Here is a 144,179-nt window from a genome sequence, read left to right on the forward strand (position 1 = left end):
AAACTTAATCCAATTGGATATTCTCACTTTTAGTGCACTATCTAACCAGTAAACCAACTTGATAAACCTTTCTTCAAACAATGGTAAAAATTATTTACTCCTAAACTTAAAGTTCAATGTTGCATTTCAATCAATAACTCTCATTTGCTAAGTTATCTTTTTGTGCCCCTGTATGCTCCATGTGTCTTTTGCCAATTTGATTTATATACCCAAACCTTTTTTCTTGTATCCATGTTCATGGAAAATCACCTTATTCCTTATATAAAAACTTAATTCAATTGGCTAATTTCACTTTTAGTGCACTATCTCAATTCGAATCCAACTTGATAATACTTTCTCCAAACAATGACAAAAGTTATTTACTCCTAAACTTAAAGTCTAATGTCGCACTTCAATCCAAAACTCTCATATCCTAAACTTTTCGTTTTTGTTCATCTATAGTCCTCCACGTGTTGTTTGTAAATTTCATTTGTATGTCGAACTTTTTTTCCTATATACATGTACACGACAAATTATCTAAACCCTTAAATTAAAACATAATCCAGTCGATTAATCTCACTCTTAGTGCACACTATCAACACATAATCCAATTTGATAATCCTTTTTCCAAACAATGACAAAGAGTTCTTTAATCATAAACTTGTAATCCAATGACACACTTCAATAAAAAATTCTTATATTTTAACTTTTTGATTTATGTCACCTATAACCAAACTTTTTTTCCTATATTCCACGTCTAAGGCAAATCACCTTATCTTTCAAACAAAAACTTAATCCAATATGCTAATCTCATTAACAGTGCAATATCTCAACATTAAATCAAATGGAATAATTCATTCTCTAAACAATGGTATAAGTTATTTGATTCTTAATTTCTAGTCTGATATCACACTTCAATCCAAAACTCTCATATCCTAAATTATCTTTTTGTGTCATTTATAGTGTTTCATGTGTCCGTACCCAATTTGATTTATATAGACAAACCTTTTTTCTTGTATCCATGCCCATGGTCACATTATCCCTTAAATAAAAAACTTAATCCAATTGGCTAATCTCACTTTTAGTGCACTATCCCAACGCTAATCCAACTTGATAAACCTTTCTCCAAGCAATGACAAAAGTTATTTACTCCTAAATTTAATGTCCAATGTCACACTTCAATCCAAAACTTTCATATCCTGAACTTTTCTTTTTGGCCTTCTATAGTCCTCTATATGTTTTTTCAATTTCCATCATAAGAAAACGAGGGTTTTTCGACGCCAAAAAAGACGCTGGCACAAAGAACATTGAGAATAAGGGTATTCTCGATGCCATGCACAACACATCGGAAGTGGCATCGAAAAAAAGGGTATTTCCGATGCATCAGGCACGCGTCGGCCAAACGACGTCAGGAATAGGCCAAATTAAATTTAAAATACACCTTATTCCCGACGCCATGCAGTGTGCGTTGGGAACAGCATCGGGCATAAGGGGTTTTCTTGACGCACCATAGTGCATCGGAAAACCCTTTTAATGAGCGTCGAGAATACCATTATTCCCGATGCCATATAGGGATTCTCGACGTCGTGCGGCATCGGGAATTCCCCTTTATAAACGTTTTAGTTGTATTTTACACAGAACTAAAAACGAAATGGAAAGGAAGAAGAGAGAAACGAAGAGCCTTCGCCGTCCATAGCTCGCCGTCGTTCGTTTTGTCATCGTTGCTATCCCTCGTCGCCGTCCTTTGCCGTTCTGTCGTCGTTTGCCATCATAGGTAAGTTTAAATATAAAGTTTTTTTAGTTTAAATTTATGTTTTAGGGTTTTTTTAAGAAAATTATTTTAGGATTTTCTTTTGGAATAGATTTTTGTTTGTTAAATGTATTTTTGTATACAATGTGTGTAATTTGTGGTTGAATTGAAATTTGAAGGATTTAGGGTTTAGGATTTATAGTTAAATTGAAAACTGAATTGGGGGGAGGGGGGTTATAGTTAAATTGAAAATTTAATTTTGGGGGGGGGGGGGGGGGGAAGGGGGTTTATAGTTAAATTAAAAATTGAATTGGGGGGGGGGGGGAGGGAGGGGGTTTATAGCTAAATTGAAAATTGAATTGGAGGAGGGGTTATAGTTAAATTGAAACTTGAAGGGAGGTTATAGTTAAATTGAAATTTGAGGGGGGGGGGGGGTTATAGTTGAATTGAAATTTGAAGGGGGGGTTTAGTTAATTTGAAATTTGAAGGGGGGGGGGGGGTTTAGTTAATTTGAAATTTGAAGGGGGGATTACTAGCTAAATTGAAATTTTAAGGGGGACGGGGGGGTTACTAGCTAAATTGAAATTTTTGTAGGGGGTTATGGTTGAATTCAAATTTGAATGGGGGAAGGGGGGGGGGGTTATGGTTGCATTCAAATTTGAAGGGGGTTTATGTTTTGAATTGAAAATATAATATGTGTGTTAACATTTGTTTTCGTTATCCTGCAGTTATGGTAGCCTGTTTGAGTTGAATATTTTTGTTGTTGATTTGAGATGGCTATCCTGCAGTTATGGTAGGCTTTTTTGTTTTGAATTTGGTTCTATTTGGGATGGTTTCAAGGGGTGGTAGTAGGATAGCTTGAAGTATTTTGTTGTTAATAATTAGGTTGTGTTGGCTATCCTACAGTTATGGTAGCCTCTGTAGTTTGGAGGGGTTTGTAGGATGCGAAGATTTTGAAGTATTTTGTTGTTAATAATTAGGCTGTGTTGGTTATCCTGCAGTTATGGTAGCCTATATAGTTTGAAGTTAGTTATTGAAAAATAGTGAAAATTCATGGGAGTAAGTTATGGATGTGAGAGAGTGAGAGAGATATGTTTCTAATCAAACCTATTTATGTTTTAGGGACTTAAACGATGGATAAGGGTTGAATGAAACTTAGAAATAAGTTCTCCCTTGAGTATAGACAGAGAGTGACCCAATTTTTAGAATTTGCAAAGTTTCACGTTGATGGCTACGGACGATTAAGGTGTCCATGCAAGAAATGTTTGAATTTAAATTGGAGCTCATTAGACGGTGTGGAACGACATCTACTGACTATTGGAATATCCCCCTACTACATAGAATGGGTGTATCATGGAGAGTCGTTAAGCTCTAGAGGTACAAAACTTTTTGAGGAAGGAACTAGTAGTAATCCTTTTGATGAAGGAACTAGTAGTAGGCAATTTAATGAAGAAGGTGATATGTTTTGTATGCTAAATGATTTACAAGCCCCTATCGAACATGAAGAGGAAACAGAGGAACTTTGTTTGGAAGATGAAATTTTGATGAATGTTGAGGTAGATATAGATGAAGATAGAACAAACAATATATTTCAGGACTTATTGAATGAAGCACGTAATGAGTTGTACCCCGGTTGTTCTGAATTTTCGTCGTTGAATTTTTTGGTTAAGTTGATGCATGTAAAAGTTCTAAATGGTTGGAGTAACAAGTCGTTCAACATTTTATGAAGCAAAACGAAAACTTCGTGACTTGGGCTTGGGGTACGAGACTATTCACGCATGCAAATATGACTGTGTATTGTATTGGAAAGAGTTTGTTGATTTGCAACATTGTCTTACATGTGGCGAGGCTAGGTACAAGGTTAATCATAATAGAAGGAAAAAAATTCCACATAAGGCATTGCGCCACTATCCTTTGGTACCTAGATTACAGTGCTTGTTTGTATCGCAGGAAGGGTCTGCTGACATGAGATGATATCTTGAGACATCCAGTTGATGTAGAGGGGTGGAAGCACTTTGACTTTGAATTTCTTGATTTTGATTCTGATCCACGGAATGTGCGTTTGGGCTTGTGTCACACCCCCTTCCGAACTACCTACTAGCTTAGACTGAAAGATGGCGTGAAGCCGACGAACAACGCTTTTATTTACCTGTATCTGTCGACTCTGCTAAAAACTTTAATGTGATGAACTTGTAAATCTAGTATATAAACTATTATACATGCAACAAAACACAGCGGATCCTAGGCTAGTCAAACACATACATGAAGTGTACCTCAGAATTAACTGATTTCACGAGTAAACCTAAAGACACCTTAATCAAAATATAACCAACAAAAAAAATTTACACAACTGCAGCTTCTAAAGCTTATACAAACTGTGGAGTATCTATAACATACAAGGGTATATATACATCACAACACAACAGACTCTATGTCCAACTCAAAACACGTATTGGTAATCGATAACAGAGCTTTAGCAGACTAAGGCAGTCTATCAGGCACCGGGAACTCGATCTCTACCTGGAAAATGGGTAAAACATTTTGGAAAGGGTAAGCTATGAAGCTTAGTGAGTGTCTTAGTTTAAAACTATGAATTTAAAGATAAGAGCACGTGAAAACCCTACACATATAAATCTGTTTATACAAGTCGTAAATGTAAACGTGTAGTAGTAAGAATAGCTTCCTCAAATACTCAGCATGTTCGTCATTGAATTCTACCAAGGCATATCAAGTATATCGAAGCGTTTTAACTAACATGACAAATCTACGTTGTGTAGGGTACACCTAGAACAACAACGTTTACAAGCTTTACGATTTAGTGGGTCTCGCCCAGCACTCCCATCGTCTTTGTTGTAGTGGGGCCTGTCCAGCACTTACGACAGCATCGTTGTTACGGAGTACACTCAACGTCAACAACGGAATCTAACCAGTGTGCACACGGTAATCTCTAGCCTCAGGCTCAAGATCTCAGTCATGTAGTTAATGAAAATTTCATAAATCATCTAAAAATATTAAAACATGCCTGCTTATAAATTTTACACAAAGCTCGAACTTTACTCAACTCTTTCGTGGAAAACTGTAGTTCTTAAAACAAAACTTCTTACTAATTCATGCTTTGCTTAAAACATTGTGGTTTAAATACTTTCCAACATTTAATATCTACGTGCTAGCATAAATTTCTTTAAGAAATCTAGTCTTCAAATGTATACTTGAAAATAGCATAAATTTCTTTAAGATTCAGCCATGGATACACTTTGCTTGAGTTCTCCTTCTCTTCTTCAACCTTAAAATTCTAGTAAAATTCCTCTTCTTCTTCTAAACTCTCTCTTAAATGTTCTTTGCAAATTGAAGAAGGAAAAGAATGGAAGATGAATGAGAACTTTTCTTTAAAAAAATGTTTGGCGGTGAAGGGAAAAGAAGAAGAAAAGAAAAAGTGAAATTTTCTTCTTATTTTTTTTTCCTTTTATCCTTTCTTTTCTTTCTTTTCTTTATTTTACTTAAAAAACCATTAAATATATATATATATATATATATACACTTAATTTCCATTTTTTTCACATTTAAAGAAAATAAACCAAGAAAATATCGGGTTTACAACTTGGCTTCAGATGGGTTTAACCCATTTGGTCAAATGAGTACCTCGTACAGTATGTGGCCTGTTATGTTACTTCCTTACAATTTGCCACCATGGAAATGCATGAAAGAGACAAATTTCTTTATATTTTTCTACTCATACCTGATCCTAAATCTCCTAGTAAGGAAATTGATGTTTATCTCCAACCATTGATTGAGGAATTGAAAGAGTTATGGACTTTTGGGGTGCATACGTCTGACTCTCTTACAGGTCAGTTCTTTCAGCTATACGCAGCCTTGTTGTGGACGATTAATGACTTCCCGGCGTATGGTGACCTATTAGGGTAGAGTATAAAGGGGTATCAGGCATGTCCTATAGGCATGGGTGATAAATTGTCCTTCGAGATACGAGGTAGAATATCTTTCATAGGACATAGACGCTATCTTCCAAAGGACCATGTGTGGCGTAGAAGTAGGCTACACGATGGAAAGGTAGAGCGCAAGGCTCTTATAGTGGTGATGAATGGGCATGAAATATAAGAACAACTAGATAGTTGGAGTTTTAGTTATGAGTAAACATCCTTCAATATACGATAAAAGAAGAAAAAGAGCTCTTAATTGGACGAAGAAAAGTATTTTTTTATCTTCCTTACTAGTCGAGACTACTGTTACGTCACAAACTTGATGTAATACACATCGAGAAAAATGTTTGTGACAATTTGGTTGGTACGTCATTGAACATCGAAGGGAAAATGAAGGATACCACGAATGTTCAGTTGGACCTACAAGATCTCAAGATAAGAAATGATTTACATCTTGTAGAAGTGGGTAACCCATTGGTGAAACCACATGCGAGCTACACGTTGACTAGCAGTGAACGAGTAGAGTTTTGTAAGTTTCTGAAATCAATTAAGTTTTCCGATGGATTTGTTTCCAATATATCGAGATGTGTGCATGAAAGAGAGGGGAAAATATCAGAACTAAAAATGCATGATTGTCATGTTTTATTACATCGACTGCTGCCAATTGGTATTCAAGCATTCTTACCGAAGAACGTGTACACTGCTATAACTAAATTATGTAACTTTTTCGTGACTTGTACACCAGAACGATAAGAGTAAGTGATCTAGACAGATTGCAAACAGATACCATAATCATTCTTTGTAAGTTAAAAAGAATATTTCCACCTGCCTTCTTTAGCATTATAGTACACCTTGTCGTTCACTTATCATATGAAACGAAAATTACTGGTCCGGTTTCTTAAAGTTGGATGTATCTGATTGAAAGAAGTGTACGCATGTTAAAGCAGTATGTGAGAAACAAAGCACGTCCTGAGGGCCAATTGCAGAAGTCTATGTCATGAATGAATCAAGCACCTTTTGTTCACGTTACCTACGTTATATAGAGATTTGATTCACAAGAGTTAAGCGAAATGATGATACTATTGTAGAGGACGAGGTAATTGGTGACTTTGAAACTTTCAAGCAGAAAGTACGACCCTTAGGTGCATCAAGTGTTCATGCTATATCACAGGAAGAGAAACGACTCTTTCATTGCATACAAAATATCGGAGTATCGCAAGTAAGCATTCCTCATCTTCGTAATTTTTAAATATGCATTATACATTATTCTTACAGAAATGAAACTCATCCCTATTAGGAAACATTTGAGGCTCTAACATTGACATGCTCAAAATTCTATGGATTTGTATAAAAGACATGAACGAGCATTCCCTGAATGTTTTCGAGCATAGGTATATAACAAGTTTAAGTGTGACATGTAAGAACTAACGTATTTAAGCACGTGAGAAGTCTATTATCGTTATCACATTCATTTCAGGTGTTAAAACTACGTGAGTCTACAAATCTATCTGACAATTTCTTCTTACTAGCGATGGGACCATGTTTTGACGTTCGTTGTTACAATGGATGCATCGTGGTGGTCTAAGATTTCACACTGTTGAACTTGATTCTCGACGTACTACTCAAAACAGTGGAGTAATGGTCATTAGTGAAAGCGATGCAAGTGGAGCTGGCGACAATAATTTCTAAAGTGTTTTGGACGAAGTGTTGCACGTACAATATCCGTTGGGAAGAAATGTATGACTATTTAAGTATCGGTGGTATGACACCGATGTAAACAAAAGTCAAAGAACACACGTTGAAGTAGATACAAATCTCTCAACACATCCCGTTTTTGGTACGCGGAGGAACCTGTAATTCTTGCAACTCAAGCACATCAAGTTTTTTATGTAGATGATCCAAAAAATGGTAGTAATTGGAAAGTTGTGCAAGTCGTCCAAAATAAGCGTATATGGGACGTGCCAGAAGTGGAGGATGTTCAGAATGAACATATTAATGTACTAGAAATTGTTGTAAGCCATCAAGTAGATGACCACATCGAGGATGACACTCTATGCAAAACTGACTTTGATCCCAATTGTTGAAAGAACGGTTGTGCGTCATGTCACTGACGACTTCATCGATGATGTGGATGAACACTTGTCACATGCAAGCGAGGACGAATTATAGTGACAAACCACGTACCCACGTATTTATGTAGTTTATATATTTTGATTTTAGCTATGTGTTCGTGTTTGCTTATTGAATGTTTGTTTTTTATGTCCACAACCATTATGTCATTGTCATATCCACGTAATAATTTTATGGAGATGGATGCTATGTTCCTCGAATTTGAGGACGATTTAGATAACATCGTGGAAGGGTCATCATCTGTAGGCGACAATATGGGTGAGTCTAAGAATTTCCTTCATTTTAACTGTGTTATTATCGATTTATTGAGCAGGATCTTCTTCTCAACAACCTGCGACTCCGACTTCCAGGAGACATGTGTAGTCTCGACTCTTGGAGTTAGAGCGCCATGTTGCAATAAATGGGCACATTCCGATGACGATCGCCCTTGGAGAGGAGAAGCCTATTTCCTCACACGCCGTTCACTTCAGCTAGGCGATAGACGTGTGCGTGCGAAAGACATTTCCCATTCGCTACCTTAAGTGGGCGGACGTTGAGAGAGGATACATTGAGGTCGTTAAGGGAGACCTCCAGGTAATTAAGTGCACTACACATTTATGATTTCATTTGAAACATATCTAAATTTAACCAATCTAAAGTGTTATGTTTGTAATGTGTAACAATTGTTTGTGCTTGGATTTCAATGATCAAGCAATGAATAGGTTTGTTAAGCATCAGATGCTCACGACCTTTTAAGAGTTCCAGGCCGACTATCACAGACATCTTGGTTGACTGTCACAAAAAGTACAACGACCCGAAGGAGGCTCGTGTCAACCCACCAAACGCATTGGTTGAACGTCTGAGGATTGGCACTTCCTTTGCGACCACTATATGAGTCGTGCATTCCAGATATTTGTCATGATTAACTTCGATAACAAGTTTTAATATGTATAAGAAATAAACAATATAATTGTTTTCATGCAGGAGCAATCACGGACGAACAAGGCTGTTAGACAGAAGTAGCCTTACAATCATAGTAGCAGGTCCAAGTCATTTCTACAGCGACAGTACGAGCTCGCTGAGAGAAAAGGAGAGCCGATCGATCGTGTGGAGTTATTTCGAGAAACACACGTTCGGGTTGGGACGTTTATGTCGCAGGCCGCAGAGGATGCACATGTAAGTTATGCTCTTATTAATTATCATCTTTCATTATATATTTTTGCGCGTTACCTAACATAGTTTTAAATTTGTTGTAGAATCAAATGCTGGAACTCCAATCCCAGCCTACTCCAAAGGGTAGTCAGCCACTCTCTGAGGATGAGATATGCGATCAGGTGTTGGGTAGACGACCAGACTACTCAAAAGGCCTTGGTTGGGGACCTAAGCCGAAGGCCCACAGGACGACAAGTGCGAGCAGTTCGTCGACATCTTGTTCGCAGTCAACACAAAAAGAGATTGAATTACAAGCTAAACTTAATGAAGCTTTGGAATAGATTGAAGTGCAAGTAGAAATCACCAAGCGTTAGCTCCACAAGTGGAACGAATGCAAAAGCTGATAGAAGACTTCACTCATGCACAACAGGGACCACCACATGATCCCTAGCTCTACGGTATGTATATAGGTCTTCATTATTCTTAAGTTTTTACAATGATAGTATACAGTGAACATATGCATATATGTACTAAACTTAGTTACTTTTATATCATTTTAGGATCGAAGGTATAGAATGACGTGTATGCGCCTCGTTGGGAGACTTTTTGTTATGTTTGTTTTTTGTATTATGAAAACTACATTTTTTGTATTAAGCTTACTAATATTTTGTGAACTTATTTGTATTATTAATTTTAAATCTTTTTTTTATTTGTGTTTGTATTTCTTAATTTGTTAATTTATATTGAATTTGTTTTAATTTAATCCAAAATGCGAGAAAAATATTTGAGCAATTCGAATGTCATTGTGAAAGTTTAAGAAAAATATTTTAGGGAAAAAAAATTAGAAATTAAAAATTTTAAAAATATATAAAAAGAAATTCTCGATGCAATGAAACGTCGGGACTAGGATGCATAAGATACGTTGAGAAAGAGTGTCCCGACGCACAACAGATGTCGAGAAAAAAACGCCGGAAGAGGCATTACCAACGTCGCTCTTTGCGTCGGCATAAGATTTGTCGGGAGAGGAACTCTCGATGCCACTATGGCCGACGCATGTCACGGCGTCAGCATCAGGTATACCTCTCTTAACTCGGTTCTCCTGACGTTTTTCTCGATGTCGTGAAAAACGTCGACATATCCTTTCTCGACGTATTTTCCATTTTCGCTGACGTTTTTGTACGTCGGGAGTACCCTCGTCTCTTGTAGTGTTCATTTGTACATTCAAACTTTTTTTTCACGTCAAATCATCTAGACTCATAAATTAAAACTTAATCTAATTCACCTTATCCCTTAAATAAAAACTTAATCCAATTGGTTAATCTCACTTTTAGTGCATTATCTCAATGCTATTCCAACTTGATAAACTTTTCTTCAAACAATGGCAAAAGTTATTTACTCCTAAACTTAAGTCTAAAGTCACACTTCAATCCAAAACTTTCATATCTTAAACTTTTCTTTTTGGGCCATCTATAGTTATCCATGTGTTTTTTCAATATCATTTGTATAGCCAAACTTTTTTTTCTATATCCATGTTCCCGGCAAATCATTTAGACCCTTGAACTTAATCCAATTGGTTAGTCTCACGCTGAGTGGACTATCAACACTTAATTCAATTTGATAATCTTTTCTCTAAACAATGGCAAGAGTTACTCCTTAATCAAAAACTTGAAGTTTATGTCATACTTCAATCCAAGAAAATACACCGTTTGAATTCCAAGCATTGCTCAACAACAAAAGCCATAAATTCAAAAGGTGCAGTCTCAAAAAGTCAGTTATCCCATAAGATCCTAAGAGTAGTCCTAGTCCAACCCTAGAACCACACCTAGGATCTAATGGCATATAAAGACTTTTTTGGACTAGACTCTCTAAATTCCTAGCTTTTGTTGTTGAAAGATACGTGGAATTCATAGGGTGCATTTTTTAATTTACATATTCTTAGTTTTCTTTTAGTATCATTATAGTCTACCATGTGTTTTTTTTTTTCAATTACATTTATATATAGCCAAACTTTTTTCTTATATCCATCTTCACGATAAATCACCTCTTCCCTTGAATAAATTTTAATCTAATTGGCTAATCACACTTTGAGAGCACTATGTTTAAACACTAATACAATTAGATAATCCTTTCTCCAACAACGATAAAAATTCTTTAATCCCAAATTTTTAGTCCTAATGCCACACATCAATAAAAAACTCTCATATCCTAACTTTTCATTTTGTGTCGTCTATAGTTACCCATGTGGCTTTTTCCAATTTCATTTGTATAGCCAAACGTTTTTTTTTTCTATACTCATGTCGAAGTAAAATCACCTTACAGTTCAAATAAAAACTTACTCCAGTAGGTTAATCTCACTATTAGTACACTATCTCAGCATTTAATCAAACTTAATAATTCATTCTCTAAATAATGGCAAGAGTTATTTAATTCTAAACTTCTAGTCCAATGTCACACTTCAATCCAAAACTCGCATATCCTTAGTTATCTTTTTTTGTCGTTTATAGTTCTTCATATGATGTGTCTTTTTTCAATTTCATTTGTATAGCCAAACATTTTTTTCCTATATTCATGTCCATGGCAAAGCAGCTATAACCTTAAATAAAAAACTTGACCCAGTTGGCTAGTCTCACTCTTAGTGCACTATCAACACTTAATTCAATTTGATAATCCTTCCTTCAAACAATGGCAAGAGTTCCTCCTTAATCCAAAACTTGAAGTTCAATATCACACTTCAATAAAAAACTCGTAGATCCTTAGTTTCTTCATGTGCCATTTATCTTCTACCATGTGTCTTTTTTTCAATTAATACCATCTTCACGACAAATTGCCTCATCCCTTGAATAAAATCTTAATCCGATTGGCTAATCACACTCTTAGAGCACTATCTCAACATCCCTTAAATAAAAACTTAATGCAATTGACTAATTTCACTCTTAGTACACCATCTCCACTAATCTAATTTGATAATCCTTTCTTCAAACAATGACAAGTGATATTTAATCTAAAACTTGAAGTCCACAATAATGCCACACATTAATTCAAAAATCTGATATTCTAACTTTTCTTTTGGTGGTATATACAATTCTTCATGTGTTTTTTTTTTCAATTTCCTTTGTATAGCTAAACTTTTTTGTCATATCCTTGACCAAATCTAGTTACTTCGTGCATTATATTACACTAAACCCAATTGTCTAATCCTTTTTTCAAGGACTGAAAAATCTTCTGTAATAAAAAACTTGTAATTGGATCTCACTCTTTACTTGAACTTTGTGTGTCCTAAGTAATTATCCATCCTTTCTCGTTACATGCATAGTCAATCTACATCTTCTTACTCGATAGTCTTCCACATGATCTTTTCCTTGTTCAGTGGTGTGGTGTATTATTATCCTCTCATATTCATGTCCATGACAAATTACTTAATGCATTATCTCAACACATTCATCCAATTTGGTAATTTTTTCTCTATCAAAAGTTATTTAATCCAAAACTTGAAGTTCAATGTCACACTTCAATCCAAAACTATCGTATTTTAAAACTTCCTTTTTGTTTTAATCAAAATAGTACTCCATGTGCCTTTTTCTAATTTCAATAGTACTCCAAACTTTTCTTCTTTTCTTTTTTTTTTTTTTTTTTTTTTTTTTTTTTTTTGCATATATGTCCATGACAAATCACTTCATCTCTTGTGTAAACTCTTAAAATCTAACTTGCTAATTTCAATCTTTAATCCAAAATTCTTGTATCCTAACTCATCTTCCTTCCTCACAACATACATAGGCATAAACCTACATGTTATGGTAGCCTTTTTTTTTTTCTCTTTATGTGTATTCAACCCAATAGTCCTCCATGTGCCTTTTTCCTATTTTAACTTACATAGTCTAATGTTATCTTTTCATATCCATGACCTATCACTTAATGACACTTATTCCGCTCTGCTAATCCTTTATCTAAAGAATGAAAAGAGTTTTTCAATTGAAAACTTGAAGTCCAATGCACACTTTAATACAAAATTCTTGTTCCTAACTTATGTTTCTTCCTCACAACATACATAGGCATAAACCTACATGTTAAGATAGTCTTTTTTTTTTCTTGGTGTATTCTTGTGTATTCATCCCAATACTACTCTACATGGGCATTTTTCCTATATAAGTTGCATAGTCTAATGTTATCTTTCCATATCGACCATTGCTTAATCACACTTGCTCCATTCTACTAATCCTTTATCTAAAGAATGAAGAGAGTTTTTCGATCTAAAACTTGAAGTCCAATTTCACACTTCAATCCAAAATTCTCGTTCCTAATTTATGTTTCTTCCATTTGATTGGTCTCCATGACCCTTTTTAAAATTTTATTTCAATAAACCATCTTTTTGTTTCGGATTTATGACTGAAGCAAATCACTTTGTGCATTATATTAACACTTAATCCAATTGACTAATCTTTTTCTAAGGAATGAAAAGACTTCTTTAATCAAAAACTTGTAGTCCAATCTCACTCTTTAATCCAAAATTTGTATATCAACTCATTACATACGCCACTTGATAGTAGTCCATGTGTTCTTTTCCTAGTTCAATTGCATGGTCTATTGTTATCCTCATGTCCATGACAAATCACTTAGTGGACTATCTCAACACTTTGTCCAATTAGCTAATCATTTATCCAAAGAATGACAAAATTCCTTTAATAAAAAACTTGTAGTGCAAAAATTCACACTTTAATCCAATGTTATCTTCCCTGGTCCATGTCTATGACACATCACTTAATGTAATATTTGAGCACTTATTCACTTTGCTAATCCTTTATTTAAAGAATGACAAGATTTCTTCAATGAAAAAGTTTGAAGTCCAACGTCACCGTTGATGGAATATTCTTGTATTGTCCACGGCAAATGTCTGCATGGATTATATTAAACTTAATCCAATGTCCATATTGGGAGATTTTATCTTTCATAGCTGATTTTGTTTTGTATTTGGTTGTGGTCATTGATTCATTGTTGTCTTTTTTTTTTCTTATTATTTGTATTTCATAGTAATTTTGAGCATTAGTCTTTTTTAATTATAATAATGAAAAGTTTTATTTCCTCTAAAAATGCTACATCAAAATGACTTTAATTACCCTTTAGGTCATCTATTACTTAATTGGACTCCTTTTTTTGTTTTTTCTTGTGTTTACTTTGTATTTTTATTCCTTTGTGAACTCCCCTCAAGTTCAACATTTACTCCAATTAGCTATTGCAATTTAATTATTTACTAAGAAAAACAAATATGTAGCAAACATAAGGCATGGTAACCTAACCTTATTACGAGAAAAATGTTCATGATTTCAACAGAAAATTTCTTTGGTGATAAGTGTTAGAATGTAGCAACAAGGTGTAGAAGCTTCCTTGTCAGATGGCTTCAACTTTAGTCTCTTCATTTCCATCTGAAATTTTGAAAACATAGTTACAAATCAAATATTCTTCATTAGCAAAGGAAATGCAAACAATAATGTTAGACCAATGGAGATATGGATAATTTAAAACCCCAGCATCAACAATTTCTTGTTAAAGTTTGACAAGTAAATAGAACTAGTTCTATCTTGTATATCTCTCAGATATAGTTCATGGTTATGACCTATAGAAATGTTAGGAAGTGCAAACTGATCAATTTCATTGTAAAACGAGGACTACATTCCTAAAAATTAAATCTCAGAATCAGTTGTCTACACTAGCATTCCTCCCTATCATTATTTAGTCTGTTTTTCTCTAATTATATCTCATATTTTAGACTCCTAATATCACTCTCATTTAAATCTAAATGCAAAAGAAACCAAAATTGACAAAAAGAATAACATGGAAGTTTTGGCACTAAGTGATGATGTGCTTCCTTGCTAACCCTGGAAGAGTTGCAACTTACAATCTACAAAAATTGGCAGTACATTGTCACACCCCCTCCCGGACTACCTGCTACCTTAGACCGAAAGATGGCGTGAAGCCGACGAACAACGCTTTTCTGTACTTGTATCTGTCGACTCTGCTTAAAACTTTCATGTGATGAACTTGCCAATCTAGTATATAAACTGTTGTACATGCCACAAAACACAGCGGATCCTAGGCTAGTTAAACACATACATGAAGTGTACCTCAAAATTTACCGATTTCACGAGTAAACCTAAAGACACCATAATCAAAATATAACCAACAAAATTTACACAACTACAGCTCCTAAAGCTTATACAAACTGTGGAGTATCTATAACATACAAGGGTGTATATACACCACAACACAACAGACTCTATGTCCAACTCAAAACACGTACTGGCAATCGATAATGAAGCTTCTGCAGACTAAGGCAGTCTATCAGGCACCGGGAAGTCGATCTCTACCTGGAAAATGGGTAAAACATTTTGGAAAGGGTGAGCTATGAAGCTCAGTGAGTGACTCAGTTTAAAACTATGAATTTAAAGATAAAAGCACGTGAAAACTTTACACATATAAATCTGTTTATACAAGTCGTAAATGTAAACATGTAGTAGTAAGAATAGCTTCCTCAAATACTCAGCATGTTCGTCATTGAAATCTAGCAAGGCATATCAAGTATATCAAAGCATTTTAACTAACATGAAAAATCTACGTTGTGTAATGTACACCCAGTACAACAACGTTTACAAGCTCTCCGATGTAGTGGAACCCACCCAGCACTCCCATCCTCTTTGTCGTAGTGGGGCCCGCCCAGCACTCAAGACAGCATCGTTGTTACCGAGTATACTCAACGTCAACAGCGGAATCTAACCAATGTGCACACGGTAATCTCTAGCCTCAGGCTCAAGATCTCAGTCATGTAGTTAATGAAAATTTCATAAATCATCTTTAAATACTAAAACATGCCTGCTTATAAATTTTACACAAAGCTCGAACTTTACTCAGCTCTTTCGTGGAAAATTATAGTTCTTAAAACAAAACTTCATACTAATTCATGCTTTGCTTAAAATATTGTGGTTTAAATACTTTCCAAACATTTAATATCTACGTGCTAGCATAAATTTCTTTAAGAAATCTAGTCTCCAAATGTATACTTGAAAATAGTCATGAAATTCAAATACTTTTCATGGCTTCGTAAATAAACATTTATCGCATTCAATCATAATAACAATTATGGAAAATATTTCAAAGTTGGTTTTGTCACTCACAGTCTTGGGCTAGATCCTTGGTCTATAAGCTCGGTTTAATTCTTCTCGGCCTGCCAACAACCCAACCGAGTATTAAAACTCTAAACATTCTGGTTTCCTAAAGATATACATAACATGTCGCACCAAAGATGACGCTCACGAAAACAAAGCTTAAGAAATAAAATCCTATCTCAACAATTCTCTAAAATTTCCACATTTCTAACATAAACTTCAAAGGACTATAACTTTCTCAATACTTAACTCAAATGAGTGTTCTTTATATCCAAATCTTCATTTTGAGATCCTCTAAAACTTACCTGAAGACATATAAATCTGATTCCCCGTGCATAAACACATATAATCCTCAAAACAGAACCACTTCCAGAATCGCGCGCACACGACCTCTTTAACTTGTCCCTACAATTTAACTAATTTTTAGTCACTTTTGGTTTACAATTTCTTCATAAAAGTTGTAGTAAATTGAATAAGATTTCCAACCATACCAAATAGAGATTCTAACTCCACCGATACACTCTGAAATACAAAAAAAACCAGAGACCTTCTGATTTCGAGTGAAAACCAACTGCCCTGTTTTCTTCATCAAAAAGCACCAAATGAATATCCGAATTTGCTCCAACGTTCTTTATAAAGTTTGTTTAAAAATGAGTTAACTTTCAGTGAATGTAAATCTCATCTCTTAATTCCTTTTGAAGAGTTCAAACCGAATTAAAAACCAGTGATGTGCAGAATGAACTAAAATTCAGCCATTGATACACTTTGCTTGAGTTCTCCTCCTCTTCTTCAACCTAAAATTTCTAGTAAAATTTCTCTTCTTCTTCCAAACTCTCTCTTAGAAGTTCTCTGGAAATTGAAAAAGGGAAAAGAAAAAAAAAATGGAACTTGGATGTCTTCAAAATCTTGGCGGTGAAGGGAAGAGAAGAAGAATAAGAAAAGAAAAAATGAAATTTTCTTCTCCTTTTCTTCTTTTTATCATTTCTTTTCTTTCTTTTCTTTACTTTATTTAATAAAACTATTTAATATATAAATATATATATATATATATATATATATTTACACTTAATTTCCATTTTCTTTTTCTTTTTTTTTACTTTCCACATTTAAAGAAATTAAACCAAGAAAATATCGGGTTTACAACATTGTCTCCGAGGATATGTAATCATAAGCTAAGCTTATGAATGCTAAGTATACACAATAGATTAGACTAAAAATTTCATTTATGTATTTTCTTTTAAAAAACATTTAGTATTAATTCAATTAACAAAGTATTTGTAATATAATATCAAAATAATAATTGATTAATATTTGTAATGGAGTTGTTTAACTCACTGTTTTGAAAAGTTGGGTAATGTTATTAAAGTTTTCTTTAATTCACTAATATACTACAAAATGTGTGTAAGTAAAATTCTATACCCTAAAACAAGCTAGAAATGCTCGAGTTCAACTTTTACTCTCAAAACAAACCTCAAAACTATCTACAAAGTGTCTAAGTGGCACTCTCACCCTCAAACCCAACCACCTAAAAAATTCCTATGAAGTGTCTAAGAAATGTGAAAGGTAAACTTCAACTCACAAAACAACTATGAAGTGTGCCCAAGTGTCTAAAAACCAATCTGCAAAGTTTGCAATAAGTGTTTTAGTAAATCTCTATACCCAAACATGCTAGAAATGTTAAGCTCAACTTCCACTCTCGAACCAAACCTCAAAACAACCTACAAAGTCTTTAAGTGGTTTCACACTCAAACCCACAACATATTACAACTCAAACATACAATAAGGGTGAAATATATGAATGATTGGCTATCGTAGCTGCAGGATAGCCACACATAATATCGATGCATGCTTGAAGACTTTGATTTTTAACTTTTAGTTTAAAGAAATACCTATGCGTTTGAAGGTGCATCTCCTTCTTGTCCTAGACTCAACCGTTTTTTAATATCACCACCTTTGCACTGAATATCTTTTGAACACCATCTTGTGTTGACTCTTTACTAATTTGTCATATTTCCAACTACATGAAAGATCTAGTTAGATTATATCGAATAACACACAAATTTACTTAGTCATGATAATATAGTAAAAACACAATATGTATGCATCCTTCACCTTATCGAAGTTGCTATAAAGTGTCTAAGAAGTAAGAACATAGCACTTAATTCTTAGTGTAACTTCAAAACGTGTGTAAGTGTGTAAAGATCACATCTTTACACTCAAACCCAACCTCGAAAAGACCTAAAAGATGTCTAAGTGACACTTTAACTCTCAAAACAAGTTAAAACTACCAAAGTGTTACTTTCGAACTAAAAACTAACTAAAACGGTTATTAACTCACAAAACAACTAACAATAAAAAAAAAAGTTTGTGAATGCGTAATTAAAAGGGCTATGAGAAAAAAGTACCAAAATCAACCTAAAAAGTTTCCAAGAAGGGTGAAAGTCTCAAGATAACTTACAAATGTGTAAATGCCACATTTCACTCTCAGCCTAAAAAGCACCCAATAAGTGCCTAAGTATGACTTTTAAACTCAAAACTAATTACAAATTATAACTCTAAGTTTAACGGTTTAACTATTAAAACAACTAAGAAACTAAGCATTGTGTCTATCAAACTCAAATCTAAGATGCTTACAAAATAATTACTAAGTACAGTTTTTCAAAATACAGTAAGCCCTATCTCAAGCAGAAGTTTACCAGCATAAGGAATTAACATATTTGCATTTTGTACTAGAGCTCCAATCCTCATTTGCATGTTTATGCATCACGATTGTGCTATACTCACAACCCAAATGAATCTTTCAGGATCTCAAGCAAGCTTCTTAATTTTAAGAGGTACACCACTGTGCGGTAGTATTAAAGAAACAAAGCCATGATAGAGAAGTAGCCATAAGTATAATCAGTGGCAAATCTAGAAAATATATTGACAGGGGGCTAAAAGAAAAATATGAAAATTAAATCTTATCATATGAAAAATAAACTATATAGATAAGATTTAAACCTAGATTGGAAAGAGGACTGACAAGTAGAGTAATCACCAAGCTAACTATAAATCTTAAAATCTAAATAGTTTTCATTATATATATTATATAAAGACAATAAACTTGAGGGGGGCTCGAGCTCCCCTGGGCCTATACTAAATCCGTCGATGAGTATAATGGAAAATTAAGAGCACACTGTATCCAAGTAATAGAGAATTTATCCAGTACCTTTCCCACAACTCTAAAGCCCGACGTTGCTGGTCTCTGATGGTTGAAGCAAGATTTTGATCCTGCAACTCCAAAAGTTCTTCCTAAGATGCATTGGAGATTTGACATAACGCAAGTTAATCATTAAAGAACCGTGAAACTAAAAAGAAATAGATTGACCAAAGGAAAAGAATAATTGGCAATAAAATAAGAAATAGTAGAATCTTTAAAAATAAAAAGAGTATTTGGAGCAACATTTAGAGAACAAAAATTCCAATATACTTCAATAGTACTCTAGATAAATTGCATTCCAACACTTCTTACTTTCTTCTACTTCAAATTAACCATAGGTTAGATAAGAAATAGAAAAGAAGAATGGAGAGGAAGAGAATTTGGCAAGAGAAAACTGTAGCTTCCATTATATTTTTAGTATTCTACAAATCTCAAATATGTAAAGAGAAGCTGAGACTAAAAACTCTTACCTACATACACACATCATATAATTCCTCATATAACAAACTATTTCTAGAATATGTAATTGGGCCATAATACAGTGGGCCAAGAAAGGAGAAAAGGAAAATAATTAGTGGGCTATCTTAACACCCCCTGCAAACCAATGGATGCTGAATCAATGACAGTAAGTTTATTCTTCAGTTTGTGGGAACTTTGAGCAGACAATGGTTTGGTGAGTATATCTGCAATTTGTTCAGTTGCTGAAAGATGTCTAATAAATAATTTTCCCTTTTGTATAAGATCTCTAACAAAGTAGATGTCAAGTTCAACATGCTTTGTCGTGGAATGTAATATAGAATTTGCACTAAGATGCACTGCACTTAGATTATCACACCACAAAATAGGAGGAAAAGGTAGATCAATGTATAAGTCATTCAAGAGAGAACGAATCCATACCAGTTCGGTTGCCAAAAGAGTAAGGCAACGATATTCAGCTTTAGTACTAGACCTGTCAATAATAGACTGTTTCTTGGAACCCCAAGATACTAAGTTATTTCCAAAATAAACACAAAAACCAGAAGTAGATTTTCTATCATCTGGATCAGAAGCCCAATTCGCATCAACAAAACCATCTAAAGACATATTATCAGACTTGCTAAGCCATAAAGCATGATATAGTACACCTTTAAGATATCTTAGAATTTTCTTCACAAGCTGCCAGTGTGTATGTTTTGGAGTATGTATAAATTGACAAGCTTTATTGACACTATATGATATCTCAGGATGAGTAAGTGTGGCATACTGTAATGCACCAACAATACTTCTATACAGATGCACATCATGAAATAGTTCCCCTTGAAAAGCAGAAAGTAAAGGACCACTTACCATAGATGTAGAGATAGGTTTAGCGTCTAACATTTTTGTTCTCTGTAATAAATCAGTAATATACTTTGATTGAGATAAAAACAAACCTCCATTAGTTGGGTATGACACCTCAACTTCAAGAAAGTAGCTCAACTTTCCCAAATCCTTAAGTGCAAATTGGCTGTTTAAAGAATGAACTAAAGAATTCACATATTTCTTAGAGTTGCCCATAATAATCAAATCATCAACATAAATCAAGACATAGCAACAAGATGTAGGAGTAACACGTATTAATAAAGATGTATCAGCCTTGGAAGTTCTAAATCCAAGGGAATGTAAACTTGAGCTCAACTTTTCATACCATGCTCGAGGGGCTTGTTTAAGACCATAAAGAGCCTTTTCAAATGACAAACCATAGGATAACAGCTTTTAACTTCAAAACCAAATGGTTGTTCCATGTAAACATCTTTCATCTAAATTGCTATAAAGAAAAGAATTATTAACATCTAATTGACGTATACTCCATCCTTTCATAATTGTTATAGTTAAGAGCATGGGAATAGTAACGAATTTCATAATAGGGCTAAATGTTTCATTGTAATCAATATTAGGTGTTTGATGAAACCCTTTAGCAACTAAGCGTGCTTTATATCTAGCAATAGACCCATACGAATTCCTTTTTATCTTAAAAACCCATTTGCAAACAACAATTTTTTGATTAGGATTTTGTGTCATTTTTCTGTAAGGCTTCAAACTTTTCTTCCATGGCCTTTTTCCAATGAGGATGTTTAAAAGCTTCCTTGGCATTACAAGGTTCAGTTTGAGTATAATCAATCAAGAATGCCTTTGGTTTGAAAATACCATACTTACTCCGTGTTATCATGAGATGAACGGATGTAGATTGAAGTTGAGTGTTCATACCAGAGTCAATTTGATGTTGTGGTTCCATAGGACTTAGAGATTGAGTAATACCTCTAATGTTACCATCATCCCGAGAGCTCTCTTGAGTACCTGTCTCTAAAGGATACACAATAGTAGGGTTTAGATGATCAGTGTTATCAGAAACTGTGTCAGTGTGTCGCCTATCCTCATTATGGTTTATAAGGGATGATTGAATTATTGAGTGAAATGGTGGAGATAGGACATTTTTAGATTTGAGCATGCTAGAATGAGATGAAAATGATGCATATGGAAATGAATTTTCATCAAATAATACATGTTTAGAAATGAAAAGGCGACCATCTGAAGCTAGACATTTGTACCCTTTATGTGATGTACTATATCCTAGGAAAGTACATGGTGTGGATTGGAGAGATAGTTTATGTGATTGGTAGGGTCGAAGTTAGGGATAACATTTACAGCCAAAGACTCGAAAAGAAGGAAAGTTAGGTTTCCAACCAAATAGCTTATCTAACGGGCTTATATTATCAAGTACTGAGGTAGGCAAACGATTTATGAGATAGACACTAGTGGAAAAGGCTTCATCCCAGAATGATAGAGGTACAGTGGCTTGAGATAGCAATGTAAGACCCATTTCCATGATATGCCTATGTTTTCTCTCAACTATGTCATTCTGCTTTGAAGTGTAAGGACATGTTATCCTATGTTTAATGCCATGTTGATCAAGAAAAGGTTTGAATGGTTTAAATTCAGTACCACCATCAGTTTGAAGACTTTTAATTGATTGACCAAGAGACTTTTCAACACAGGTTTTGAATTTTGAAAGGTTAAAAAAGCATCAGGCTTGGAATATAAGAAATATATCCAGGTGTATCTACTATAGGCATCAACAAAACTTATGTAGTAACTAAAACAATTATGAGATACATTTATTGCAGGACCCTATAAATCACAACTAATAATTTGTAAAGGATGTGTATAATGAGTAAGGGAGTGAGAGAAAGGAAGGGCATGATGTTTGCCCAATGCACATGCTTCACAAAAAGTCATTTTATTCCTAGTTCCAGAAGAATAGTCAATGTGATTCAAAACATCTTTAACAGTAGGTAAATGGGGATGACCTAGTCTTCTATGCGATAGATCAAGTAAGTGAGTATTAGATTTAGGTACAACTGTATTGAAAACAGACTTGGTGTTGAGTTCAGAATGGTGAAGTCTTTTATGTGATGGTTGGATGGTAAATTTGTAGAGCCCATCATTGAGTAGTCCTTGAAGAAGTACTTGGCCAGTATCCAGATCCTTCACATAACACAAAGTGGGGTGAAATTCAAAGAAAACATGATTATCTTTAGCAAATTGTGAAACACTGATTAAATTTTTGGTAATGAATGGAACATGGAAAAAGTTATTTAGTGTAAACGATTTGAATGGTAATATAGAGGAGTTAAATGACATAGAACCATAATGAGTGATTGGAAAACCTAACCCATTTGCTGCATATATTTGAATTCCTCCCCGTACTTAGATCCAGTAGATAGGTTGCTCAAGCTCTGAGTTAAATGGTTTGTAGCTCCCGAATCAGGATACCAATTGTTGTCAATATTTAGGTCGGGGGAAGCCACCATAGCAAACATCTGTGGATGATTATTGATATTAGTATATGAAGTATTATGTGAGTTTGGTGAGTAACTTGATGAATTTGATCTTGGAGTATATCGAAAGAAGCAACATTATGTCTAAGCTTTGTACAGATTTGACATTGTGGTTTATTACGATTTCCTCTTCCTCCCCTGTTTGATCTTCCATTTCCACGACCACCCTTTTGATTGTGTTGGTTGTTCCTTATGTAAGATTATGCTCATTTTTCAGTTGTTTAGGTGACAATGTTAACAAAAGGTAGAGTAGTCTCACTGATTAATTTGCTCTCATTTTGACATTCGTGAGTAAGTAATAAAGACATAACTTCTTGTACAGAAGGAGAGTAAGTTCTTGTGGAAATAACAGATATCATGGATTGATAATCAGATCCTAAACCAGCCAATATGTATAGAATATGATCATTAGATGAAACTGATTTGTTAATTAAAGCTAAGGCATCAATACACTGCTATATTTTGAGAAAGTATTCTTTTAATGGCATGGATCCTTTCTTTATATTGTAAAGTTTGTTTTCAAATTGCATAGCTTGTGCCAAGTAACGGGAAGAGAAAATACCTTAAATAGTTCCCCGAATTTCTTTTGCAGATTTGCAATGAAGCATCTGATTTAGTATTTCTTCACTCATGGACCCTAGAAGCCATGAGGAGATAAGGCGATCTTGGCGTTTCCATACCTTATATTCCGGATTTGGTGTTCTTGTAGCAGATGTTGATGAACTCCCAGTGGATGTGAGATATTTTGATGGTGGTTCTGATTCAGATTCAAGAAAAATTTCTAGATCATAGGCTTCTAATACTGTAAGAATTTGGAACTTCCCTAAGAGAAAAATTATCATCGTTGGGCTTCACTAAAGATATTTTTTTACCCGATCCAAATATTTGATTAATCGGTGAAGATGCATTAGTGTTCTCAACACCGAGTAGGGATGAGTTTGAACTCATTTTATGAGTGATTTTGTTGTTGAAGCCTATGCTCAATTGAAGAAATGAAGGAGGGTAGAACTTACCATTATAGAGTTGATCTGAAGATTACAGTGAGACTCCCGATTTGAATATTTGAGAGGGGGATTTGGGATGAGTTTGAGTATACCATTTGGTAGGATAAAGAAAATTTAAGCTGGTGGAGACGTTGATGAGATGAAGATGGTGAATAAAAAAATGATGGGATGGGTTACTGTGTAGAATTGAATTTAGAGAAGATGATGTGATGGGTTGCTGCCAAAAAGATAAAGAGAAATTAATGGGTTGATGCCAAAAAAAAAAAAAGGGAAGATGTGATGTGCTACTGCTGTCGAATGGATGGAGAGAAGGTTATTGAAATATATATACATACATATGTATACGTATATGTATATGTATATGTACATGTACATATGTATATATTGGTCAGTTAGACTCTCATAGCTCTGATACCAAGATAAGAAATAGAAAAGAAGAATGAAGAGGAAGAGGGCAAGAGAAAACTCTAGCTTCCATTATATTTTTGGTATTCTACAAATCTCAAATATATAAAGAGAAGCTGAGACTAAAAACTCTTACCTACACACAAATCATATAATTCCTCATATAACAAAGTGTTTCTAGAATATGTAAGGGAAATTGCCAAAAATAGGTTAAAAAAGGAGGGTTAAATGACTTTTGGGATAACTTTTCAAAATGGAAAGTTTTAGGACAATTTAGGTGTGAATGGACAAAAATGCCCTTCATTAAATTTCTCTTTCTCTTTTCCTTTCCCTCTTCCACGTTCGCTTTCCCTTCTCTTTCGCGTAGAACACCTGAAGTAAAAAAAAATCTCCTTTTATTGGCTTTTGAAATTTCCCGCTCTGCTCTTTGAAGATACTACGACTGTTTGTCGCTTGCTGTTCGTCGGTCCTCCAGTGCATTTCATCGCTTCTCCTTTTCGAACCATTCAATGAACTTTGAGCATTTTCTCTTATTTCAGTGAGTTTTATCTCGAACCCATTTTCAATTTATTTGCTGTAAATGTTTGGTTTAGGTATTTGTTGTGAGTTTCATCCGTTTGGTTTAGTTTTTTTTTTTTTTGAATCGACTTATTTGTTAGAAATTAGTTTAGTCAAAGTTTGGTTTAGGTTCTTAGAAAGTTAAATGGGTAGTGAAATGAATTGAAGTTAAATATAGTTGGCATTTTGCTCCTTTTTCTTTGGATCCCCTCTTTAACTCTGAATTTGTTCCTTTTTGTTCAAGCTTCAATTATGACATCGACATCGACCGACGGACCTGTGTACAAGATTAATCCTTTCCATCATTTTTATGCCCTAGTAAGTTGTTTTTCTCATTTAGAAAAGACAACACATAATATTAAGACCAAACTCAAACCCAATTAATTAGCCTTATTTAGGAAAATAAAGTTTGAACACTTTTTAGACCTAAATATTGTCTTTAATGGGCCATTCATCCACTACTTATTGTTAAGGAAGGTGGAAGATGAAGGAAAGGATTATATAAGTTTCTTACTAGGGGGCATTGTTTGTACTTTTGGTAAGAGAGAGTTTAACATCATAACGGGTCTATAGGGTCCTAAAGAGGAGTCTATTTAGTTGGTTGGGAATTGTAGATTATTGGAGAAGTTTTTCAAAGACAAGGAGTGTATTTATGTAAGTGACTTAGAGGATATATTATTGGAATACGAGGGTGATGACAATGATATTGTGAAATTAGCTTTTGTAAACCCGATATTTTCTTGGTTTAATTTCTTTAAATGTGGAAAAAATGGAAATTAAGTGTAAATATATATATATATATATATATATATATATATATATATATATATATTTATACATTAAATAGTTTTATTAAATAAATTAAATAAAAGAAAGAAAAGAAAGGATAAAAAGAAGAAAAAGAGAAGAAAATTTCATTTTTTCTTTTCTTCTTCTTCTTCTCTTCCCTTCACCGCCAAGAATTTTGAAGACATCCAACTTCCAGTTTTTGTCCTTCTTCAATTTTGCAGAGAACATTTAAGAGAGATTTTGGAAGAAGAAGAGGAATTTTACTAGAATTTTGAGGTTGAAGAAGATGAGGAGAACTCAAGCAAGGTGTATCCATGGCTGAATTTTAGTTAATTCTGCACATCACTGGTTTTTAATTCGGTTTGAACTCTTCAAAAGGAATTAAGAGATGAGGTTTACATTTACTGAAAGTTAACTCATTTCCAAACAAACTTTATGAAGAAAGTTGGAGCAAATTCGGATATTCATTGGGTGCTTTTTGATGAAGAAAACAGAGCAGTTGGTTTTCACTCGAAATCAGGAGGTCTCTGGTTTTTCTTGTATTGCATAGTGTACCGGTTGAATTAGAATCTCTATTTGGTATGGTTGGAAAGATTATTCAATTTACTACAACTGTTATGAAGAAATCGTGAACCAAAAACGACTAAACATCATTTAAATTGTAGGGACAACTTAAAGAGGTCGTGTGCGCGCGATTTTGGAAGTGGTTCTGTTTTGAGGGTTATATGAGTTTATGCACGGGGAATCAGATTTACATGTCTTCAGGTATGTTTTAGAGGATCTCAAAATGAAGATTTTTATATAAAGAACACTTATTTTGGTTAAGTATTGAGAAATTTATAGTCATTTGAAGTTTATGTTAGAAATCTGGAAATTTCAGAGAGTTGTTGAAATAGGATTTTATTTCTTAAGCTTTGTTTTCGTGAGCGTCATCTTTGGTGCGACATGTTATGTATATCTTTAGGAAACCAGAATGTTTAGAGTTATAATACTCGGTTGGGTTGTTGGCAGGCCGAGAAGAATTAAACCGAGCTTATAGACCAAGGATCTAGCCCAAGACGGTGAGTGACAAAACCAACTTCGAAATATTTTCCATAACTGTTATTATGATTGAATGCGATGAATGTATACTTACGAAGCTATGAAAGGTATTTGAATTTCATAACTATTTTCAAGTATACATTCGAAGACTAGATTTCTTAAAGAAATTTATGCTAGCACGTAGATATTAAATGTTTGAAAAGTATTTAAACCACAATGTTTTAAGCAAAGCATGAATTAGTAAGAAGTTTTGTTTTAAGAACTACAATTTTCCACGAAAGAGCTGAGTAAAGTTCGAGCTTTGTGAAAAATTTATAAACAGGCATGTTTTAATATTTTTAGATGATTTATGAAATTTTCATTAACTACATGACTGAGATCTTGAGCCTGAGGCTAGAGATTACCGTGTGCACATTGGTTAGATTCCGCTGTTGACGTTGAGTATACTCTGTAACAACGATGCTGTCTTGAGTGCTGGGCGGGCCCCACTACGACAAAGATGATGGGAGTGCTAGGTGGGTTCCACTACATCGTAGAGCTTGTAAACGTTGTTGTACTGGGTGTACATTACACAACGTAGATTTTTCATGTTAGTTAAAATGCTTTGATATACTTGATATGCCTTGCTAGATTTCAATGACGAACATGCTGAGTATTTGAGGAAGCTATTCTTACTACTACATGTTTACATTTACGACTTGTATAAACAGATTTATATGTGTAAAGTTTTCACGTGCTTTTATCTTTAAATTCATAGTTTTAAACTGAGTCACTCACTGAGCTTCATAGCTTACCCTTTCCAAAATGTTTTACCCATTTTCCAGGTAGAGATCGAGTTCCCAGTGCCTGATAAACTGCCTTAGTTTACTGAAGCTCCGTTATCGATTACCAGTACGTGTTTTGAGTTGGGCATAGAGTCTGTTGTGTTGTGATGTATATACACCCTTGTATGTTATAGATACTCCACAGTTTGTATAAGCTTTATGAGCTGTAGTTGTGTAAATTTTTGTTGGTTATATTTTGATTAAGTTGTCTTTAGGTTTACCCGTGAAATCAGTAAATTTTGAGGTACAATTCATGTATGTGTTTGACTAGCCTAGGATCCGCTGTGTTTTGTTGCATGTATAATAGTTTATATACTAGATTGGAAAGTTCATCACATGAAAGTTTTAAGCAAAGTCGACAGATACAGGTACATAAAAGCGTTGTTCATCGGCTTCACGCCATCTTTCGGTCTAAGGTAGCAGGTAGTCCAGGAGGGGGTGTCACAACTTGGTATCAGAGGAGTTTGCTCCATGGGAATTAAGGTAAAGCGGTTAGCTCTAAGAAGAAACTGGAAAGTAAATAATTGAAAGTCAAGTTAGCTTAAAGGGACCTAGTGGAGTATGGTCTAGGTAAGGGTAGAAGTGAGTCCAATTATTATTAATATGTGAGTAGACATTTAGTATCATGCATTTGAGTTAAGTATTTATAGTATGTCTAATGTGTTGACATATTATAGGAGTCATGCCACCACGTACTGGTAGACGACGCCAGCAGAATCAGGACGGGATGTAAGGTCCTACCCAAGGTCCATCTGTAGGGGAATCTAGTACCCTAAGAGTTCGAGGTGGGGCAGGAAATGAGCAGTTTGCGAGAACTACATAGGAAATAGGAAGGCCAGATAGAGCAGAGCCTAGTGATCCAGAAAAGGCATACAGAATTGAACGGCTGAAGAAGTTAGGGGCTACAGTGTTTGAGGGTTCCACAGATCCAGCTGATGCAAAGAATTGGTTGAATATGCTTGAAAAGTGTTTTGATGTGATGAATTGTCCTGAGGAGCGAAAGGTTAGATTGGCCACATTTTTGTTGCAAAAAGAGGCTGAAGGATGGTGGAAATCTATATTAGCAAGGCGTAGTGATGCACGTGCTTCAGACTAGTAGACTTTTAGAGGCATATTCGAAGATATGTATTATCCCAGCACATATTGCGAAGCCAAGAGGGATGAATTTCTAGGGTAGAAACAAGGATCACTTTCAGTGGCTGAGTATGAGAGGAAGTATACCGAGCTTTCACAGTATGCTGACGTTATTGTGGCTTCTGAGAGTGACAGGTGCCAAAGGTTTGAAAGAGGGTTGTGTTTTGAAATACGTACCTCAGTTACAACCATTGCTAAGTGGACGAATTTCTCTCAGTTAGTGGAGACTGCCCTTCGTGTGGAGCAGAGTATAACAGAAGAGAAATCAGCAGTGGAGCTTAGTCGTGGGACTTCAACAGCTAGTGGATTTAGAGGCCGTGAGCAGCGGAGGTTCACGCCTGGGATAAATATTTGAAGCCGTCAAGACTTTAAGAATCGCTCTGGATGCCAAGCATTGAGGAACGTGAGTTATGGTAGTGTTTTTCAGAGACAGAGCCAGATAATACCTAGTCAACCCATTAGATCAACAGTAAGATCACAACTAGGTCAGGAGTCCATTGCTAGTACCGTCAGTCGAACACCATGCACGAGTTGTGGCAGGAACCATCGAGTTCAGTATTTGGTAGGTGCCGATGTATGTTACCAGTGCGGATAGCCAGAACATTTCAAGAAAGATTGTCAGCAGTTGAACATGACAGTTCAGAGAGATCAGAGAGTTAGGTCCCAGACAGTTGAGCAATCGAGAGTTTCAGTGGTTCCAACAGAGGGCACTGGTGGTGCAAGGTAAAATGGAGTTGTTGGAAGACATAGGCAACAGGGGAAAGTCTATGCTATGACTCAACAAGAAGCGGAGGACGCACCAGACATTATTACTGGTACGATTCTTATTTGTAATCTACCTGCAGATGTTTTATTTGATCCAGGTGCTACGCATTCCTTTGTTTCTAGTATATTTCTGACTAAGCTGAATAGGATGCAAGAGCCTTTATCTGAGGGGTTAGCTATATACACTCTAGTTGCTGACGTTTTACTTGTTAATGAGGTGTTACGTAATTGTGAAGTTTTAGTAGAAGGTATCAGTCTGCTAGTGGACTTGCTACCACTAGAGTTGCAGAGGTTAGATGTAATTTTGGAAATGGATTTCTTATTTGCTCACTATGCATCTATGAATTGCCATAGGAAGGAAGTGGTTTTCAGAAAACCAGGCTTTGCTGAAGTGGTTTTTAGAGGTATGAGGAAGACAATTTCTAGAAGTTTAATCTCAGTTTTGAAAGCTGAGAAATTGCTGAGGAAGGGTTGCACAACGTTTCTTGCACACATCGTAGTAGTGCAGAGAGAAAAGCCAAAGCCAGAAGATGTTCCTGTGGTGAAATAGTTTCTTGATGTATTTCCAGATGATCTGTCAGGTTTGCCACCTGATAGAGAGATTGAGTTCACCATTGAATTATTACCAGGAACAGCACCTATTTCACAAGCACCGTATAGAATGGCTCCAAGCGAGCTAAAAGAATTGAAGATGCAGTTACAAGAACTAGTTGACAAGGGATACATTAGGCCTAGTGTTTCGTCGTGGGGAGCACCAGTGCTATTTGTGAAAAAGAAAGATGGTACCCTCAGATTATGTATTGACTATAGACAGTTAAACAAGGTTACAATACGTAACAAGTATTCTTTACCATGCATCGATGACTTATTTGATCAACTAAGGGGAGCAGGGTTGTTCTCTAAAATTGACTTAAGGTCAGGATACCACCAGTTGAAGGTTGGAGAATTAGATATTGCTAAGACAACATTTAGAACTAGGTATGGGCATTATGAGTTTTGAGTTATGTCGTTCGGTTTAACGAATGTGCCAGCAGTTTTCATGGATCTCATGAATAGGATCTTCCATCAGTATTTAGATCAGTTTGTGATTGTGTTCATTGATGATATATTAGTTTACACGGTTGACAGAGAATCCCATGAGGAACATCTAAGGATTGTTCTACAGACTGTACGTGATAAACAGTTATACGCTAAGTTCAGCAAATGTGAGTTCTGGTTGGAACAAGTAGTATTTTTAAGGCATGTAGTTTCAGCAAAAGAAGTTAGTGTCGATCCACAAAAAGTAGAAGCGGTTGTTATTTGGGAAACACCAATTAGTGCGACAGAAGTACGTAGTTTCCTGGGTTTGGCAGGATACTATAGGCGTTTTATTGAGGATTTCTCTCGATTGGCATTGCCTTTGACCGCTTTGACAAGGAAGAATGTTAAGTTTGAGTGGTCAGATAAATGCGAGCAAATTTTTCAGGAATTGAAGAAAAGACTAGTTACAGCACCTATTTTGGCACTTCCTGTAATAGGGAAGGACTATGTGATTTATTGTGATGCTTGAAGGCTAGGATTAGGTTGTGTGCTCATGCAAGATGGGAATGTTATAGCTTATGCTTCAAGGTAGTTGAAGGAGCATGAGTCTAATTACCCTACCCATGATCTTGAGCTAGCAGCAGTTGTTTTAGCACTAAAAATCTGGAGACACTATTTGTTTGGGGAAAAGTGCCATATTTTCACAGATCATAAAAGTCTGAAGTATATTTTTTATCAGAAAGAGCTAAATCTGAGACAAAGGCGATGGCTAGAACTGATTAAAGTTTATGATTGTACTATAGAGTATCATCTAGGTAAGGCCAACGTAGTAGCAGATGCATTAAGTAGGAAGTCAAGACTTCCGAAGAGTGCCTTGTGTGGTATTCGAGTAGCTTTGTTGAATGAGTTAAGAGGTTCCAAGGCAGTAGTAACTACAGAGGATTCAGGAAGTCTCTTAGCTCAATTTCAGGTTCGGTCTCTCTCTAGTAACTGAGATTGTAAGAAGACAGTGAGAAGACAGTAATTTACAAAAGAAGTTTGAGAAATCCAAGAAAGGCTTAGAGGTGGAGCTTGAGCTGAGAACAGATGGAGCCATTGTTAAACAGGGAAGATCATGTGTTTCGAATATCAGTGAGCTTAAGAATGCTATTCTAGAAGAAGCTCACAGTTCAGCTTACGCTATGCATCAAGGTAGCACTAAGATGTACAAAACTTTAAAGAAGACTTATTGGTGGTCTGGAATGAAGCAAGAGATAGCTGAATATGTTGATAGATGTTTGATTTGTCAACAGGTTAAACCAGTAAGACTGAGGCCAGGAGGACTTATTAATCCTTTGCCAGTGCCAGAGTGGAAATGAGAGCATATTACTATGGATTTTCTATTTGGATTACCTCGTACATTCAGTGGACATGATGTTATATGGGTAATAGTAGACAGACTCACCAAGACGACACGATTTATCCGATTAAAGCGACATCTACGTTAGACCAGCTAGCTAGATTATATGTTGATAAGATTGTGAGTCAGTATGGAGTACCAATGTCCATAGTTTCAGATAGGGATCCGAGGTTTATTCTAAATTTTGGCCTAGTTTACAGAAAGCAATGGGAACAGGGCTAAAGTTTAGTACATCATTTCATCCCAAAATAGATGGCCAGTCCGAGAGGACCATACAAACTTTAGAGGACATGTTGAGAGCATGTGTCCTTCAACTTAAAGGAAGTTGGGATACCCACTTGCCACTTATGGAGTTTTCTTATAATAATAACTATCAGTCTAGTATCGGTATGGCACCATATGAAGCCTTATACGGGAGACCATGTAGAACTTCTGTTTGCTGGAATGAAGTGGGAGAGCGAAAGTTAGTAGATCCTGAGTTGGTTCAGATTACGACAAACAATATTAAGTTGATCAGAGAAAATTTGAGGGTAGCCCAAGATCGACAAAAAAGTTATGCAGATAAGGGACGAAGAAACCTAGAATTCCAAGTTGGAGATCAAGTTTTCTTGAAATTATCTCCATGGCAAGGTTTTCGAAAGAAAAGGTAAGCTAAGTTCTAGATATATTGAGCCATATCAGATAACGGAACGAGTGGGACCAGCAGTGTATAGACTTGAGTTGCCAATAGAACTTGCACGAATACATGATGTTTTCCATGTATCCATGTTAAGAAAATATATATCAGATCCATCATATGTGTTGCAAGAGCAACCCGTTGAATTAAAAGAAGATTTGAGTTATGAAGAACCAGTTTCAGATTCTCCACAGAAAGGAACAAGTTTTGAGAAACAAAATGATTCCACTCATAAAGGTTTTGTGGAGACATCATGGAATGGAGGAGGCAACTTGGGAACCGGAAGATCAGATGAAAAAGAGATACCCGATAATTTTCAGTTAAGGACATTCTAAATTTCGAGGACGAAATTTTCTAAGGGGAAGGTAAGTTGTAAACCTCATATTTTCTTGGTTTATTTTCTTTAAATGTGGACAAAAAAAAAGAAAATGGAAATTAAGTGTAAATATATATATATATATATATATTTATATATTAAATAGCTTTTTTAAATAAATTAAAGAAAAAAGAAAGAAAAGAAAGAAAAGAAAGAATAAAAAGAAGAAAAAGAGAAGAAAATTTCATTTTTTCTTTTCTTCTTCTTCTTCTCTTCCCTTCACCGCCAATCATTTTGAAGACATCCAACTTCCATTTTTTGTCCTTCTTCAATTTGCAGAGAACATTTAAGAGAGAGTTTGGAAGAAGAAGAGGATTTTTACTAGAATTTTGAGGTTGAAGAAGAGGAGGAGAACTCAAGCAAGGTGTATCAATGGCTGAATTTTAGTTCATTCTACACATCACTGGTTTTTAATTCGGTTTGAACTCTTCAAAAGGAATTAAGAGGTGAGGTTTACATTTACTGAACGTTAACTCATTTTCAAACAAACTTTATGAAGAAAGTTGGAGCAAATTCGGATATTCATTGGGTGCTTTTTGATGAAGAAAACAGGGCAGTTGGTTTTCACTCAAAATCAGGAGGTCTCTGGTTTTTCTTGTATTCCAGAGTGTACCGGTTGAGTTAGAATCTCTATTTAGTATGGTTGGAACGCTTATTTGATTTACTACACCTTTTATAAAGAAATCGTGAACCAAAAACGACTAAAAATCAGTTAAATTGTAGGGACAACTTAAAGAGGCCGTGTGCGCGCGATTTTGGAAGTGGTTATGTTTCGAGGGTTATCTGAGTTTATGCACGGGGAATCAGATTTATATGTCTTCAGGTACATTTTAGAGGATCTCAAAATGAAGATTTTTATATAAAGAACACTCATTTTGGTTAAGTATTGAGAAAGTTATAGTCATTTGAAGTTTATGTTAGAAATCTGGAAATTTCAGAGAGTTGTTGAAAGATTTTATTTCTTAAGCTTTGTTTTCGTGAGCGTCATCTTTGGTGCGACATGTTATGTATATCTTTAGGAAACCAGAATGTTTAGAGTTTTAATACTCGGTTGGGTTGTTGGTAGGCCGAGAAGAATTAAATCGAGCTTATAGACCAAGGATCTAGCCCAAGACGGTGAGTGACAAAACCAACTTTAGTCTACTTTATAGAGCTATGTTTGTTAGGAAAAGATAGGCGAACCAAAGTCGACATTGGTTTTTTGAAGATTGCTGATGATTGGAATACATTTAATAATTATGATTGGGGTGGGATTGTTTTTGGACTCACGCTAAGTGCCTTAAAAAGAGCCTTGGACAAGCAATATGCCAAGGGAAAGAAGAAATCAACTAAGACAAAAAAATATACTATCAATGGACTTTCGCATGTATTACAGGTATGCTACTTCTTACTTCTTACTTCAAAACTTATGCATACATTTAAAATTAAACGATCGTTTAGTTATTTTAAACGATCTTTTAGTTATTTTAAACGATCGTTGAGTTATTTTAAACGATCGTTGAGTTGTTTTTGAACGATCGTTTAGTTGTTTTTAAACGATCGTTTAGTTATATTTAAACGATCGTGAAACCACTTTTTTATATATCTATATATATCTTGTGGCACTTCCTAAACTTGTTTGTCAAATGTGGAATAGGTTTGGGCATATGAGTCTAAACCAACCGTCATTGGATGTGGTGTAGATAAAGTAAATGATGATGCGATACCACAAATGCTGAGGTGGGTGTGCCAACAATCACCGAAGTCCTAAACTATAAGCCAGGTGTTTGACTCGCCAATGGTAAGTAGCAAGCAATAGTAACTAACTTAAGGATCGCATGATTTGTTGCTTATTTCTTTGTCCTAAATACATTTGCCTTTTCTCTTTGTAGTTGATAATTAAGGAGGTCATTGAGATGACACCTGAAGAGGAGCAGTTGAAAATTGCTTCAGGTGAACTTTTTGAAAACCTCTACTCATCTACCATTATTCAGTCGAAGAATGTTGGTTTAAAAAGAGAAAGAGAAGTTGTTAATGATGAAGGTGACTTCAAAAAGAGTAAGAAACAGAAGTCGAAGTCTGAGATGAAAAAGGCTATTCGGAATCTCCAAGATCGAGTAGCGGTTGTTGAAGGGATACTTACTAGTATAAAATCAGATATTGACAAATTGAAGTGCATGACGTCAACCATATTAAAGCACATTAGACTTCAAAGAAAGGTTAGGAATAAAACTGTTAATTGTATTGACGTTAGTTGTTTCATATTTGGTAATTACTCATACGTTAAGTTGCATGTTCTTGCTAATCTTGATGTTTACTTTCTATTGTTATCCACACTAATTCATTTTGAGGTTCCATAGGGCGACGAAGATGTTCACACCGTCGGTACCCCTCCTTGGTTGAGGTTTAATATTGAGTTAAAGAAGCCAATCGACATGTTGGAGAAGAAGGTTGAGATTGGTTTAGAGGAGCCAATAGATGTTCGTTGACGATGAGGTTGAAATTGAGAACAATGGGAAAAAACTTCGTACTCATTTTGATTCAGACGTCACAGAGATAGAACGATTTCCCACTCAATAATCACACGTTCGGCCCGCCCGTAGGAAACGTGCAAGTGTTTACCTATCAACCCCATTCACAACTCTACCTAAACGGTCTATGACATCAACCACCACTACCTCTCAATGTGAACCAATTGTTTATGATCCCATGCACAAAATACTTGACGTCGATTTAGATAGACTTCGAGCTTGGATACAGATAAGCGTACAAAAAATGAGGTGCGTGAAACCTTTCATGGGAAAAAATCGAAGATATTTTTCAGAGACTTGTTTATGTGTCGCCGGTGGTTGGCGGATGAGGTAAGGGATTATCTTATTATTTATGCCAATATAATTTTTTTATTGTTATGGTTCTATACATTTAGTGCTTACTTTTGTTTCTATTAGCATTTGGATGCACTTTTTCTTTTCATTTGCTTCAAGATTAAGGCAGCCGGGATACCTTCTGCTCAAAACTTCACAACTACAGACACAATCTTTATGGTTTGGAATCGTCACGTTACTTTATGTATGTATTTGCGTTTGATATTTTTCTTTCGGTCTGATATTTGCGTTTGTATGTTTTTCTTTGCAACGACTTTTAGTTGCGAAATAGCCCCAATACAAAGAATGTATTAAAGAGAATCGCCCGTTTGACTAGAAGGAAGAGTATAGGTTGGTTGACTATGTTGTCAGGTCAAAAGAGGACTTCCAAGATCCTTGGACAAGTGTTGATTACGTTTACTCTCCATTCAATGTCCATGCCAACCATTGGGTTCTATTATGCTTGGATTTGGTAAGTTGTCAAGTCAAGGTATAGGATTCGCTCAAGGTATAGGATTCGCTTTCGTCACTTATAAGTGTCGAAGAGATGAGAAACATATTACTATCGATTCGAGAGTTGGTGCCAAATTTGTTAGATAGTACTGGATTTTTTGCTAGGAGAGGTGGATCATCGACATACAAGGAACCTTGGCCAATTGTCATTATCGACTCTATTCCACTACAACGAAATAATAGTGGTTGTGGTGTATTCACCATTAAGTATTTTGAGTACATAGCTACTGGTTTTGATTTAGATACATTATGTCAAGAAAACATGTCGTACTTCAGAAAAAAATTGGCATTTCAATTATGGACGTCTCCAATGTATTGAATTTTGTTCCGAGATTTGTAGTAGTTGTATATCATGTATGTTGTGAAATATGTACATACATCACAAGTATCGATTATTCTCTATGTTGCAAAACTACTTGTAGATAAACAATCGCTCAATATTTTTTATGATTTTAAGAAGATCGTTTATACTTTACTAAACGATCGCTTAAAGATATGTACACGATATTTTACATTATTGTGATACATATAAACGATCGCTTAATATTCTTTACTTGAACGTTTAGGAAATTGCTTAATATTCTTTTAGATATTAGTGTGATTTCTATAAACGATTGCTTAATAATTTTTATATTTATTAAGAAGATCGTTTAGACTTTACTAAACGATTGCTTAAAAATATGTGCACGATCTTTTACATTAGTGTGATACATATAAACAATCGCCTAATATTCTTCACCTGAACGTTTAGAAAATCGCTGAATATTCTTTTAGATATTAGTGTGGTTTCTATAAACGACCGCTTAACATTTTTTATGTTTATTAAGAAGATCGTTTAGACTTTACTAAACGATTGCTTAAAGATATGTTCACGATGAGTATTTCTCTACACAAATGTTTTGTGATATGTATCTAAACGAATACAAATATTAACTCAAAAGTACAAGGACCAAATATATATTTATTTACCAAAAGTATTTATTCGTGCAAAGTTCCAGTACATACTGTTGTCTAAACAGTTTCATTTTTTGCACAGTTAGACAACCATGGTCAGCTTTAGTTACAAGACATTCAATAAATTTAGAATAGAAAATGCCACAATCCAGTGAACGCCCTTTCTGTAATGTGGTCTTTGATCTGCGTACTGTCCAAGGGCTATATTTGAATCGTTCTGAATGGATGTTCACTCCAATTGCAATTGCGAGTGAGGCAATGCATCGTGCAGACATTTGAAGAGCTTGATCAATAAGTTTCTGCTCAACATAATTTGGCATTGAGTCGAACATGTAGATCTTGCATATTCTCATATCAGCTGCAATAGCCAACCAGTGTTATTTTATGTTGATGTAGCCAATAATGTAGTTGACATCTCCCCACCTTGGTTTTTCTTGGAAATCACCAACAGATGTGTTGAAATAGTATTCCAAATCTTTTTCTGCCCATATATTTAAGTGTGTTATTGTGTCTGTCCATTCAGTTTTTTTATTGTCTGGTGTCACCAGATGAGTATAAAAAATATGATGCCAAACTATACAGTCTGGTTTATTGATTCCAGTCTTGAAAAACAAGTAAAAAAATTTAGTCAGAATATAATGATGCAGTTTAACTTCTATACAAAAAAATTAAAGAATAATAACTTACTATAAACGCAGAATCTATTATTCTAAAAGTACGCTTGCAAAGTTGCTTGAGATGCAGCATTTTCTCCTGCAAGTGGGATAATTGCAAATCCATGGTCTACAAATAAAATTAAACCATCGTTTAGTGAATAAAATGAGAGTATAAGCGATCGTTTAGAAAATGTACATGTGATCGTTTACTTACTAAGCGATCGTGTAATATATATAAACGGTCGTGACCTTTTTCATTGACACCTATATATAAAGTAACAGTGTTTTGACTGACTTTAAGGTAGTGATTTTTGAACAACTTTATATTGTCCAGCCGTCGAAAGTTTTCACATTTTTCAAGAAACTTCTCTAGTTACATGTTTATCGATCTAAGTACAAGAGGTAGCAAACTGCCCTTCATGATTGCTTGGCTCCTTATCTCCGTAGTTATAGCATATATCTTTGCCAGGGTTTTTCGGGTCTTGCAAGCACATGCTATATTCATGAATGATCCATCTGCATGTGGTGCATTTCCCTGCATCTCTTTTGTCGTCAAAGATATTGAACCAGTAGATTTGGTGTTGTCCAGTCCATGTGAAGCTGCAGAAAAACAATGTCGTCCCCACGAGGTTGGGTCTGAACTTGAAGGAGTAGCCTTGTCCAAGCGGAAGAACATGGACTCCTAGGTCATCGTTCTTGGATTTGCAGTGAACGGTGACAGGAATGTCGTATTCAATTTGGTTGACGATTACGACTGTAGTTACTGGTTGGATGAAGATCGATCCTTGAATTGCACGTAGGTTACATGAAAAGAAAATTAGCAAAGATAGTGCCAAGTGTTGGAGATGAGCCCATTTTTAAGGCGTCGGTTGAAACACAAAGGAAGAGACGAGAATATGAGGCTTTATACCTTTTGTCTTGGATTGGTATGATTGGGACGTGATAGAAATAGTGAATATATATACATAGGGTCTGTGCAAAGAAAAAAGTTGTTTTCTCGTGTGTTGGTAAAGAATGGTGTATATTTAAACTATAACTTTTACTGTCGACGTTGTTGTTTAAAGGTTTGAGAAAAATAAGAAATGAGTAAAGTTACCTTTCGTTGGCATAAATTGAGACTATTAAGTTGGTGAGGCAAAAACGAAGGGGAAGGACATTAAAACAGTAAAACGAATAAAACGAAAAGAAAAAAAAAAGAGTCCATATTGCAACCTTATAAATAATGAATGGTTTAGTTTTATGTAGATATTATCACATTTCTTGAAAAAAAATAAACTGTTGTTGAAGTTAAATTGTTCGTGGTAAGGAAAGAGAGATTTCGCGTAGGAAGTTTTGAAATTTAACAAGCAAAGATTTTCTATATTTTGTGTTACATGTCTTGTGTTTTTTTTCTTTGACATATTGATTCTTATTATTATGACAGTATGCTAAACACATTTTAAAATTCACAACGAAACATTAGTAAATTCACTTTTTCTTGTTAAACATGTTGTTATTATCTTGGGTAGCACGTAGCCACGTTACTGTACTATATCAAATTTATCTTTATTTTCTACGCTCAAACATTGTAAAATAAATTGAGTGTGAAATGCTGTTACACCCATCCTATATGGAATCTATTGAAATTCTATGGACGCTCCCAGAACAAAAGATCTCGAAACTTGCCAGTCCTTCCCTTCTTAAATTTTAGGAAATGTCTACAATTGGTTCTTTCTTTCGTAAACTGTTACGTTGAGAAACCCTCCCATAGCTAGTAGTCTTTAGTTCATACACTCTAGTTTGGATCAATGTGGTCTCCTATTTTATGATATTCGTCACCTTTTTCATTGAAACCTATCACTACTACAAATTTGGGTTTCAACGACGCAAAATATGTGTCATAAACAGTTTCAACGACACACTTTTCGCGTCATTGAAGCCACTGTCATGAAAAGCTCTTTAACGACACTTTGAAAAATGTGGCGTTAAATATGATTCGATGACACTAAAATTGTGTCATTAATACCTTCACCTTGACACAATAAATATGTCGCTGTCATCTATAAAACGACACCAATATAGTGTCATTAATACTCTTACATTGACGCAAATTATGTGTCACCGTTATCTATACCTTGACAAAAATATATTGTCATTAATACACTTACATTGACGCAAATCAGGTGTCGCCGTTATCTATACCTCGACACTAATATACTGCCATTAATACTCTTACATTGACGCTGTAATTGTGTCATCGTTATCTATACATTGACACAAATATATTGTCATTAATACACTTACATTGACGTAAATCAAGTGTCACCGTTATCTATATCTCGACACTAATAAACTGTCATTAATACTCTTACATTGACGCTTTAATTTTGTCACCATTATCTATACCTCGACACGAATATATTGTCATTAATACCATTTTATTGACGCTTTAAATGTGTTATCGTTATCTATACCTCGACACGAATATATTGTCATTAATACCCTTATATTGACACTTCAAATGTGTCACCGTTATCTATACCTTGACCCGAATATATTATCATTAATACCTTTATAACAACACTAATATATTGTCATTGTAAATGTTTCTTTACACATAGTTCTTGCCAAGAAATGTGCTTTGACGACACTGTTGCTGTTTACTAAAGGCTTATATGTCGACACATGTTTGGTGTCGTTATTATTCTTTTTCGCAGCACGTATTTCCTGTCATATATTTCTTCTTTCAAAAAAATTAATTACTACAATTTAACATTATGCACATTTGTTTGGAAAGATATTTATATTGATAATAAAAAATGTAAATTACATTGTCGGTAAAGGTTTTCCAATAATCCAAAAGATAAATTAACTGTAATATATGTACGACCTAATCTAATCAAACTAATGTAGGAATGAACTTGATCGATACCATGATCCACTATTCTTCAATTACCTACAAAGTTGAAGAAAATGAACCTTAGTCAACTTTCATTACGGAAAATGCATAAGCATAAGCATAAGCATAAGCATAAACATTAAGTACATTCCAAATAGGAACTTTTTAACATAAACGTCCAAAGTTCATACAACCAAGGTTCTTTATAAAAGACCCATAAAAAACACAAAAGATATAAGAAAAACATCGATTACATAAGCATAAGCATAAGCATAAACACAGAATCAAATAAATATGTTTCAGTTCAATCTTTAAAGACCTAACAATATTCTGATTTAAATTTAAAACTTAAGCATACACGTATCCTTAGCCCCCCTTCAAAGTCATTTATAAACTTAAACATTAACTTAGCATCTCACTCACTCCTTCCAAGGTCATTATCAAAAATAAATGTATCACTCCCCTCCCACCCAAGTCATACAACCAAGTTTCTTAGTAAAAGATTCATAAGGGAAGCAAAAGAGAAAAAAAAAAACACCAACTTCATAAGCATAAGCATAATATATAAGCAATGCAATAATTTGTTTTGATTCATTCTTTACAGACCCAACAATGTTTCAGTTTGCATCAAAGAACAACTTAAGCATAAACGTACCCCTAGTCCCAACCCCCCGCCCCCCAAGTCATTTCTAACCTTAGCAACTCACTTACTCCTTCCAAGGTCATTATCAAAAATAAATGTATCACTCCCCTCCCACCCAAGTCATACAACCAAGTTTCTTAGTAAAAGATTCATAAGGGAAGCAAAAGAGAAATAAAAACACCAACTTCATAAGCATAAGCATAATATATAAGTAATGCAATAATTTGTTTTGATTCATTCTTTACAGACCCAACAATGTTTCAGTTTGCATCAAAGAACAACTTAAGCATAAACGTACCCCTAGTCCCAACCCCCCGCCCCCCAAGTCATTTCTAACCTTAGCAACTCACTCCCTCCTTCCAAGGTCATTATTAAACATAAATGTATCTCCCCCCCCCCCCAATTTCCCACTCCCTCACCCCTTCTAAAGTCAAAGTTGAGCTTAAACATGAACTTAGCACTCCCACCGTCCCGCTCCCCACTTCCAAGGTCATTAATAAACCTAAACATAGACTTACCTCCTCCATTCCAGAAACACCTATGCTACGAATAAAACTTTACAAGTAAACGAAGTGAACGAGAAATTAACAAAACAAAACAATGTGAACACGGTTCCTAAAACATGTGTAAGCAGAACCAACAAAATAGCTAGCTTATTAATGACTACCATAACTGCAGGATAGTCAACACAACTATGAACAGAGATCCAGAGTACATGTCAACATGATTCCTCAAACATATGTCTAAAAATCAACAAAAGAGCATTTCAATGACTACTATAACTGCAGGATAGTCGACGCAACAACACGTGTTGTAATAAAATCCACACAAAAATTCATATAAAGATGTCTCGTTTACAAATTTTACCTTTGAGATTGGGAACAGAAAATATATTTGTTAACGAATTCAGCCCACTCCGTTCTTACGACATCTAAATCGTCCTGTGAGTATGTTGAGGTTGATCCTTCCATCTATTCATCATTTAAAAATGATTTAATATGCAACAATTGTACATAACATAAGTAGTTCAAAAAGGTAAAATGAAATACTTACTACTTCAATGATTGTCCTGTTGCTTGACAATATTATATCACGCATGAATCGCATCACATAATACCCGCACTCCACAATGCCACCTTGCTTCGGACGCTATCCATCAGAGAAAAAGAACAAAATACCCATGATACAGTTGCAAAACATAAAGTATGTTTACCTATTTCTTCTACTAAATCCCCATTCCTCATACCTTGATTATCCTCCAAACAGGCTTCTTCTTGTTCGAAATGTCGAAAGCCCTAAGAATGCATATCAAACAACGTAAGTTATACAATCATTGTCTCATATGCAACATATTAACTCATTATTGTTTTATCATAGATAAAAGTTCCAACATACATCCGGACGACATCAGAGGCATCATTGTTAATTCGATTTCTCAAAGGATCCATCCAATATGCAGTGCCTCTTGAAAAATCGATGGCTATTAGACACCAATGGTTTCTATATTGACAGGTAAATGTGAGTTAAACTTAGAATGAAGGTCATATAGTTCATTAGGTGCATTAGCTGAAAAAAGTTTTGCACATACCCTGAATTGTAAGGAAACATCAAAATCTGACGATGGTCGGTCCCAAGCAATCTAGCATTCAGGATCTGTGCTCGATCTTCTTTACTTATACCAACTGAAATAGAGCCAGCGTCTGCAAACTTGTAGGATCCCAACGTTCCATTCTCTTCCATCACTTTGTAGAGGTGACTACAAATATGAACAGCATACTCGACTTTACTGCGTGGTACACGTTATTATACTATGTAATTGATGTACAAAAGAGGTAACTTACAACATGAATGCATCAATGCATTGGGTTGATATAGGTTGCATTTGACAAAATTCTTGGAGTGCCTCGAGGAATATGCAACATTTCGTTCATACCCAAAAACTTTAGCAGGTACGTGAATTTGAATTTTTGACCCAATATAATCAAGTTCCCATAGCAATAATCGTAGTGTAACTGGTGCTCTCTTTGTATTCAGTGTCAACGACGGTAATCGCGGATCAGCTTGGTACACGCTTTTCATCTGCCACAAACATAAAATCTCGTCCATATGAAATATATTTAAACCAAATCCATTGTGAAAAACACATTACCTTTTCGTCTAGGGGAATGACTAAATGACGAGGCCATAACAACTGTGAACCAACTTCTTGGGAAAGCATAGTCCTACCTTCCCTTGTTGGAACAGGAACGAAGCAATTACCATCGGTAACCATGTCTACTGATACCTTCACGTTGTCACCGTCCATGTAGTAGTCGAAAATAGTTCCAGCACCGACAACATTGTCCTTAGTCCCAATTGCAAGTCGACAAGAAGTGCCATCCTACAATATACATTGAAAGAAAATATGATCATATTACTATATTGCATCTGAGAAATTGGAAACTATAGGAATCAAATTCATATTGACCTTTACTTTTGTCAAAGTCTCAATCGATGCACAAACATATTTGTTCTCCTCACCAACCTTCGCCGCACATAAGTGTTAATTGATCAGATATTTAATCATTAAAAAAATAACGTTTGAGTTAAAAAAATAAAAGTAGATGCTTTCTACCTTATCTTGTTTTTCTATTGTCAAGTCCTCTATTGTCAAGTCTTCTAGAACTTGTCTATTTTCTTCTTTTGCGTCATGATCATTTGCATCATCTGATGTGTCAATGCTTTTAGAAGCCATTTGACTCTTCATCTTGCTCTCGTCAGTTTCTCCCTTTGTGGCCACTTCAGGAACCTTCTTATGCTTCATTAATTCTGCTTCCAGTTCTAAGATACGAGCAGCCATTCTCGCTCGCTCTTCAGCATAATCTTCTTCTTTACCGACCTTCTTTCGTTTTTCTCTTGCAGTGTGGAAGTATTTACTTGGTGTGACGTATTGACCCACCCCTCGAATCCTTCCTGGTGGATCATTCCCTCCGATGGCTTGCGATAATATATCACAAGTTACGTTGTCCATTGAATGAGACGCACGTTTTGAAACAAGTAGGTTGTCCTATCATGAAAAGGTTATAGTATTTTTAGTAAGTACACAAAAAAAAAAAAAACAGCATTAGAAGAGGAAAGTACTTACAATTTTATTGGCCACCTCCTTTGTGTCTATGTCTGGAATCTCTCCATCTTTAGTAGTTTGTGCTTTCTTCCATACTAAAGCACGATCAATTAACTCACCATTAGATGTGCTTGCTTTCTGAAAAAGGAAAGAACATTATGATTAGTTATAACGCATTACATGTTGCATTATGTTAACAAGCATATATACTATTCTTTGCGTACCATCTCCTCGGTAAGGTTTGCATAACCTTTTCGCGACATTCGATGGTTGTACTTGTTGTTCTTTCTCCGCTCACGTCCCTTGTTGCTAACCATCTTCACACATAAACTACATTTTAGTATAATTACTGTCATATATGAATGAAGAGAATGGTGATTATAGTTACCCCAAATTGTTCGGTTAATCTGGAAGCGACAAATATGTTCCAATGCTCACGATCGATGAAAGAGTATTTTGTTGGTGGGTCTTTTAGTTTCTCCAAATCTTTCTTATATGGTAATACATGCTTTGTAGTTAGCGACGACTTGAAGTTTCGATAACATACACTCGCATTTTGTAAAATACTCTTTTTGGATCTGGGGTCTACTACGAAGCCACCCTATTACATTACATTATATAATGAACGTTAGTGACAAAATGCGAACAACGTTACTAACTAAAGGTCAGAAAATTACCTCAATTAGTTCGTAAATTTTATCTTTGAGCTCTGTAGGTACATCCTTCCAGGATTGGTAACTGATCGAAACATGAACCCGCACGGTTGTTCCAATGAAACTCTTTAACTTGGTTGCACTTTCACCAATGGGTTGACCGAGCTCATTGTATTCAACCACTCTCTTGTGTCCATCACAACTAACCCGTGTGATCTCAGACATTCCCGTAGGTCCACGTGTACCTTTACCTTTATTAATGACTCCCTCGGTACTCGGTACGCTCGAGCAACCAGCTTCTAATCTAGCTTGTTTTCCAAGTGTCATTGTTTGGTAAGTGATGGTCCACCTGCATGAAATGACACATAATTCTCAGTATAATACACTATTCATCAACATATCAATTATTTAGGCGAAATGAAAATGAAAAACACTAATCATAAACAACAATAATCCATTAGTGAGATCCATAAAAAAGTTGACATAACATATAGATCAACATACATGAAGACTTGATAAGTTTGTTACAAGACTTAAAAGAAAATGTTTACAAGTATCACTAATCGCTCAATGGAAATACTAAAAAACAAAGCTAAGAACTGCCAAGTGGACTATTGAATACTACAAGTAGATCTTCCAGATTGGAATTAAAAGTGTCCTGCAAAGAAAGAAACAATAATATTATTTATTAGGCTTAAAATGAATGTTTTTCAATGACTAGAATGAATGATGGGAAACTTTGGAGAAACATTATATTACCAAATGTTTATGTGTTTACCCAAGTGCCTTCACAGTCGACCCTGATATATGGGATCTCTTCATCTTCTCTAGTCATGTCTGCTGGACATTCTAAAATTGCCGGACAATGGAGGGATGTATCGCCTAGCTCGTCGTTGTTAAAATTATCAACAAAATCTTTTTCTTGTGGCTTCACAACGACGGACCATCTATCATCACTGGGATCTTTAACATAGAACACTTGTCTTGCTTGTGATGCTAATATGAATGAACCTGAATAGTGTCCTATACGATTGAGGTCAACTAGTGTGAATCCAAGATCGTCTACTCGTACTCCATTCTTCGTATCGACCCAGTCACATCTAAACAGTGTGACCCCAAAAGTGTTGTAACTGACTTCCCATATTCCTTGAATCACACCATAGAAGGACATGTCAGCAATTATCGGGTTTTTGTCTTTGGCACTAGCCACATGCATTGTTGATGCAACGAACATAACCCCACTATTTTGAACCGTTCTAGTGTCATCACGACGCTTTGTGTTGTAGCAAATTCCATTGACTTTATATCCCTCATATATCATCACAACGGGATGTGGGCCATGTGCAATCCATCTAATTGTCATGCTCACGACTTGACCTTCCTGGATTTCACGCATGACCTATTATGGCGATCATAATTAGTCACGGTTGTTCGTACTTTCTATTATGTGTCAATAACATGAAAGTACATTTAAACAACATACCTCGTCTCGTATCCAGTTAGGAAATGATCTATTGTGCTCATCTCGCAACCATTTCTCATTTCTTGCCCTTCGTGGGTTGGAAGATTTCAAGATTTCCATATGTCGTCTATGTAAGGCCAATCGAGTCTGAAGTAGTGAGTATCATTTATTTAAAAGAATGTATATAAAAGTAAAATAACTTGTCAACGGTAATGAATCGTACTCTCTGTATGGATGAACTTCTTCAATGTTTTCTAGTATGTGTAGATGGGCTTGTTTTAGTACAACTTGACTAGGTGTAGTAGATGATCCAGCAGATAACGGTCTTTCGATCCGACCTTCCTCTCGAGATTTAAATGAACCTAGTCCAATGGGGTCAAGCCCAGATAGAAACTCAGAACAAAATTCAACAGCTTCTTCACATATGTGTGCTTCTGCAATCGATCCTTCCGGACGATTTCTATTACGGACATAACTTTTCAACATTTTCATATATCTTTCGAATGGGTACATCCACCGAAGGTATATGGGTCCACAAAGTTTTGCCTCTCGCACAAGGTGGACGCATAGATGTACCATAATGGTGAAAAATGATGGTGGAAAGTACTTTTCAAGCAAACATAATGTTTCAACAACGTCTTGCTGCAATTTATCTAAATCTGATATTCACAAAGTCTTGGAGCAAATAGCGTTGAAAAAAGAACATAATCTAGTGATAGCCACTCTAACATTGTTAGGTAAATTTCCACGTATTGCAATTGGGAGAAGTTGTTGCATTATAACATGGCAATCATGTGATTTAAGACCAGAGAGCGTTAGGTTCTCTAAAGATACCAAACTTCTGAAATTCAACGAATAACCTTCTGGAGCCTTAAGATCAGACAAAGTTCTGCAAATAGAGACTTTCTCCTCTCTTGACAATGTATAACATGCTGCAGGTATGTAAGTTCTACTTCCATCGGACACAGGGGCCAACTCGGGTCGAATGTTCATTTCTACCAAATCAAGTCTAGCACTCAATCCATCCTTACTCTTCCCTGGTATGTCAAGCAGTGTACCAATTATATTCATCAATACATTCTTCTCAATATGCATAACATCAAGACAGTGTCTTACATGTAATTTTTTCCAGTACGTTAACTCATAGAATGCAGAAATCCTCTTCCAGTAGTCGTTCGAAATATCTTCATTCAACCTTCTAGTAGACCTTTTACCGCATGGAAAGGTCTTATCCTTAAGTCTATTATAAATTGTCTCGCCTGATAAAGGGAGAGGAGGTGTTCCATGCTCCTGATTACCATCAAATGCTTTCTTTTGTCTCCTATAAGGGTGATGACGTGGCAAGTATTTTCTATGTCCCATATATGCATTTTTCTTCCCATGTGGTAGTCTTATAGAAGAAGTTTCCTCCCCACATATTGGACAAGCCTTATACCCCTTCACGCTACACCCACACAGGTTCCCGTATGCAGGAAAATCATTGATAGTCTACAGTAAGACAGCTCGCAGGGTGAATCTTTCATTTCTATGTGCATCAAAACACTGAACACCTTCTTCCCACATAAGTTTGAGATCATCAATCAAAGGTGCTAGGTAGACATTTATGTCGTATCCTGGTTGCTTAGGTCCCGAGATTAACATAGTTAACATTAAATACTTCCTCCTCATACATAGCCATGGTGGAAGGTTGTATATTGTAGCAATCACAGGCCAACAACTATATTTCGTTGATAAATCTCCGTATGGATTGATGCCATCTGTGGACAACCCCAAGCGGAGGTTTCTCGGTTCGGACCCAAAATCTGGCCACAAATGGTCTACCAACCTCCAAGATGGAGTATCAGCTGGATGCCTTAACACACCGTCTACTTTCCTGTCATTTGCATGCCAACACAAGTGCTTTGCATATTCGGAGTTCTTGAACATCCTTAAGAACCTCGGAACAATTGGAAAATACCACAGCTGTTTAGCTGCAACTCCCTTAATCTCTTCATTTGAGTTCTTACTTGTCTTCCACCTCGAAGTGTTACATTTAGGACACCTACTGATGTCTGCCAGATCTTTTCTATACAAGCAACAATCGTTAGGGCATGCATCTATTTTTTGATAACTAAGGCCCAAAGCAGTAAGCGTTTTTTTTTTGCTTCATACATGGATATCGGCATTTTATTATTTTCAGGCAATAACTCGCTAATCGTTGCCAGTAGTTCGGAGAAGCTAGCATTACTCCATCCAAATCTAACCTTCAGGTTGTATAGCCTAACTAATGCTGATAACTTTGTGAATCTTTTACAACCAGGAAATAGAGGCTTCTTTGCATCATCGAACATATTGTCAAACGTATTAGGTACTTCAGAAAACTGATCGCGGACATTTTGAACCATATTTATCACATGAAATAAATCATCGTCGACCGTTTCTTCGTTCGTGTAAGCCTGTCGATTACATGAAGTCTCTGATGTAAAAGATTCGCCATGCCAAAACCATATCTTATAGCTTTGATCGATCCCATTGGCATATAGATGATATCTGACTGTTGATTCGTCTTGCGGCAAACGGTTCCCACATTTCAAACATGGACACCTGATAGTACTGGAACCTTTGGCATGACGAAAACAAAATTGAATGAACGCTTCCACTCCCAATTCATACTCCCTGGACATCCTATTCTCCATCATCCATGATTTGTCCATTAGACGATATTACACGGTTTATATATCTCAGAAGTTAGGACTTAGTCAAACCTGTTTGCAAAGAAATAGTAAGAAAACTGGCCAAATCCTCTAAAAGAAAATAAAAATAAACCAAATGGCTATCAAATTCCTGACCAAAAATTTGCGTCTAAAACAAGCATGTTAGAACTTAGAAAGACACTCCAAAGTTCCAAATCTAGTCTTAATTTAGAGAAACCATGCACCTAGTAAGTGGGGAGTGACTGAGAGTTTAAATAGTTCGTTAAGAGAAGATAGGTGACGGGGAGGGGGAGTAGTGGGGAGACCATCTAGAGAGAGAGGTTGAGGAGGAGATGATCTCCTGTGGGGAGACCATTTTGATATCTTTCCCTCACCAACCTGAAGCCTGTGTAGAGAAATTTCCACAACAAACTAGTCATTCAGCATGATTTTAACTTCTTCCACACCCTTTCCCTTGACAGCAGCACCGTAGCCTAGGATCACTCCATAATTGTGTGTTGCTCCACAATCAATGAGCACAACAAATTTAGATCCATGGATTGTTCCTCTCACCTTCATTGTAAGTTCAAACGAACCTAAAAAGTTCTAAAAACGTGTATAAGTGTCACTTGAACTTTCAAATGACCTAACAATGCTCAAGTGATAGTTCGTAACTCATAACCTCCCAAAACAACAATTAGAAGTTGAAAAAAAGCACTTCCTGGCCTAATTGGCAACCAAGTGTGTAAGTTCAACAAACTTAGTCTTAAACCAACTTACAAAGTATTCACAACGTGCATAAGCATAACTTTCAAAAGGACCTAACAAAACATAAGTGTAAGTTTATAAGTCATCGCCTACCAAGAAGTAAAAAACATCTAAAAAAAAAAACACTTGAAGTTTCAAAGCAACTGTACGGAGAGAAACAACATTAGTTGTCAGATCCACTAGGAATATAACAAGCAAGTGAATTCTAGTGACATGACAGAACTTACTAGCTTCAACAAGAAAAGATAGAACAAATAGCTACTAAGCTGATGCGTGACTGGCTAATTAGCCACCAAAACAACAAGAAACAGTGTAAAACAACAACGAAACGGGAATTCAACAATCGTTCTTCATTTCTTTAAAGGAAACAGACAAACAACGCTCTTCTTAGCCACGAAGAGAAAAGAAAAAACAATCATCGAACATCACTTCTTAGGTATTTAAGGTAAGAAGATCAATTCCAGCAGTAAAAATCAAAACAAAACGGGCTAATAGGTTGCCAACACATGGGGCATTAATGAATGGAACTTTTGTGTAACAAAAGTGTGAATGCAAATAACAACAATAATATTAATATGATGATCCAGTAAAGTCAAATAAATATTTAATCATATACATATAAGGACTACAAAGAATTCCCATATAATTTGAAAGCTGTCCAATTTGTAATATTTTAGGGTATGGTCATGCAACATTAATTAAACTACTAGAAAAGGGCACATGATACTGTACATTAATTTTCTAATCGTGGTGACAGAAAAATGGCCATAAAGTTATGAAAAGAAGAAAAAAGTATAGCACTCAACACTTCAATAAGATGGAATTTCCAACATAGCAAGTGCAGAATTTCAAAAGTCTTAAAACAACTTAAACATACTCGAAGTCAATCTCAACGACATCAAAGGGACCTCTCAATTAAGCAAGAAAACAAGAATCAAAACACGAAGAAGAAAAAATATATAAACTCACAAACATATACAATGTTAACAACATAACTTACAACATGAATGCATTGGTAAAGGAAAACCAACCATAAAAGCAATAGTTGAAAAAGAAAAAGAACAACAGATCAGGAAACTAATATTTAGGTACCAATAACCAAACAAGAGTTTTGTAAAGGAATGGTAGCAATATACGGGATTAGACCTGTGCAGTATTTAAGTTAAAAAAACGTTAGAAGCTTACCGGGTAGTCGGAACCAAATGCTAAGGATGCTTTGCAACTTAAAAGTGATCTAAACCAGAAGATGTTCGGGCTGCCAAGAAAAAGATTAGATCATCAATAATCACATCTACTTTCATCAACTTTCATGTTTGTGTAACCTAATTCCAGTCACAAGAAAATTAAATAAATCAAGCAAAAGTATTTGAGTCATTCGGGCTAACTTCTCTTAAATCTAATTCTGGGAGTTGAAGATCTTTTTAAAATATGTATCTTCATATTACAATAGCATGCATAATTAGAGATATGAGCCGAAAGAGGACATCAATGGCATATTGAAAGAGAACAACATTGGCATCCAAATAAAACCTACTTGAACACCTTTAACTTATGCAGGACATAGTTCTCAAAGAGCAGAAAAACCCAAATGAAAAAGAGGAAAAAACGAGATCTTAATTATCAATTACTCAGGCTAACTATTACTACTCAAGGTGGCAACATTCTTCTCTCTTATCTCTATCATTTGCAAGTGCTAGGATAAAGAAGAAAGTCAGTTTTCAATATTTAAAAGTAAACGTATATGATAAACATCGTGTAGTAAACATATATGAACTTAACTTTCAGCATAAAAAATGCCAATGGGAGAAAAGAGAATGATGGAAATGGACTGAATTATGTTAGGGCTCACGAATTACCTCAAATAGCTTTCATTACGGACTGAATCTTGATTGTTTTATTTTTGCAGAAACATTTGCGCTCCTCACTATTTTTGTGTCAAGTGCAGCCTGTGAAATCGAAAGTATAATAAAAAATAATCCTTTTGTATTTGTTGTTTCATGCATAGGAATCGATGATCATATATAGATATGACTTCAATCATTATACAAACAATATCTATATCAACCATTTAACCTTTGGAATTCTAACAAGGCAGCTTTGGAAAAAAAAAAGTGGCATCCTAGTAACTTCAATACATTAAATATTTCAATGATTAGAGTTAAGCTTGTTTACAATCATAAATCTTACACATATATATTTAGATTCAAATAAAAAAAATATAGATCAAACTGCTTCATTATGAAATATATTGAAATTGATAACAAAAGTATACATATAGATGCAATTTAAAAAACTGAAAATCCAAAGGGACCTGATGAGAAGTTGTTATCTAAATAGCTATAAATTTTTTCTTCAAACTGATCAAAAGTCACCAATAATGAATTGGATTAAGGAGATAAAGGGATGAGTGTCTGAAGAATATCTGTGAAATTTGTGAAAACAAAAAAGTAGTACCTGAAGAATATCAACGTCGAGTTTGAACCTTAGAACTTGTTCCTCCAAATAGACCTGCTGTCAACGGAGTAAGAAATTAAATATATTGAATAACAATTGAAAAGGAGTGGGTAGACTCTTATAACAAATAAATACTTAAACAATATTCTCGTAAACTGCTCTAAAGAGGCTATAAATCAAACATGATACAGCAAAAATTGTACAACTATCAAATCGACTAAATAACAACAGTAGCAAAAGAATTGACAGTTATTGTTGAAATTGCAAAAGTGGTGAACGTTTTCAGATACTTTCTATAAACCATGTAGGCAGAGCAAAGGGTTTTTCATATCCTTAGTAGTTAAGCACATGTCTTGCATCTGATAGATTTAACTCCACAAAAGGAAAATACCAAACTCCACTATTCGCACTAGATTATTCCCATAGATTCACACGACGCCTTTTAAGTTGAGAGTTGGTGAAAGGTAGAATTCCACCAATATAAAAAAAAAAAAACAACAATATCAAACTAAAGACAAGAGAGGTAATGAGTTAACCATTATAAAGTTTCTCGATTAATATGCTAATAGAGATTATGATGTAAACACTATAAAATAGCTTTTACCTAAATCAAATAGTCTATTCACACATTCTGGAATAGCAGCTAGTTTTGGGTGTATGTATTTCTTCAACTATTAGAACAACCTTCCTTAGTGTTCGTATTGGAAACATTATGGTTATTCATTAAGTAACAACAGAATGATGAAACAATGCAATTGGATAGCCTTCGTTTCTGAGATCATGATTCCATTTTCCATTACCATTCCTTCTTAAATCTAGAGCTTTGCCATTGCATCTGATGTGATACAACCCAAACCTTTCCCCCACTCTAAATCTTTTTTCTGATTTTTCTTTAGAGCTCTGACCAAGTAGCGATAATGGGATTTGGATACCGACCAGAAATGACTAGAGGAAATAATGTGGACCTACAACCTCAATGTTGGTGCAACACTTCCATCTAGCTATTATTGGAGAGAATGCCTTCTGGCTTTTGCTTTTTTCTCTACACTGCAGGCTTGGTAAGTGAAACCATTAAAAGGGTTTAATTTCTAACCATCTCAATTGTCTCTCTGAAAGTACTAATCCAATTTCTGTCCTGTCAAGGTCAACTAGCATTTCAGGTTCAAGAAGAAGTTCCAACCAAGACATCTTTCTCTCATAAAGAGGGTTTTAATAATTACTCGAGTAAGAACAGAAAGCAAAGGTTCTTCTTAATGAAGAGTTTAATATACAATATGCTTCAAAGAGTACGGTTCTTAAAAGATTAAAGAGAAATTATATTTTTCACAGAAAAGAACAGTACATTTATTAAAATCAAGTGTAATTATCATTCAGCTTCCACATTAGATAATAAAGAAACTCAAAACTCGAGATTGAGTTTCCAAAAACAAATTCTTTGAGAGCACAATGACAAATAAAAAAAAAACCTCTTTTGACTTTCAACCATCTCAAATCAATCATAAATCATAAACTTAAATTGATACCCACGTCTAAGACCCAATAACATTTTCTAAGTTACACAAAACAATGCTCAAAGAGTTTACCAGAGCTATCATTTACTCTGAAACCATCTCAAACCTCATTCTTATAATACGAACCTAAACACAACAAAAGTTTAAAAGTTGGACCGAAAACCACATCAACAATAAACTCGAAAGGGATCAAAGTCTCGATACTCACCGAGAATTTACTAATTGAACCTTAACCAGGACAATATACTAACACCATTCAAAACTCGATAACTCGAATCTTAAGACACAGTACCATGTGTAAATAAAACGAGTCAAATGGACTGTAGGTAACAAGAAAATAGCGAGAATAATGCTGAAACGCCACAACACGAGCTGGACATGGAAGATCAAATGAGATTATGAAGCGTGAGGAAGTTAAAAGATAGAAATTATACATTTACATATTGCCATCTTACTTTTAAAAATGAAAGGAAAAATAAAACACGCATTTTAGAATACTATGAAAAGTTCACACTACCAAAGTTTAGAAAAGTTTCAATAGTCTTATTCTTCATACAGAATAGAAGATAATCTTTGCATGCATCAATCACATTAGTTTCCAAGATGGTAAGTTCAATATAACATCAAATAAAAAAATGTGTCTAATGCATGAGCTGATGAGCATGATCTTGGCAGTTACTTTCTCTTGGATGGAAAATTAGAGTTTCCTTGGATGCTGGGAAACTATAAGAAACTATAAAAAGAAAGTTCCCAAAGAAGTAGAGGGGTAAATTTAAAACTGAAAACAAAACCCCAAATTAGCGTAGTTCATACGGTTAATAAGTGATGGTTAAGTTAACTATACAAGATTAAACCGAGAATATTTCAGTTTATAGCTAGAAACCAAGCTAACTGAACCACTTACACCCTTTTGTACACCAGATAAGCAGAAAAACCATATCCATCTCAAGATCTTTGACAAATGTAACAACCAAGTAAATGTTTTCCTTTTTGGTGATGGTAAATTCAATAACACATTAAACCAAAATACAAGGAATCTGTGACAAAGCTTTAGCATAATCTTCGAACTTGGATCATAGAAAACAAAATAACAGACTCAAAGGATGAAGCCAAAATAAGAGATGACAACCACAATTGATCCACTAAATATGAGTGATGATCTAATGCAACCAAACACTCTGCATTCCAAGGAAGCCTTAACAGCTCAATGTGCAGTAAATACACACAAATCTACAAGATTTCAAAAACAACTCGAACGAGAAGAACCCCAAAGTTACAACCAAAATAAACAAACACTATCAGTCTTAAATTAAAAAAAAAAAAAAAAAACCCAACAAGTTCAACGAGAGAAAAAAGGCCACCACAAAAATGTCTTAGCTCTCAATTCCACTAGACAACTTTTTTTATGGTTCTCTTATTGCGTTCCATTACGTTCTTTTTTCCCTCACTTGAAGAGTTTGTATTTCAAAAGTATCAATCACTTTTCAATTATACATTGAAAATTTTCTGTCTATAATTCTAAATTGTGTAGGTTCCAAGTGATTCTTCATTGTTCCATAGACATTAAGCTCACTCCTTTGTAGTTATATAACAAAATAGCTCCATGATTGAAGGCATTAAAAAAGGCTCAATAAACAGATGAAAAACTATCAAAACAAGAAATAGAAAAAACCAAGATCAGTCACCAACTTCAGTTTACACCCAATAGAATTTTTCTGAACAAGGGGGCCAAAAAACAGCTGAATAACAACCAACAGAATTCCCAATATTCCAACAAAGGGGAAGAAGAAACCCAATAGATTAGGAAAACATCTCTATCAAATTCATGTTAGAATTCCCAAAAAATGGTATCATATCATAAGACCAAAAAGAGAGGTCAAAGAACAATACCCATATCCCAAAACACCATAAATTGAACAAAAACAAAAACACAGAATCAGTAGGCAGACGACGGAATTACCTCGCTGAATGATGGTAGAGATTGGATTGAGAGAGACGACGTCAACGGTCGAAAATCAAATGCGAGTGGTGGATGGTGGAGGGACAAAACGACATCGATCGGTTGGTGGAGGGAGAAAATTGTATACGGCTGAGGTCGGAGGGCTGTGAGTGGTGGGTGGCAGACGGAGCGACGGCAAAGGTATGCGAGTGGTGGAGGGCGGCGGGAGACAACGACGGAGATTGGATTGAGAGAGACGGCGTCGGAGGGCAGGGAGGCGGCGCAAATGGCCAACTAGTTAGGGATTTGTTTTGACACTTGTAATTTGTGTCAAGAAATAATAATTTTTTTTATTTGAAAAACTTTTTAATGACACTTTAATTGTGTCGTTAATTAGCGACGCAGAATTTTTGTCAAGGAAATTTGTGTCAAGAAATAATAAAATTATTTTTTTATTTGAATAACTTTTTAATGACACATAAATTATGTCGTTAATTAGCGACGCAAAATTTTTATTAAGACACATTAAATAACGACGCAAAAAATGTGTCGTTAAAAATTCTGCATTTGTTATTTTTAACGACACATTTTACTTCTACCCCACCCTTTTTTATTTATAACGACACAATAATTTGATTACTAGTGTCGTTGAAACCCAAATTTGTAGTAGTGTATATATAAAGTAACAGTGTTTTGTCTGACTTTAAGGTAGTGATTTTTGAACAACTTTATATTGTCCAGCCGTCGAAAATTTTCACATTTTTCAAGAAACTTCTCTAGTTACATGTTTATCGATCTAAGTACAAGAGGTAGCAAACCGCCCTTCATGATTGTTGTATAACGAAATTCGAGTTTGGTTTATCCTCAAATATTTAAATCTACGTGGGTTCAATCGTTACATGTATTGACCCTCGAGTTTTGCAACACAGGTTTAATCGTATCAACAGTTGTAACGATCAATATATGAAGAAATTCGAGTTTGATATCCTTTCATATTTAAATCCACATCGATTCAATTGTTAGATATGTCGACCCTCGAGGTTTTCAGTTGACGATAAAGCAGAATTACCAAAACACCTCATTCATTTCTGGGGAATGGTCGAACATGGGTGCCTAACTATAGAGAATGGTGTTCGACTGTAGACCAAAATTAATGATTCAATTATATATATGATGATTTAATTTCTTCGGGGTCTTCAATCATGTGAATAGCACGATGAAATCAACGAATTATAGAACAGATATTGCCAATTTTTTGAACACAAAAGAGGGAGAGTGCGAGCGAAGGAGCGAACTTATATACTTTTTTTTTTATATCATTTCATTATAGTTGACTGAGATGGAATTTAAACACTTGGAAACAACTGCATGAAAAAGATATAATGTCAAAATATTTCATTACACTATGCTTGGCTCCTTATCTCCGTAGTTATAGCATATATCTTTGCCAGGGTTTTTCGGGTCTTGCAAGCACATGCTATATTCATGAATGATCCATCTGCATGTGGTGCATTTCCCTGCATCCCTTTTGTCGTCAAAGATATTGAACCAGTAGATTTGGTGTTGTCCAGTCCATGTGAAGCTGCAGAAAAACAATGTCGTCCCCACGAGGTTGGGTCTGAACTTGAAGGAGTAGCCTTGTCCAAGCGGAAGGACATGGACTCCTAGGTCATCGTTCTTGGATTTGCAGTGAACGGTGACAGGAATGCCGTATTCAATTTGGTTGACGATTACGACTGTAGTTACTGGTTGGATGAAGATCGATCCTTGAATTGCACGTAGGTTACATGAAAAGAAAATTAGCAAAGATAGTGCAAGTGTTGGAGATGAGCCCATTTTTAAGGCGTCGGTTGAAACACAAAGGAAGAGACGAGAATATGAGGCTTTATACCTTTTGTCTTGGATTGGTATGATTGGGACGTGATAGAAATAGTGAATATATATACATAGGGTCTGTGCAAAGAAAAAAGTTGTTTTCTCGTGTGTTGGTAAAGAATGGTGTATATTTAAACTATAATTTTTACTGTCGACGTTGTTGTTTAAAGGTTTGAGAAAAATAAGAAATGAGTAAAGTTACCTTTCGTTGGCATAAATTGAGACTATTAAGTTGGTGAGGCAAAAACGAAGGGGAAGGACATTAAAACAGTAAAACGAATAAAACGAAAAGAAAAAAAAAAGTCCATATTGCAACCTTATAAATAATGAATGGTTTAGTTTTATGTAGATATTATCACATTTCTTGAAAAAAAATAAACTGTTGTTGAAGTTAAATTGTTCGTGGTAAGGAAAGAGAGATTTCGCGTAGGAAGTTTTTAAATTTAACAAGCAAAGATTTTCTATATTTTGTGTTACATGTATTGTGTTTTTTTTCTTTGACATATTGGTTCTTATTATTATGACAGTATGCTAAACACATTTTAAAATTCACAACGAAACATTAGTAAATTCACTTTTTCTTGTTAAACATGTTGTTATTATCTTGGGTAGCACGTAGCCACGTTACTGTACTATATCAAATTTATCTTTATTTTCTACGCTCAAACATTGTAAAATAAATTGAGTGTGAAATGCTGTTACACCCATCCTATATGGAATCTATTGAAATTCTATGGACGCTCCCAGAACAAAAGATCTCGAAACTTGCCAGTCCTTCCCTTCTTAAATTTTAGGAAATGTCTACAATTGGTTCATTCTTTCGTAAACTGTTACGTTGAGAAACCCTCCCATAGCTAGTAGTCTTTAGTTCATACACTCTAGTTTGGATCATTGTGGTCTCCTATTTTATGATATTCGTCACCTTTTTCATTGAAACCTATATATAAAGTAACAGTGTTTTGTCTGACTTTAAGGTAGTGATTTTTGAACAACTTTATATTGTCCAGCCGTCGAAAATTTTCACATTTTTCAAGAAACTTCTCTAGTTACATGTTTATCGATCTAAGTACAAGAGGTAGCAAACCGCCCTTCATGATTGTTGTATAACGAAATTCGAGTTTGGTATATCCTCAAATATTTAAATCTACGTGGGTTCAATCGTTACATGTATTGACCCTCGAGTTTTGCAACACAGGTTTAATCGTATAAACAGTTGTAACGATCAATATATGAAGAAATTCGAGTTTGATATCCTTTCATATTTAAATCCACATCGATTCAATTGTTAGATATGTCGACCCTCGAGGTTTTCAGTTGACGATAAAGCAAATTACCAAAACACCTCATTCATTTCTGGGGAATGGTCGAACATGGGTGCCTAACTATAGAGAATGGTGTTCGACTGTAGACCAAAATTAATGATTCAATTATATATATGATGATTTAATTTCTTCGGGGTCTTCAATCATGTGAATAGCACGATGAAATCAACGAATTATAGAACAGATATTGCCAATTTTTTGAACACAAAAGAGGGAGAGTGCGAGCGAAGGAGCGAACTTATATACTTTTTTTTTTATATCATTTCATTATAGTTGACTGAGATGGAATTTAAACACTTGGAAACAACTGCATGAAAAAGATATAATGTCAAAATATTTCATTACACAATGCTTGGCTCCTTATCTCCGTAGTTATAGCATATATCTTTGCCAGGGTTTTTCGGGTCTTGCAAGCACATGCTATATTCATGAATGATCCATCTGCATGTGGTGCATTTCCCTGCATCCCTTTTGTCGTCAAAGATATTGAACCAGTAGATTTGGTGTTGTCCAGTCCATGTGAAGCTGCAGAAAAACAATGTCGTCCCCACGAGGTTGGGTCTGAACTTGAAGGAGTAGCCTTGTCCAAGCGGAAGGACATGGACTCCTAGGTCATCGTTCTTGGATTTGTAGTGAACGGTGACAGGAATGCCGTATTCAATTTGGTTGACGATTACGACTGTAGTTACTGGTTGGATGAAGATCGATCCTTGAATTGCACGTAGGTTACATGAAAAGAAAATTAGCAAAGATAGTGCAAGTGTTGGAGATGAGCCCATTTTTAAGGCGTCGGTTGAAACACAAAGGAAGAGACGAGAATATGAGGCTTTATACCTTTTGTCTTGGATTGGTATGATTGGGACGTGATAGAAATAGTGAATATATATACATAGGGTCTGTGCAAAGAAAAAAGTTGTTTTCTCGTGTGTTGGTAAAGAATGGTGTATATTTAAACTATAATTTTTACTGTCGACGTTGTTGTTTAACGGTTTGAGAAAAATAAGAAATGAGTAAAGTTACCTTTCGTTGGCATAAATTGAGACTATTAAGTTGGTGAGGCAAAAACGAAGGGGAAGGACATTAAAACAGTAAAACGAATAAAACGAAAAGAAAAAAAAAAGAGTCCATATTGCAACCTTATGAATAATGAATGGTTTAGTTTTATGTAGATATTATCACATTTCTTGAAAAAAAATAAACTGTTGTTGAAGTTAAATTGTTCGTGGTAAGGAAAGAGAGATTTCGCGTAGGAAGTTTTGAAATTTAACAAGCAAAGATTTTCTATATTTTGTGTTATATGTCTTGTGTTTTTTTTCTTTGACATATTGGTTCTTATTATTATGACAGTATGCTAAACACATTTTAAAATTCACAACGAAACATTAGTAAATTCACTTTTTCTTGTTAAACATGTTGTTATTATCTTGGGTAGCACGTAGCCACGTTACTGTACTATATCAAATTTATCTTTATTTTCGACGCTCAAACATTGTAAAATAAATTGAGTGTGAAATGCTGTTACACCCATCCTATATGGAATCTATTGAAATTCTATGGACGCTCCCATAACAAAAGATCTCGAAACTTGCCAGTCCTTCCCTTCTTAAATTTTAGGAAATGTCTACAATTGGTTCATTCTTTCGTAAACTGTTACGTTGAGAAACCCTCCCATAGCTTGTAGTCTTTAGTTCATACACTCTAGTTTGGATCATTGTGGTCTCCTATTTTATGATATTCGTCACCTTTTTCATTGAAACCTATATATAAAGTAACAGTGTTTTGTCTGACTTCAAGGTAGTGATTTTTGAACAACTTTATATTGTCCAGCCGTCGAAAATTTTCACATTTTTCAAGAAACTTCTCTAGTTACATGTTTATCGATCTAAGTACAAGAGGTAGCAAACCGCCCTTCATGATTGTTGTATAACGAAATTCGAGTTTGGTATATCCTCAAATATTTAAATCTACGTGGGTTCAATCGTTACATGTATTGACCCTCGAGTTTTGCAACACAGGTTTAATCGTATCAATAGTTGGAACGATCAATATATGAAGAAATTCGAGTTTGATATCCTTTTATATTTAAATCCACATCGATTCAATTGTTAGATATGTCGACCCTCGAGGTTTTCAGTTGACGATAAAGCAGAATTACCAAAACACCTCATTCATTTCTGGGGAATGGTCGAACATGGGTGCCTAACTATAGAGAATGGTGTTCGACTGTAGACCAAAATTAATGATTCAATTATATATATGATGATTTAATTTCTTCGGGGTCTTCAATCATGTGAATAGCACGATGAAATCAACGAATTATAGAACAGATATTGCCAATTTTTTGAACACAAAAGAGGGAGAGTGCGAGCGAAGGAGCGAACTTATATACTTTTTTTTTATATCATTTCATTATAGTTGACTGAGATGGAATTTAAACACTTGGAAACAACTGCATGAAAAAGATATAATGTCAAAATATTTCATTACACAATGCTTGGCTCCTTATCTCCGTAGTTATAGCATATATCTTTGCCAGGGTTTTTCGGGTCTTGCAAGCACATGCTATATTCATGAATGATCCATCTGCATGTGGTGCATTTCCCTGCATCCGTTTTGTCGTCAAAGATATTGAACCAGTAGATTTGGTGTTGTCCAGTCCATGTGAAGCTGCAGAAAAACAATGTCGTCCCCACGAGGTTGGGTCTGAACTTGAAGGAGTAGCCTTGTCCAAGCGGAAGGACATGGACTCCTAGGTCATCGTTCTTGGATTTGCAGTGAACGGTGACAGGAATGCCGTATTCAATTTGGTTGACGATTACGACTGTAGTTACTGGTTGGATGAAGATCGATCCTTGAATTACACGTAGGTTACATGAAAAGAAAATTAGCAAAGATAGTGCAAGTGTTGGAGATGAGCCCATTTTTAAGGCGTCGGTTGAAACACAAAGGAAGAGACGAGAATATGAGGCTTTATACCTTTTGTCTTGGATTGGTATGATTGGGACGTGATAGAAATAGTGAATATATATACATAGGGTCTGTGCAAAGAAAAAAGTTGTTATCTCGTGTGTTGGTAAAGAATGGTGTATATTTAAACTATAATTTTTACTGTCGACGTTGTTGTTTAAAGGTTTGAGAAAAATAAGAAATGAGTAAAGTTACCTTTCGTTGGCATAAATTGAGACTATTAAGTTGGTGAGGCAAAAACGAAGGGGAAGGACATTAAAACAGTAAAACGAATAAAACGAAAAGAAAAAAAAAAGAGTCCATATTGCAACCTTATAAATAATGAATGGTTTAGTTTTATGTAGATATTATCACATTTCTTGAAAAAAAATAAACTGTTGTTGAAGTTAAATTGTTCGTGGTAAGGAAAGAGAGATTTCGCGTAGGAAGTTTTGAAATTTAACAAGCAAAGATTTTCTATATTTTGTGTTACATGTCTTGTGTTTTTTTTCTTTGACATATTGATTCTTATTATTATGACAGTATGCTAAACACATTTTAAAATTCACAACGAAACATTAGTAAATTCACTTTTTCTTGTTAAACATGTTATTATCTTGGGTAGCACGTAGCCACGTTACTGTACTATATCAAATTTATCTTTATTTTCTACGCTCAAACATTGTAAAATAAATTGAGTGTGAAATGCTGTTACACCCATCCTATATGGAATCTATTGAAATTCTATGGACGCTCCCAGAACAAAAGATCTCGAAACTTGCCAGTCCTTCCCTTCTTAAATTTTAGGAAATGTCTACAATTGGTTCATTGTTTCGTAAACTGTTACGTTGAGAAACCCTCCCATAGCTAGTAGTCTTTAGGTCATACACTCTAGTTTGGATCATTGTGGTCTCCTATTTTATGATATTCGTCATCTTTTTCATTGAAACCTATATATAAAGTAACAGTGTTTTGTCTGACTTTAAGGTAGTGATTTTTGAACAACTTTATATTGTCCAGCCGTCGAAAATTTTCACATTTTTCAAGAAACTTCTCTAGTTACATGTTTATCGATCTAAGTACAAGAGGTAGCAAACCGCCCTTCATGATTGTTGTATAACGAAATTCGAGTTTGGTATATCCTCAAATATTTAAATCTACGTGGGTTCAATCGTTACATGTATTGACCCTCGAGTTTTGCAACACAGGTTTAATCGTATCAACAGTTGTAACGATCGATATATGAAGAAATTCGAGTTTGATATCCTTTCATATTTAAATCCACATCGATTCAATTGTTAGATATGTCGACCCTCGAGGTTTTCAGTTGACGATAAAGCAGAATTACCAAAACACCTCATTCATTTCTGGGGAATGGTCGAACATGGGTGCCTAACTATAGAGAATGGTGTTCGACTGTAGACCAAAATTAATGATTCAATTATATATATGATGATTTAATTTCTTCGGGGTCTTCAATCATGTGAATAGCACGATGAAATCAACGAATTATAGAACAGATATTGCCAATTTTTTGAACACAAAAGAGGGAGAGTGCGAGCGAAGGAGCGAACTTATATACTTTTTTTTTATATCATTTCATTATAGTTGACTGAGATGGAATTTAAACACTTGGAAACAACTGCATGAAAAAGATATAATGTCAAAATATTTCATTACACAATGCTTGGCTCCTTATCTCCGTAGTTATAGCATATATCTTTGCCAGGGTTTTTCGGGTCTTGCAAGCACATGCTATATTCATGAATGATCCATCTGCATGTGGTGCATTTCCCTGCATCCGTTTTGTCGTCAAAGATATTGAACCAGTAGATTTGGTGTTGTCCAGTCCATGTGAAGCTGCAGAAAAACAATGTCGTCCCCACGAGGTTGGGTCTGAACTTGAAGGAGTAGCCTTGTCCAAGCGGAAGGACATGGACTCCTAGGTCATCGTTCTTGGATTTGCAGTGAACGGTGACAGGAATGCCGTATTCAATTTGGTTGACGATTACGACTGTAGTTACTGGTTGGATGAAGATCGATCCTTGAATTACACGTAGGTTACATGAAAAGAAAATTAGCAAAGATAGTGCAAGTGTTGGAGATGAGCCCATTTTTAAGGCGTCGGTTGAAACACAAAGGAAGAGACGAGAATATGAGGCTTTATACCTTTTGTCTTGGATTGGTATGATTGGGACGTGATAGAAATAGTGAATATATATACATAGGGTCTGTGCAAAGAAAAAAGTTGTTATCTCGTGTGTTGGTAAAGAATGGTGTATATTTAAACTATAATTTTTACTGTCGACGTTGTTGTTTAAAGGTTTGAGAAAAATAAGAAATGAGTAAAGTTACCTTTCGTTGGCATAAATTGAGACTATTAAGTTGGTGAGGCAAAAACGAAGGGGAAGGACATTAAAACAGTAAAACGAATAAAACGAAAAGAAAAAAAAAAGAGTCCATATTGCAACCTTATAAATAATGAATGGTTTAGTTTTATGTAGATATTATCACATTTCTTGAAAAAAAATAAACTGTTGTTGAAGTTAAATTGTTCGTGGTAAGGAAAGAGAGATTTCGCGTAGGAAGTTTTGAAATTTAACAAGCAAAGATTTTCTATATTTTGTGTTACATGTCTTGTGTTTTTTTTCTTTGACATATTGATTCTTATTATTATGACAGTATGCTAAACACATTTTAAAATTCACAACGAAACATTAGTAAATTCACTTTTTCTTGTTAAACATGTTGTTATTATCTTGGGTAGCACGTAGCCACGTTACTGTACTATATCAAATTTATCTTTATTTTCTACGCTCAAACATTGTAAAATAAATTGAGTGTGAAATGCTGTTACACCCATCCTATATGGAATCTATTGAAATTCTATGGACGCTCCCAGAACAAAAGATCTCGAAACTTGCCAGTCCTTCCCTTCTTAAATTTTAGGAAATGTCTACAATTGGTTCATTCTTTCGTAAACTGTTACGTTGAGAAACCCTCCCATAGCTAGTAGTCTTTAGGTCATACACTCTAGTTTGGATCATTGTGGTCTCCTATTTTATGATATTCGTCATCTTTTTCATTGAAACCTATATATAAAGTAACAGTGTTTTGTCTGACTTTAAGGTAGTGATTTTTGAACAACTTTATATTGTCCAGCCGTCGAAAATTTTCACATTTTTCAAGAAACTTCTCTAGTTACATGTTTATCGATCTAAGTACAAGAGGTAGCAAACCGCCCTTCATGATTGTTGTATAACGAAATTCGAGTTTGGTATATCCTCAAATATTTAAATCTACGTGGGTTCAATCGTTACATGTATTGACCCTCGAGTTTTGCAACACAGGTTTAATCGTATCAACAGTTGTAACGATCGATATATGAAGAAATTCGAGTTTGATATCCTTTCATATTTAAATCCACATCGATTCAATTGTTAGATATGTCGACCCTCGAGGTTTTCAGTTGACGATAAAGCAGAATTACCAAAACACCTCATTCATTTCTGGGGAATGGTCGAACATGGGTGCCTAACTATAGAGAATGGTGTTCGACTGTAGACCAAAATTAATGATTCAATTATATATATGATGATTTAATTTCTTCGGGGTCTTCAATCATGTGAATAGCACGATGAAATCAACGAATTATAGAACAGATATTGCCAATTTTTTGAACACAAAAGAGGGAGAGTGCGAGCGAAGGAGCGAACTTATATACTTTTTTTTTATATCATTTCATTATAGTTGACTGAGATGGAATTTAAACACTTGGAAACAACTGCATGAAAAAGATATAATGTCAAAATATTTCATTACACAATTCTTGGCTCCTTATCTCCGTAGTTATAGCATATATCTTTGCCAGGGTTTTTCGGGTCTTGCAAGCACATGCTATATTCATGAATGATCCATCTGCATGTGGTGCATTTCCCTGCATCCCTTTTGTCGTCAAAGATATTGAACCAGTAGATTTGGTGTTGTCCAGTCCATGTGAAGCTGCAGAAAAACAATGTCGTCCCCACGAGGTTGGGTCTGAACTTGAAGGAGTAGCCTTGTCCAAGCGGAAGGACATGGACTCCTAGGTCATCGTTCTTGGATTTGCAGTGAACGGTGACAGGAATGCCGTATTCAATTTGGTTGACGATTACGACTGTAGTTACTGGTTGGATGAAGAAGTCTGCATCCCTGTCGTCTATGCTTATATCACTACCAGATTCCTCTTGATGTTCTCTAAACAAAATGAGATAAAAATGAGAATAAGAAAAAATACAATTGTTACTTATTTAGAATGTAAGCAGTTTTCAACATTATAAAACAGTAAACAATGAATGAAATGTTAACCTTCGGGTTTCCTCTTGATGTTCAGTATGTTGTTCTTCAGTATGTTTTTCTTCAACATATGGTTGGTCACTGGTGATCATATCTTTTCTATTCTGATCATCATCATTGTCATTCTGATGAGTATGATCATTCCCTTGATTTTTATTTTGATTCTAATAAACAAATAAAAACGAAAATAAAATTAAAAAATAATATATTGTTAAACGAACGTATAAATAAAAGTAAACGATCGCGTAACTTTGATAAACGATCGTGTAACTTTGATAAATGATGGTGGATATAATGTATTATGATAACAAATTTTACCTAGACCAATCTCTCGAGCATCTACTTCATTTCAGACTGCTTCAATGACTGCTTTCTGATTGTGTCATCCATCCTACAAACTATAAAAGTCAGTGTGGATAAATCCTTACGAACTTCTTTTATTTCGTTCTTCAGTTTCTTGTAGGATTTTGAATGACTTTGTTGTTCTTTGTCATTGAACTTCTTTGATCTACAACGTTTCTTGTTGGTGATTGGATGCATTTCAGACTGTCAACCACTATTTGACTTTGTTTCCTTTGTGGTGACAATTGTGGAGATGAGTCTGATTGCTCCAATGATTTATTGTTCATTGCATGATCAGGAGTATTGGTATCATTTTTGTTAATATCTCGAATGGATTCATCGTCCTCCATTTGCATGCTATCATCCCCTCAAATTCGACTCTCCATGAAAGCTTTCTCTTGGGTTAACAGCTTCAATTTAGGTTTAACAACAGTCTGCAATGTAATCGTATTAAACGATCATGTAATTGTATTAAACGATCGCTGACAAGTTTTACTTACATTTTTGTTGTCGAATATGTTCTAAGTTTTGTAAGATGGAGCTTGTGTACAATTCCATCTAAATATCCTAGGGATTAATCCCTTACTGTTTCTTGTGGCCAGGTGCTCACTTGCAGTTGAGAGTACTTCATAAGCCCACACCTACAACATTTAAGCAAATATGTTAAACTTTGATGTTTAATTTGCATTTAATTAAAGTGTATAAACAAATAAAAATCACCCTAAAAGCAAGCACGTAGCCTTTGATGTTGTAGTATGCCACTGCTTTGGAACTTGTTGTCTTCTTTAGCTCGTATGCTTCTTTTTTCCCTTGTAGACTTGTCTTTAAACTGTTGAGTAGACGAGTGTAGAAGAAAGTTGACCAATCGATGCTTTTAAATGCTTCTTCATCATCAACTCTTCCCAAAAATATCCATGTCAAACTGTGTTTTCTTATCCTTCCCGACCATCACAGTTTCTATAAAGACAACCAAGGCGACCTTCACAGCATCGTCATCATTTGTAAACTCAAAATTCTTGAAAATTTTCTCAATTTCCAAGCATGTTATTAGTTTCTTCTTTTCTGATCCGAATAGAAGACTTTGTAGGCGCTTGTTATCGTAATCTTTCTCCAATGTTGTGTTTGTTGGCCACAATCCAATTATGATGTTAAATTTCTTTTGGGTGAAACAGACGTTCTTCCTCAAAACTGAAAAACAGATTCCATCTGCGTTACCGTCTTCAAGTATCTGCCTCAACAAGAAATGATGGATCAACTGGCCATTGAAGACCATGTTGACATTCAGCAATGGATCAAAAATTGTTTTATCGAACATTTGCAGCTGTTCCTTGGTCAGTTTATCCTTAATAAGACTACCGATATTGTGCACTTGGCATGAGACAGTGGCAGGGAAATACTTGTCGCTAGGTAAAGCCATCCTGAAAATATAGTAAATCGGCAAGTAATAAATTTAACAATTTGGAGAATAGAAGTTTAAACGAATCTGAAACCCTAAACGCTTGACAATAAGAATTTAAAAACAAAACGATAGTTTTTCAAGACAGAAGTCGAAACCTTTGAGATATAAAGAAAGGAAAAGTGTAACGTTATAGTAGGAAAAGTTTAGAAAAATACATTTTGACGTTGAAGAAAAAAATGGACTGAGAGAAAAATGGACTAAGTGATCAGTGCGGTTATCTATTGCGAAGTGACGGAAAACGAAGAAGGTAGAACGTATATATTGGTTGTTTTTACCAAAGTGGCAATATTGTAAATTCGCGTACTTTTTTTAAAATGTTGAATCGCATCTTGGGTGTTTAATATATATATATATATATATATATATATATATACATATATATATATATATATATATATATAAGCGATCGTGTAATTATTTCAAAACGATCTTTTAAATATGTATATACGATCATGAAAGCAGCTGTGTAGCAAATAATTAAAAATATATATAAATTAAAGAATTACAAACTAAACGAACAGTCGTGTAAAATATAAAAACGATCATTTAATAAAATTAAACATCATTTTTTCGTTATTTTAAACGATCATTTAGTTGTTTTTAAACGATCGTTTAGTTGTTTTCAAAAGATCGTTTGGTTGTTTTAAACGATCGTCTGGTTGTTTTTAAACGATCATTTAGTTATATTTAAATGATTGTGAAACCAGTTTTTTGTGTTCCTAAATGAATAAGTCAGTTGTTATTTTCGTCTTCTTCATCTATCTGGAAGCACATAAAGTAAGAATGTTCGGAGACATCATTAAGAAATATTCATTAATTAGTGTAATAATTAGTACATTGGTAGAGAAATTTCTAATCTTGTATGCTCGACTTCTCGGTATATGAAATTGGATTGGTACACGTTAATCTGTTGTGACCTATTTGTTTACACCGACCACACTTATGCAATTTCGGAGCTTCACCAACACTTGAAATCCTCTTTTTCTTCAGTCGACCTACTCTTTTGACTACTTTTGGAGGTAAAACAGTCATATGTACGTAGTCTTCGCTTGTCTTCCAATCTGACTGATTCCTAACTGGGTAGACGGCCTCCGTATATGCGGCCAACAAACATTCATTAGTGTAATAATTAGCACATAAACTATAAACATTTATATTGTGATCCCGTGCTACAGCAATGGCATGTGTGCATGGTAGCTGCTCAACTTGAAACTCCTTGCAAGTGCACTCTTGAGTCTGAAGATTTACGACCTCCTCCTTATCTAAATCTTTGACATGAAATTGGTAACAGTCAATTGGGTTGACCTTCATTGTCAAAGCTCGTTCTTGTTTCTTTTGAAGAACTAACTCTGCCCATTTAGTCAATGTAGACGTCACTTTAATACCTTCTTCTCGACGCTCCCAAAACCAACGTTGTAGTAAAGCTCGAACATGTTCAAGGAATGAAGCAATAGGCAAATCTCTAGGTTCTTTCAGTATATAATTCATGGACTCTGCTATATTTGTTGTCATCATGTTATATCGTCTTCTTGAGCAGTGAACACGAGACCACCGTGCAATTCCAACATCATTTAAATATTTTCCTGAACCATTAGGAAATGCAAGAATATTTCTCCACGCTTCTAGAAACGTTGATTCACCATATGTTCTTGATGCATTGTAAAACAAAGTAGCAACCGTCTCATTCTTATATTTATCATGCAAATTTTGAGACAAATGTTGGACGCAAAGGTCGTGGAATGCAAAGAGGAAAACTGATGAAATACCCTTGGAGAAGCATGTTTTTTGATCTGTCACGAAGCCTAGATTAGGCATCTCCCCTATTGCACCTTTCAATTTTTCTAAGAACCACTGTATTAAGTCATATGTTTCTCTATCAACTACTCCAAAGGCTAGAGGATAAATCTGATTGTTACCATCTAAGCAAACGGCCACTATAAACTGACCCCGATATTTGTTCTTAAGAAATGTTCCATCCATGACTATGACCGGTCAATGCAATTTAAGAATCCTCTGACACATGGACCAACAGCCATAAAAAGATATTTGAAGAAACGATCATTTTTTAGTTTCATGTGAAATATTGTACCTAGATTTGTAAGTTTGAGTGCTTCACCATATTTACGCAAAAGATTATATGACTCTTCAGGAGACCCTCGCACTCGTTCATATGCATTTTCTCTGGCACGCTATGCTTTTTCATAACTCATATTTATGTCATAGTCTTGCCTCATGTCTTCTATGGTATCACGTGGTTTGTATAGGCGACCAGCTCCCTTGAATTTGGACTTTATTAAATTCTCCAACAACCCAAGATTTTGCTTGCCTATGGTCATGATTCAAAAACTCAAGAGAACACGAATGAACTTTGACATACTTTTTAATCTTGAATATATTTGAAACCTTCAATCTCACCGCTCGCAATCTCCAACCACACTTGTTGTCGATGCATCTAACAAACAAAACCTCTTTTGTAGACTTTTTTACTACAAACTGAAGAAAAAAAATCATTGTCAACACACTTAATCTCATTGACAAATCTCTCTTGCAAAAAAATATTTGTCCTACATCCAACTCCTCACTTATAGAGCTTTCTTCGGTCCAACCACTTCTTTTTGCCTTCAACTTTCGAGTAGAGAAGTTGTACTGAACTTTACCTTTTCTTTTGCAATCTTTTGTAGGAGCATCTCTTTGTTGTAGGGTCTCAAACAATTTATTGTTCATCTCAACTGACTCCCATGTAAAAGTATCATCTTTTGAATCATATGACTCATATGATTCCCATATAGCTGAATTGGTATCTATCATGTTATCACACAAGCCAACCTGAACTTCACCAATATCAACTTCATTGTCATGTAATGTATCCATTCCAATTGGAGGATGAGGGTTTAAATTTTGAACTTGGTTGCTCCCAGATACTGATTGTAATCTTTGTTTAACACTTTCTTGCTTTGATTGCTTGTAGGCTCAAATGATACTTATAGGAGACCTCCAATGGATTTTCACTAAGCATATAAAACTTCAAATCACGGTCATTGCTTAACTCAAATGGAAGAGCTTCATTTTCCCCTTTTATCTCATATATACATCTTATCTTTATGATTGAACTTTGTAGGGTCAAATTCATCCTGTAAATCTTTGTGTGTTATTTCTTTACTGACAACAATGCCTTTTAACACGCCTCCTTCATATTTTCTTCGTCCCTCATCCCATGCACCACCGTAACGCACTAAAATCCGAACATGTGACACCCTTAAACTACCTTAAGTTTTTTAGTTCCTACAAAAATTGATTTGAACTTAAGAACCTACGAGATGCTTGCGAGATGTTTGCGAGATGCAAAGAAATAACAAAAATAACTGTGAGATGTGTGCGAGATACGTGTGAGATAAAGCATGAGGGCCTAAGAGACTTACTAAACATGCAAAGAATAGCTCTAAATGGATTAGGAAGTGTACCAATTTGATTTTAAAATAAATAGTGAAAGTTTGAAACATGCGAGATACGTGCGAGATAAAGCATGGGGGCCTAAGAGACTTACTAAGCATGTAAAGAATCGCGCTAAATGGATTAAGAGTTGTACCAATTTGATTTTGAAATAAATAGTGAAAGTTTGGAACGTGCGAGATACGTGCAAGATAAAGCATGAGGGCCTAAGAGATTTACTAAACATGCAAAGAATCGCTCTAAATGGATTAAGAGCTGTACCAATTTGATTTTGAAATAAATAGTGAAAGTTTGGAACGTGCGAGGTGCATGCGAGATACGTGTGAGATAAAGCATGAGGGCCTAAGAGACGTACTAAACATGCAAAAAATCACTCTAAATAGATTAAGAGGTGTACCAATTTGATTTTGAAATAAATAGTGAAAGTTTGGAGTGCAAGATGCGTGCGAGATACATGCGAGATAAAGCATGAGGGCCTAAGAGACTTACTAAACATGCAAAGAATCGCTCTAAATGGATTAAGAGGTGTACCAATTTGATTTTGAAATAAATAGTGAAAGTTTGGAATGCAAGATGCGTGTGAGATACCTTCCACAACTATTGCATAAAGGTTTCCTAGTCGTACTAACTACAGATTCTTATCCTGACTATGAAACTGTAATCGACCTTGTTGGTTGACTAAAGCTTCTTTTTCTTGGTCTTGAGTAGGCATTCCCTGTGCTTATTTCTCATGATAGTTGTCTGCTGGAACGAGTCTGGAAATCCTTCTTCCCTAACACTCATGGAACAAAATGTTTTTGTTCTCGTCTCTGCTGTTTCTTAAAGGAAGTGTCTTGCTTTTGCTCCTCCTCTGGTTCATCCTCCTCCAAGCTTTGCTCGAGTCGTAAAGTTGTACTAATCAACTGAGAAAAGTCTGATTTTGCTGCTACTGCCGTTACCAGAGTGTGTATCTCCTTACGTAAACCTTTTTCAAATTTCATACATCTTTTTTCTTCAGTTCCTACCATTGAACCGACATACTTTGAAAATTCAGTGAACATCCTTTTATATTCCGCTACTAACAATGATCCCTAAACCAATTTCATAAATTCCTCTCATTTCTTCTCACGATAAGTTTGAGGATAATACTTCTCTTTAAAGATGTATCTAAAAGTTCTCATAATCCATGGTATCTATACCACTTCGTTAGGCCTCAATGGATTTCAACCAATTTTCAGCTTCTTTCTGTAGTAGAAATGAAGCCAATCTTACTTGCCTTTCCTCACGACAACCCATTACTTTAAAACATTTTTCCACTAAGTTCAACCATGCTTTAACATATGCAGGATCCGTTGAACCTTCAAATGTTGTTGCACCTAAAGCTTTTAACCATTCTATTTCATACTTTTTTTTAGTATCTTTCAATGCAAATTCTAAAGTTTCAGTTATCTTCTAGGCGAAACTGGCCAACATTCTTTCTTCTCTCTTTACCTGTCCTTGTGGAGCACTTTACTCTCCTTTCGACTGCTTATGGTTAGAGTCTCACATCTTTTCCTCTTCTTGATGTCTATGTCTTTTAGTTGTGCAAACCATGACTCATATAACATATCAACTCATCAGATATGCTATAGGTAACTTCTATATAAATGCATGAGACTTAACTCAGCTTACTATTCTCTAGAACTCATTTAACTTAGAGTCAGTTCTCTTCCTTATTCAAGGAAACCGACTCATGTCAACACGATCATTTACATCATTTTAAATGATGGAAAAAAGATTTCAAATTTAAACTATTGTGTTGATCATGGTAAATGATCGTGTTGATAATGGTAAACGATCATTTAGATCATGTCAAAACGATATTTAAATAATCTTGATATTCTCGAATATGAGAAAGATGAAATAGCTTCAAAGAATCTTGCCGAAAACGGTGAAGATAAAATAGGAGACTTAAATAGAATAATGAATCGTCTAAAGTATAAGAAAGAAAATCTAGAAGAGGAGATGCAGAAATCTGGAAGAGTAAATGAATAAATTGCAAAGAAGAAAGAGAAGTGACAAACCGTCTACAATATTTGAGGGCAAATTTAGAATTTATGAAACTATTGTACCAGCTTCATGGACTTTTGCTTTTTGTTACACGGGTTGTATATACTTTTGGGTTTTGTTACCTTAATGTAAATTAACCTTAATAAAATCTATTGTATTATAGTTATTCATTTTGCAATGGAATTTATGTGTATTTTTATATAATTTAATGAATTCTATATGTTATTTTATTTTATTTTTTTACATGATTAAATTATATCTAAACAATATAATATGAGAGTAAAAACAATGACTATGGATTGAAGGCCATGACTATTTTTATATAATTTAATGAATAAGGAGAAATGCTAACATGGGAACAAAATAATCCATCTTCCTTAAGTTTAGAATCATTCTAAATTTTAAACTAAAATTAAAATCGTCAAATAAGATTCGTTGGAAAAAAAATTAAATATCCAATAATTTACCAAAAAATAAATATGACTAATTCCATGTTAAATGGAGTAAAATATATAAAAAATTTAAATATTTGAAAATAAAATCAATTTCGAATTTTACTCAACAAGGACATAAAATATAACCTAGATAGTAGAGCAAATGGTAGAATAGTCTCAAACCTATGAAACACATATATGGACACTCATACCTAATACGAATACAATCTAATATATATCTATGTCGATTCGTTAAGATTGAGCTCATGGAAGAACTTAACGTTTAAACTTAAAAGGATAGTTGTTGGATTGATTCTAAACGCACTACAAGAAACTGAGGTTCTCCCAACGTCGAGAAAGACGTCGGCAGAAAAATAGTCGAGAATAGTTGGCTCTTCCAACGCCAAGCGTAAGACGTCGAGAGAAAAGGCTTGTCCCCACGCTAAGCATAATGCGTCGAGACACGCATCGGGAATAAGGCCACATTAATTATGGCAGGCATGTATTCCTGACGCATTATGCATGGCATCGAGGCCAGAGTCAGAAATAAAGAGCATTCCCGATGCAATTGTTGTGCGTCGGCAAAGCCCCTTCGTAAATTAGGGTAAATTAATTATGGTGGGCATGTATCCCCGACGCTATGCTTTATGCGTCAGGGATGACGTCGGAAATAAGGATCATTCCCGACGCTATTATGGTGCGTCGAGAAAGGTGGAGCATTCTCGACGTCTTCGTGAGCGTCAGGAGATCCCCTATAAATTTATTTCAATTCTGTGAATCACAAAACCAAAACAAAAGAGTAAGAAAGAAAGGGAGAAACGAAAGACGGACCATTTCACCGTCATGCCCTACTATTGTGGCCTTCGCCGCCCTCCGTCCTTGCCGCCATACATTGAGGTAAGTTTAAAATCGTTAATTTTTAGGTTTAGGGTTTTTTTTAAAAAAAAATGTTTTAGGATTTTGTTTTGGAATATTTTTTTTTTTTTGTTAAATGTATTGTTGTATTGATGTGTGTTGAGTTAAAAGTTTAATTAATGTTGTTGAATTAAAATTTGAAGGGGGGGTTTATTGTTGAATTGAAATTTGAAACGAGGAAGGGTTATGGTTGAATTAAATTTGAGGGGGGCGGGGGGTGGGTTAGGGTTAAATTGAAATTTTGAAGGGGGGATAGGGAGATTTATGTTTGAATTGAAATTTGAAGGGGGGGGATTAATTGAAAATTTTGAAGAGGTGGAGGGATGAACTGAAAATTTGAATTGGGGGAGGGTTCAATAGAAATTTTGAAGAGGGTGGGGGGTTTGAATTGAAAATATAATGTGTTAAGATTTGCTTTGACTATACTACAATTATGGTAGCTTGTTTGTGTTGAATAACTTTGTTTGTTGATTTGAGATGACTATCCTGTAGTTATGGTAGCCTTTCTTGTTTTGAATTTGTTTATGTTCGGAATGGTTTCAAGAGGTGGTAGTAGGATAGCTTGTAAGGTAGCGTTGTTGGAAGAGGTGGGTAGGATGCGAAGATTGAAGTATTTTGTTGTTAATAATTAGGTTGTGTTGGTTATCCTGCAGTTATGGTAGCCTTTATAGTTTGAAGTTAGTTTTAGTGAAAATTTTGAGAGATTGTATATTACTGAAAAATAGTTAAAATTCATGGGAGTAAGTTATGGATGTGAGAGGAGAGAGATATGTTTCTAATCAGACCTATTTATGTTTTAGGGACTTAAATAATGGACAGGTGTTGGATGAAACTTAGAAATAAGTTCTCCCTTGAGTATAGACAGGAAGTGACCTAATGCTTAGAATTTGCCAAGTTTCACATTGATGCCTACGAACGATTAAGGTGTCCATGCAAGAGATGTTTGAATTTAAATTAGAGCTCATTAGAGGGTGTGGAATGACATCTACTGACCCTTGGAATATCCCCCTACTACACAGAATGGGTGTATCATAGAGAGACATTAAGCTTTAGAGGTACAGAAAAAACTTTAAGGAAGGAACTAGTAGTAATCCTTTTGATGAAGGAACTAGTAGTAGGCAATTTAATGAAGAAGATGATATGTTTGGTATGCTAAATGATTTACAAGCCCCAATTGAACAGGAAGAGGAAACAGAGGAATATCGTTTGAAAGATGAAATACCGATGAATGTTGGGGTAGATATAAATGAAGATAGAACAAAGAACAGACGAAAGGTTGCACGTACAATATCATTTGGGAAGAAATGTATGGTTATTTAAGTGTTAGTGGTATGACACCGACCTAAACAAAAGTCAAAGAACACACGTTGAACTAGGATACAAATCTCTCAACACGTCCCGTTTTTGGTACGTAGAGGAACCTGTAATTTTTTAGACTTAATCATATTAAGTTTTTTACGTAGATGACCCAAAAAATGGTAGCAATTGAAAAGTTGTGCAAGTCATCCAAAATAAGCGTATATGAGACGTGTAAGAAGTGGAGGATATTGAGAACGACCACATTAATGTACTAGAAATCGTTGTAAGCCATCGAGTGGATGACCACATCGAGGATGACACTCTGTGTAGGTTTGATGTTGATTCCATAATCATTGAAAGACTGATTGTGCGTCATTTCACTGACGACTTCATCGACGATGTGGATGAACAATTGTCATATGCAAGTGATGACGACGAATTATAGTGACAAACCATGTACCCACATATTTATGTAGTTTATATATTTGATTCTAGCTATGTGTTCGTATTTGCTTATTGAATGTTTGTTTTCTATATTCAGATGCATTATGTCATACCTACGTAATAATTTTATGAGAAAGATGTTATGTTCCTCGAGTTTGAGGACGATTTAGATAACCTTGCGAGAGGGTCATCGTCCGCGGGTGACAATACGGGTGAGTCTAAGAATTTCCTTCATTTTAACTTAGGATTATTTCATGTTTTTCTCTAGCATTATATGTAATTATAATTTATTGAGCAGGGTCGTCTTCTCAACCACCTTCGACTTCAACTTCTAGAAGACATGCGCAGTCTCGACTCTTAGAGTTGGAGCATCACGTTGCAGTCAATGGGCGCATTCCGATGACGATCGCCCCTGGAGCGGAGAAACCTATTTCCCTATACGTTGTTCGCTTCAGCCAGGCGATAGACATGTGCGTGCAAAAGATATTTCAATCGTTGCCTTAAGTGGATGGGCGTTGGCAGAGAATACATTGAGGTCATCAATGGTGACCTTTAGGTAATTAAGTCCACTACACATTTATGATTTCATTTGAAACATATGTAAGTTAACCAATCTAATGTGTTATTTTTGTAATGTGTAGCTGTTTTTTGTGCTTGATTTCAATGATCAAGCAATGAATAGGTTTGTTGAGCATTAGATGCTCAACACCTTTAAAGAGTTTCGGGCCGACTGTCACAGACACTTCAAAAAGTACAACGACCTCGAGGAGGCTCGTGCCAACCCACCAAATGTATTGGTTGGACGTCATGAGGATTGGCACTTCCTCTGCGACCACTACATGTGCATTCCAGGTATAATCATAGCAGCAGGTCAAAGTTGTTTCTACAACGACAGCACAAGCTCGCTGAGTAAAAAGGGAAGTCGATCGATCGTGTGGAGTTGTTTCGAGAAACACATGTTTGAGTCGGGACGTCCATGTCGCAGGTCGCAGAGGATGTGCATGTAAGTTATCGAACCAACACTTATGCCCTTATTAATTATCCTCTTTCATTATATATTTTTGCATTACCTAACTTAGTTTTTAAATTTGTTGCAGAATTAAATGCTGGAACTCTAGTCCCAGCCTACCCCAGAAGGTAGTTAGTCACTCTCTGGGGATGAGATATGTGATCAGGTGTTGGGTAGATGACCAAGCTACTCAAAAGGCCTTGGTTAGGGACCCAAGCCGAAGGCCCGCAAGACGACGAGTGCAAGCAGCTCCACGACGTCATGGTCTCAATCGGCCACAGAAAGAGAGATTCAAATACAAGCTAAACTTGATCAAGCTTTGGAACGGATTAAATTGCAAGATAGAAATTACCAAGCATTAGCTTCAGAAATGGAACAAATGCGGAAGCTGATACAGGACATGACTCGAGCACAGCAAGGACCAGCACATGATCCTTAGCTTTGCGGCACATATATATGTTCCCATTATTCTTAAGTTTTTGCAATGATAGTATACAGTGATGCTAATTGATATATATGTACTAAACTTAGCTACTTTTGTATCATTGTAGAACCCGCAATGTAGAATGGCATGTACGAGCCTCGTTAGGAGACATATAACTTTGTTTGCGCTTCTTTGTATTATGAATGCTAGATTTTTTGTATTATGAATGCTATTATGTTTTTTAAACTTCTTCGTGTTATGAATATTAAATCTTTTCTTTTTGAATTTGTGTTTGTATTTCGTAATTAATTTATATTGAATTTTCTTTAATTTAATTCAAAACGAATATCATTATTTCACAAAAATAGAGAACTTGTTTTAGCAATATTTTAGGAAAAAAATTAAAATTACATATTTTTTTAAAAAAATACATATAAAAAGGAATTCCCGATGCAACATAACATCGGGGATAGTTCTTCTGACACATGTCCAACGTCGAATAAGGAAACGTCGGGGGATGTAATTCCCGACGCCATGACAGGTGTCGGCATAAGATACTTGAGGATAGTTATTACCGACGCGGTGAGATGCATCGGGAGAGTTATTCCCGACGTCTTGTTGGTCGTGCGTTTTTGTTTAATATTGTTGGTCGGAATTCCCGACGTCAATCCTTCTCCCTACGCGTTTCTTTTGACATGTGTCTCGAAGCTGTAAACGACGTCGGAATATCGTTTTTGTTTAATATTGTTTTCTGTATGTCGAGAGCCCCCCCGTCTCTTGTAGTGAGGTAACAAAAGGGTGGCGTCAGTGATAGACAACATTTGGTTATTTTTATATATATTGCAATTCATTTTCGAATATTTGAAAAAAAATTGATTTAAAGTATTAACAAACAAGGCATGCACACATAAAAATATATATCGCAAAAGAATTGACAATTATAGTAAAATTTAAGCTTACCTTCTTAAATAGATATTATACTGTATACAATGAAAAAAGTTATTAATAATATAGTCTACCATTAATAAATTTTATAATTTCTTAAAACTTTAAACTTTTTGGTCTATAGTAATAGTATTAGTTATTAAATTACCAAAACATTTAATAAACTTTATAGCTTGAAACCATTATAAGTGGAGAAACAAACGACTTTACTACTTTTGATACTAAAAGTATATATAAATACATCATCTTCCAAATCCAACTTCACTTCAAAAATCAAAATAAAAAGAAGAGATATAGGAATCCAATGGCAGCAAAGAAGATGACAATTAAAAAATGTGAAGAACTCCCAAAGTGCGAGTATCGAAATGACCCGGTTCTGATAAAACCAATAAGCGAAACTCCGAAGCATATTCTACGTATCAAATATTCCTAAGGTTTTCGATAAAATGTGTTTTAGTTTACACAGAATCAATAGAAGCAGAATGGTTGAAATTTTGTCTTTCAAGAGTTCTAATGGATTATTATCCACTAGCTGGGCGGCTGAGGGGCTGTCCCATGAACTCTCAGAAGCTTGAAGTTGATTGCAATGGAGAAGGAGCTTTGTTTGCTGAAGCTTTTCTGGACCTAAATTCTCATCATTTTCTTTCATTTTGTTATAAATCACCAAACGCAGCTTTTTGACGAAGACAACCCTTTTGTTTAAGCCTAAGCTGCTGGATCCCCTAAATCTCCCTCCTCTCCTTCTTCAAGTTAATACTTTTTCCTTTTTTTAATCTTAAATTTTCCTTAGTAACAACCTTATGATATATTATTTTTTGTACAAATTTAAATCTCTTTTTTCAATAGCAATTTCTTCTTTAACACAAACAGTGTTGGAAGCGTTTGATGAACACCCCAAATAAATAATCACCAAATAGAATATTTGATAGAAAACAAAAACCTTTTTGGAAGACTTGTTGTGTGTATTCAACTCACACTTGGATTAATTTAGATTACAACATTTCAATCCTATTTATAGGATTGTCATGAGAATAACTCATATCACAATTAAATACAACAAATTAAATCCTACATTTAACTAAGGTGAAACTCTTACTAAATTAACTCTAACATTTTTAACTCACATCCTTCTCTAACTTACATAAATTAACTCACATATAACTTATTTATTTAAAACATGTTTAATTTTCAACATCCTCCCTTAAACATGTTTTTTTTTTTTTTTTGAAAAACTCAAAGAAAAGTTCTGGTTGTCAAACACATTAACTTTGAGTGTCTTCGTAAAAATATCTGCAATTTGATCTTCAGTCTTCACATATTCAACTTGAACCTCCTTCCTTGAAATGCAATCTCTGATGAAGTGAAATCTTGTATCAATGTGTTTGCTACGATCATGGAACACAGGATTCTTTGCTAAAGCAATTGTTGACTTATTGTCTACATGAATCACAGTTGGATCATCTTGCAAAATTCCAACTGTCTTTAACATATTTCTTAACCAAACTGCATGACAAACACATGAAGCTGCAGCAACGTATTCTGCCTCACAAGTGGATAATGTCACAATAGGTTGATTCTTAGAACTCCATGTAAATGCAATATTGCCAATGAAGAAAACATATCCACTAGTGCTCTTTCGATCATTAGTATCTCCAGCCCAGTCACTATCACAATAGCCTTCGAGCTTGAATTCTTTAGATGAAGAATAAAACAACTCATAGTTAAGCATACCTTTGAAGTAACGAAGAATTCTCTTTGCCACTTTCAAATGAGTAGTTGTAGGAGATTCCATAAATCGACTCACCAATCCAACGCTGAAAAGAATATTTGGTCGTGTGCAAGTCAAATATCTTAAACTCCCAACCAAATATTTGAAATATGAAGGATCAACATCATCTCCTTCTTCATGTTTGGACAGTTTGGTCCCAGTTTCAATCGGAGTTGCGACAGGCTTAGAATTCATCATATTAAACTTCTCTAGAATTTCTCTAGTATATCGTTCTTGAGAGAAGAAAATTCCTTCCTCTAACTGCTTCACTTCAATGCCAAGATAATATGACATTAGCCCTATATCTGTCATTTCAAATTCTTGGGTCATTACGTTCTTGAGATCTTCAAACACACTTGCACATCCACGTACAAACAAACTACCAAAATATCTCCATGACTATTAACCTTAATATAAAGAGAATGTTCATAAGTACACCTCAAATACCCATTATCAAGGAAATATTTGTTGATTCTGCTATTCCACATTCTTGGTGCTTGTTTCAAACCGTATAATGTCTTCAATTTTAGAACTTTATCCTCTAGGTCTTTCACATAATAACTAGGAGGCTGTTCTATGTAGACTTCTTGTAACGACCCAACTTTCCGGACTAAGCTGAGGTCACTACTCAGTACTAAGACTCGACCACGAAACACAAAAATTCATAACGGACCGGTTACAATTCATTAAGACGTTAGAAATATTACAAAAACAGTTTCGGGCCCTATTTTAAATCACATTCACGAAAGTTTCAAATAAAATACTCAAGTCATCAACTCAAAATCACAAAACCGAATATTCTAACAAAATACATCAGCGGAAGCATAAAGAAACCAGACGCGTCCATATGGCCTTCACGCGTCCTTCCTGCCTCTCGTCGGTCTGCCCCTCGCTGTACCCTTACCTGAAAAGTTAAAGAAGAGAAAGGGTGAGTATAAAATATACCCAGTAAGGGACCCACTACTGGGCCCGTCAGGGAACAACAGTTAACTTCCTATTCAGGGGTACCCTACGTAAACAGTCTAGTGGTTTCGTAGAACGCACACATCAGTCCCGTGATCCCGAAGGATGCACGTATCAGTCTAGTGATCCCGAAGGATACACCTATCAGTCTAGTGATCCTGAGGGATGCACATATCAGTCTAGTGATCCCAAAGGATGCACATATCAGTCTAGCGATCCCGAAGGATGCACGTATCAGTCTAGTGATCCCGAAGGATACACCTACCCGTAAGGTACACTACCCTATAGATGAAGCTAACCGTTACCCCTCATTCCTTACTAGACCGTCTATAACAGTCACACTCCGACAACATCCATATTACACTTTCACCATAGGCTTTGCCAGCCAGATAGTATAGGTTTAAACAACAACCTCCTCAGTTGCTATATGCGCTTCCAATTTACACACCATTGTGATATTCCTTAGATCCAGTCAACTAGTCAAATCAGAATCGAACGCATAGTCCTTCCACGACAACACTCCATGATCAACATCCAGACAATAGTCTACCACACACCTAACCTTAAGATTGTAAAGACCAACAGCATACAATTCCAGTTCACATCGTAGCCCATTAACATAACTACAATACACCGAACATCCGGGCATCGGTATCTATCCGTAAACAACTCCTTACACCCAATGGTACACAAGCTACAACTAGCGGTCACGTACATTTACATCAGACAAGAGCATAGCAACGATACTTAAAAGTCAAACATACATCCATTTATTCAGTACAGTTACTAACGCGTAATCCCCTGTGGATTACTACATTTCCAGCCTCGATCCGAGGTCCAGTAGTAGGAAAACCCTTACCTGATACTTGGTTATGCCCCTCGAGCGAGTCCACACTCAACAGATCCACCTAAACGAAAACACCAGGGTTTAAACGATGACACATGTAACAGTCACCTTCTTAATTCATTCGAAACAACAACGTCGGCTTACCCGAGTAAAGGGAGCTATTCCCCAAATGAATTTGCCGTGGGACTGTGAACTTGAACGTTAAACCCTTATTACCTTCAAGGAATGAAAGATAGGACCCAATCTTACTCCAATATTCAAACTCGAAACGGTTATAGCAACATTGGGTAAATTACCAAAATGATCCTTACCAAAGACTCACCGTGACTCGAAGTGGAAGGAGAAAAATATGGCTTAGGTGGCTCGGCTCGGCTCGGCTCACCCTCGGCTCGCCTCGGTTCACTCTCGGCTCGGAGCGGCTCACCCTCGACTCGGTGCGACTCACCCTCGGCTTGGCTCGGCTCACGACCCGGCTCGCGGCTCAACTCGGCTTGGCTCGGCTCGCGGCTCGGTTCGCGGCTCGGTTCGGTCTTCGGCTTGCGTCTCGGCTCGATCTTCGGCTTGCGGCTCGCGGCTTGGTCTTCGACTTGTGGCTCGCTGCTCCGCTCAGATTCACGAATCGGGTCAGTTTGGATTAGGGTTCTCGGGTCGGCTTGCAAGAAGGGAAATCCGTGACTGATGGAGGTTTGCCGTCGGCTGCTCGGCGAACGACGCGGCGGATGGCAGCTGGACGCGGTCGGACGAAGGACGCACGGCGACGTCTGAGTGTGTGAGACTGGGAGGGGGTTCGGAAAAATGGATGGACCGCGACGGACGAAGGCTGGAGTGGTGAGATTGTCGTCGACGGAGACGGAAACGGAACCACCACAGAGAAAGGGAGACGGAGAGGAGGGATGGCGTTTGGCGGTTGTGGAAGAGAGATGGTGGGAGGCGGCGCTGAAGAGAAAAAAAAAAGAGAGAGCTGCGGCGGCGCGAGGAAGAAGACGAAGAGGATGAAAAGGGGGGCGCGCGCGCGTAGCTTAGGGTTTTTTAAAAAAATAATATTATTATATATATATATATATATATATATATATATATATATATATATATATATCTAAATAAAATAATAATAATAATAATAATAATAATAATAATAATATTAATATCAAATAATGAATATAATATTAAATAAAGATAAATGTATCAATATTAAATTATAATGAATAATAATAATATAAATTATATTATATTATTATTTTATCACTTACAAAATTTTAAAATCCCGAAAAATTCACATAAAATGCTAAAATTTTACCTCGAAAATTCGGGCCGTTACACTTCTTCTTCTAGATATCCATTCAAAAATGCCGATTTGACATCCATCTGAAAGATCTTTCAATTATTTTGTGCAGCAAGAGCAATTAGCAACCTTATGGTTTCCAAACGAGCAACGGGAGCAAATACTTCATCATAATCAATGCCTTTTCTTTGAGAATATCCTTTTACAACTAATCTTGCTTTGTATCTCTCCACTTCTCCCTTTTTCTTTTCTTTTTATCTTGAACACCCATTTGACACCTACTGCTTTCTTTCCATTTAGAAGAGTAGAAAGTTTCCACGTATCATTCTTTTTTATGGCTTTTATCTCTTCATCCATAGCAATCTTCCATTTGTCATTTTGCGAAGCTTCTTCAAAATTCAAAGGTTCACTGTCACCAAATAGACAAAAAAGAATAAGGTTATTAAAACTTTGACTTAACTCTTCAGTTTCATCATATATGTCTCGTAAGCTTCTCATGCCATGAGGCCCTTCACTTGAACTTGCAGATGATGAAGATGTGCTTTGTTGTGGAGTGATCGGCGATGTTGGTGGAGAAGTAATGTCACTAGGTTCATCACAATCGTCAGGAAAAAACAAAAATTTGTAATCTTCTGGTTCGTCATTCCAATTCCATGATGCTTCTTCATCAAACACAACATCTCTGCTTACGATCAACTTCTTTGTAACAGAATTATAAAGCTTGTAGCCTTTTGAGCTTGCATCATAGCCAATAAACACATATTTCTCACTTTTATCATCAAGCTTACTACGCTTTTGATCAGGTATATGCGCATAAGCCATGCATCCAAATACTCTCAAATGACCAATGGATGGTTTTCTTCCTATCCATGCTTGTTGAGGAGTTTTGTTCCATAAGCTTCTAGTAGGGGAACGATTTGACAAGTATACTGCACACTTAACAGCTTGTGCCCAAAATTCTTTTGGCATCTTCTTGCACTTCAATATGCTTCGAGCCATGTTAAGTATTGTTCGATTCTTCCTTTCAACAACACTATTTTGTTGAGGAGTAAATGGAACTGTCATAGGTCGACGAATCTCATTTTCTGCGCAAAAAGTTTTGAATTCATTTGAAGTGAATTCACCTCCCCTGTCTGATCTCAAAGCTTTAATGTAATAACCACTTTCTTTTTCAACAAGAGCTTTAAATCTCTTGAACATGCCAAATACTTCTGATTTCTCCTTGACAAAGTAAACCCAAGTTTTTCGACTGAAATCATTAATAAATAATACGAAATAATTATTCTTACCGAAAGAACTTAGTTTGATCGGTCCATAAAGATCCGTGTGAACTAACTACAGTGGTCTCCTTGCTCTCGAAGATGATTCTTGTGGAAAACTCTTCCTTGATTGTTTGCCATGAAAACAACCTTCACAAAGTTGATCTGGATGTTTGACATATGGCAACCCTTTCACCATGTTCTTCCTGGCTAATAATCTTAAGCCATCAAAGTTCAAATGCCCAAATCTCAAGTGCCAAATCCAATTGGGATCTTTCAAACATGACTTTAAACATTTAGCAACATCAGTTTAAATGTTTAATAAAAACATTTTATTTTTCGTCATTTGCACTTTAGCAATAATTTTGTCATGATTATCTCTTATCAAAAGACTATAATCCTTCATCAAAATATTATAGCCTTTCTCTAAGAGTTGCCCCAAACTATAAATGTTGTTCTTCATATTAGGCACATAATAAACATTAGAGATAAACTCATGCTTCCCATTCTTCAAATTGATCAAAATTTTACCTTTTCCTTTGACTGGAATTTTTGTAGCATCACCAAATACAATATCGCCACCAACAGATTCATCAAGTTCCACGAACATTGATTTACTTCCACACATGTGATTGCTTGCACCACTATCGAGATACCATGCACTGTTTTCACATGTTTCCGCACATTTGCATGCTAGAAACAATGAGGAATCACCGCTTTCTTCATCTTTCTCAGCATAATTTGCATTTTCTTCAACTCTATTTCTGCATTCCCAAGAATAATGGCCGAATTTATGACAATTATAACATTCAACCTGTCTTCTGTCATACCTCCTGTCATTATTTGATCTTTCCCCACTTGACCTAGAATAATGTTGTCTTCCTCTACCTCTGGATGAATTTATGTTTGAATTACTCTCATCAAATTTTCTTTGACCATAGCTTCCTCGACCTCGATCTTTGAAATCACCACGTCCACAATTACCATCATGTCCTCGACCTCGATTTCCTTTTTCTAGGTTGTCTTCCTTGTCTTTTAATTTCAACTTTGACTGAAAAAGTTGCTCAGTCATCTGCTTGTTCTTCTTAAGAAGCTTCTCTTCATGGGCTTGTAAAGAACCCATAAGTTGATCAATGGACATTGTACTCAAATCCTTTGGTTCTTCAATAGCTACAACGATGAAATTAAATTTTTCATCCAATGAGAAAAGTATCTTTTCTACTACTTGCTCATCGCTTATTGTCTCACCAAATCTTTTCATTTCATTTACTATTGCTAGCAATCTTGAAGTATAATCTAAAACTGATTCAGACTCCTTCATATGTAGTGATTCATAATCACCTCTCAATTTTTGAAAGCGAACCTTCTTGACTCGATCTACTCCTTTATACGTATTCTCCAAAATTTGTCATGCTTGATATGCAGTAGTTGCTCCAGAAATTTTCTCAAAATTGTTATCATCGATGGCTTGATGAATGATGGTAAGAGCCTTTTGATCTTTTTTTCTTGTATTTTGTAAAGCTTCTCGTTGAGCTTGATTCAAAGCTGCATCACTTTCTAGTTCTTCATAACCAGTACTAACAATGTCTCACACATCTTGTGAACCAAGTAGAGCTTTTATTCAAATACACCAACTACTATAATTTTCTTTCGTAAGTCGAGGTACTTGGAAGGGAACTAAATTGTTGTTTGCCATTTGCAAAACCAATTTTTTGACTCCAAACTCAAGCTCTGATACCACTTTGTTGGAAGCGTTTGATGAGCACCCCAAATAAATAATCACCAAATAGAATTTTTGATAGAAAACAAAAACCTTTTTGGAAGACTTGTTGTGTGTATTCAACTCACACTTGGATAATTTAGATTACAACATTTCAATCCTATTTATAGGATTGTCATGAGAATAACTCATATCACAATTAAATACAACAAATTAAATCCTACATTTAACTAAGGTGAAACTCTTACTAAATTAACTCTAACATTTTTAACTCACATCCTTCTCTAACTTACATAAATTAACTCACATATAACTTATTTATTTAAAATATGTTTAATTTTCAACAAACAGTACTATGACAGATTATTTTAAATTGTACCTTTTAACTTGTATATTAAAGTAGTTTCATTATGTTTTAATTATAACATCATTTAACCAATGTTTTTATTATTAATTAAATAATCAAATTGCAACAGTTCTACTAAAGTATTGTACAAATGAAGTGTAAAAATTAAAATGTTAACATGTAGAAACAAACCAATAAACTTTAGCCGATTTTGTGAACTTAATTTTCTACCTTATTCTAGATCATTTTCATGACTAAAAGCCGTTTCGATTAGTAATCTTTTATTTTTTGTTTAGAAAATTAACTCTATATAAACCTCTTCCATAAATGAATCTCTTGGTTCGATTCTACTTTTTCACTTAAGTTTCATTTTTGAAATTTTTTGAAATTTTTTTTCTTTGTAATTTATGTACCAAGAAAAAAAGAATTGAAAGTAGAGAATTTTCAGGTAACGTATCTCCGGTGCGGTGGTATGATTGTAACAACCGCAATCAATCACTGATTATGCGATGGCCACGGAACGTCCCAATTTCTGCATGCTTGGGCCCACATAATCTCTCCCCTCCACTAAACCCACCGTTCCACAGCCGCCACGTGTTATCTCACTACCAACACCAAAACCCCACCAAAATCCCCTTCCCTTAGCCCCAGTATACTAAAACCCCACGCCCCAACTGGCACCTCGACATCACTAAATCCTTCCATTCTCAGCCCTTGATCCCTTCCTCCACCATCTTCACCCCATCTCAAATCCTCCTCCTAAAACCCTCCTCCAACTGCACCACTTTCCAAACCCTAGCTTCCTACACCTGTTCGCTCCCTCGATCTCCCCCCTTCCCTTCACATCAAGCTTATTTTCTCTGTTAATATCCGAACAGACTTTCCCCCAAAATCCCTCGCAGCTATTACGGGAATGCCATCGTTCTCGGATGTGCCCAGTCTTCAGTCAACCAATTGACCCTTGCGCATGACTTAAACACCGTCGTTCGCTTGGTCCAAAACGCCAAATCCATCGTCGATGACGATTACGTCAAGTCCATGATCTTTCAGCTAAAGGACAAAAAGTCTCCAAGCCGACTTGTCGGCCACTTTGGTTATATCGAATTGGACGAAATTGGGATTACAGGACTTAGATTTTGGGTCAGGGAAGCCTCTTAAAATGAGCCCTTTGGCTAGCCATGTCTTCTGCTTGTTTTTGCCAGTGATTGGAGATGTTAAGGCAATGGGAGTTCTCGTGTCACTTCCGGCGAATGTGGTTGAGAAGTTCGAGTATTATTTGACTGGTGAGTGGTTTTCCGATAGAGAAACGAACGTTTGATGAAAGGAGGCCCACATACGATGGGCTATTTTAAATGGGCCTTAATTGGTGATCTTGTCTGACCGATAGGCCCAAAATGGTGTATAACCCGCCCTTTTCGATTGTAGAAAGATCGAAGGAAAAATCTAATTTGACTACGAAATTTCACACAAATCCTAAATTATGATTTTTTTACTTTAATTAAAAATTCATATATTTTAAAGATGATTTTATCTTTATAATTAATATTAATTATATAACAAATTCGAAATAAAGAATTAATTATTTCCTTATTTACATTATTTATATTATTATTGTGTAAAATATAATTTTCTTAATTATGTTTTTAATTAATATGAAATATTTATATTAATGAAAAAACGTTTCCTTAAATATTTGATTTTAGATGATAATTTAATAACATACGTTTTAATATGGAATTTTTTTCAAAAATATATTTTTTAATTATTCATCTTACGTCATCTCTTGCCTTCCGTATATCAATTTTTATTTCTTAACTGTTTTCGGCCGCCTTTCGTATATCAATTTTTCCACCAATTCCATTTGATCCTCCACCAAATAATAATTTTATTTCTTAACCAATTTCATCCAGGTTCTTTTTTTTTTTTTTTTTTTTTTTTGTTAGTTGGTCGCAAATCAATTGAATTTCTTTTCTTCGCCAGAAATCTCATTCGTTACATTCTTTACCAGAAATCATTCAATTTCTTCAACAATTTCATCCACCTTCACATACACTCGGTTAGTTCTCTTCCTCAATTCTTTATATGTTTTGTACTCTATTAAATCATTGTATTCATAGAACATCTAACATTATATTCCCGAAGATGTATTTTAGACATATAAGTTAAGATACATGAGTTATTTATCTTCTCTGATTTTGTAAATATATACTCCTCCATATTTCTAATAATATACATAAATTGTCATACATTTATTGACGAATATGATCTGTCTGTTATCTTCTTATTTAGATATATACCCCTTCTTATTTACCATAATACAGACATTTGGGCATCCAGTAATAGTTACATATATTTCTAATATGTTTGTCAAATGGCCAGAATTGCAGTCTACTTCGATGCTTTTCTCAATGAATCGCATAATTACGTTAGTTTTAGTGTATCCGAGATTATAGTTAATGAACATATGTGCTATAAAGAATTGTACACTAGCTTTAGATCCAAGTTAGACAGTATTATTAACATGAACAATATTGATAGATACCTTTTTCTATCCTATAGAATGTGTTAAAAAGGATTTGACTATAACGAATGATAATGATGTTAAATGGGTTTACAATATAGTAACATCGAATGTTGAGTGTCATATTGTCCTTATTGTTCATTCTAATGGCCATTTATCTATTTGTTTGAGTTCATTGTCGTCGAGTTCTTTTCAAACTCAAATCTATGATCACTAGAACAAATCTGGCCTTTAATGTCGGTTGGAAAAAATGAAAAAAGAGCTTTAATGTCGTTTTTGAAAATGCGGATGTTTAATGTCGGTTTTAAGCCGACATTAAAGCTGGAGCTTTAATGTCGGTTTAAAACCGACATTAAACATCCTTGTTTTGAAAAGCGACATTAAAGCTCCTTTTTAATTTTAATTTTAATTTTTTATTTTATAAAAAATGACTTTCTCTCTCTTACTTTACTCTTTCTCAATCACCCACACGATTTCATCCTTCCAATTTCTTCTTCACTCCTCATTCTCATCTAACAATCTTCCCTTTCTTCTCCGAAGAGTCGCTGGCACCACCACCACCACCACCATCGTCCCTCATGCCCAGCTCGTGCTCGCCACCACCGCCGTCACTCCTCACTTTCTTCAAACACTGATGTTGCTTTGGGGTTTTTTGCTTTGGGGTTGTCGACGAAAAGAATGGTAAGTTTGAATTGGGAATTTTGCTTACTCTTTCATCACTGTATGTTGCTTTGTGTAAACTTAATTCTTTTGAAAGACTAATTTTCAGTTTCATGGGGTTTGCGGATACTGATTTATCACCAACATTTTCTTTTTTCTCAAAATGTGAAGCTGTGAGCATCAAACATGTTTGTTAATTTTCAGATTCTTTTCATGGTAAGTTTGAATTGGGAATTTTGCTTCTCTTCCTCCATCCACTTACACAGATGCACCACCCACTTGATTCAGATGCCTTTTACATTCATGAATTTGATCTTGTTTCTTCCTTTTCCTTCCAGGGTTGTCTTGGTCCATGGACGAGAGATCGTTGAAAGATGCGTTTTCTTCCTTTGGGGAGGTTACTGAAGGTAATCGTGCATGTTGAGCTTAACCCTTTGATTTACCAGTTGTAGTCTACGTGTTCGACGAAATGTCTAGTTGATTTCAGACCTCAGTTCATCACGTGTGCTTCTGGGTCGAAACATTTTGCTTCCTTGACTTTCATAATTCCAAGGTTTTTCTTTCTAGAACTAAATTTTGTTTCATTGAAGTTTCTTCTTTTATAATTCTTGTAACGAGAGAGAAAATGAGTTTGAGATGTTTAGGATTTAGGAGCGTTTTGTTTCGTAGCGTTTTACTATGCTTTTGTGATTTTCTTGGAATATTGAGACAAACCAAACAATGAGAAATATAGAGATTGAAATAATAACGAATTTGAGAGGTGGGAAACTAGAATTTATATATGAGGTAAAAGGAATTTGATGTCCATTGGTAATCACTCTGGAACTTCACCAACAAAATAGCTTTTGGGGATGAAGTTCATTTGATAAGTTTAGATGAAATTGCATGACCATTTTGAAACTTCTGTGGTGATCACTAGTCTATAGAAACATTAATGTCCTGTATGTTGCTTTGTTTGGTTTACTTGGTGACTTTAATTTGTTTTGTTAATTTGGATGGAGTTAATTGTTGTAATGTTTATAAGATTTGACCTTAAACATAGTTTTGTAGCTATATTTATTAGTTCTTACTATAGCAAATAACTTTCTTATCTTAAAGTTTTTATGAGAAATTTTCATGAGCTTTTATTTTGACGATTGTTTATTTTTAAGTACTTTTCATAACTTAGTATAACCTTTTTGTTGTAGTTAAGGTGTTTGAAAAAATATCTGAGAGATCTTCACTAGATTTTCATAGTTACTAATGTGGCAGCTATTGGGTCTCATTAAAGTTTAACTTTATTTTGAGATGTATTTACGAAACAGTGAACTATAAATATGTTTTCTTGTCATGTTTCATAAGTAGAAATCATGTTTCTAACCTGTTCTTGAAATCTTGTTTTTCTATACATTTCATCAAGTCTTTGGAACTCTATTAAATGTTTTCCCTCAATGTATTGTAGCTATGGCAGAGCCAAACAAAGATATTCTGACAGTGGAAAGAAGGACTTGAGTCCTAGTCTTCATCTTGCTTCAGCAGCGGAAGCTGGAGCTTTGGTGAGTTTAAGACCTTTTTTCCCCCCGATTTTTCCTCTTTCTTTTTGTTGCCTCATTATTGTTTCTTTATCATTTCTAAGTCATGTTTCAAGTCCTTGGTTTTTTTTGTGCTTGTGAACGTCGAACAATTTCCTTATTGCACTAACTAGAAGAATATTTCTATGCCCTCATCATTTTGAACTTCTGTTCTTTATTATATTCACAACTGTGATTGTACTACTTCTCAGGTTTGTTTTTGCACAAATCCAGTTTGGCTTGTGAAAACAAGAATGCAGCTTCAGAGTCCTCTTCATCAAGCTCAACCTTATTCTGGGCTATATGGTCTGCCTTCTGTCTTTCATTCAATTAATAATAATGTGTTCTTTGGGATATACCTTATCCTAGTAAGTTATAAGATCATATGATTTGTACTTCAGTTAAATTTCAATATTTTATCCACCCCCATCCCCCCTCTCTCTCTCACATACACACACACTCGAACACACAAACACAGTTGTTTTGTCAGCCATTTTTACCTTGATATTTAGACTTGTCAAGGATTAAAGGCTTTTATGTAAACATGAAAAAACAAAAATTAATTCATCAACAAGAGAAAAGAATAAAAATAGGGAAACAATAAGAAGGCCAAACCCTCTCATTGAAAGAAGTTTACTTCATCTAGAGACGGAGCTTGAAGAATAGATTTGTTTATTTCCAATGTCTCTCACTCTCTTTGAGGATTCATTATGGAGTGGGAAAGAGTTCGTACGTTTGTCATAAAAAGACATTCTGTTTACACTATTTCATGGGAACAATTCATAGATGTGTTTTGTTGCTACAGCAGGTTTCTCATGGTGCCATTCAATTTACAGTCTATGAAGAACTCCGTAAAGTTATTGCCAACTCAAGGTCTAAAGGGACCAGAGTCGATGCTCAAAGTTCCGGGGAATTACTGGTACAAATTTTTGGCTTGAGTTTACTCCATTAGATCCTTGGAATGTGAAATGGAAACTCTTAGTCTCTTATTGTGAACTGTCTCTCACACAGAATTCCGGTGATTATGCTGTTCTTGGAGGAACTTCTAAAATTGCTGCCATGCTTTTGACATACCCATTTCAAGTAAATTGAAATTTGCTTTGATGCTGTGAACTGTGGTGTGGTTTTTATAGTCATTTTTCTTAGCTGATTCTTGAGTGACTTGGTTTCAGGTTATTTGAGCTCGGTTGCTACAGTTCAGGAAGAGGAATGTCAAGCCCTTGCTGCATTTGGTGCCTGTTTCCAATATTAATAATTGTTTGAAGAAGCATTTTCGAGACCTTTAAAATGTCGTGATCTTTGAATTTATATAATTCTGTTTGGTTGCAGTTAATTTTACAAGCGTGTTTTCATTGTTGGTGGAATCAGACTTGAATAATATGGGATTTATGTGCTTTAAGATATGAATGGGATTTATTGTTGCTTTAAGATATGAATGGGATTTATGTGCAAGTGCTAATAGCATTTTCATTGTTGGTGGAATCAGACTTGAATAATATGGTTTCCTACGTAATGTGACTTGTAGTTTCAAGTTTGTAGTTAATTTCACTTGTTGGATTCAATGTTGGTTTATAAAAAATGGACAATAATACAACAATTAAATAAATATAAATTTCTAAAAATGGACAAAAACAAGCCTTTGATGTCGGTTTTAAACTGACATTATTGGCCTCTTTAATGTCGGTTTTAAACCGACATTAAAGCCAAACCGACATTAAAGGGCTTCAATAACACTATCAAAGATGTCGGTTGAAAACCGACATTCAAGGCCTTTAATGTCGTTTTTAAACCGACATTAAAGCCCAACCGACATTAAAGGCCTTTAATAACGCTCGCAAAGATGTCGGTTTTAAACCGACATTAAAGGCCAAAATTCTTGTAGTGGATGATATGGGTCGATTTTTTAAAAACATAGATATGTTTAAGGTAGATTCCAACTTTGCACTGAAACTCCAGGACATGTTTTCAACCAAATCTTTGTTCAAGCAGTGCGTACAAGTCATTGCTCTTGGAGACAATTTTCAATATGTCACTGTGAAATCAAACAAGGAAGTTATGATTTTGCAATGCGCCATTGAAAATTGCAAATGGTCCTTGCATGCTTCTTGTTGTATTTATGGGTTCTTACTAGGTTTGATTTTGAACATACATGTTCATAGACAAGCCACCTTTACTGTTATCAATGACTTAATTAAGAACAAAATATCTTTAGTTGGTTCTGAATTGTCAATTCCCAAAGATATAGTTCATTACATTCATGTTGAACATGGTTTAAGTATATCTTACCAAAAAGCATGACGTGCTCGTAAGGCTATGTTGGATGATATCCGTGGATCTTCGGAGGACTCGTACAAGATGCTACCCCAATTTGTATACATATTGGAACTCAACAACCCAGGTATCTTACCAATATACTTAGTCATTTATTTCATAAATTTTCCATCATTATTTCCTAAACATGTTTTTGTCATATGTTTAAATTTTTTTTTATGTTGATAGGTTATGTTGTTGAATACAAAGTTGATGCCGATGGTAGATTTTTTTACTTCTTCATGGCATTATCTACTTCCATTTCTGGTTGACAACATTGTCGTTCAGTCATTTCTATTGATGGAACAAGTCTGAAGAATAAGTACAGTGATACTCTCTTATCTACTTCAACACCTGATACCAATGATCAGATTTTTCCACTAGCATTTTGTGTTGTGGGTTATAAAAATGATTTCCCATGGACCTGGTTTTGCAACCAATTGAAGATAATTATAGGTGGTCGAAATGAGGTTGTCATAGTATATAATAGGCATAAAAGTATATGCAAAGTCATAGAGGTAGTATTTCCCAACGTTTTATATTGCATGTACGTTGTTCATTTACTTAGGAACCTGAAGTTGAATTATAAGAGAATAGTCGATATCTTATTTCATACATGTGGGAAGGCTTTTAATATTGTAGACTTTGAACACGAAATGTGTTTGTTGGAATCTTCTGCCCTTGGTATACGTGAGGAGCTTGAATCCATTGGTTTTGCTAAGTGGTCTCGTGCCTACTCACCACATAGAAGATATAATGTCATGACCACTAATATATCTGAGAGTTTGAATTCTGCTAGGCTGAAAGTTAGGGAGTTACCAATATGTTCAATACTTGAGATTTTGCGAATGATGTTGCAAAGATGATTTTTTGAACGAAGAAATGAAACTGATTATCAAGTGACTGATTTTACCAAAACCATTGAAGGTATATTAAGGGAACAGATTGAGCGTAATCGATCAATAAAGGTATGCTCAATTTATTTATACTTACGTATGCTTAATATACATCACAATATTTCATATATACATTATATAATTCTTTTTTATATTTGCAATGTAGGTTAATCTGGTTAATAACATGAAATACTAGGTTATAGATGGAATCTCCCAATATGTGATTTACTTACCTACGAAAGTTTGTAGAGTTGCAGGATGTGGGATATATTGGAAATACCTTGGTGCATGTACGTGCTATTTTCACCATGAAACAGTTATCAATTAAGTCATATGTCTCACCTCTTTACTTGAATATCACTTTGAGTTCAATATATAGAGGTGTAATAAATTCCTTAGGCGATCATCGTCAATGGCAAATACCTGATGATATTATATCCATTGTCATCCTTCTATCTAATGTAAAACGTGCAATTGGTCGACCGAATAAGATTAGCATTCCTTCAAAACTAGAGTTCAAGAGATGCGTTAAATGTGACCGTTGTGGACATGTTGGTCATAACCGCAAGAGATGCAAGTTTTCTTTATTGAATTAGATTAATTGTGATTTATTATGTTTTTTACTTATAATTAAAAAATTTATATTATAATGTTGTTAAATTTTTAATATCAATTATAAACGTGTCCTTAATTTTGGAAAAAATTTCATATGTCTAAGAATTATCTTTACATTATTTTCCGTAGTTATCTGTTGTTACATACTTCATATTATTGAAAATATACATTGCACCATTTTCTTATTTTTCAACCACATGATATTCTTTCTATTTTAATATATATCCAATTATAATGTTTATTATACGTTATATACACAATATTATTACATATATATGAAAAAAAATTTATACAAAACATTCCAATTTTAATTTTTAATTATCCATTAATTTCCTTAAAAATCCATATTTACCAATGATGCATACATTATTTTCTTTAGTTTCTAGTTCAAACTTTGCATTGCAAATGTAACGCCCCGAAGCTCGAGGTAAAAATTTTCGCATTTTAAGTGAATTTTAATAATATAATATTAATTATATTATTAGTATCGGGTATTATTGTCATTTCAATTTTTAATATTAATATTTACATTATCCTTTTACTATTTACTTAATATAATAACTAATTAGTATTAATGTTTTATTATAAATTATTATTATTATTATTATTTTATTTAATATATATTATTATTTTTAAAATTATTTAATATTAATATTTTAATATTAATTATATTTATTATGTTTTAATATATATATATATATATATATTTTTTAAAAAAAAAAGGGAAAGGAAACCCTCGCGCGCGCCGCCCCTCTCTCTCCCCCGAAAATTTTTTTCTTCTTCTTCTCCTTCTTCCTTCCTCGCCGACGCCGCCACCCACCGTCTCCATCTCTTTCTTCTTCATTTCCGTATCACCGCCAGCTCCTTCGTCTCCGGCTTGGTTGTCCTTCGGCCGACGCGACCTCAGCCCTTCTTCTCCTTCTTCTCCGGTGAACCCGAGCCCACAATCGCAGCCGTGAAGCTTGCCGGATCTCCGTTTCGCACACAGCCAACGCCACCGCCGTCTGTCCGTTTGTTTCCACCGTCGGACGCCTCCCAGCTGTCGTTCGTCACGGTCGTCGGACGCCGGAGAACCACCGCTCGCGATTGCCCGTTTCGCGCTGCAAAGACCCGACCCGAACCCGCTTCAAGCCGAGCCGCCAGCCGCTTCAAGCCGAGCGAGCCGCCATCCTTGTCCGAGCCGAGCCCCAAGCCGAGCGAGCCGCGAGTTGAGTCAGCCGAGCCGTGTGAGCCGCGAGCCGAGCCGCGAGCCGAGTGAGCCGAGCCGCCAGCCGAACCAAGCCGAGCCGCGAGCCGAGCCGAGCCGAGCCGCGAGCCGAACCAAGCCGAGCCGCGAGCCGAACCAAGCCGAGCCGAGCCGAGCCGAGCCGAGCCGAGCCGAGCTGAGCCGAGCCGAGCCGAGCCACCTAAGCCTTCCTTCCTCCACTTCGGTTCACGGTGAGTCTTCGGTAAGGATTGTTCTGATGAATTCCCTAACGTTACCTCGTCCAATTCGAGTTTGAATGTTGAATTAAGTTATGGCCCTACTTTTCTCCCTTGAAGGTAGTGCAGAGTTGACGCTTAAGTTCTCGGGTTCCGCGGCCGGCCTGGTTAGAGATAGATTCCTTTCCTTGGGTAAGTCAACGGATATCGCTTCTGACCTTTTTAAAACGGCTTCTACTAAAGTCAGCTACTAAAACTTTCGTGTTTCGTTTAGGTGGATCTGTTGAGCGTGGTTTCGATCTAGGAGCTTAACCGAGTTTCAGGTAAGGGTTTTCCTACTACTGGACCCCGAGTCCAGGCTAAACCGTAGTAATCCACAGGGGATTACACGTTAGTGACTGTACTGAATATCTGTATGCGTGTTGACTGTTAAAGTACTGATATGATATTTTGTCTGATGAAAATACTGTGACTGCTATTTGTGGATTGAAATTATATGTTGATGGACCTTAAAGTTACGGTTTAGTATGTATTAAACACTGGCCTGGATGTGGTTCATGGAGTTTGGACGGGAAGGACAGTGAGTCCGGTTTTGGTTGGTTAGTCGATTGGACCTAGGGTTTCCCTATTAGTGTGCGAATCGGTAATGCATAAAGCAACTGAGGGTGTAGATATTTAATCCTATACTATCTGACTGACAAAGCCTATGGCGGGACTGTAATATGAATGCCGTTGAGATGTGACTGATGTAGACAGTTTAATTTGGACTGAGGGGTAACGGTTAGCTTCATCTATGGGGTAGTGTGCCTTACGGAATTGTGCATCCTTCAGGAGCACTAGACTGATATGTGCATCCTTTGGGAGCACTAGACTGATATGTGCATCCTTCGGGAGCACTAGACTGATATGTGCATCCTTCGGGAGCACTAGACTGATATGTGCATCCTTCGGGAGCACTAGACTGATATGTGCATCCTTCGGGAGCACTAGACTGATATGTGCATCCTTCGGGAGCACTAGACTGATATGTGCGTTCTACGGAACCACTAGACTGTTATGTAGGGTACCCCCGAATAGGAAGTTAACTGTTGTTCCCTAACGAGCCCAGTAGTGGGTCCCTTACTGGGTATGTTTATACTCACCCTTTCTCTTCTTTAACTTTTCAGGTAGGGGTACAGCGAGGGGCAGACCGACGAGAGGCAGGAAGGATGCGTGAAGGCCATATGGACGCGTCTGATTTTCTTTCGCTTCCGCTATGTATTTTGTCAGAATATTTTGACTGTGATTTTGGACTGGTGATTTGACATTTTATTTTTGTGACTTTTGAATTATTTAAAATAGGGCCCGAAACTGTCTTTTGTAAGGTTTATAATGTTTTAATGAATCGTATCTGGTCCGTTTTAAATTTTATGTTGAATGGTCGAGTTTTGGTATTTGGTAGTGACCTCAGCTTAGTCCGGAAAAGTTGGGTCGTTACAGTTGGTATCAGAGCCTAAGTTTTAGGTTCTGTAGACTGACTTATAATGTGAGTCTGTGTTTTGTGTCCTTATGGCTGAAACGATCCTTGCCGCTCGTCAGGTACGCTCTCATGAAAGTATATGTATAACTCTACATGCATTACCTTACCTAAGTTAAACTGCAAATTCAATTACCATTTGTGACTAAAGGAATCGTTGGTGGTTGTTAGGGAAATGCCACCAAGGAGAGGTGCACGAAGGGGTGGCCGAGGAGGCCGAGGAAGGGGAGCAGGACGCGTTCAGCCTGAGGTGCAGCCTGTAGCCCAAGCCCCTGACCCGGCTGCGCCAGTTACTCATGCGGACCTAGCCGCCATGGAGCAGAGGTTTAGAGATATGATTATGCAAATGCGGGAGCAGCAGAAGCCTGCCTCGCCAACTCCGGCGCCAGCTCCAGCGCCAGCTCCAGCACCAGTTCCTGCTCCAGCCCCGGCTTCGGTACCAGTTGCACCCCAGTTTGTGCCGGATCAGTTGTCGGCAGAGGCTAAGCACCTGAGGGATTTCAGGAAGTATAATCCCACGACGTTTGATGGGTCCTTGGAGGACCCCACCAGAGCTCAGATGTGGCTATCGTCCTTGGAGACCATATTCCGTTACATGAAATGCCCTGAGGATCAGAAGGTTCAGTGTGCTGTTTTTATGTTGACTGACAGAGGTACTGCCTGGTGGGAGACTACAGAGAGGATGCTAGGTGGTGATGTGAGTCAGATCACGTGGCAGCAGTTCAAGGAGAGTTTCTATGCGAAATTCTTCTCTGCCAGTTTGAGAGATGCCAAGCGGCAGGAGTTTCTGAACTTAGAGCAGGGTGACATGACAGTGGAGCAGTATGATGCGGAGTTTGACATGTTATCCCGCTTCGCTCCCGAGATGATAGCGACTGAGGCGGCCTGAGCTGACAAGTTTGTTAGAGGCCTCAGACTGGACATTCAGGGTTTGGTCCGAGCTTTCAGACCCGCCACTCATGCCGATGCACTGCGCCTGGCAGTGGATCTCAGTTTACAGGAGAGGGCCAACTCGTCTAAGACCGCTGGTAGAGGTTCGACGTCGGGACAGAAGAGGAAGGCTGAGCAGCAGCCTGTTCCAGTGCCACAGCGGAATTTCAGACCAGGTGGTGAGTTTCGCAGCTTCCAGCAGAAACCTTTTGAGGCAGGGGAGGCTGCCAGAGGGAAGCCGTTGTGTACCACTTGTGGGAAGCACCATTTGGGCCGTTGCTTATTCGGGACCAGGACCTGCTTTAAGTGCAGGCAAGAGGGTCATACAGCTGACAGATGCCCGTTGAGAGTCACGGGGATCGCGCAGAATCAGGGAGCAGGTGCTCCACATCAGGGTAGAGTCTTTGCTACCAACAGGACTGAGGCTGAGAAGGCAGGCACAGTAGTGACAGGTACGCTCCCAGTGTTGGGGCATTACGCCTTAGTTTTGTTTGATTCGGGTTCGTCGCATTCTTTTATCTCTTCCGCATTTGTGTCGCATGCCCGCTTAGAGGTAGAGCCCTTACACCATGTTCTGTCAGTATCTACTCCTTCCGGGGAATGTATGTTGTCGAAGGAAAAGGTGAAGGCATGTCAGATTGAGATAGCAGGCCATGTGATTGAGGTAACGCTGATAGTTCTGGATATGCTGGACTTTGATGTAATCCTGGGTATGGATTGGCTGGCCGCTAACCACGCCAGCATAGATTGTTCACGTAAGGAGGTAACGTTTAACCCTCCCTCGTTGGTCAGTTTTAAATTTAAGGGAGGAGGATCAAAGTCGTTGCCTCAGGTAATCTCAGCCATCAGGGCCAGTAAACTGCTCAGTCAGGGTACTTGGGGTATCTTAGCGAGTGTGGTGGATACTAGAGAGGCGGATGTATCCCTGTCATCAGAACCAGTAGTGAGGGACTATCCGGACGTTTTTCCTGAGGAACTTCCAGGGTTACCTCCGCACAGAGAGGTTGAGTTTGCCATAGAGTTGGAGCCGGGCACGGTTCCTATATCCAGAGCCCCTTACAGAATGGCCCCCGCAGAACTGAAAGAACTGAAGGTACAGTTGCAGGAATTGCTTGATAAGGGATTCATTCGACCGAGCGTGTCACCTTGGGGTGCGCCAGTTTTATTTGTTAAGAAGAAGGATGGATCGATGCGTCTATGCATTGACTATAGGGAGTTGAATAAGGTAACCGTAAAGAACAGATATCCCTTACCCAGGATAGACGATCTATTTGACCAGTTACAGGGAGCCACAGTGTTCTCTAAGATTGATCTTCGGTCGGGGTACCATCAGCTGAGAATTAAGGATGAGGATGTACCGAAGACAGCATTTCGTTCCAGATATGGACACTACGAGTTTATTGTGATGTCTTTTGGTTTGACGAATGCTCCGGCAGTGTTTATGGACTTGATGAACAGAGTGTTTAGGGAGTTTCTAGACACTTTTGTGATTGTGTTTATCGACGACATCTTGATATACTCCAAGACGGAGGCCGAACACGAAGAGCATTTACGTATGGTTTTGCAAACACTTCGGGATAATAAATTATACGCAAAGTTCTCGAAGTGCGAGTTTTGGCTGAAGCAGGTGTCCTTTCTGGGCCACGTGGTTTCTAAGGCTGGAGTCTCTGTAGATCCAGCTAAGATAGAGGCAGTCACCGGTTGGACCCGACCTTCCACAGTCAGTGAGGTTCGTAGTTTTCTGGGTTTAGCAGGCTATTATCGACGGTTTGTGGAGAACTTTTCTCGTATAGCTACTCCTCTTACTCAGTTGACCAGAAAGGGAGCTCCTTTTGTTTGGAGCAAGGCATGTGAGGACAGTTTCCAGACCCTTAAACAGAAGTTAGTTACCGCACCGGTTCTTACGGTACCTGACGGTTCTGGCAATTTCGTAATTTATAGTGATGCTTCCAAGAAGGGTCTGGGTTGTGTTTTGATGCAGCAGGGTAAGGTGGTCGCTTATGCGTCTCGTCAGTTGAAGAGTCATGAGCAGAACTACCCTACACATGATCTAGAGTTGGCAGCAGTGGTTTTTGCCTTGAAGATATGGAGGCATTATTTATATGGTGAAAAGATACAGATATTCACAGATCATAAGAGCTTGAAATACTTCTTTACTCAGAAAGAATTGAATATGAGACAGCGAAGGTGGCTTGAGTTAGTGAAGGATTACGATTGTGAGATACTGTATCATCCAGGCAAGGCAAATGTGGTAGCCGATGCTCTTAGTAGGAAAGTGTCACATTCAGCAGCACTTATTACCCGGCAGGCCCCATTACTTCGGGATCTCGAGCGGGCTGAGATTGCAGTGTCAGTGGGGACAGTTACTATGCAGTTAGCCCAGTTGACGGTGCAGCCGACTTTGAGGCAGAGGATCATTGATGCTCAGAGTAACGATCCTTATCTGGTTGAGAAACGTGGCCTAGCAGAGGCAGGGCAAACGACTGAGTTCTCGTTATCCTCTGATGGTGGACTGTTGTTTGAGAGACGCCTCTGTGTTCCGTCAGATAGTGCGATTAAGACAGAATTATTATCTGAGGCGCACAGTTCCCCATTTTCCATGCACCCAGGTAGTACGAAGATGTATCAGGACCTGAAGCGGGTTTATTGGTGGCGTAACATGAAGAGGGAAGTAGCAGAATTTGTTAGTAAATGCTTGGTGTGCCAGCAGGTTAAGGCACCAAGGCAGAAACCAGCGGGTTTATTACAACCCTTGAGCATACCGGAATGGAAGTGGGAGAACGTGTCCATGGATTTCATTACAGGGCTACCGAGAACTCTGAGGGGTTTTACAGTGATTTGGGTTGTGGTGGACAGACTTACTAAATCAGCGCACTTCGTTCCGGGTAAATCCACCTATACTGCTAGTAAGTGGGCACAGTTGTACATGTCTGAGATAGTGAGATTACATGGAGTGCCAGTGTCGATTGTTTCTGATAGAGATGGCCGTTTCACTTCCAAATTTTGGAAGGGTTTGCAGACTGCTATGGGCACGAGGTTGGACTTTAGTACGGCTTTCCATCCACAGACTGACGGTCAGACTGAGCGTCTGAACCAGGTTTTAGAGGATATGTTACGGGCGTGTGCATTGGAATTTCCAGGTAGCTGGGACTCCCACTTACATTTGATGGAATTTGCTTATAATAACAGTTATCAGGCTACTATTGGCATGGCACCGTTTGAGGCCCTGTACGGCAGATGTTGTAGATCCCCGGTTTGCTGGGGTGAGGTAGGTGAGCAGAGATTGATGGGTCCTGAGTTAGTTCAGTCTACTAACGAAGCGGTACAAAAGATCAGATCACGCATGCATACCGCTCAGAGTAGGCAGAAGAGTTATGCAGATGTGAGGCGGAAGGACCTTGAGTTTGAGGTAGGGGATAAAGTGTTCTTAAAGGTAGCACCTATGAGAGGTGTCTTGCGTTTTGAAAGGAGGGGAAAGTTGAGTCCCCGTTTTGTTGGGCCGTTTGAGATTCTGGAGCGGATTGGCCCTGTAGCTTATCGCTTGGCGTGGCCTCCATCACTCTCGACAGTTCATGATGTGTTTCACGTTTCTATGTTGAGGAAGTACGTGCCAGATCCATCCCATGTAGTGGATTACGAGCCACTAGAGATTGATGAAAACTTGAGCTATGTTGAACAACCTGTTAAGGTGCTTGCTAGAGAGGTGAAGACGTTGAGAAATAAACAAATTCCCCTAGTTAAAGTCTTATGGCGGAATCACCGGGTAGAAGAGGCTACATGGGAGCGTGAAGACGACATGAGATCCCGTTATCCCGAACTGTTCGAGGAATAAAACTTTCGAGGACGAAAGTTCCCTAAGGAGGGAAGAATGTAACGCCCCGAAGCTCGAGGTAAAAATTTTCGCATTTTAAGTGAATTTTAATAATATAATATTAATTATATTATTAGTATCGGGTATTATTGTCATTTCAATTTTTAATATTAATATTTACATTATCCTTTTACTATTTACTTAATATAATAACTAATTAGTATTAATGTTTTATTATAAATTATTATTATTATTATTATTTTATTTAATATATATTATTATTTTTAAAATTATTTAATATTAATATTTTAATATTAATTATATTTATTATGTTTTAATATATATATATATATATATATATTTTAAAAAAAAAGGGAAAGGAAACCCTCGCGCGCGCCGCCCCTCTCTCTCCCCCGAAAATTTTTTTCTTCTTCTTCTCCTTCTTCCTTCCTCGCCGACGCCGCCACCCACCGTCTCCATCTCTTTCTTCTTCATTTCCGTATCACCGCCAGCTCCTTCGTCTCCGGCTTGGTTGTCCTTCGGCCGACGCGACCTCAGCCCTTCTTCTCCTTCTTCTCCGGTGAACCCGAGCCCACAATCGCAGCCGTGAAGCTTGCCGGATCTCCGTTTCGCACACAGCCAACGCCACCGTCGTCTGTCCGTTTGTTTCCACCGTCGGACGCCTCCCAGCTGTCGTTCGTCACGGTCGTCGGACGCCGGAGAACCACCGCTCGCGATTGCCCGTTTCGCGCTGCAAAGACCCGACCCGAACCCGCTTCAAGCCGAGCCGCCAGCCGCTTCAAGCCGAGCGAGCCGCCATCCTTGTCCGAGCCGAGCCCCAAGCCGAGCGAGCCGCGAGCCGAGCCGCGAGTTGAGTCAGCCGAGCCGTGTGAGCCGCGAGCCGAGCCGCGAGCCGAGTGAGCCGAGCCGCCAGCCGAACCAAGCCGAGCCGCGAGCCGAGTGAGCCGAGCCGCGAGCCGAACCAAGCCGAGCCGCGAGCCGAACCAAGCCGAGCCGAGCCGAGCCGAGCCGAGCCGAGCTGAGCCGAGCCGAGCCGAGCCACCTAAGCCTTCCTTCCTCCACTTCGGTTCACGGTGAGTCTTCGGTAAGGATTGTTCTGATGAATTCCCTAACGTTACCTCGTCCAATTCGAGTTTGAATGTTGAATTAAGTTATGGCCCTACTTTTCTCCCTTGAAGGTAGTGTAGAGTTGACGCTTAAGTTCTCGGGTTCCGCGGCCGGCCTGGTTAGAGATAGATTCCTTTCCTTGGGTAAGTCAACGGATATCGCTTCTGACCTTTTTAAAACGGCTTCTACTAAAGTCAGCTACTAAAACTTTCGTGTTTCGTTTAGGTGGATCTGTTGAGCGTGGTTTCGATCTAGGGGCTTAACCGAGTTTCAGGTAAGGGTTTTCCTACTACTGGACCCCGAGTCCAGGCTAAACCGTAGTAATCCACAGGGGATTACACGTTAGTGACTGTACTGAATATCTGTATGCGTGTTGACTGTTAAAGTACTGATATGATATTTTGTCTGATGAAAATACTGTGACTGCTATTTGTGGATTGAAATTATATGTTGATGGACCTTAAAGTTACGGTTTAGTATGTATTAAACACTGGCCTGGATGTGGTTCATGGAGTTTGGACGGGAAGGACAGTGAGTCCGGTTTTGGTTGGTTAGTCGATTGGACCTAGGGTTTCCCTATTAGTGTGCGAATCGGTAATGCATAAAGCAACTGAGGGTGTAGATGTTTAATCCTATACTATCTGACTGACAAAGCCTATGGCGGGACTGTAATATGAATGCCGTTGAGATGTGACTGATGTAGACAGTTTAATTTGGACTGAGGGGTAACGGTTAGCTTCATCTATGGGGTAGTGTGCCTTACGGATATGTGCATCCTTCAGGAGCACTAGACTGATATGTGCATCCTTCGGGAGCACTAGACTGATATGTGCATCCTTCGGGAGCACTAGACTGATATGTGCATCCTTCGGGAGCACTAGACTGATATGTGCATCCTTCGGGAGCACTAGACTGATATGTGCATCCTTCGGGAGCACTAGACTGATATGTGCATCCTTCGGGAGCACTAGACTGATATGTGCGTTCTACAGAACCACTAGACTGTTATGTAGGGTACCCCCGAATAGGAAGTTAACTGTTGTTCCCTAACGGGCCTAGTAGTGGGTCCCTTACTGGGTATGTTTATACTCACCCTTTCTCTTCTTTAACTTTTCAGGTAGGGGTACAGCGAGGGGCAGACCGACGAGAGGCAGGAAGGATGCGTGAAGGCCATATGGACGCGTCTGATTTTCTTTCGCTTCCGCTATGTATTTTGTCAGAATATTTTGACTGTGATTTTGGACTGGTGATTTGACATTTTATTTTTGTGACTTTTGAATTATTTAAAATAGGGCCCGAAACTGTCTTTTGTAAGGTTTATAATGTTTTAATGAATCGTATCTGGTCCGTTTTAAATTTTATGTTGAATGGTCGAGTTTTGGTATTTGGTAGTGACCTCAGCTTAGTCCGGAAAAGTTGGGTCGTTACAGCAAAATCATTTACGTAATAATATTGCAAATATTCTTAACATAAACATTTTATCACAGTTTTCATGTCAATAAACTTCAAATGATAATGTATAATATCCTATAATACACTATATTATTTAATATATATCATCCAAGTCAAAAAGTTTCTCATCAGATTCCTTTCATTTTCCATAACCTGAAAAATGCTGCTACATCCCAAACATACTTTCAACAAATAGAGTCATGTTTCTTTAGATAAATAAAGCATTCAATTTATAACATCTTTTCAACAAAATATCTTTTTGCATCTGTTAACAAACACAATATACAATTTATAAAAGTTATAAAATTTCAAAGTTGTTCCTTCAAATCCAAATAACATAATCTAAATTACAATCTTAAAAGTTGTTACTTCATTTTTCTAGCTGTTAGCAAGCACAATGTACTACAGTCCTTGGGAAAGCAATTTAAAACTTGTGTTTCAAATTCTTGACTATTCAATTCTATTTTTTCCTTCTTTGGTTTTGCCGATCCGAATTTCGTTGTGAAAGGCATCTCTATATCCTAAAAGGTAAATTTCCTCTCCCCATGCTCTTTCTCACTGCTTGTTGATAAACAATATCTCTACCTCAAGTCTGTTATTCTAGTGAAGAATTAGAAATGTACAATTTCAATATTATGACATACATATAATCAACATTTGAAATATACATACAATAATTGTAGCACTCCTAACAGCTACGTGTCTTTGAGCATGTCTTTTTTCCAATTTTTTCTTCTACATAAAGCACATTTAGCATAATTTATATGTGTTTCAATCTACATATAAATTCAAAAATAATAACTATATTGACTAAATTACTTACCTTTATTTTAATTGCTTCCTTTTCAATTTTGTCTACTTCATTAAGTAGAGCTATGTTATAAACTACATCATCAAACAAATCATTTTGTCCTCCCTGATCATCTTCATAATTAGTATGTAATATACACATTTTTAAATTAAAATATACAGTTATATAACTGTCTAATATATCTCTTGTCCTTCATTTTCTGTTTCATCGTTTCCATCCTGATTATCATTAAAGTTAGTATGCAAAATATACATATATATATGACTATATATATATACTAACACTTGCCATGAGCATTATCCTCTCTCAAATCTTTCGTTAGTTTTCTTCCTCATTTCCGTTTCATGGAACGAGCTTCGTTCTACAAAATCATCCTCAAGAAACATGACCTTGTATTGGATCTGTTTCAGAAATGACATTTAAATATGAGTTTATACTATATGCATATACATATAAAATATTCTCTAGGAAGTATATCTAAGTATATTTCAATAACTTAATGATTACCTCATAATCATCCTATACCTCAGCTATTTTTTTTCCCTTCTTTTCTCCTCAATCGATTTCTAAAACAATATTAGTAATATACATTTTAAATTATAAGATCATTTGTTAGGGATAACTAACTGCACTTTACTCAACCCAAATATTATATATATACATATATTTTATATACTTTTTTAATTGATTTCCTTCCTCCTTTCTTCACATTTGTAGTTCCTTGTTTTTCCACCTTTTCTTTCTTATCACTTTTTTTTTTTTAATTCTTACTATTATCATTCTTCTCTTTCCTTGCTTTGACAACTCTCTCTAACTTTCTCTTCTTAGATACCTACATTTCATATAAATAATAAAAAGCTTATAGTAATGTAACAATATAGTTTCATAGATACCTACATTTCATATATATATATGTACATTTTCAGTTTGAGTTTCCTTCCCTTTCCCCTTCAACACACGTTTGAACAATCTCCTTTTAGTTATTGGTACATTGTCTTGCATATAATTGACTACCATTAACGTTAGTTTCAATTCATACATAAAACTGAATATCATTTGTAGAATAAATTATTTTCAATTAATACAGATCATAAATAAACCTCATCAGACTCAGATGAAAAGTTTAGTGATACATGATGTTTCTCCTTCTTTAATCTACAAACAAATATAATTAAATCATCAACAAATATCATATAAAATATATACATTATTGAATATAAAATATACTTACTGTTCTAGATTGTTTTCTTTTGTTGTTTTTTGACATTTTTGCTTTCGGTGTTTCAAACACATCATTTTTTACAAACTTATGATCCTGGTACACAACAATCTGTGTACCTATAGTTCTTCTTAACTCTTCATCATCATCTTTTGGATATATAGTTTGTAGTTGTTCGTATTGGATTGGTTCTTCATTTCTTACATCCTCCTACCATATATACACATATTATATTTTTGTTTAACTATTTCTACCATTTAAAATTCAAATTCAGAAAGTTAGAAATATACCTCTATATTATCGTCGATCAGGATAGGATCATCCTTGTTTGATTTTTAAGAATATAAACATCAATAAAAAAATATATACAACAGACACTACTTAATTGTTGGTTTACACAGAGAATCTACACTTTAAATTGGTTGTTTTAACAAAAATTCAACACTTCAATATATACAAACTTCAAAGTAGTAGTTTAATTAGAAAAAAAACATGCAATACTTAATTTGTGTTTTACCCAAAGTCTCTACACTTTAAAGTGGTTTAAACATAAAATCAACACGAGAACCCTAACTTCTTCGACATTCTCATTTTCTAAATAATATAGTTTGAAGAACACTGTTAAAGTCTGTAAATAAATACGATTTGATTCTATATATATCTCCTTTTATTTCACATAAGAACTATAAAAAAACACTCACCGAAAGTGAAGATTTCTTTTAAAAACGGTGATGGAAGACGCTTTTGGCCAGACGATGAAGCTCTGCGGAATACTGTGAGAAAGAAAACCCTATTGTGAACAATGGTCTGCGAAATAATGAGAGAACGATTGGTAGTTTTGTCGGACGACGTGCACTTCCCTTACGTGCACTGATTTCCCCTTTTCATGCTTCAACATCTCGCTTTCCTTCCATTTGAATTCTTTTTTTTCCTTCGTGTATAACAATGACGATGGGTATAGGAGTAACATGATCCATACTTTTATGAAATAAATGAGCCCATTTTGAACTTTTGTGGAATTTATGGAGAAATTAGGCTCCTTGTGTAATATCTTAGGGCAAATTAGGCCATTTAAGTTAGAACTCCTTTTCTATAAACACTTGTAAGCATAAAACTAATTAAATACATAATATTTTTAAAGGATCGGAAGTATAATAAAATCTATCAAGGTAAAATCTTACCATACACTTCTATCGCACATGATACAATCAAATGTAATCTATCTTTGAAAACTTGATCTAAATTATGCAATATTTACAAATTCTATTGAATTATCGTATATTCGTTCATATTTTCGATATAATTGTTATATTTTTCACTACTTCTTAATTAATTGGAATGTAAAAATTAATATAGTTTAATGTTATATTAATAAATAATTTAATTGTTTATGATAAAAAGAATAATTTTTATATTAAACTATTTATTAAATGACTTAAAATAATATAAATTAATTAGAATAATTAATGAAAAATGATTTTAAATAGTAATGACTCAAATTTTAATTATAAACGTATTAATTGAAATTTATTAAGTCTGAAATTAAATTAAAATTTAATTTGTGAATAACTAGCACGTCCAATTGTCAGCGGTTCAAGGAGTACGAATCTCATAGTACTTTCTTTTTTCTATATGGAGTAAAGAAAAGCTTAAAAGGGTACTAAAACTTTTAATGAGTGTTGGATATATAGAGTTTATAAAATTGCCTACATTTCCTTCTTTAACTTTCACAAATAATCCATTTGAAAAAGAAAATGCAAATTAAGATAATTAAGTTACAAGAGAATAATCTTAAGTGGTTATAATCTCAATTAGAGTGAAGTCTTACCTTTCAATTACTTTATAAATACATCACAACATTCCTTTAATAAAAATAAATAGATGAGATGATTAATGTGATTAAAAAACACAATGTAATGTAATGATTAAAGCCAGAAATTGCCAAGGCAGTGATGCATTATATTAAATCCACCAAGCACATGTAAAGATAAGATGGAGAAGAGAGAGTTGAGCAAATAATTTCTATTTAAGAAAAAGAAACAAAGGAATAAACCAAGAATTACAAAGGTCAACTTGTATAGTATTAAAATGGAAGGGGGGGGGGGGGCATATAATAAAAATGTAAACATTTTATTTATCTTTTTTTAAAAAATGAGGATGGAAAAAAAGACAAAACTTCTGTTCATAGATGGCCCCTTTATTGTGTGTGTGTGTGCGTGTTGGTGTGGTGTAACGCACCAATGGAGATTTGTTTTTTAAGAAGGAGGGATTTATTTTCTTTAAAACTCTTTGAGGCATTTAATGAGTAAAGTCTCCTCTTTTTTCTTTGTTTGGAAATTGAAAAATTAAAAACGAAAGGGAAGAGAATGTCTGTACCATACTTGGTTAAGAAAAGACACTAAAAAACATTCTCAACATGCCTATGTTTCTTTCAATAATTAACATCATTAAACAAAAGTCAAATTACCAATTCCCCCCCCCCCCCACTTTTTTCGTTTTTCTTTTTATTTTTATTATGAATTTTAGGATTTATTCGATCTTAATGAGCGCAAGTCAACAAGTTAATGATAATTCACGTAATCAACGCAATAACGATAAATTAATAGACTAAGTTGAAGATTTTTTGGAAATTTATATAATAAAATTGCGCGATCTAAAAGTATTGTAACTAAAAATTGAACCATTTTGGAAGTAATTTAGAAAATGATAATCTTTAAAGTCATGCATTCTTATGTGGGTCATACTAAACTAAAGTTGGAAATTGAGGCTGTGTGATGAATAGACTTCTTGTTTAAGTACGATCCTACAATAATACAAAGAATATCAAAGATAAAATCAAAAAGTTAAAAGCAATAATATATCTCAATGGCAGTATGCTTGGAAAAAATAAATCCACCTATATAAGGTCAAAAGATTACAACAATGTTCTTATTTTATAATTGACTCAACAAATAGAGTAACACAAATGGTTCTTCTTTTTTTTTCCTCGTGGAGAAGGAGAAATAACTTAACTTCTTAAATTATTATTTAGGCTTCTCTAAGTGCGAGACTTCCTTTCAATAATTTTTTTTTCCATTAAGAGTGTATGTATTATTGAATGAGTAATTAGGCTTCCTCTCAAGTGTTAAACTCCCTTTCACTAATACTTTTATCTTTCCCCACTTCAAATTAAATGAACACCACTCCACTTGATGAACTTATAAAACTTCTTGTAAGTTTTGAGAATTTCTTCTCGAGTTATTGAAAAATAAACAAACACGAACTAGAGTAATTTTCAAGATCTACAACATTATAATTAATCTTCTTAAATGTAAGATTGACATACTTGTGAATATCGGTACACTCACAAAACATCAAATCTAACCTAATTTTCAAAAACAATCAAACTTAGACTGAAAACCAATAAGACTTCAAAAATATGCACAACATAAAGATAACAAAGACAACATCCAAACACTACAACACTTAAAAGAAGACAATAAATTTGTGTGGTTAAGTTGACAAGATTTTCAAAACGACAGAAAAAAAGTATTAAGCAAAAACAACAAATTTAGAAACACAACATCCAACTAATTGAAACAACAACTATTGTAATGATATCCTTAAATGACAAATAACCAAGACAAAAGGATGACACGCAACACAAAAAGTAATAAGTCATAATACTCAAATAAATATTGCCAACAATGAATCTAACAAAATTAGATCTATTAAAACTTCTATTCCTTTAAAGTACCCATCGGTAATTTAAGTTACTCAAATAGTCTCATCTAATTCCACAATTCAACCAACATCGGTAAAATTATTACTTACTATAAAATTTGTAATATCAATTTGAAAAGTGATAGAATGATTTCATTCCTTCCTACATATTATTCTTAAGTAAAAATAAAAATAAAAATAAAAAACCATGTTCTTTTGTTCTTTCCATGATATTATGTAATAGAGTTAGTTTTGGCATAGGACTTTGTCACCCCTATTAACACCATCAAGTTTAGTCCATCTGAACTAATTAGTAAATCATAATATTGTTACCAAAATATATTTTATGAAATAGTAGAAGAAGATGATAAATTTAACAAAAGGAGAGAAACAAAAGGAATTAGTACACATGGCATGAATGAGTTGTTTCATATTCTCTATGTATATATAGCTAATTAAAAAAATATATGATATAATATAATATAGTAACAAACAAGGTTGTTTTGGATATGTATAAGATAGTGTAAAAAGAAGGGGAAGAGTATGGGCCCTAAGCATATAAATAATAAATAGTTTTTCTTGTTTCTCGTTTCCCTTTTTGCCCTTAGCCCTAAATTTTAGAAAGCAAATATTCTCCTGTTCCAATGTTTTGTCTTCTTCTCAAAAACCCACCTTTACATCTCCAACTACTTTAAACCCTTCTTTTAAGGGCTCTGCCCCAAAAAGACTAAAAAATCAGATCTTTAATATTTTTATTATATTCAAAGTGGAATATTATTAATTAGATACCCTTGTCAACGACTTCACTAATTTAATTTCCAATTCATTCCTTTCTTTTCAATTACATTTTCACCTTTCCAAATTTCTTACCTAAATTTCTAACCTTTTCTTTTTCCTTTTTCTTCTTCTAAAACTCAACCTTTTATTAATTATTATTTTTTTTAATTATTGATTTCTCGTTTGAAAAACATATCAATTTTACATTTAGATTTTAGTTAAAAGATTCTAAATGCTATGCATTAATTTCAACTTAGTTTTCATGTTTACAATTTTAAAATTGATATATTTAAATTTCTTCAATTTGGCCATTAAATTTTAATATCTTATATCTTTAACCCCTTTTTTTTTATTTATTAAATACTCAATTTTCAGTCTCATCCATTAACCAATTTGATATAATTATGAAAGAATATTTTAATTTTCCTTTTACAAGATAGAAAAATATAACGAAACTTAATTATACTTATCATGGATTAGAAAAAATTGCATCAGATGACAAAAAGATTTAGAGAAAAATAGCTTATAACACCTCCTTTTTGCATATTGCAAATACGACAAATATGACAAACAGTTAATGATATTAGACGGATATCAGATGACTATTACACAACTATCGTAGGGTTATCAGATGGTTATCCACTTTTAAGTTTCCTATTTTTGCAATTTAAAAAAAAAATGTAGAGACAGAGCTTTATTATTTTAATTTTTTTTGCTATTTTTGGAAATGCCCCTTATGATTATTTTAAATTAATTTAAAACCATCAATACTAAAAATGGAAAATGAATATTTAGAAAAAAGTCGAGGTTGAAAAAATGTTAATTAGATTGAAACAAAACTCATATATTAATAGTAATTAAGATTGTAATTTATTTAAATTTTGAAACATAAAGACTAAATTGACAACAAAGTCAAAACTTAAGAACCTCAAACTTATTGACAAAATGGAAACTATACACAAAACCAATAAATCCTTTAAATTCAAACAAACTTAATTTAAAGAAAAAAAAAAAAAGAAAGAAAGGAATTATTACCTAAAAGGAGATTTAAATTTTGGTGCACGCTCACACACTTATAAAAAGCATCTTCATGGCAGAAAGAAGAGGGCATGTAAAAGCTTGGTGGTACTATAACTATAAGGGAAACTATTGGTGTAATTGCTCATTGAGAGAACCTAAAAGATGAAATGAGTAAAAGAGGAAAAAGGCTGAAAGTTATTGAGAGGGAAAAAAGTTACCACTTTCAAAACCCTAAAACCTAACGAAAAAAAAAAAAAATCCCAGAATAAGCAAATTATGTTCAAACCATAGTTTACCCATTATTTAATCAAGTCCAATTTAAAATATAAGAATAAATGTCTGTAAAGATGTTGTGGGTATTTTTTTATTAAAAAAAATTAAACCTGCAGCTGTTTTATATAATTAATCAATCTACATGCATCTATTTACATAAAGTTTTTACTGTTTTTCACTGGTTTCAGTGAATTCAAATTATACATGTGGGTTGACTCAAAGTTTGAATCTTGGTCATTCAGGTATTTTCATTTTATTTTTTTAAAATTATTATATGAAGTTTTCACTGTTTTGTGTGGTCCAAATTACATATTGATTATTTGGGTATCTAAACTTTTGTTTTTATTATATTAATAATTAAAAAATAAACAATTATTAAAAGTAAAATGAAATAATTCGTTTAAATTAGTGACTTGAAATCATACTTCAAAAATTACCAGCCAGATAGTCATACAAGAGCAACTTATAGAAGGATCGAGTTTTATTAATTAAGCTTAATTTTCATTAACATGGAACTATAAATTAATGTGGTTTCTTTTTCTTGAGATTAAATTTATATATACATCTTTTTAAGTTTTTAGATTGATTAATTTAAAATGGTATTACAGGTTGATTTTTTAGTTAGGAGTTCTTAAACACACAAGCAAGTGAGAGTGTTAGTAATAATATATATAAAATTTATGGAAACTTTTCATAAATTTAACGAACTAATAAGATATTCATATAATAAAGTCTATAAAGTTAGTCATTTTTTAAATATTCTATGTTTTTCCTTCCGTCTTTATTCTCCTCTTCGCTGTTATCTTTTTCTATCGTCTTTCTTCCTTTCTTCTTTTTTTTTTCCGCTGCAATTTCTTTCTATCGTCTTTCTTATTTTTCGTTTTTTTTACGTCTTTAGATTTGGATAACCAAATTTGATTTCTTTCTATCGTCATTCTTCTTTTTCTCTTCTTTTTTTTAGTCGTGATTTTTTTCAATCGTCTTTCTATTTTTTTTACGTTGTTTAGATTAGGGTAACCAAATCTAAAATATCGTGTATAAATAATATTAAAAAAATCATTAGAATGAAGAAACCAAATCTAAAAGATCGTGTAAAAAACGATCCTATAGCCAAAGAATCTTGAAAAAATTTTATTTAGCTAAATCTAAAAGATTATGTACCAAATTTTAAAAAAAAAAATCGTTTACAACCAAATCTAAAAAATCATGTAACTAAATCTAGATAATCATGTAACCAAATCTAGACAACGATCAGTGTAACCAAATCAAATGATAGAATTGAAAAGATAAATCGTTTAGATTTGGATAGTTTAGACTATCCCAAATCTAAACGATCGTGTATGATATTAAATAATAGCCAAATTTAAACGATTGTATACTAAATATATTACGCGCGTGGTTGACGACGTAGTTGGCGGGGCATTTTTAGTATTTTCCATTGTAGGCTTTTTCCGTTTTCGGAATTGTTCCATACAGTGTAAATATTTTGCCGCTTTATTATATTTTTGAAAATATCCCTAAATTTATCTTTATCTAATATGCTTTTGGAAGAGTCAAGCAAATGGAAATAGATGTTTACCGAGAGAAAACAACAACGTAGAGATTTGAACACACGACATTATGAAATAATATATTTTACTACCATCTTCAATATTCACTGATTAATCCAAAAACTTAAATTAATAGAAAATGATAAATTTAATATAATATATAAAATACACTATTGGTTTCTTTAATTTGTTATTTATTCATTATGAATCTTAGTTTGTTTTCAAGTTGCTTACTTACAGGGGGAAAGACGAAAAAAAGAAGAAAAAAGAAAAAAGAAAAAACCATGGTAAAAACGTTGTAACCATACTAATATAATACTTAAAAATCAAATACTCATCAAACCCTAATAAAGTGATATTTATTTATTAGGGTTTTATTTAATTAATGTGAAGGGGAGGAATCTTCACAGTACACCAGATCAGAGAGTGAGATTAAAGGATTGGAAGGTTTTTAATGCTACTTTCATTAATATATATCTACAAACACAGAAATCTTTAGTGGGAATATGAAAATAATTTGATTTTTTTAAGTATAACATAATAAGAAGTTGCTGCTAAGATAAGTAAAGGGGGCAAGAAAAGGTAAAAAGATCTATATAAAAAGAAGAAAAGCTTTAAAGAATAGAAAGATATATAAATAGTCAAATATACAATATTATATGAATTGAAGGCATATTAATGTACAAAATGTTGCAGATATAGGGGAGAGGAGAGAGGGAGGTGAGGGGTTGCCCATACTCTCTGATCTCACATCCTCCATCAACCTTTTAGTTTGATGTGATTCTTGGTGGACCTTATCAAATTATTATAAGGTCTTTTTACTTTAAATTGAATGATATACTTAATTAACTTATTAATCTTTGAATTACTTTTTTTTTTCCTAAGGTGAATCATAACTAATTAACTTATCTCTTTTTAACTTTATGTCATAATTACATTTACAATCAAGAAGCATATAAAAGAAGCACCCAAAGTATCATTATTAGGACATTCATTGAAAAGGTCAATATGAATATATCCAATCACAGATAAATAGTTAAACATTTAACCCTGTCAATCATATTGTATGTTATTTGAATCAATCCTCTTTTTACCATGATAAACGAAAGCATATATATTATATATAATTAGGAAAAATAGATTTTTAGCGAGCTTGGAAAATCACTCAGTGAGAGGTCGATAAAAGTTATTTTTATATATCTTACATTTTAAAATTGTAACTAATTAGGTAATTAAATTCGTTTTTCTTTTGTTTGCATGACGTCCGTATTTATTTCTATCTATCACGGATCTGTAGGGTACATTTTAGAAAGAATTTTAAAATTAATATAAGTTTTTAAAATCATTTTTATTTATTAATTAACATAGCCTCACTGAAGAAAGACATAGTTAGGGGAAAAAAATGGTTTTCTATGTAAAACAAATCAAAAAATATATCTCAAACACACACTAGCCTATTAGAATTATATGATTCCCTCAGTATCTTTCAATCTCCTTTTAGTGCCATCAACCATGCATAAGTCATTTATAAGATCATGTGTTTATTAAGAAAGAAAAATGGTAAAGGTGAACTTAAATATAACTTGGATTGTTGAAGGACATATATGTTTGACCAAATTTACGTAAGAAGTTTGAATTCCTCTTGTTGATCATGTTTCATTTAATTAGAAAACTAATAATGAAACTGAGGTTACCATAGTTAATATATTTCTTCTTAGGACCATTTGGATTGAGAAAATTGAAATAGGAATAAGGGTGAAAATGGAGTAAGAAATAAACACGTTCTTGGTTGGTACAATGTTTTGTAGCTTTAGGTATAGAAATAAGCTATTCATGCATGATTTATGCCATAAGCTATGCTCATCCAAAATGATTGGTTTTCTTTATGTTCAATATATTTTTTATTCTTTTATTTTATATTACACATGAAAATTAGATTTGTGGTTAATTTATAAAATTACATTAAAATTATAGTGTATGCATTTAACTACTCAAATTTAATATATATATATATATATATATATATATATATATATATATATATATATATATATATATATATATATATATATATTGAAAATTTAATTTATACTCACTTTTATTTAAAGGAGAATTATAAAAATGACAAATTTAACAAAATAGTTTCAAAATATAGCAAAATTTTGAATTCTATCAATGATAGACATTGATAGATACTCATATGCTTCTATCAGTCATATTAATGGATAATGATAGAAGTCTATCAGTGTTTATGATCGCTAGAATCCAAAATTTTGCTATATAATGTAGATATTTTATTTTATTATATTTAAAAATGTTATTTAAATTTAATAAATTATCTTTTATATATACACATATATGCTCATGCTTATTTTCAAATAAAATGTAAAGAAATGATAAAATAAAACTATCGATTAATTAAATAATTATATTTGTAATTAGTATAATATGAATTTATCTTTGGAAAATGATTGAAAATAGAAAAAAAAAACTTAAAATATTTACAAAATATCACTTTCTATCAACAACGGACGCTAATAGAAGTCTACCTATGTCTATTAAATGCATTGATAAATATTAATGGAAGTCTGTCAATGTCTATCATTGATAGAATCTGAAAATTCGTTATATTTTGTAAATATTTTTGTTCATTAAGTTATATTTGAAAATATCCCTTTATTTTTTAATAATTATAATTAGTTTATCACTAATTAATTATAATTTGATAATTATTTTTATGGTTAAGTAATTAATTTTTTCTCAAAATTTTAAATTGGGTTTATTGTTTAATTATCAATCGGTATATTAAAATTTTATAGTGTTATCATGATTAACTTTACTGAAAGAAACAATAGCCATCGATTAATGTAACAATGTTAGACCTAATTTTATAACAAGACAGTTGACATAGACACAAGAGAGCAAAAAAAAAAAAAAAAAAAAAAACAACAAAGTACGTGGTAACTAATTCAATAAGATACACTTATGTTTAGGGGACACACCCAATTGAGAAGATATGTTCACTAGCGTATATGTAAATGGATTACAAATATCCAACTTATCTTTCAAAAGATAATCTCGAGATACAACAACATTTAGCCAGCCGATCACTTAGGCTCCACCTAAATAGTTGATACTTGATTAATTCTTCTTGCAGAAACGACTACGTGTTCCCCTTGAATTATTCAACTTCGGAAATGTAGTGTGATTAGACTCCCCCTAAACACTATAATTCAGCTTCTCAATTAATGTTGAGCAACATGTCAACAACAAAAATAGTCTTCATAAAATAGAACAATAAATTATCTTCACAAGACAAAAAATTTGATCATGGCATAAAAAATATGCAACCACACAACTCTGCTAGTTTTTTTTTAAAAAAAGGATATATTTGGATAAATAGGTTCACCCAAGCATCCCCACTAGATGGACACCTTTTTAACACCCTCTTTATCTCCTCTAGATATATTCATTAAACATTGGGATTATAAAGTTGATTGATACGGAAAGAGCTAGAGTTAAGCCTAGCATAGAAAGAGAAATAAAATGAAAGCACTTATGTTTAGTGCATTATTGACAGATTGAGAGTAATTGGAAAAAAAATTTGCTTTTTGATGACCAAAGTCCGGTGAGAGGTTGTCAATGTCTTCCCAAAATGTTGATTATGCTTGCATAGCTATTATTGAAGATCCTCTTGTTTTTCTCCAACCATAATGACCAAATGACAACGACCATCAAATTAAAACGGATCCACGCAACTCTGCTAGGTTAAAAACTTTTTTCGTAAAAACATAAAAGAAAAACACATAGTCAAATAAATGGACCAACACCAACAAGGAAGGACAATCAGCTGGCCATTAAGTCAATCCTCCTAAGACCAAAACAAAACAAATAAAAGAAGATTTTTCCCACCAACAACATATTAACATTTACAAATGAATAAAAAAGAATTTATTCTCTCATACATTCTTAATAACATTCTCATACACAGTCAAACACAAATATGTCCTTAATTTCCAACCATCTTATTCCCAAATTTAATTTAATATTCCTAGGAACTTTAATTTCCAACAATCTTATTTTCATCTCAATTCACTCAATCCAAATAACCCTTTTAATGAAATGGCTGTCAAGCATAGCATGGAAAATTAGAAACTTATATTCTCAAAGTGTATATACTATAGTTGAATGATAGCATAAAATGTGATGATAAATCAAATTGTATTTTATTCATAACACTACAAAAATAGAGCATATATCCCAACGCATAAAGCAAGTGTCGGGGCAAAAAAGTGTCAGGAGTTAACCCAATCTCCTAACGACATACCTAAAGTGTCGGGCGTTAGGGATAACTCTCGACGCCATGCACATAACATTGTCAAGATTTATGCGCTATCTCCCGACAATCTTTCTATCCATCGAGAGTTATGAGAAATAATCTGACGCTTTTATAAAAGTGTCTGGAGATCTCCTTTAAAGAAAAAGGAAAAGATTTGCAACCACAGTTTTGCCCTAACCCTCTACACCCTGCAATCTTCCTTCAACCCCCTTGTCGTGATTGAGAACCCCCTTCCTCGCCCCTCTCTCTCCCTCTATTGTTGCCGGGCAACTCCTCAGTCACACGTGCTGCCATCATCTCATCCCTCTCCATGGTTTTTGTCCAACTCTCGTTGGTAAGAATATTTGCTTCATGTCTTAAGATTCTATCAATTATAGACATCGATAGACTTCTATCAATGTCTTAAGTTTGATAATTTTTTTCATATTTCTTACATTGAATTTTTTTAGGTTGATTGAAGTTGTTTTATGTGATAGAAGTTGTTTTTGTGTTAGGGAAAAAAATTGTTTTAGGTTGATTGAATTTATACTTGGGTAGATGGGAGTTTATTTTTATTTATTGAAGTTGTTTTTAGTTGATTTGAAGTTGGTCTTGGATTGATTGAAGTTGTGTTTCTAAAATGATTCGAAGTAGTTTTTTTTTTTTTTTTTTTTTTGTTGATTGAATGTGTTTTGGGTTTGATTGAAGTTATTTTTTCTTGTGTTGATTGAATAGAATAATCCTTGACTTTGGTAAGTTAATCTTTGAGGTTATTTTATTTGAGGGTGTTGCTTACCTGTACCAATTTATTTTACTTTTATTGTGATATTTATGTATGTATAGTTGGAGATATTTTATGTTATCTTGGATTTATAACGTGATATATATGTATCTTGGATTTAAATTAAATATAGGGGTGGGTTGTGCATTTTTTTAGAAGGGTGTTTGCTTAGTTTTTTGTTTAGGGAGGAATGGTTTTGCTTAACTCTGACTTATTCTGAAAAATTGAATAAAGTTATATATATTAATTTTTTTTGGATAAAATTTGGGTTTATTTGAAGTCTGTAACAATATATTTTACTTTTTTTTGAAAAAGGATACTTCACTCCCGCTTCATTTATAAAATAGAACGATTAGTACAAGAAGCGGAAAAAAGGGCTAGAGAAAAGCCCTATTTTACAAAGGCAGAAATGTTTAACGCTATGGAGCAACAATCATAATTAGAAAATAATTTAGATTTGCAGCTCCATAAACCGGTTTGAGCGAGGATGTCTTCCCAAAGATCTTGAGAATCTTTTTCCTATTGCTTGAAGATTCTATTGTTTCTTTCCAACCAAATCTTCCAAAAGAGAATAGCACTGGTATTGAATGTTATCAGCCCTTTTTGAGTTTTTATGTTTAGGGAGCAAATATTCTGAGGAAGGGACTGCACATCATTTGGAGTACTATTCCATTTGAGGAGAGCTTTGGCCTTACTCCATAACTGCTGACTATAGGGGCAATGGATGAAGAGATGATTTATGTCTTCTTGGCTCTTGTTGCACATATAACACCAGTTAGGACTGAGGGCCCAATTTGGTAGACGTTTCTGCAGACGATCAGCTGTATTAATGCAGCCATGGATGAGCGTCCAGATGAAAAATTTACACTTTTTTGGAAACTCCACCTTCCACAGAGTTTTGTAGAGATTAGGATGAAAGTTTGCTGGGGAAACTGAAGCTTCAGATAGGACCTTTTTTACAGACGCGGTGTCGAAGATATTGTTTGAATTTAGCTTCCATAAAGGCTTTGAGAGACCCCTATTCGGTAAGGGAGTTGGAAGAGAGGCTTTGATATTGTGCCACAAATTTTTTTCATGGTCGCGAAGGGGCCGATTGACATGGAGATTCCAGTCATTAGATGAAGGATTCCAAAAATCTTTAACAGACCCCTTTTTGTTTGTAGATAGAGCAAAAAGACGGGGATGATGTTTGGAGATAGATTTTGTAAATGGTGTCTTTTTTTTTTATGTATATATTAATTCAAAAGTATTTTATAAACCTTTTTATAATTTCCGTTACGAAACACATTCTAATTTTGTAGACATCGACTTTTGTGTTCCAATTTAGTTATTTAATATAACGTTTGGTTTGAAAATATATTTATTGAATTTATATCACATAACTAAAGAAGAAATGATTCAGGTGACAATAAAAAAATGAGAATCAAAATAATAATTACAAAAAAAAAAAAAACAAAAGAACTATTTTTGAATCTTGACGACTTCTTGAAAGTTTAGGCACTCCCGACGAGCTCCATAAGCAGATATACAAGAACTCTCGACGAGCTTATGTAAATTTGTCGGAAGTTGAACCTAACTCCTGATGTTTTTTGTACATCCTCACGTCTTATCAAGTCCATCGAAAGTTTGGATTTTGGAGTTATCCGACGCTTAATCTTACGTTGTTTGAAATTTCTCTCCGAACATAATTTTTTTTTACCACTTTTTCGAAACAAAATGTGGTCGGAAATTTCCTTTCCCCACTCATTTTGGTACATTTTTCTGACGACTTCGGCCGTGGGGAGAGGGTCAGTTGCTTGCGGTGAAAATTGATTTACTTCACTTATATATTCCAAATAATCTTACTTCAATTTAGATTCATGTAAGGCCATTTCTCTTGATTTCTAAGTTCATTGCATTTGTCGTATGTTCATGCTCGATATAACCTACCAAATAAACAACCTTCTTAAAAAAAATCCAACAATTTGTCGGCTAGTCGTTTCAATGTCATCAATATTGTTTGTAGGTTCGAAAGTAATAAATATGCTGCTTGCCATTTAGGTGGTATATGGGTGTGACAAAATGTAAAAATTTCTATACCATCATAATCAAGGCTTTGAAACCAAAGGGCGTTTGCTCCATGGCCCCTCATACCCCCACACGGACTGAAATTATATATACACACCAATTTTTAAGAAGATTCTAATCCACAAATGCTTAGTATTTTTCAAATCAATTTGATTTCAACTATAGATTTCAACTCTAATTATAAATTGAAGAGATGCAAAATATCCTAAGATCAAAATTTGAGACAAGAAATAAGTTGTTTGTCTCAAAATTTGAACACTCCCCAAATTAGAATGATGGATTTTACTTGGATGCATGTTCTTAACATGTACTCATTACATAATTACAAGAATTTAAGAAGTTCCCATATCTAAACTTATTACACAATTTTAAGAAGCTCCCATACCTAAACTTAAATTGATGGGTAGGCCTGCCATCTAAATTTACTTGATCCATATGGTTTTACTCCATATGGTTTTACATTTCAATTGGATTTTAGTTTGAAATTAAACGAAGTGTATTTAATGATTAATGATGAGGTATTGAATGTTAACAAAGAATTATTGAAAATATACTTCTTTTTGAATATGGTTTTCCCTAGAAAGAAGTGAAGGATGGACGTTGGTGGGGAGCTAGAAGTTACCATTGTAAAGCTTTCACCTTTTGCCGATAAGTTTAAATCAGAAAATTCTAAGAAATGCTTTAGTCAAATTTGCTTTGAAAAGTTGCTGTGTCATCCAACCTAAAAAAAAAACTATTGTTATTGTTATTGTTATTATAGTTATTATTATTAATTAATCATTCAAATTAAATTCTTTCTTTTTCTTATTATCTCCAAAAATTGTATATAGATACCCCACTCATCCGGATCAAACGTGGCATAAAGGTAAATTCATCCCTTGATTTTTCTTTTCTAAACACTATTCTCGCCTTTTGTTTTAATTTGATTTTCTAAGAAATTGGGAAGACAAAAGTAAAAGGAAGCAAGAATAGGATATATGGGACCTAATTAAAATAAAGTAGATCATGTCCATTGACATAATATTTTTTTAATATATATATGTATATATATATATATTAAAATTCCACTCCTAAATTAATTTAAAATTAACATGTCAACCTCCTTAAATCGCCGATTTAAATAGTGATTATCATCCTCTATCAATTTTAGATTATTGTAATTGAATAGGATCAGACACAATATAGTTTACTAATTTAGGCTAAATTAAAATTGTGGTTCAACATTAGAAATATAATTTACTAATTTAGGGTAAAATACCACTGTGGTCCTCTATCTTGAAGTTTATTCAATTTTTATTTTTAGTTATTTTCAAATATCTAATTTAGCTTCGGTATTTTAACAAATCTTAAATTAAATGTATCAAAATTAATTTTTACCGATAAGTTCTTTTATGTTTTATTTTTAACAATAAGGATATTTGGTATTTGTGTTTTTTTTTAAATATAATGGGTTAGTTGGGTGCATCCAGCATCTCCACTAGGTGGACACCTCCTTAGCACCTTCATCACTCCCGCTTCATTAATAAATATGAACAATTCAGTACAAGAAGTAAGGAGAAGGGCTAGAGATAAACCCTTTTAAACAAAAGCAGATATATTTAAAGCTATGGAACTACGGTTGTAATTAGAAAAAAGTTTAGATTGATATAGTTGTAAGTATAGGTACAATAATTCACATGCAACCAAATATTAGAATTTGTTTTTAAAATTATAATAGAAATAATAATAAATAAATAAAGATAATAAAAGCTATTAAAAAATTAATAGACTTAAATGTAAGATTTATTGAAATATAATTAAAACAGAAGATTAAAATTCAACAATTAAGACAAAGTTTGGATCTATAGTTTAAAAGTGGTATTTATGACAAGTCTTACTCTTGAAGTGAAGGCTTTTATGTTTTCATTTATATATAATAGAAAAATAATAGTCCGACAGAATTTTGATATTCATTTTGGGGGTTGAAGGGTAGAGCTTGACGTGGCTTGAGAGGTTGCTGGGAAAGAACTACTTTTAATGCATGCTACTAACAATGATGACCATGGGACAACTCTTACACCAACATGAAACCCCCCCTCTTTGGATAATAAAATTATGTCCACATAATTCTCAATCTTCAACTTCAATGGTCCACAACTTTATGATTAGAAACACCCAAAATGAAATATATATTATATTTTCTTAATTACAAATTTGATAGATATAAATGATTTAGAAAAAGATAGTGTAGTTTAGTCTTATAATTTTGAATGTATTAATTTAGTTACTATAATTTGATAACATCTTGTTAGCACTTCGAACAAAAGGAATGTTTTGGTGAGTTTTATCAAACAATAAAGATTAAATTTTAAATTTAATTATAAACTATAAAAACTAAATTCTTAACTTCCTATGAATCATACAAATCAAATTTGTAGTCTAAACTAATATATCTCAACTAAAATTATGTTTGTATTATAGTTGAAATAAGATGTTTGATTTTGTATGTTAAGTAGTTTTTTATTTTTCTTTTTATTTTTATTCTTACTTTTTACTCTAAATTAGTTAGGAAAAAAAAAAAGAGAAAAAAGTGGTAGAATGTAAAGGCCTTGATACTCGATGTCAAGCTCTTTTGTCATCAGTGTATATAGGAGTTATATATATATATCAATCTGATCTTCCAGTTTAAAATTAGGATCAAAGCTTTAGATAGAAAACATACACACATTGGCATGCACGAACAACTTAATATCATCAAATTGAGAATATCTTTTGCGCTTTAAAAGTATCTTTTTAGGTTCATTATTTTTGAGTTGGTTTCTTTTTATCAAATACTGTTCTAGACAACTGTATGGGGTGTTGATAAAATATAGTAAGTTTGTGTGCTTCTTCATAAAAGGAAAAAAACAATAATCTCATCAACTTCGTGACCTTGTTGAAGCTTAATTAGAAGAGTATTAAGTAGTAGAGTCCATTTCCACGACAATGTACACACTACCTAGTTATTTTCATCTCAAAACTACCTTCTGCTTATTAACCCTAAACTTAGGCATAATAGTGTATTGAATAAAGCATGAATTGGTACTAAGTGTTCTGTTATATGGATCAACCAAATTCTTTAAATCTAACCACATTTTTTTCAAACAAGAAACTAAAAGAATTAAAGGGATTAAGAGATGCACCAGAACATCTCAACTAGCTTGACATATTCATAATATCGTTATCGTAACTCAAAAACCACATTAACAAAAAGTAGAAGATCAAATATATTCCACAATACAAACAAACTAAGGTAATCGAGTATATTGTTCATGACACCTTAAAGCACAACAGAAGAAACAAACTTAGAGCATCTTTAGATTGACTTCAAAAAAACTCATCTCCATTTAAACTTTTCTTTTATAAAAACTAATTAAAATATACTTCAAAAGCTATTTTGAGTATCCAAACACATTTTTAGATTTCAAACGCACTCTTCATATCTTAACAAAACAACATATCTTGTTAAGATACCAAAGAGGGAGATGATTCGATGGACCTATGGCTCTTATTTATTGTATCTTGTTCAAACAAATAACAAAAACAAACGACATATAAATTGGTCGGATTTAGAATAATTTCCCACGTTGTTTCTACATACTCTCTTTTAATTGCTCTAAAATTTACGTCAACGGTATTGGAAATTATGAGGAAAATGATAAAAAAAATAAAAAAAAAAAACAATAAATAAAAGACATTTTTAATATGTTTAAGTAGAGAGAAGAATATGAGACAATTAGACCTGTAGTACAATTATTAAATAAAGGGAGAAATAATAAATACTATAAAGATAAGCATATGGTTGGTATGATTTGAATTGACAAGTTAAAGGTTGTTTAGTTTTGAAAAGCCTTGGGATTGAAGGCAACTAACTGTGTTTCTTAAATCAGATCATATATTGAGGAAGTAATCATCTCCCTGTAATTGCAGATAATTCAAAAATTGAAAAAAAATTAGAAAAAGAAAAATAAATGATAAAATAATAATAATAATAATAATAATAATAATAATAATAATAATAATAATAATAATAATAATAATAATAATAATAATAATAATAATAATAATAATAATAATAATAATAATAATAATAATAATAATAATAATAATAATAATAATAATAATAATAATAATAATAATAATAATAATAATAATAATAATAATAATAATAATAATAATAATAATAATAATAATAATAATAATAATAATAATAATAATAATAATAATAATAATAATAATAATAATAATAATAATAATAATAATAATAATAATAATAATAATAATAATAATAATAATAATAATAATAATAATAATAATAATAATAATAATAATAATAATAATAATAATAATAATAATAATAATAATAATAATAATAATAATAATAATAATAATAATAATAATAATAATAATAATAATAATAATAATAATAATAATAATAATAATAATAATAATAATAATAATAATAATAATAATAATAATAATAATAATAATAATAATAATAATAATAATAATAATAATAATAATAATAATAATAATAATAATAATAATAATAATAATAATAATAATAATAATAATAATAATAATAATAATAATAATAATAATAATAATAATAATAATAATAATAATAATAATAATAATAATAATAATAATAATAATAATAATAATAATAATAATAATAATAATAATAATAATAATAATAATAATAATAATAATAATAATAATAATAATAATAATAATAATAATAATAATAATAATAATAATAATAATAATAATAATAATAATAATAATAATAATAATAATAATAATAATAATAATAATAATAATAATAATAATAATAATAATAATAATAATAATAATAATAATAATAATAATAATAATAATAATAATAATAATAATAATAATAATAATAATAATAATAATAATAATAATAATAATAATAATAATAATAATAATAATAATAATAATAATAATAATAATAATAATAATAATAATAATAATAATAATAATAATAATAATAATAATAATAATAATAATAATAATAATAATAATAATAATAATAATAATAATAATAATAATAATAATAATAATAATAATAATAATAATAATAATAATAATAATAATAATAATAATAATAATAATAATAATAATAATAATAATAATAATAATAATAATAATAATAATAATAATAATAATAATAATAATAATAATAATAATAATAATAATAATAATAATAATAATAATAATAATAATAATAATAATAATAATAATAATAATAATAATAATAATAATAATAATTAAAGTTAGTCAGAGAGGGGTATGGGGATGAATAACCCCACGCTCTCTCTTTCTTTCTTTTCAAGGTTACTTTAGTAAGGGGCTGCAAACTTAAAAAAGAGTAAAGAAAAGGGAAGAAAAATTAAAATAAATAATCATAATAATTAATTATAATATATTAATTATATATATAAAAAGGAAAAACATGAAAAAGTGAGGGGGTAGTAAAAGCAAAATATGATGTGTTGGTTTGTGTTTGCCTTACCTGGGAATGTGGCTGTGGCCTTTGTTTCAATGAACAGATTCTTAAACATTTAGAAAAACAAACCCTACTTGGGCTCACTTAATTCCTTCACTTACTACTACTTGTTTTTTGTTTTGGTTATTGCCCATCATCTCTTCTTCTCTCTTCTTGGGATTTTCAACCTCTCCCTTTTCTTTTCTTTTTTTCTTTATTTGTTTTTTGGGTGGGGTTTATTTATTTACATATACATATATATATATATTTCTTACTTATATAAATTTTAATCATTGTGTATATGGAGTCTACTGCTAATCTCAATCACCACCAGCATCAGCTTCAAGATCACCAGCTGCTTCTTGCTTCTTCTTCTTCTTCCTCCTCTTTGTCCGTTGTTCCTTCTTATTTTGGCCTTGGAACTGCCTGGTCTTCTAATATATCTCTGTAAGTTCACTTTTCTTTTGTTTTATTTCAGTATATAAGCATTTATATTTTGGGGGATTTTCAGATTTACGTTTTGACTTAGGTTTTGAGGGTTTTTAATTTCTTCAATTCTTTAGATGTTTTGTTCTTTTTTCAATTTAAAAATAAACTAAAAGGAAAGAAAAAGAGTGATAAAATTTAACTGCTACTGATTGATATATTATATGCTTTTTTAAAAATAATTAGAGAACAATAATTGAGACATTTAGAACTTCCATAAGACCCCATTTAATTGCTATAATTATGGAGACTGATTAGGGTTTTGCAATTTTATTTATTTATTTGGTCATTTTGTGTTGTAACAGGAATAGTAATAATACTTGCAACGTCTACAGTAACCCAACAATATTCAATGGAGAAGTAACAACAACTAATTCTTCACATCCAATTAGATCAACAGATTGTGAGCAGAAAAACACAAACAGTACTTCTTCAATAATGCTTCAAGATTTGGGTAATTATGATCAATGGAATAATAATAATGGTGATAATGTTGTAAATACAGGTAATAATAATTTTTTCACTCAATCTCTCCATCATAACCAACAACAAATCTCCTCATCCACACCTCCAACAACTCCTCCTCCTCCTCCTCCTCCTCATCAACCTTTCCCCAAATTCACAGAAATCTTGAACAACAACAACAACATTACAAATATTCAAGATTTCATCAATATTAATAGCAACAATGATTCAGATCTCAATGACCTCACTCACAAGCTCTTGATCAAAACCCTCATTTCATCCGGCTGTCAAATCAACGGTGCTGATCACCCCATCATTTCAAGATCAAGTAATAATAATAGACCAGCTCCCCATTTCCCTCAAATTTACCCTAGTATTAATGTCTCTAATTGGAATATCTCATCTCCGTCGCCACCGCCACCTTCGTTCTCAAATTCCTTAGATTTGAACTTACAAACGCCCACCGATATGTTGGTTGGAAATTTCAGCCAGAATAATTTCGGTATTTTTAAAGAAGCACTCTCCGATTTTGGCGATCAGATTCGAGAATCTCCGCCGACGGGCAGCCTCCCATGCATTATTCCAAGTAAAGTAAGTTAGTTAATTTTATTATGATTATTGTTGTTAATTAGAGCATGCAATAGTAGTAAGAGGGTGTCTTTTTGCAGCATGGAAGGTACTTTCAGCTTTATACACATTTGTAATTGTAAATGCATTTGCTTTCCCAGTCAACTACTTTCCCTTTAATTTCTTTTTTTCTCTTTCTCTTTTTCTTTTTCTTTTTTTATTTTCAATTATCTTTTATCTGATTCGTCTTTTTTTCTTGGATTGTTAAAGATGACAACATTTAGCAGTACTGAAGTATGTAAACCAAAACGAGGTTGTAATTCCATGGAGTCAAGGTTGAATCAACAATCTCCTCTTAAGAAATCGCGATTGGATTCACGCGCTTCTTGCCCACCATTTAAGGTTTCAACACACTACACATTCTTCTTTTATTTATTTAGTAATAGGAGTAATATTTGTTTTTTATTTTTATTTTATCCTGCATGGTTTTTCTCTTATATATTGGGCAGGTTAGAAAGGAGAAATTGGGTGATAGAATTGCAGCACTTCAACAATTGGTTGCACCCTTTGGGAAGGTATTTTAATCTAAAGCATTATGTTACTGACTTATGTTTATATTTTTAAATGGAATTAAATGGCTAGATGATCATTATATTGATGTGATAATTAAAAGCTTGTTTAAATAGGAAATCTAAAAATTTAAATTTTTAAACATGGGATTCGTTGAAAGAGTTGGGGTTTAATAGTAAGAGATTGTAATTTAATTTCATTATTTATTTTGAATGGGTTTGATATTATATTTTTAAACCATAAAACTAAGCATGGTTATTCACACTTACTATAAACTATTCTTAAGCAACCTATGGACAAGTTGTTTATATAAGAAAATTTCTAAAAATATTATTATTTTGTAACATTTTATAATTTAGAATATATATGCATTATCCATATTTAATCTTTTTAAATATAATTGAGTTTATAACCTGCCAAGCTAGAAAACATAAAAATATGTAGTTTTAAAAAAACACGCTTACATGTCACATTATTCAGAAATATTATTCAAAAATAGAATTCATTTTCTCAATTCATAAATACATATCTACTTATCTCTATAAATTTAAAACATATAAAAAAAAAATTTAACTAGCAAACTAAATATGTTCTAAACACTTTTAACTCAGGGCCTTTTCAAATTTGAATTAATTGATGATTTAATATGGTATCGCTAAAATGACATATACTTTTTTAGAAGAAAATACAATGGATCAAGTAATCCGACATCTCTACTAAATGGATATCCCTTAGCATCGTCCGTTTATTAATAATACATAGTTACATAACATTTTAAGGAAAAAAAAAAAAAAAACAAAAGGACTAGAGTCCTAGTAGAATTAATCAAACAAAAGCATTAATATATAAAATGACATTTTTGCCAATGATTTGACCCACAGGGATTTGTGAATGACCAATCCTAATTAATTCTTCATGGAGTTTGTAGACAGGGTCTTTATAGGTTGGACACTGCTTAGTTTGTTTGTTGTGTTGTGTTATGGTGTTATATATATATATATATGGAAACGTAGGTTTTAGAATGACGTGTAATGGTGATGTTGCAGACAGACACAGCATCTGTGTTAATGGAAGCCATTGGTTACATCAAATTTCTTCAAAATCAGGTTGAGGTACTTCTTTTTTCCCCCTCCATATATTTCCATTATAATTAAATTAATTGATCATCTTCGTGTGTCGTTTCATAGAAACTAACCCTTTAAATTTGCAGACATTGAGCGTTCCATACATGAAACCCGCCGGCAGCAACAAAGCCCCTCAGCCCACACATCGGGTAAAATTAATTAATTCAATTCTAAAAAGTTCTTTTCCTTTTTCTTAATTGGGTTAAAAATCTGTTTTGGGGTTCAACCAGCAATAATTTAGCACTAAACTTCACTCCAATTTTAAGTATTTGGACGTTAATGAGTAACAACAGTTAAAGTTTAGTAGAATTTGTTGAACATATAGATCAATGAATGGATTGAGAATCAATTTTAAAAAAAAAAGTGACTGAGTTGTCACATAACACTTAATTTTAAAGAAAATTTTCTAATAGGTTATGTTGTTACAAATCTCAAAGTAATTAAAAATAGAGATTAAATTGTTACTTATGTAAATTTAGGGACTAAGTTATTACAAATTTTATAGTAGAAAAACTAATTTGTTACCAAAGATTAAATTGTTTTTAACCCTTTAAATTTTATTTATCTTGATTTTAATTAATGTGTTATTAACTATATATCATGTAGAGTTCGGTGGAGGACGGAAATGAAGGTGGGCAAAATCGAGATCTCAGAAGTAGAGGGCTGTGTTTGGTTCCATTGGGGTGCTTGTCTTACGTGACCGGCGACGGGGGCGGTGGCGTCGGAATTTGGCCGCCACCAGGGTTTAATGGAGGAACTTCTTAATTAATATAATCAAAATATATATTTTATTGAGATAAGTTAAAGAAATTAGTTTCTCTAATTAAGGACTAGTAGGGTTCTATGAATTAATGGAGCAAATTTGGTCAGTCTGTTTAAACCAATGGATAGATGCAGAAATGGACCAAGTTTGATCCATTAACATTAATCAGTTTCTTGTATTTGTTAATTATCTCAGTTGGATCCAACAGTTAACATTCTTATTTTCTGATCTATCAATTACCCTTTATCAATCCCTGACTTTACATTTGGTTTTTCTCCTAGAAAATTTCCTTCCCTGGAAGGTATTTTCATTTTAATTGGATACAGATAAATTAGTAGTAAGAAATGCATGTAAAAATGAAATTTTATTTTCTTCAAATGCATTTTTGTTCAAAGATATAAGTTTGAATTTTGCTGTGTGATGTTTTTTAATTAAAAAAAAAATATATTATGTCTACATATATTGGAGTGGATGATATGAGAAAATGAATTTTCTCTTCATGTTAATAATTTTTCGGATCAAAGGTGCATCCAAACATCTTCATTAGATAGACATTTTTTTAACACCTTGAATCATCTATAAAAAACAGTGAGATAATCAATTAAACCTTCAGTTAATACTAAAGCTAATAACAGTTGTAATAGTTAGAGGGACAGCAGAAGAGAATAACACAAGAAACTTTGGTAACCCAGTTCGACCAATGTTGCCTACGTTTGGGGAGCTACGCACAGCCCTGATAAGTAATTTTATTAAGATTCACTTTAGTCAATATACATCGATACAACATCTGTACTCTGTTCAACTATATGACTATATAACATGTGTCACGGCTTCAGACTTCAGGCTTCCTTTGAATGCATGAATAACTCTCCTCAATAATGTCTGACTTCAGGCTCCCCCTGAATGCATGAGTGAATGTTTTCGACGATATCTTTATATACTTCTAAAGATTATTGTGATCACGCAAACCACTGTCTCGTCATTTTCATTACTCATCAACAATATCAACTTAGATCAACATGTTGATCTTATAGACATAAGATCATACTGTCTTTTCGTTCCTGCAGCTTCTGCAATCAATTCTTCGTTAACCTTCAACCGTGAATGATCTTTTTAATATTTTTTCGCTGTCGAACCTTGTATTCGAAAGCCCTATTTATACATATAAGATTTATATTATAAATCTTATTTCTTCAAAGATAATTAGCAAGATTCCTAAAATAAAGGAGGATCATTTATCCTTTTATTATCTTATCTTTTAAAAGAATAATATCGTAATATCATTTAGATAAAATATTTTTTATCCTTTAATTATCTTATCTTTTAAAAGAATAATCTCATAATATCTTTTAGACAAAATCTTCAACAAACTCTCCCTTTTGTCTAAAAGGAATTTCTTTTCTGGTTTAAGACAATGCATCTCAGAGACTTTTCATAAAAGAACAGTCAACAAAAACATCCATATTCAACCACATAATTAACACAGCAGATCAACACAACCATCATTTCATTTCTCTACCTTGTAGCCAGTATTCAAAATAGCATATGAACTGCACAACTTCAACAGAAATAGCAACATAAATAGCTTCAAGATATTAGCCTGCAACAGACTTCTAAACAAAATCTAATCTGCATAGCTTCAACAGAAACAACTTCAGGATATCCAACATCTAAACTGCACAGCTTCAACAAAAATAACTTCAGGATGTCAACATTCAACATTCAGCAACACAGTCATCATTTGGAGTTACAAATTGAATGTTCAGTAATACCCACACCATTCCAAGCATAATACATAACCACTCTATTCAATCTTCGATATCTTCTTTAAAAGACATAGATAAAAGATTCTTATTTATGAGAAAGATCTTTTGTCTTTTATCTTTTATCTTTTATCTTTTAAAACAATTATCCTTTTAACCTTCTTTTGAATCTCATTAATTCGTTTTGACAAAAATCCCAATAAACTCCCCCTTTTTTTTTCAAAAAGAGAAGAATTATTTTTATGTTCAACTAGATGCCCCATAATAAACTATCATCAATAGGAAATCAAATAATCGATATAAAACCATCTTGAGATGCAGAGACTTCTAGAGGCATATGTCAATAAGAACTAAACAAACGCCATCAAACTGATAGTAGTCAAAACTGAAACCATTGCAGAAATTAAAGCATACATCACCAGAAACAACATCACTAGAAGCATAAAAACGTAGGGCACATCACAGAATAAGCACATCTACCACAAACTTCTTAATCCATCAAAAACAAAATCTGCACAAAACTCTTCAATCAACATTAATAATAATCATATAAGCTCCACAAAAACAACAAACTTTAGCATCTCCTTTAGGTGGCCCATCTAACACAACTTTTTGCATAAAACTCTTCTCCTCCATAAAAGAATGTCTACTCTTGAGATTGATCAGCTGCACTGGAATCATGAGACGAAGGAAACCAGTTTGTAAAGTCAATCTTATGGAGTATGACATATTTAACACTAAGAGATACAACAAAAATCTCATTCACTAGCCAAATTGAAAATGTTCCTCGAGATAAGACAGAAGCCAAAACATCAATAGATAAATGTAAAGACTGAGAGCTTGCCCCCACAGTGATTCCCAGAAATCCACGATACTCAAACATGAGTGATGTTCATTTGATACATTCACTTCATCAGCAATGCGTCTGATTTTCTTTAGATAAATGACATGAATGATTATTATTAAACACCCAGTGATAGTAGTTATCAATCTGTCTGGTGCCACTCATAAGAACATTTTTATTAATATCAGTCACAATGCATTTTTCCTTGCTAAAATTAACAGTATAACCTTGATAACATAGTTGACTGACACTAATTAGGTTTTCCTTATGCCTTTCAACATATCGTAGATCATTTAGACATGGTAGATTATATTTCTCAATATTTCCTTTTGCAAGGATTCTTCCTTTTGCACCATCTCCAAGCATAACATGTCCAAATATACACTTTTTTATATCAGAAAAGAAGGATCTATTTCCAGTCATGTGTTTAGAACAACCGCTATCAAGATACCAAACATCAGTTGAAGATTGAACTGTTGTAAAGGTAATATTACAGTGTTCAGACGGTTTAACTCTCCAGACCATACGACTTCTTTTTCCTTTGTTTCAATTTTTTAAAGTTGATTTATGCTTTAAATTGCTATGCTCTGCCACCCGCTGCCACCATTTGTCTCTTTGTAGTTTAAAACAAAAATGTCTGAAATGACCTTTTTTACCACAGTAATAACAAGTCCATCCTGTAGTTTTAGCAGGAGGATTAACAACTGTAGTTGTAGGAACTGTTTCAGTTTCATCTTTTACTAAAGCAGGAATAAACTTTGTTTCAGTTGTAGGTTTAAAACTTCTCTTTGAAGCATCAAAACCATATTTATTTGAACTATCCTATCCTGAATTTAGTATTAAGTCTAAATTTTCAGTTCCTGAATTTAACATCTTCACAGATTTTATCGTCAGATCGTAGTCTTTTTTAACTTCTTTCAATTTTAGCTTTAGAGATGATATGACAAACATTAATCGTTCATTTTCTTCCATAAGGTCTTGAATTCTTTCTTTTTGTATTGCTCTGGCTTTAGTATCTTCTTTCCATAGTACTTTGAGTTCCTCAAATATCAACTCATTATTATAATTTTCTTCAGAACTGTCACTTTCATTATCAGAATCAGTTTTTGTAATGTGTACAGTGAATGCATTCATGCCATTAACTTCTTCATTATCATCAGTGTCCTCATCTGACAATGTATCGTGAAAATTTTCTAAAAGTTTTTCTTTTGTCTTCTTAAAAACATGGGACATTCAACTTGATAGTGACCAACTCTCTTACATTCTCTACATATGAAAACTCTTCCTTCGCCATCTTTTTTCGTCCATAATCACTATTCCTCTTGTTTGAATTTTCATTAAACCTTCTCGTATAGTTCTCACCATCTTTTCTTTGATAGTTAATCAGATTTTGAGCGTTTGATCCTGTGGTATTCAAGTTTTTGAATTTCTTGACCACATTAGAAAATTGTTTGGTCAGGAGGTCTATTGACTCATTCATGTTTTCTTCTTTATCGGACTGATTTACCATTGTCTCATCTTCGTATATTGACTTGGAAGCGACGCCCTTGCTTTTCTTGTTTTCTCTATGAGATATAGTCATCTCAAAAGTAAGTAGAGACCCAAATAATGTCAAATTTTTAATTTGGTTATATCATGTGCTTTCTCTATTGCAGTGACCTTCATGTCAAATTTTCTTGGTAGAGATCGTAAAACCTTGTGCACAATCTTAGAATCAGAAATTTTTTCACCAAGCAGCAGTGATTCATTAGCAATCTTCAGAACTCTCTCATTTTACTCTAAATTGTTTAATCTTCAGACATTTTCAAAGCTTCAAATTTCAATGTTATCAACTGCAGTCTAGATATCTTGACTTTAGAAGTCTCTTCATAAGCAACTTCTAAAATTCTACACGCTTCTTTAGCTGTACTGTAGGAGTTTATAAGTTTGAACACATTTAGATCCACACCATTGAATATTGCATTTAGAGCTCTAGCATTCCCATCTGATGCTTGTTCTTCAGCATCTGTCCAGTCAAACTCAGGTTTTGGAACTAGTACACTATCCACAGTAACCATTGGAGGTTCATAACCAGAAACAAGGACTTTCCATGCTTTTTCATCTAAAGTTTTAATGAAGAATATCATACGAGGCTTCCAGTATGAGTAATTTTTTCCATCCAGTACAGGAGGACGAGAAGCTGATGGCCCCTCCCTGATTATCTCCATGATCTAATAACCCGCTCTGATACCAATTGAAAAAATAGTGAGATAATCAATTAAACCTTCAGTTAATACTAAAACTAATAATAGTTGTAATAGCTACAGGGACAGCAGAAGCGAATAACACAAGAAACTTTGGTAACCCAGTTCGGCCAATGTTGCCTACGTTTAGAGAGCTGCGCACAGTCCTGATGAGTAATTTTATTAAGATTCACTTTAGTCAATATAAATCGATACAACATCTGTACTTTGTTCAACTATATGACTATATAACATGTTTCTCGACTTCAGACTTCAGGCTCCTCCGAAATGCATGAGTAACTCTCCTCAATGATGTCTGACTACAGGCTCCCCTGAATGCATGAGTGGATGTCTTCGACGATATCTTTATATATTTCTAAAGATTATTGTGATCACGCAAACCACTATCTCGTCCTTTTCATTACTCATCAACAATATCAACTTAGATCAATATGTTGATCTTATAGACATAAGATCATACGGTTTTTTCGTTCCTGCAGCTTCTGCAATCAATTCTTTGTTAACCTTCAACCGTGAATGATCTTTTTAATATTTTTCCACTGCCGAACCCTGTATTCAAAAGTCCTATTTATACATATAAGATTTATATGTATAAATCTTATTTCTTCAAAGATAATTAGTAAGATTCCTAAAATAAAGGAGGATCTTTTATCCTTTACTTATCTTATCTTTTAAAAGAATAATCTCATAATATCTTTTAGATAAAATCCTTTTTATCCTTTAATTATCTTATCTTTTAAAAGAATAATCTCATAATATCTTTTAGACAAAATCTTCAACAATCTGTTAAAAGATACATCGTTAAGCACAAAGGTTGTACAATCACAAGTTAGGGCCAGAAATAAAGCTCAATAGGTACAAACAAGAAAATAATCGTAACAAAAAAAAAAGCTTTAATGTTTTGTTTATGTAAATGCGTGGGTCAATAAATGAACTCGGACATCCTCACTAAGTGGATACCCCCGTAGCACTATCACCATTCCCCAGCAAATGAAATTCAATAAGAATAGAGGTACAAGATGATATCCAAAAAGGGCTAGAGACAAACCGGCCAAACGTACAAAAAGCCATTTATCTAAAAGAACATTAAAATTGAGAGTATAATGGTGCATGGATTGTAATGTTTGAAAATGGGGTGTCTACTGGACCATAAACCAACTAAATTGCCAATGTCTTACGATGGGTTGATATTGCTTTCATGTTTATTGTTGAAAATGCGGTTGTTTCTCTCCAACCAAACCGTCCATAGAAGAGCCACCGCAATGTTAAAAATGATGATATTTTTTCTATTGATTTTCTTGAAGGGGTACACAAAGACAAGCATACAGATTTTGCAATATCACTTACAAAATTCTATCCAGTCTGAAAATATATTTTATCCCAAAAGAGACTTTGTGGTGCTGTAATGGATGAATAGGTGAGTCGAGATGTTGCTATGGGTCTTAGATAAACATTATAAGAAATCAGGATTTTCTTGACGCACTAAAAGACGTTGGCATGAAAAACGTAAAAAATAATGGGCTATCCCGACGTCATCCCGACGCACAAATGAAGACGTCGGGAATAAGGGCTATTCTCGACGTTGGTCTAAAAACGCATCGAGAAATATAGGTTTTCTCGATGCGTTAATTACGCATCAGGAAAATAATGTCGGGAAATATTAGTTTTCCTGACGCCATGCATAGTGCATTGGGAACGGCGTCGGGAATAAGGGGTATTCTCGATGCTCATTAAAAGCGTCGAAAAAAGTGGTGTTTTTCTGATGCTCGATATGGGATCTCCTGACGTTTTTGGGTGGCGTTGGAAGATCCCCTATATATTTCATTTTGATTTTGTTTTAAATAGAATCAAAACGAAGAAGAAATAAAACGTTGGAGAGGTGTCGCCACTGTTGTGTGTCGCCGTCCGTTTGTCCGTCCTCGTTGTCGCCGTCTACCGCCGTCTTCCACCATATAGGTAAGTTTAAAATTAGTTTACTTTAGGTTTAGGGTTTAGTTTAGGGTTTTTTTCTAAAAACTTTTAATGAAAGGGAGAGGAGGATGGGGGGGGGGGGGTTATGGTTGCATTGAAATTTGAATCGGGAGGTTATGGTTGAATTTAAATTTTAATGAAGGGGGTTATGGTTGCATTCAAATTTGAAGGGGGTTTATGGTATCCTGTTTGTGTTGAATAAATTGGTTGTTGATTTGACTTGGCTATCCTGCAATTATGGTAGCTTTTTTTGTGTTGAATATGTTTCTATTTGGGATGGCTATCCTGCAGTTATGATAGCCTTTTTGTTTTGAATTTATTTTAAGTTTGGGATGACTTGTAAGGTAGCGTTGTTGGAAGGAGTGGGTAGGATGTGAAGATTTTTGATGTAATTTGTTGTTAATAATTAGGTTGTGTTGGCTATCCTACAGTTATGGTAGTCTCTATATGAGTTTGAAGGGGTGGGTAGGATGCAAAGATTTTTTTATGTATTTTGAAGTTAGTTTTAGTGAAAATTTAGGGGAGTAGGTTATGAATGTGAGAGAGAGATATGTTTCTAATCAACCTTATTTATGTTTTAGGGACTTAAATGATGGACAAGGGTTGGATGAAACTTAGAAATAAGTTCTCCCTTGAGTATAGACAGGGAGTGACCCAATTTTTAGAATTTGTCAAGTTTCACATTGATGCCTACGGACGATTAAGGTGTCCATGCAAGAGATGTTTGAATTTAAGTTGAAGCTCATTAGAGAGTGTGGAATGACATCTACTGACTATTGGAATATCCCCTACTTACACAGAACGAGTGTATCATGGAGAGTCATTAAGCTTTAGAGGTACAAAAAATTTTGAGGAAGGAACTAGTAGTAGGCAATTTAATGAAAAAGATAAGATGTTTGATATGCTAAATGATTTACAAGCCCCTATTGAACATAAAGAGGAAATAGAGTTATGTCGTTGAGAAGATGAAATGTCGATGAATATTGGGATAGATATAGATGAAGATAGAACAAACAATATATTTCATGACTTATTGAATGAAGCACGTAAAGAGTTGTACCTCGGTTGTTCTGAATTTTCGTCATTGAATTTTTTGGTTAAGTTGATGCATGTGAAGGTTCTAAATAGTTGGAGTAACAAGTCGTTCGACATGTTGTTAAAACTCTTAAGAGCAACGTTTCCAATGTGTAGTAGTACTATCCCTAGTTCATTTTATGAAGCAAAATGAAAACTTCATGACTTGGGCTTGGGATACGAAACTATCATGCGTGTAAGTATGACTGTGTATTGTATTGAAAAGAGTTTGCTGATTTGCAATATTGTCCTACATGTGCCGAGGCTAGGTACAAGGTTAATCATAATAGAGGGAAAAAAATTTCGCATAAGGTATTGCACTACTTTCTTTTGGTATCGATATTACAACACATGTTTGTATCGCAGGAAGGGTCTGCTAACATGAGATGACATGGAGATAAATGTGTTGAAACAGATGATGTGTTGAAACATCTAGCTGATGTAGAAGGGTGGAAGCACTTTGATTCTGAATATCCTGATTTTGCTTCTGATCCACGGAACGTGCATTTGGGCTTGGCTTCAGATGGGTTTAACCCGTTTGGTCAAATGAGTACGTCGTACAATATATGGCCTATTGTGTTACTTCTTTACAATTTGCCACCATAAAAATGCATGAAAGAGATAAATTTTTTATGTCATTGCTCATACTCGATCCTAGATCTCCTGATAGGGAAATTGATGTGTATCTTCAACCATTGATTGAGGAATTGAAAGAGTTATGGACTTTTGGGGTGCGTACGTATGACTCTCTTACAGGTCAGTTCTTTCAACTATATGCAGCCTTGTTGTGGACGATTAATGACTTTCTGACATATGGTGACCTATCAGAGTGGAGTATAAAGGGGTATCAGGCATTCCCTATATGCATGAGTGATAGATCGTCCTTTGGGATACGAGGTAGAATATCTTTCATAGGACATAGACACTATCTTCCAGAGAACCACGTACCGCGTAGATCTAGGCTACACGATGGAAAGGTAAAGCATAGGGCTCCTCTAGTGTTGATGCATGGGCATGAAATATTAAAACAACTAGATTAGTTGGAGTTTCCAGTTATGAGTAAACATCCTTTAATACAAGATAAGAAAAGAAAGAGAGCTCTTAATTGAACGAAGAGAAGTATTCTTTTTTAACTTGCTTACTGGTCGAGACTACTGTTACATCACAAACTTGACGTAATGCACATTGAGAAGAATGTTTGTGATAATTTAGTTGGTACATTGTTGAACATCGAAGGGAAAACCAAGGATACCACGAATGCTCGGTTGGACCTATAAGATCTGAAGATAAGAAAGGACTTACATCTTGTAGAAGTGGGTAACCGATTGGTGAAGCCACATGCGAGCTACACGTTGACTAGCAGTGAACGAGTAGAGTTTTGCAAATTTATGAAATCAGTTAAGTTTCCCGATGGATTTGTTTCCAATATATCGAGATGTGTACATGAAAAAAGGAAAAATATTAAGACTCAAAACGCATGATTGTCATGTTTTATTACATCGACTGCTACCTATTGGTATTCAAGCATTCTTACCAAAAAATGTGTACAATGTTATTATTGAATTATGTAATTTTTTTCGTGACTTGTGCGCCAGAATGATAAGAGTAAGTGATTTGGACACATTACAAGCAGACATCATAATTATACTTTGTAAGTTGGAAAGAATATTTCCATCTGCCTTCTTCAGCGTTATGGTACACCTTACCGTTCACTTACCATATGAAACGAAGATTACTGGTCTAGTTTCTTATTGTTGGATGTATTTGATTGAAAGAATTCTACGCACGTTAAAACAGTATGTTAAAAATAAAGCACGTCCTGAGGGTTCAATTGCAGAAGCGTATGTTATGAATGAATCAAGTACCTTTTGTTCACGTTACCTAAGTGGTATAGAAACTCGATTCACAAAAGATGAGCGAAATGATGATTCCATTGTAGAGGACGAGATAATTGGTGACTTTAAAATTTTCAATCAGAAAGTACGACCCTTAGGTGCGTCAAGTGTTCGTGCTATATCACAGGAAGAGAAACGACTCTTCTATTGGTACATACTAAACAATGTAGACGAAATATCGGAGGATCGCAAGTAAGCATTCCTCATCTTCAAAATTTTTAAATATTTGTTATATATTGTTTTTACATATATTAAACTCATCCTCTTCCCTATTAGGAAACATTTGAGGCTCCAACATCGATATGCTCAAAATGCTATAAATTTGTATAAAAAACATGAATGGGCATTCCTGGAATGGTTTCGAGCACAGGTATATAACAAGTTTTAGTGTGACATGTAAACACTAACGTATTTAAGCACGTAAGATGTCTATAATCGTTGTCACATTTATTTTAGGTGGTAAAATTGCGTGAGTCTGCAAACTTATCTGATAATTTCTTCTCACTTGCGAAGGGACCATCATTTGACGTTCGTTGTTACAATGGATGCATTGTGGGTGGTCTAAGATTTCATACTGTTGAACTTGATTCCCAACGTACTACCCAAAACAGTGGAGTAATGGTAATTGGTGAAAGTGATGCAAGGGGAAGTGGCGACAATAATTTCTACGGTGTTCTTGATAAAGTATTGCACGTACAATATCTGTTGGAAAGAAATGTATGGTTATTTAAGTGTCAGTGGTATAACACCGACGTAAGCAAAAGTCAAAGAACACACATTGAAGTAGGGTACAAATCTCTCAACACATCCCGTTTTTGGTACGTAGAGGAACTTGTAATTCTTGCGACTCAAGCACATCAAGTTTTTTATGTCGATGACCCAAAAAATGGTAGCAATTGGAAAGTTGTGCAAGTTATCCAAAATAAGTGTATATGGGATGTGCCAGAAGTGGAGGATGTTGAGAATGAGCACATTAACATACTAGAAGTTGTTGTAAGTCATCAAGTGGATGACCACATCGAGGATGACACTTTGTGCAGAATTGACGTTGATCTCACGATCGTTGAAAGACCGGTTGTTCGTCATGTCACTGACGATTTCATCGACAATTAGGATGAACACTTGTCACATGCAAGCGACGATGACGAATTATAGTGACAAATCACGTACCCACATATTTATGTAGTTTATATATTTTGATTCTATGTGTTCGTATTTGCTTATTCAATGTTTGTTTTCTATGTCCACAGACATTATGTCATCATCATATCCATGTCATAATTTTCTGGAGACGGACGCTATGTTCCTTGAGTTTGAGAAGGAGTTAGATAACTTTGTAGGAGGGTCATCGTCTATCATAGACACTTCAAAAACTACAACGACCCCGAGGAGGCTTGTGCCAACCCACCAAGCATATTGGTTGGACGTCATGAGGATTGACACTTTCTCTGCGATCACTACATGAGCCGTGCATTCCAGGTATTTATCATGCTTAATTACGATTTCAATTTTTAATATGTATAAGAAATAAACAATATAACGATTTCAACCTTATTCTGTCTAGCAATCACAAACGAATAAGGTTGCTAGACAGAAGCAGCCTTACAATCATAATAGTGGGTCAAAGTCGTTTTTACAACGACAGCACGAGCTCGCTGAGAAGAAAAGAGAGTCGGTCGATCGTGTGGAGTTGTTTCGAGAAACACACGTTCGAGCTGGGACGTTCGTATCGCAGGCCGCAGAGGATGTGCATATAAGTTATTGAATCAACACTTATGCCCTTATTAATAATTATATCCTCTTTCGTTATATATTTTTACATTACCTAACTTAGTTTTTAAAATTTTTGCAGAATCAAATACTGTAACTCCAGTCCCAGCCTAACCTAGAGGGTAGTCTGCCACTCTCTGGGGATGAGATATGCGATCAAGTGTTAGGTAGACGACCAAGCTACTAAAAAAGCCTTGG

The 144,179-nt window shown here is 34.5% G+C and overlaps 8 protein-coding genes and 2 long non-coding RNA genes across 41 annotated transcripts; 4 read left to right on the forward strand and 6 right to left on the reverse strand.

Annotated features, from left to right (window-relative positions):
* Nucleotides 1-3,516: 3,516 nt before the first annotated feature.
* LOC107992166 (uncharacterized mitochondrial protein AtMg00810-like) lies at nucleotides 3,517-23,921 on the reverse strand. 7 transcript variants are annotated; one of them, XR_007820031.1, is made up of 5 exons: nucleotides 19,288-19,535; nucleotides 17,969-18,096; nucleotides 14,816-15,284; nucleotides 14,217-14,342; nucleotides 4,013-4,249 (listed from the first exon to the last, which is right to left on the reverse strand). XR_007820031.1 is itself a non-coding variant. In XM_051083247.1 (5 exons), the coding sequence occupies exons 2-4, from the start codon at nucleotides 20,812-20,814 to the stop codon at nucleotides 18,024-18,026; spliced, it is 795 nt and encodes a 264-aa protein (XP_050939204.1). In that variant the 5' UTR covers nucleotides 20,815-23,117; nucleotides 23,698-23,921; the 3' UTR covers nucleotides 14,775-15,284; nucleotides 17,969-18,023. The 7 variants fall into 7 exon arrangements, 3 of the variants coding, with proteins under 3 accessions (XP_050939204.1, XP_016903397.2, XP_050939203.1); XR_007820029.1 differs by lacking the exons at nucleotides 17,969-18,096; nucleotides 19,288-19,535 and adding exons at nucleotides 16,089-16,138; nucleotides 16,385-16,923; XM_051083247.1 differs by lacking the exons at nucleotides 4,013-4,249; nucleotides 14,217-14,342 and adding exons at nucleotides 20,176-23,117; nucleotides 23,698-23,921 and having other exon boundaries at nucleotides 14,775-15,284; nucleotides 19,288-19,370.
* Nucleotides 23,922-26,060: 2,139 nt separating this feature from the next.
* Nucleotides 26,061-36,877, forward strand: LOC107992168 (uncharacterized). Of its 20 annotated transcripts, XR_007820047.1 has the most exons (8): nucleotides 26,061-26,284; nucleotides 26,391-26,470; nucleotides 26,557-26,656; nucleotides 34,193-34,501; nucleotides 34,763-34,906; nucleotides 34,998-35,324; nucleotides 35,466-35,966; nucleotides 36,054-36,877. XR_007820047.1 is itself a non-coding variant. In XM_051083248.1 (4 exons), the coding sequence occupies exons 2-4, from the start codon at nucleotides 34,904-34,906 to the stop codon at nucleotides 35,592-35,594; spliced, it is 459 nt and encodes a 152-aa protein (XP_050939205.1). In that variant the 5' UTR covers nucleotides 33,288-34,501; nucleotides 34,763-34,903; the 3' UTR covers nucleotides 35,595-36,877. The 20 variants fall into 20 exon arrangements, 1 of the variants encoding a protein (XP_050939205.1); XR_007820039.1 differs by having other exon boundaries at nucleotides 26,062-26,470; XR_007820050.1 differs by having other exon boundaries at nucleotides 26,062-26,414.
* Nucleotides 36,878-41,002: 4,125 nt separating this feature from the next.
* LOC127148825 (uncharacterized) lies at nucleotides 41,003-42,761 on the reverse strand. The gene is made up of 3 exons (XR_007819954.1): nucleotides 42,667-42,761; nucleotides 42,481-42,584; nucleotides 41,003-41,027 (listed from the first exon to the last, which is right to left on the reverse strand). It is a non-coding gene; the product is annotated as an uncharacterized LOC127148825 (long non-coding RNA).
* A 75-nt stretch (nucleotides 42,762-42,836) lies between these two features.
* LOC127148826 (uncharacterized) lies at nucleotides 42,837-43,481 on the reverse strand. Its single transcript, XM_051083191.1, has 4 exons — nucleotides 43,455-43,481; nucleotides 43,202-43,369; nucleotides 43,009-43,113; nucleotides 42,837-42,908 (listed from the first exon to the last, which is right to left on the reverse strand). The coding sequence occupies exons 1-4, from the start codon at nucleotides 43,457-43,459 to the stop codon at nucleotides 42,854-42,856; spliced, it is 333 nt and encodes a 110-aa protein (XP_050939148.1). The 5' UTR covers nucleotides 43,460-43,481; the 3' UTR covers nucleotides 42,837-42,853.
* On the reverse strand, nucleotides 43,467-44,114 carry LOC107992324 (uncharacterized). The gene is made up of 3 exons (XM_051083183.1): nucleotides 43,763-44,114; nucleotides 43,547-43,692; nucleotides 43,467-43,506 (listed from the first exon to the last, which is right to left on the reverse strand). The coding sequence occupies exons 1-3, from the start codon at nucleotides 43,916-43,918 to the stop codon at nucleotides 43,467-43,469; spliced, it is 342 nt and encodes a 113-aa protein (XP_050939140.1). The 5' UTR covers nucleotides 43,919-44,114.
* A 1,847-nt stretch (nucleotides 44,115-45,961) lies between these two features.
* On the reverse strand, nucleotides 45,962-49,524 carry LOC127148819 (uncharacterized). The gene is made up of 7 exons (XM_051083184.1): nucleotides 48,983-49,524; nucleotides 48,324-48,896; nucleotides 47,561-48,275; nucleotides 47,117-47,473; nucleotides 46,853-46,978; nucleotides 46,148-46,768; nucleotides 45,962-46,027 (listed from the first exon to the last, which is right to left on the reverse strand). The coding sequence occupies exons 1-7, from the start codon at nucleotides 49,522-49,524 to the stop codon at nucleotides 45,962-45,964; spliced, it is 3,000 nt and encodes a 999-aa protein (XP_050939141.1).
* A 411-nt stretch (nucleotides 49,525-49,935) lies between these two features.
* Nucleotides 49,936-81,500, reverse strand: LOC107992363 (uncharacterized mitochondrial protein AtMg00810-like). The gene is made up of 2 exons (XM_051083185.1): nucleotides 80,670-81,500; nucleotides 49,936-50,076 (listed from the first exon to the last, which is right to left on the reverse strand). Exons 1-2 carry the CDS (start codon nucleotides 81,498-81,500, stop codon nucleotides 49,936-49,938), a joined length of 972 nt encoding a protein of 323 aa, XP_050939142.1.
* Nucleotides 81,501-88,193: 6,693 nt separating this feature from the next.
* LOC127148827 (uncharacterized) lies at nucleotides 88,194-93,750 on the forward strand. Of its 4 annotated transcripts, none has more exons than XR_007819958.1 (8): nucleotides 88,194-88,870; nucleotides 89,596-89,643; nucleotides 90,649-90,789; nucleotides 90,878-90,984; nucleotides 91,107-91,321; nucleotides 92,210-92,303; nucleotides 92,531-93,237; nucleotides 93,330-93,750. It is a non-coding gene; the product is annotated as an uncharacterized LOC127148827 (long non-coding RNA). The 4 variants fall into 4 exon arrangements; XR_007819957.1 differs by having other exon boundaries at nucleotides 88,224-88,870; nucleotides 89,531-89,643; nucleotides 90,940-90,984; XR_007819956.1 differs by having other exon boundaries at nucleotides 88,225-88,870; nucleotides 89,568-89,643; nucleotides 90,940-90,984.
* An 881-nt stretch (nucleotides 93,751-94,631) lies between these two features.
* Nucleotides 94,632-95,494, forward strand: LOC127148820 (uncharacterized). The gene is made up of 3 exons (XM_051083186.1): nucleotides 94,632-94,716; nucleotides 94,818-94,850; nucleotides 94,917-95,494. The coding sequence occupies exons 1-3, from the start codon at nucleotides 94,632-94,634 to the stop codon at nucleotides 95,492-95,494; spliced, it is 696 nt and encodes a 231-aa protein (XP_050939143.1).
* Nucleotides 95,495-128,453: 32,959 nt separating this feature from the next.
* LOC103503916 (transcription factor bHLH110-like) lies at nucleotides 128,454-132,671 on the forward strand. Of its 4 annotated transcripts, none has more exons than XM_051083192.1 (8): nucleotides 128,454-128,893; nucleotides 129,238-129,356; nucleotides 129,438-129,988; nucleotides 130,235-130,366; nucleotides 130,474-130,539; nucleotides 131,581-131,646; nucleotides 131,745-131,807; nucleotides 132,265-132,671. In XM_051083192.1, the coding sequence occupies exons 1-8, from the start codon at nucleotides 128,748-128,750 to the stop codon at nucleotides 132,421-132,423; spliced, it is 1,302 nt and encodes a 433-aa protein (XP_050939149.1). In that variant the 5' UTR covers nucleotides 128,454-128,747; the 3' UTR covers nucleotides 132,424-132,671. The 4 variants fall into 4 exon arrangements, with proteins under 4 accessions (XP_050939149.1, XP_008466527.2, XP_008466526.2 ...); XM_008468305.3 differs by having other exon boundaries at nucleotides 129,238-129,335; XM_008468304.3 differs by having other exon boundaries at nucleotides 129,238-129,988; nucleotides 131,581-131,640.
* The last annotated feature ends 11,508 nt before the right edge of the window (nucleotides 132,672-144,179 follow it).

The sequence above is a fragment of the Cucumis melo genome, chromosome 4, assembly GCF_025177605.1.
Source record: "Cucumis melo cultivar AY chromosome 4, USDA_Cmelo_AY_1.0, whole genome shotgun sequence".
Taxonomy (NCBI): domain Eukaryota; kingdom Viridiplantae; phylum Streptophyta; class Magnoliopsida; order Cucurbitales; family Cucurbitaceae; genus Cucumis; species Cucumis melo.

Coding starts and splice junctions, on each gene's coding strand:
- LOC107992166 (XM_017047908.2), bottom strand. CDS start 20,814: ATGGGCAACTCTAAGAAATATGTGAATTCTTTAGTTCATTCTTTAAAC.
- LOC107992168 (XM_051083248.1), top strand. Junction 35,325..35,465: donor ACATTAGACTTCAAAGAAAG/GTTAGGAATAAA, acceptor GAGGTTCCATAG/GGCGACGAAGATGTTCACAC.
- LOC127148826 (XM_051083191.1), bottom strand. Junction 43,114..43,201: donor ATGTTTCCTTACAATTCAGG/GTATGTGCAAAA, acceptor CTGTCAATATAG/AAACCATTGGTGTCTAATAG. Junction 42,909..43,008: donor GCCTCTGATGTCGTCCGGAT/GTATGTTGGAAC, acceptor ATGCATTCTTAG/GGCTTTCGACATTTCGAACA.
- LOC107992324 (XM_051083183.1), bottom strand. CDS start 43,918: ATGGACGGTGACAACGTGAAGGTATCAGTAGACATGGTTACCGATGGT. Junction 43,693..43,762: donor TCATTCCCCTAGACGAAAAG/GTAATGTGTTTT, acceptor TGTTTGTGGCAG/ATGAAAAGCGTGTACCAAGC. Junction 43,507..43,546: donor GTACCTGCTAAAGTTTTTGG/GTATGAACGAAA, acceptor AGGCACTCCAAG/AATTTTGTCAAATGCAACCT.
- LOC127148819 (XM_051083184.1), bottom strand. CDS start 49,524: ATGGACAAATCATGGATGATGGAGAATAGGATGTCCAGGGAGTATGAA. Junction 46,769..46,852: donor CTAACTGGATACGAGACGAG/GTATGTTGTTTA, acceptor TCGCCATAATAG/GTCATGCGTGAAATCCAGGA. Junction 46,028..46,147: donor TCGACTGTGAAGGCACTTGG/GTAAACACATAA, acceptor CTTTCTTTGCAG/GACACTTTTAATTCCAATCT.
- LOC107992363 (XM_051083185.1), bottom strand. CDS start 81,500: ATGACCCAAGAATTTGAAATGACAGATATAGGGCTAATGTCATATTAT. Junction 50,077..80,669: donor TTTTTACGAAGACACTCAAA/GTTAATGTGTTT, acceptor CTTACAATGAAG/GTGAGAGGAACAATCCATGG.
- LOC127148820 (XM_051083186.1), top strand. CDS start 94,632: ATGTTGGATGATATCCGTGGATCTTCGGAGGACTCGTACAAGATGCTA. Junction 94,717..94,817: donor ATTGGAACTCAACAACCCAG/GTATCTTACCAA, acceptor TTATGTTGATAG/GTTATGTTGTTGAATACAAA. Junction 94,851..94,916: donor ATACAAAGTTGATGCCGATG/GTAGATTTTTTT, acceptor ATTGTCGTTCAG/TCATTTCTATTGATGGAACA.
- LOC103503916 (XM_008468303.3), top strand. CDS start 128,748: ATGGAGTCTACTGCTAATCTCAATCACCACCAGCATCAGCTTCAAGAT. Junction 130,540..131,580: donor TGGTTGCACCCTTTGGGAAG/GTATTTTAATCT, acceptor GTGATGTTGCAG/ACAGACACAGCATCTGTGTT. Junction 131,808..132,264: donor CCCCTCAGCCCACACATCGG/GTAAAATTAATT, acceptor TATATCATGTAG/AGTTCGGTGGAGGACGGAAA.